The sequence below is a fragment of the Melozone crissalis genome, unplaced genomic scaffold (assembly GCF_028551555.1).
Source record: "Melozone crissalis strain CALT ecotype California unplaced genomic scaffold, PUWL_Pcris_2 ptg000004l_1, whole genome shotgun sequence".
Taxonomy (NCBI): domain Eukaryota; kingdom Metazoa; phylum Chordata; class Aves; order Passeriformes; family Passerellidae; genus Melozone; species Melozone crissalis.
The window spans coordinates 23,661,551-23,805,729 of NW_026535782.1; positions in this window are offsets into that span (position 1 = coordinate 23,661,551).

Genomic DNA, 144,179 nt, shown 5'->3' on the forward strand with positions numbered 1-144,179 from the left:
CTCCTCGCAGCCTGATGCAATCAGCAAACTTGTCTGAGGGTGCATTTATCCCACTGTCCAAGTTCCCAAAAAATATGTTAAATGGCATCAATCCCAACAGTGACCCCTGAGGACTGTCACTAGTCACTGCTCTCCACTTGGACATTGAGCCATTGACCAACACTGTAATCCCAGTACAGAAGGTCACCAAATTTGTCAGACAAAATTTGCCCTTAATGAAGCCATGTTGGCTGACAATGACCTCAGTATTGAGGTCACATACCTTAACATGACTTCCATAATAAACACTTATTCATAAGTATTCAAAAGTATAGAATGATTACTAAATGAAGCAGACAAATTTCCAAATTCTCCTTTGGAGATGTTCACAGATATCAGAGCAATATAAAATACAGTACTAGAGAAAGCGATAGCCCAGAGCTGACCAAAACATCCATCTTTAGTATATATTTTAATGAATTTCTTAAAGAAGTTCAACAATCTGTTATATCAATAAAATCCATCACAAGATATTTTTACATAAAGAATTGAAAAATACCTTGTTGCTTGACTTGTATTTCTACTGCTATTGAGCCCTGAATTTTGCTGATAGTTTTTATTCTGTATTTCCTTCATCCACCCAGCTTCATGTTGATATGACTGTTCTCTCTTAGAAGAGCTACCACAGCTTGTGGCAGACACAATTCTTTCCACAAAGGCGCCCTGAAGAGCTGTGCAGTAACAGATGTGTGACAAAATCATAGTTGCCTAATCTGGTTGCCTGAATACCACATGACATGCCAGACACATCCTCCAGTATGTGCCATCTCACAAGTGGGCAACAGGGGAGACTGTCTCTCCACGTTAATGGACAATGCCCTCACCCAAAAATGGAGGCCAGGTCAGCTCAAGATAAACGCAAAGGGAGGCGAGAATATCTAGAAAATGTTATGAAGAGAGCTTCAGATTAAGTATGGCTGTTTTAAGAAAGGGGGAAAGTATTAAAATTTTCAAGTTATTGTTATTCCATCTATCAGTTTAGTAAGAAATAGATTTCCATTTTTACCATGTTCTTCTGACTTTGGGAGATGTGTTTCTCCTTAGAAATACTCCTCTTTCTTTTGCAATCACCTTTAACCTTTAAAAGCTTTAAAAGCTTTCGTTTGTCCTCTTCTTCTTTTATAATTTAAGAAAATTATAATTAAAGTAAAAATAGCTAAAAAGAAGTAGAAAAAATGAATTTTCCTCTGCTGACATCACATCCTCTACTTTTACTGAAGTATATTGATTTTTTTTTTTTGTATTTGGATGTGCTCTGATCATAACTACAATTAACTTTCTTCAGATACTAAGATAGTCATCCAACATTATTTATATTTTTGTCTGGGACCCCAGCTACAACCACACCTGTTCTTCATCGGGAACACATGAATTCTTCACTTCTGAAGCAATTTCCAGATCCACGATAAAATTTTCATTGCCTTGGTATCCCCTTTTCTGTCCTTTCTTAAGCAACATCCATTCCTTGTTGAAAACATCTGAATCTCTTCTCTAATTTGTCTATTTTTCTCTGACTTTTCACTGGAAAATTGAATTTTCTTTCTGTATTACCTCATAGTCCTTAGGAACAGTGAGTTCTAGGAAGGATGAGTTTAGCTATTGAATTTTATTTTTTTTTGACACAGTACTTTTTTTCCTATCACAAGTTCCTGAGTAACTATGTGTTCCCACAGTATCACTATTACTTGTGCTCACACAGCACACACACCAGCCTCACTAATCCTTGGAATTAAATTCTAGTGTTTCACAAAGGCCACAGTTGGAATGTTGTGATGTTACAGGTCAATAATTTTGAGATTTTGGCTCCAGTTATGTTTAACATGTTGCTTGCAATCAAAACTAATCTGGTCACTGAATTACATGCGGTTGTGCCCGGACCGTTTTAAACTGTAGAATAATGAGGAGTATAGAATAAATCACAAATGCATGTCTGATCTGAATTTGCAGATACATGAAATCATGACAGGAACGTGGAGGATTTGCAAGCTTGGAGCAAGACATCTAGCCATTGGCTGGATATTCATAGGTACTGTGGTTTACAAAGTTTTGGGAATTTTGATTGGGGACTTGGGGATTAGGATTTGTACATGTTTTGGTCTCGGGGTGGTTTTATAGGAATTCACACTCTGTGAATGTGTATGTGAATACAAATGCTTAATAATAAATTTGCAAGAGCTTGAAAAAATGAAATTTTAAAAAAACCCCAGCAGTAAAATCATTGTTTTTTAAATCTACAAAAGCTTTTGATCCTATTGAGAGCTTTATTAAATATAGGAATATAGGAATTTTGCTGTATTTAATTTAATGTTTGCTCCATTGTAAACTTACTTTCAAAGATATTACAGTTTTCTACCTTCAGATATTAAAGATACAATTTAAAGAGTTTTGTGTAATGACATTTCAAATTCAACACAAGTTTCAGAAGCCTGATAGTTCAAGTTTATTTACAGTTTTAACCCAATCCCAGTTTTCTGACCATTCTGTGTCTTGTATATTGAGTTCAGCAGTGACAACTCTGCAGATATATAAGTATATACACATGTACCTCCAAAACCAAAAAAGACAAATTAATAGTTTGCTTTATGGTCATTTTATTTTCAGACTAATGAACCAGGCTGCAATTTACCATTCTCAAGTGTCAACCAAATTTTCACTGCTGTGAGAAAACAATGGTTGTGAAAATGTTAGACCAATTGACTAATGGGACAATTGGATCATGACAGACTTTCTTTCTATAACACTTAAACAAATCACAGTCTTCAAACCAATACACAAATTCAGATCTGAGACAAGGGACTAGGTATTAAAGAGCTCTTCACATATGGTAGTAATATTCTTTAGTACTTAAAGAATATTAAATAGCTCTTCACACATGATAGCATAATATTTTAGAAGTTGAATATATTTTAGAATAATTGACTTTGTGTCCATTTCAGAGAGAGGGAAGAAAAACAACTACCTCAATTTTAGCCATGACAAAGGCAAGCAGCACTGCAGAAGGTAGATTATAGCCACATGGATTGCATGAATGTTGATGGGATCTGTGCTCTATTGTGTGAAACTGAAACAGATAATAAGAAACCAGCAGCTTCCCTTCTTAAATGTTTAGACACCATAATGGAGCTGGAGAGGATTTACATGTGAAAGAGGGAAACCTAAAAATGTATGTGAGAATGTAAGTATCAGATGCACTGGCATGAGGAATAAATTTAGAAACCAAATAGTAATTTAAATTTTACATGACGTTTGTTTTGTGAATGCTCTTTCCCTTTAGGAAAGTTTACTCCTACTGGCTATGTACATAAATTGCAGGTTTATTTGCTGAAATATTTTCCTCTGAAATCTTGTTACCTCTACCAACATTATCCCTACTACTAATGTTTATCCAAAAGACCAGAGAAAAGCATGTAATGTGCTTGGATTGTTGCAGCAGGAAGCTGTGACACCCTGGAAATACTGCCTTACTCTCTGCCTGACCTTATGCTATCATGTTCAGGTCAGGGGGAAATAACACCTGCTCCCAACAGACTCTTTGTTTCCTGGATCCGCATCTTTGTTTGTCACCTCCTGCAACATATTCAGGGCATAGACAGGTGGAACATCTTGTTAAAGGAGTCAAAAAACTGTTGGCTGGCCCATTTGACCTCATACTGTGAAGAAAATCAACTCTCCCATAGGCAAAACTAGCACATGAGTCAATCACCTAGTAAACACTTGTCTTCTCATCGTGAGCAACTCCCACTTTTGAAAAGCAGGTATCACTTCCTCTGCCCCTCACCTGGCTTGGCTCAAGTAGAAAACTGTTAGTTAGGAAACTTTTCTTAGTTCCATTATTAAGTGCAAGCTGCAGAGTGAAGTTTGGTAATGTAGCAAAAAAAATATCTGAGAAATTACAATGAAGGATCTTAATTAAGCTGGAGATAGAAATAGAGAATTTTAAGTCAATTTGAAGTCAATAGGCTCCATTCAGTAAAATACATAAAAATCTATGTAAAATTCCAGATTGAAAGATTTTCTGTAGTTTTATGCCACCTTGAATTGGCAGTACATCAACCAAGGGTAGTAACCAATAATATTTTCAATCTTCCTCAAAAAAAAAAAAATAGAAATAAAAGTTATTACTCCCTCATGCATTTTCTTTGTTTCTAGAAGTATATGGGTCTACATAAGCAATAAGTCTGGTTATATACTATATTAAATTAAAAAGCCAAACAAAGAACTAGAATAGAACAACAAGCCAAGCCCATAATTTAAAATAAATACATGTACCTAAACCCAATATGTGTTTTTGACTAGCTTTCTAGTAATAGCATACCATTTCAAAAGTAGTACTTGGTACTTAAAGGTATCTGAAATAAGATTATATTAACAGTGCATTCTAAACACTTTTCTTCTCCTTGCCTTCCAGTGTCCTGTGTGTGCGTATCTGCAATTCATATTTCACTGGGTTTTATGGTGTGCAGGGACTTCCTTCTTATCTATTGACATTTATGTCATGATGCTCAGTTTAGGAACAATCACACTGAATTGGTACAGTCTTTTGAGACTGATAATTTCCCAAATACAGCAAACAACAATCCAAAAACAGAGAAAAAAAAAGCAAGATTTAGTGGGTACTAGCATACTTCACCTCTCTCAGGTAGTACTTTAGCACAGGAAATTGGAAAATGAAAGCATAACTTTGGGATATAACATTATTAGGAAAGGCATAGAAAGAAACAAATTTCATTCAGAAAAAACCCCACCTGAATATTAAAGGAAAGAACAATCATACACCTAGGGCTTTTCTGGGCTACTAGCCCCACATGATCCTGCCTTTAAGGAGCAACTATTTCCACCAGAAATGTTGGAAAACTCATTGCAAATATTTGTTCTGGTTTTAGCACTGTTCTTCCATCCCTAAATTGATCAATAATTATCTTTTGTCTCTCTGCAATCCTATGTAGTCCTTGGATGATGAAGTGGCAGCAGTGGTGTGGAAAAACGGTGAAAACGAGGGGAAGCTGGAGCTATACACTTGCAAATTCGTTGCACATTGCATTTCCTCACATGCTCATATATTGCACATATTCATAAGCTTTCTGGAAAAGAGGTGAGTAGGGAGGTGATAAAGTTTTCTGGGGGCATTAAATTATTCAAGGTAGTAAAAGCAAAATCTGGCAGTGAAAAGTTGCACAAGTTTACAAGACTGAAAGAGCAGTAAAAGATGATATTCTGTGGTGATAAATGTAGAATAATGAGCAGAAGGAATAACATCTATGTATATAAACAATGAGAGACCCTAAATAACTTATTGCCATTCAGGAAAGTGATTCCAGACTCATTGTGGACAATTCTAAAAAAATATCAGACTCATACTAGGAAGTGGTCAAAAAAACTGAATACAGCATTTTGAATTGCTAAGAAAGGAATAAACAACAATTTAAGAACATATTTAGAGAAATGGGTAAAGGCTTTGCAGTTCTGTTTCTCCTTCTAGTGTCAGTATAATATATTTAAAAAAGACTATGGTATAAAGAAAAATCGAACTTATGGAGTAGGAGAAGTTGTGCAAACAGTCTCTATAGCTAGAAAAAGAGGAAACTGGAATTAGTCAATGAAGTCCTGAGTGAAATGGAAGATGTGCATAAGAACATTAAAAGAACTTCCAAGTAACTATGTGCTAAAGAAAACAAAAGACAGTACTTATTACACAAATCAGCTGAATTGTAAAGCTTGTTGCTACAGGATGTTGTAGATGACAAAAATAACTTCATAAATAGCTTCATAAAACAGAGAAAACTATGAAAGGAGAATGTATACAAGCAACCTGCTTATACAGACAGTGATGTTCTCTAAGTAAGTTTACTTTAGCTATTGATTTTCACAAGCTGAAGTCTGCATCGTCCTTTATGAGTAAGTTTTATGAGTAAGGTTTTCATTTTCCTTACTGGTGAAAGGCTTATAACTCTTCAACTGATGAGATGAAAATTCACAGCTATGGTTTCAGAGATATTAGAAGAACATTTTCTTTGTGGGTTAGAGTTTGACATTAAAGGCCAGAACAAGACCTCTTTTTTTTTATCCATAAGGCATTAAGCAAATGCCTATTTGGACAGAGAACTAGGGAGAAAAGTTAGCAGCTGTGGTTGCTGAGGCACACACTCAGTGCAGGTACCTCGGTGTGCAGCTTCAGTGTGTTACAAGTTGAGCTGTGGGTGGCAGGAGCCCCAAAAAAGAGGTCATAGATTGACAGCTCTTTGCATAAAAGGGTCCAGGGACCTGTGGCACAGCCAGGGGAGCAGACACTCAGAGACACAGTGGGAGCCAGTGACGCCAGACTTTCCCATGTTTGGACTGTGAGGGTACAAAAGTTTCCTTTGTTCTGGTACCTTGTCAGAGGTACCTAGCTTGAGCTGCTATCTGGTTATTCAGTTGCTTCATCACAATCACATTATTTTAAGGATCTGGACATCTGAGACTCTGCCATGGGAGCAGAGCTAGGGTCGAGCTGGTAAGAACACCCAGTCTGAATATGTAAGTGCAGTGCATGTTGCCATGGAGGGGCTTCGGTCACAGCTCAGGTGGTGAGTGAGGGATGTGACTGCCAGAGTGGCTCCTGGATGGCTGGAAAGGGAAGTTTCCTCAACATGGTAACTTCCATTACAGAAAATTAGGGTAAGTTTTAAATCTGAATATATATATATATCTACTGTACAAACTTGTCCCAGCATTGGCAGGAAAGCATTCTTTGTGATGTGCAACCAGAATACCAGAATTAATTAGAGCTAATGGAACATGCCATTAAAATACCTTATTATGTATAAAAATAGTATTTTATATACAGATTTTTTTTTCCCTAAAGTGCAATTAATTAGTTAGGATGGTTGAGAATATTTGGATTTTTTTTGGTACCAAAACCTTGTTTTGCTTATCTGAAACTGGGCAATATAAATGTCTAGCTGACAGCACTGCACAGTGTATTTATAAACAAATATACGATTAAAAGTAAATATATTCTTTTTGAAAAATTGCAATGACCTTAACTTGAAAGGAAAATGATGACTTTTAAATGTAGACTCCAAATTAAGACCTCATTTATGTTTGGGATATTTTCCAGCATTCAAAGCCATCCTTTTTGCTGCTGCTGTGAGAAAGAGTCAAAAGAAATGCCAAATATCTAAAGGTAATAGTGAAAGCCATGCAGTAGGGAAACAGCTTTTTTTTTTTTTCCTGTTAACAAATACTGATAGAAGAAATACAAACAAAGTGCAAGGAAGTACTATGAAAGACTGGGTAGTTTATTCTTTAGAAATGGAGCATAGAAGCAGTGTTGATTGAAAATTAACACAACTGAAAACAAGATGATGACATTTTGGTCTGTCTTTGAAATCATGAAGTATGTTTCAGCTTAATAGAGGAATATTTTTGTAGCAGGAGGTGAAAGGTGTGGGGTACCTGCCCTGATAGGTATGTGTGCTCACATAAAAATACAAACTGGAACAATGCTGGAGGAGTGTGCAGTATGCAGTTTCATCCAGAGTGCCTTTGAGAGCAGTCCTGGCGTGAACTATCCTGGAATGAGCTCCTTTGTAGAATACTAATAAGAGAAGCAGCAGCTGTGCAGATAAAGAGCTTGAATAGCTTAAAAGAACAGTGTCAGCACAGAAATGAGGCAGATCACATACTACAGCCACACTGATGGACTTGGTCCATCCAGCTCTTTCTAGGAAGAAAGGCTCATGTTTTCTGATCTGTAAATCCCAGACAACAATCCACCATGAAGAAATACTCCTGAAATAGTTGAAAAGCACTACTATGGAGTGCTGAAAGTTGAAACGCACTATTATGGAGATAATTGAAGTGATCATTTCTAACCTTACACATCCTCAATGTTGCATTCATGTATCCAGGTTTTTTTCAACTCTCCCTGCCCATCTATTTCTAAAAGGACACCAGCATGTGGTGTATCTGTTCTTGAGTGAGAAAACATGGCTTCCTTCAGCTGTTCCAAGGGGTAAGGCACAGTAATTAGTTATTAATGTTTGCTGCAATTTATAAAACACATAAACTTTCTGGTTTACATTATTTCTCATAAAAATCTGTTTCAATGTAAAAGCAACAAATATGATTCTATATTTTTTTAGCTGTGAGCCTGAGGCACATGAAAACTGATTTTAAATAATTTGACCTAATTTTCTGGCAGAAATATCCTTAGTGTGAAATTGGCAGACAAAAATGTAATAGTGATTTGAATATAAATTTTATGTACATTACAATTTATGTATTTAATAAACTCTGCCTTTTCTTGCTAAAGTTAAACTCTTTAAAATATTATGCACTAGTCACTTAGCCTTCAGTTAAGGCTAAGTTATTATGACATTTCTATAAAAATAGAAGAGTTATGAATCTTTTTTTGTAAAGTGAAACAACTTGCTTTCAGAAGAGATATTTTTTCTAAATAAGCATAATGAACTTTGTAAACAGATGCTTTCTTAATTCCTCCATACTGTTGTCGAATCTTATTCATACTTTATTGTATCTGTAGATTCCTTTATGCTGTTCATCACCATGGCACTTCAGCGCTTTCATCTATCCTATTTTCTGTAAAACAAGGGCTTGCCTTTGCCACATCTCAATTGATAATACAGCTTCACTGGAAGAGAGATGAGGATTTTTAAGATAGGACAGAAAAAGCCATGACAAAATAAAAGGACCCATTTTACACAGCTCAGACTGTAAGTGATTAGTAGTATGAAGTATTTGTATAAATGTACATTTTTTAACATTACATAAATGAATCAATGGCTAACCTGTGTAATGCAAAACTTGTCCATCACAGAAACCTTATATCACTGTCTGCAGGCCATCTTTCTCTCTTATAATTTCTGCACAGCAGCATGAATAGATCATTAAAGAGGCTTGTTTCCTGCTTTCATCTGCTATTGATCATGAATGAAATGGCCAATATTTCTAACATCATTTGTATGGAAAGGATTGTGTTTCCGTGTAGAGTTCCCAACATCCAAATACTGCTATAGCTACTGAATGTGCATGAAAAACCTGTGTCTGCCTCTTACATCATCCTTTTCTGTCTTGTTTTCCTCAGCTTCATTTCACTCAGCTGCCCCCTTTGACCCTGACGTAACAAGAGCTGCCATTCAGACACTTTTCAAACAAGAGGTATCTCAGCTGTTGTCTGTAGAATTGGCAGCAATGTACTCAAAAATTTTCATATAAGCTGAATTACTTGTAACAATGGATTTACAGAAGTTAAACATGATTTCCTTATAGTCTATATGAATTCCTGATGTTACCATCCTTGCACAAACCCTGTCGTGGTGCTCATGGGCAGCTAAGACAGATGGAGATTTCTTGATCTGAAAAACACAAACTAAACTTTCTGCAGCGCCCTCGTCAGTTGTATTTGACATAACTTTGATCACTCTTGAAAACTAGTTCCACTCTATTAGATGAATGAATTTTTATAACCGAACTTTGAATCTCAGAGATTCTTGATTTTTAAGATTATTTGGGAAAAAAAGTACTGAGTCAGAAAAGAGGTACTGATTGCAGCTTTCTGATTTGAATCTTCTGTCACTTGAGTGAGACATTTATGGGCAGCTTGGATGTAAATCAAAGCAATCAAAGGGAATCCCTCAATTTTCTAGCTCCAGGTGTTCATAAGGCTGGTGTTTTAAAGTAGTTCCTGTGCTCCATCACACCAAAAGGAGAGGTAGCACTGATGTTATTAGCATTAGAATTCACTTCTAAAGTACCTTCAGAATGCATGCACTCACAGATAGAATAAATTTTCATTAGTTGGTTTGAGTGACCACAAGTTTCAATTATTTCTGGGGTGCTTTAGTGAGAGTCTTTAAGCCTTCTTTTATCAAATCACTTTAATCCAGTAAGAGGTCATGGAGTTTGACATTCTAAACAATTTCTTGTTTAGTTCTAACTTCTCTTTTTCTTTTCTGCTCCAGAATATTCATATTAGTTTTATAGCTAACAAATATGGTGGGTGATCTGCAAGTCTGTACAAACCTGCAAAAACAGTGACACTTTTTAGAAAAGTCACATCTCAAATAAACTGTGTTCCTGATTTTGTGTCAGCCTTGACTGAACAAGCGGGAGAAATTCAAGAAATCCAAAAATTACATGGAAGCAGTAGAATCAGAGATAAACCATAAAATGCCACAGATAAGGCCCTTGTTTATTAAATGCTGACCAGCTGGGAAAGTCTTAGTAGCATAAAGAAACTCTTCGCACTGTTCAATAAAGCTGGGAGAGATGAATCCCAGGCATATACTGAACGAAGTCGGTGTACACTCCTCATCTCTAATTAGAGAAAAAGATCTGTAAATATGCATTCAGAAATTCTACTTTCATGCTAATTATCTATTGCTTTCTGTACCACAGACTTCTTTTCTCAGAGCTGCTATAGATCTTTGTTAAAGTTTAAGGCTGCCCACTGAGAATTAGTCAAACTGAGCACCGAATATCTTCTAATAATTAAAACATAATTTGAAAATTAAAGCATGTTTTGGGTCAAGGCTGGAGAAGAAAATTTAAAGAATGGTAACAATTACAAATTATAAGTTCGTATGAGTCAATCTGAAAACTCACAGAAGTCAATCTCCTAGGGATCACTTTTTCCACTGGTCACAAAAACACTACTTGTGTTGTGTTATATTCAGAAATAACTCTTAGTAGAGAGCTGATTACAAGAACAATAAATATTCATGCTGATGAGTTGGTAGCACAAAAATCACATTAAATAAGACTTTTACAGTTTCCCATGTTTCTTAACTCAAAGAGAAAGGGCACCTTACTGAGCTTTAAGCATTTTAAGACTTCTGGATTAAAAAAGACATTTTATGCATTCCTGAAAAAACTTGGGCTGAAGGAAGATTTAACACCACAACCACATGCTCCAATACAATCAGACAAATAGTTTCTCCATAGTACACACATTTTCCCTTCTTGTGCAAACTCATAAGCTCACAAAGCAAAAAGTTATTTTCTGAATAATTGTGATCAGAGAGTTTCTACTTCTTTACATGCCTTCACTGTCACAAAAAGAAATTATCATCAAGAAAAGCTGTAGATGCCCCAAATCTCTTCTCTGCAGACAACACTCAATATTTGGGGATTGTACAATGAGGATATTACTAGAAGAATATTTTAATGATACAGGAAAGAGCCATGCTGATGATCTATGGAAGGCAAATAATTCTGTTTTATCTGATGTAGTTGTTTTTTTCTCCTGTTCTTTTTCTGTAGGACACTGCATTTACTCTGTTTTTTGATCATTGTACTGACATCTGAAATTTATCAAATAGCATTGTGCAATAAATTTTGACATGTATGGTAGTCTTAAGGCTAAGTTTTCTTTGGATGATTTTGCACTAAATATCTTACTTGCCCCATGTTCTCCTCTTTCTTTCCAGCCCCACAGCTGTTTAATTTTTGCTTTCCTTCTCTCAAATTAATTTTTAGGCCCACAACCTAATATGCCATTAGAAGAGTGGTAGGCCAAGAAGACTGACTACATGTAAAGACAACACAGAAAATGATGCTAGCATATAGAATTCACAAATTTTGTACTTCCATGTGTTAGATAAGCTATATTAGGAACCTCACTCAAAATACAGGATGTAAAGATAATTTTTTTTTAAATTACAGCAGCATCTGTTGGCAAGTCTAAAGCAATTTCTAGTGGAAACTGTGATTATTTTGAGGTGTGTGTGGTTATACTTGCATTTTTATAAAGCTGAAACTCTGGTCCTTCCCATTATTATGCACACAATCTCAATATTTAGATATGTGTGACTAAATTCTGCATGGAAAATATTGTGCTATCGATTGAACCAATCAGGGTTCAAGTGTGGTGACTGTCTTCAATTTTATTTATTCATTGTTATAGAAATTTTTAAAGAGAAATCATAAAGCTTCCTTTTATTTTCTTCTTCTGTTTTTAAATTTCTAATTTTCAGTATCTCAGAGTCCACAGTTCTTCAGAGTACATTTCACCCTGATGCTTAGATAATAAGGAGACTGCACAGAAGGCAAATATTTTGTTTTTCTTGGGCAGTATATCATCTTTATTATTTCATATTTCTGTAGACTATTCCTTTCAGCTGTGTCAGTTTTTCTTCTACCTCATATTGATATATGGCTATTGTTCCAAGTAATACCAGACAAGTCTGCTTATCATTATTTTCTTTCTAAATACTCTCTTCCCACCATCTTGATGACAAATAGATCCTAGTTTCAGATCCAAGTCACCCCTTTCATTTGTTCCTCAATAGGACAAACTGACTTGATTTAGCAGTACTTTTTAACATTTAAGGAGAGGGATGTAAAATATTGTTTCTAAAGTGTTTGCATACATGACCATTGTCACAAGTTTGTATGGTCCTGCTGTGTTGCTTCAAATGAAATAGGGTCTCAAAGATTTTCAGGTTGTCTGCAGAATTACTGACTTATTATTGAGTAACTGAAAAAGCGTGTGTAGGGCAAAACTAATTTTTTGACTGTTGAAAAAAATTGTATATGGAAAAATTTTCCACTGAACATCAAGGAAGGCTCTTTGAATTGTAATTATTAAATTACATAATGCCTTTAATTTGCCAAGATTTACAGTTTAGCAGTAAAAGCTGAATCATTACATTGGTACTCAGTGCACAATATACATTTTTGTGAAACAAGAAGAATATATAGATCATACTGGTTAATTTTTGTTGTTTTGCAGTAAATTTCTAGGAAATTTTTTACTTGTACGTCAGAATGTCAAAAATGTCAGATTCTTTTATTAAACGCACAGTTCTATTTGCAATGCTAAACATTTTTGGCATTTTTCATGTTTACTAATATGTTGGACTGCCTCCTAAACACCTATGGGGAAAAAAATCCTGGTTTTGGTGTCAAGCAGATGGAGATGAACACACAGTTATATTTGTCATGAAACATTGTTGGACTGTCTGTGCCGAAGCCTAGTTAATGTGGTTCTGCAGGAAACACAAATGTCAGCAGTCTAATAGAAGCATCAAATTATTATTATTTTGTTGTTGTTATCATTATAGTTATATTATTGTTGTTACTATAATTGTTGAGGTTTTTTTATGACCTGGAATGATCTGACATTAACAGAAGAGTTCAACTCTGTGTTTTGAAACATATCACCAGTTTTTCTTGAGTACTTAACACAAATTGGAAGGGAATTCATTGTCCCTTACATTAAGTATCTAAAATACAATTTAACTCTTCTGTCTAGTCAATAATAAAGGTAATTTCTCTGGGGAGATTTTTTTCATTGTAAGACATATATCCAGGATATAAATTTTCTATCTATTCAGATCATTAAGGAAATGTAATTGATTTGCTTAATTGAAGCTGTCTAAGATTTAAGTTGTTAAAGGCAGATGAGTTGTACTAACTATAACCAAATTATTTCATGTTTATGCAGAGATCCAGAGATAAATCCACCAGTCCTGTTCTTTAGAATACTTCCCTTTAACCAGAAGGAGCCACAATGTATAAAAGGTGACCTGAGCTCTATAACTATTACTGAAACACTGAGGTTGTGGGGTTCATCTTAATATGGAGTATTCACCTAGGAGCTGGGCTTTGGGCTGCTTCCAACTCAGAATAACCTGTGAAATAACAATGAAAATGTGGAGTGGAGTTAGGTGGGGTGGTTCTAACTGTGTTTGTGTCATTATTCAAATTCGGAATAACTGCTCTATTGATTGAAAGGGCTCACCTCCATGGGCAAAAATGAAGGAAACTGTATGAAAAATAACGCCTTATAAAAGCAGAAAACTTCCAGTTTGAAGCTTTTGATTTCTACATGTCACAAATAAACACATATCTACAGACTTAATTGAAGTTTTAAATTTTAATCTCTTCCTTAAATCCTTTTTTCAGCCTACTTTTAAGTAGATTTAAAGTAAACACCAGATCTTTAAGTTTTTCTCTTGTAACTCCGCAGCAGGGTCAATATTTTTAGGTATTTATGTTTCCTTACCTGTTTTCGAGACCAATACCTTTCTGGTGGAAGAAAAATCAGAAATTGTACTTCATTTCTGTTGATTTTGATGACTGTGAGCCTAATACCATATCAAGAAAGCAGCCTAATCTGGTCATGATAGCTAACTTTTACACTGTAGAACTTCCATATAAATTATTGGGAATAAATCTGTACTATTTCTACATTCATTCATGTTAAAATAAAAATATTACCTTATTTGTTAAAGAAACCCTCAATAACCCATCCATTCTCCAGAATGAAAATCCATCAGTCTTCTAAACGGAACTAAACAAAGTTTTATATGTGGATTTGCTTTTCCTCACGTACCTTGGACAAGATATACACGTTGTGTATGTGCTCTTTACCTGAAACATCTCTCAAAGTAAGCAAGCTAATATTATAATCTTCCTTCTCATGTTTAAGTATTTAATTAGATCAATGCCAGTCATCTAAATCCTCTTTGCAGAGGCTTTTTCCACAGACAGCAAAAGGCTACAGCTGGGGTAGGGATGGGTCCCAATGACCTTATGCATGTTATGAAAACTTACAATAATATTTTTCAGAAGTTCATTTAATACAGCTAAAAGAATTACAAGAAAGAATGGAAATCAACAGGTGAACAAAAGTAATAAGAGTGGAATAATTTTTCTTAAACTTCTCAGGATATCTTCTAAAGCACTTTCAAACTCCCTCAGCATGCATACAACTTTAAAATGGCTGAAAGGGTGGAGATTGCATTACAGCTGCTCTGATCATCACCTTTATAAACATTCCATTTTTATTTTCCTATAAGAATAAAAAAATGAATAGACCAAGGATTTATGTCATTGAATGTCATAGCTGATTACCTCTAGAAATGAGAAGAATGCAATTTTTATGACTTTATTTAAAGCTGAGCTATTTTTCATAAGTAAATACAGTCAGGACAGACAGCTTTAATTTTTAAGAATGTATGGAACACTGTGGTGTAAATTTTTAAATGATGATATGGTTTTCTAGATTCAGTATTTTTCTGTATAAAACATTCACCACAACTCTAGCATGCATAATATTTCTGTTGTAATTTGCAATGATATTAAGACAATAATTTTTCTTAGTAAGATGCAGGCACCATGAACCATTTGAAAATACCATTCACTGGTAATTTACTTCCAGGGATGACTTATGGTTACAAGAAACTGACTTCTTTTTCCATCCAGTGGAAAGATGTTGTGTGGAGAATTAGGCATGTGAAAAATGTGTAAAAGTTAATGAAATTAAAGAATTGTTGCAGTTAAACTGATATATAACAGTTGTGTCTCTGGCATTCATTTTGATCCTTATTTTTGTAAAATAGCTAGAAATAGTCAGATTTATGTTATACAAACTCCCTGTGCATGGGCAATATAGGTAATGGTTCCAAAGACCTGTCAGCTTCCTGCCAGAATTCTACCTGATTAATTACTTCTTTTTGAATCCATTCTTGAACATAAAGACACACGCACACACATTCTTTGTAACAACCAGGAAGAGGGGTATGTAAGAAGGCAAGCCCATACCTGAAGATGTGTTTGTGAAAGAGCAAAAGGTACATCCATGTCAATGGTGCCAGTCACTGAAAGAAAGTTCTGCTCTGAAAGCTGTGTGCATAATGCCGTGTTCAGGTTCACAATCTTAGACATCATGTGCCCTGGCACAGTGACACCCAAGAACAGGAGCACATCATTTTTACTGCTGATTTAGTTATCAATAAAATACTCACTGTGAAACAGTGAGCAGAGGAGTAAGTACTTATTCTAGGAGTTAGCACAGACAATCATGATTATTTGTTTAATAGAATTTCTGATATATTGAAAACAACTAATGTTGATTTCACTGTCACACACAGATGCCTTCATTTTCTAGTTTGTCTTTTCTTTGAAACCTCATTAAGAGATTCTTTGCTTCCTGTAGTCATTATATTTCTGGGCAGGAAGCAAGGAAGTTCCACTATCACCTACCACTGAGCAATAAAAAAGATGGACAAAGCAGAAAACAGAGATAATGCTATCACAAGGCTTAATATGACAGATATCTACATTGCAAATCTGTAAAATATACAGCAAGCTAACCTCAGAACTCAACTGCAACGGAGCTCTTAGGTAAAGCATCTTGAGTTTATCTTAATTGTTCTAACTAGTTTTTCTGCAGCACGTGGAGCTCTGAATTACTTTGGCCATGCTTGCTTTGAGCGGTGAATACAGGAAAACTCTTCCCCCTTCCAGGCTCCATTCCAGTAGCTACCTTGGAGAATGTCATGTCAGTATCTGTAATCTTGGAAACAACAAGCCAATTGCACATTGCCGTACCATATTCTTCTTCTCAATGCTCATGGCCCACCCTGGTTGAAGAGTTCATCCATTCATGAAGACAAATACCTGACGGCCAAATTTTTTTTGGCGTACTGTTTTATTTTCCTTTAAAATGAGAACACCCGAAAAATCTGAGAGTTTTCAGATGCACCAAATTTATACTTGACCAAAAACTGAGAAAATGTCCTATTGTAAGTAGAAAATTAAAATAGGAGTACTTACACATGAAATTCCCCCTTTTTGCTTATCTTATCAGAATGGCCTCATTTGAATTTGGATCTCAACCATCAATTTTGAGTAGTTTGTTAGGTTACAGTCAAGAGAAGACTTTAGGGTCACCTAATTCCAAACTTCCAGTATCTGAAGGGCGCTTCCAAGTAAGATGGAGAGAAAACTTTTACAAAGGCACATGGTAGAATGGTTTAAAACTGGAAGAGATGAAGTTTAAATGTTAGAGAGAAATTCTTTACTGTGGAGGGTGTGAGGCACTGGAACAGGCTACCCAGAGAAGTTGTGGGTGTCCCATCCCTGGGACTCCAGAAGGCCAGGCTGGATAGGACTCTGAACAACCCGGTCTAGAGGAATGGGTCCCTGCCCAAGGCAGGGGTGTTAGAAGCAGATGATCTTTGAGGTGCCCTTGCAAGCTACACCATTCAATGATTCAGCAAAAGAGTCAGTATGCAGACATTCCCTGGGGCCTGCCTTTCCTGACCTCAGCATCAGAGTGTTCCTTTAGAGTACTTATTTTTGTCCTCTCCACTGTAGCTAAAACACATTATTTAAAATATTGGAATATGTAACTTAAAAAGTTTTCTTGGGTAAATTGGTGGGTTTTCACCACATCTCCTGCTAATAATAAAGATCCAGAAATAGTGACATCTGGATTTTTTTTTTTCCACAAGAATTCACAGGACATGAAAATTTAGCTAATCAAAACTACCACTCCACAGAGAAATAACATGTCCTTCAATATTAAATTGAATACATTTGATATGAGATGACTTGTTGTCTATCACACAAGCTCTTATTTCACAAATTCCAGTAGACAGAAATAACTTAAACATTCCTATTTCTCACTCAAATACCAACTATTTATAAAATGTAACTCACTGAGGCAGAAATACAGGCATTGGGTTATAAAATGGTTGCTTATTTTTAGACATCACCCTGTATTCTTGCTAAAGCCTGAGAGCTTCATTTACCTTAATTGGATATAATTTTTCTGGTTACGAATATTCTGAGCATGCTGGTAGCTTCAGCATAATCTGTCATGCCTTGCTATTGACATAAGAACAGAACTGATACTGTTGGTGGAGAAAGAGGCAATCATGAGCAAAAAGATTCAAAATTAGCTACTAACATTAAAAAAAACCACAGATGCCAGGTGCAAGTTTAACATCCTAAGACATTTTATGTGTTAGAACAGGGTCAGCTGAAAAATATGCCCCTTGAGGAATCTTCTCTTCACTAACTCTTATATTCCCAGACTATAATGAGCACTGAATTCCTATCGACCCAATTACTAAGGAATATAAATTCCATACTACAAGTTTATAAATGGAAAGCAATCTGGAGATGAAACCCCTGTGAAAAAAAAAGCCAACAAAACCAAAAGAAAAGACCAGTCTAATAATTCCCTAACTGTAAAGCTGCAGTTTTATTTGGCATTAGTAATTTTCAAAAGTTCTTTCACAGGTGTGGAAATATATATGAAAGGTTCTGTCAGGCTTTGTGGCTATGATATTTCAATGGTAAAACTTTTAGCATACATATATTCCTAGATGAAATCACAAAGGATTTGTTCATTTGTTTCTGTGAGAAAGCGCTCATATCTCTGTTCACTTCTATACTAATACTCTTGGTGGCTTCCTGTAATATTAACCAACTATAGAAACAATAGAAATCAATACTGCTTTGAAATATTGCCACACAATACTAAAAACAAGCATGAAAAGAGCCAGTCTATGCAGTGTATTTCTAAATGCTTTTGAGAATTGTGCTAGCATGGCACAGTAACAGATTTTTGCTCTGTAGGCAGCTAAGGCTACACATTTTATATGACGTGCTTGGTGGTAACTGATACATTCTCTTAATGTTTCTATTAAATATTAAGAGTGGATTCAGATCACAGATACTCTGGTGAACATCTGGCACAACTCCACAGGGGATCTTTGGAGTTATTCTAATTTATATTGGTGTCACTTGGTGTCACATTGATAAAAATTTGGTGCTATAATCCTCCTCTACTCCCCAAGTTGTTTGAGCTTGTAGCTTTGTGGCTAACTGGAAATTTTGTGCTGATATGTAATTTTTCCAAAATTCTGATGTTCTCAGCAAATCTTTGACTTTGTGAGGGCATATGGGAAGGTTTTATTTAGCTAAGGAAAAAAAACCTCTGGAGAAACCTTATGCATGGTGCATGAATAATAATGCAGGTGTTTTTCTGATACAATTGTATAGTATAAATTCTAATAAACATAGCTAATATTAGTAGACTATAGTCCTGTTGATACCCATATTCACTAAAACAAAACCATATTCTGTTGAAACAGAGGAAAATCTCCAAGAGCACTCTCAACAATAAAGTAGTTGAGTTGGTAAAGAAAACAAGAATAAAAACAATATCCAGAGTCTACTAGAAGTATGGGTTATCTGATGGATTTTAACATTTTATTTCTTCAGTTATTGCTTTATTACTAGATTTTGGATGAAGGCTACATTCCTCTGGATATTATAGAAAAGTTTCCATTGGCCACACTTGCAATTAATATTGTATGTTGATAACTCAGGCAGATTCTGCTTCCTTCTCTAGAAGATTAAGGTAAAAAGTCTCTGTGACTGAGCAATAAATGCTACAATGGTAGCAGCCTTGGAGGAAATGGGTATAGGAGGTGCGTTCATGAAGTTGAATTCCAAGCTAGAAAAGCACAGGAAGAGATCAGAACTGTTGTAGGAAACACTGGACTTAGCTCAACACAGCCAAACCACAGGGTGACCCTTGTTTTAGATAAATGGCTGTATTAGTTGATTGGGTCCACAAGGGCTCAGAGTTGAGTGGGTGTATCTGTTGTGTAAATGGCTTTTCCAGTGTTAACCAAGAGGCTGTGAATGTCTGTCTGGATTAGCAAGAGACAATCAGAGAATCACAGAATGAGGTGGAAGGGACCGATCACAAGGATCGATCACTGAGTCCAACTTCTGGCCCTGCACAACACCATCCCCAAGACAATATCACACACAGCTAAGCCCAACCTCGTGTAAAAACCAACCAACCCATGGAACAGACTTTGAAGAGAGCAATGAGCTTGAGCTGGCTTCAACCCATGTATTTCTTCTTGGTGGCTGTGGACACCCAGTGTCGTGACAGTGAGCATAAACACACCATGAACAGGAATCATGTTTGTACCATGCCTGTTGCATTTGCTGTCGTCATTGTGATTTCAGTACACTGATATATCTCTTGAATAAGTCAAAATCCTCTGTAATGTCAAATAAATACATGTAAGTGAACTTTGTGTTAAATGTTAAACTCTGCCCATGTGGAATATCAAAAGTGAACCTTGTAAAATAGTATTGGACTCTGACAATATGCTGACAGAAATGTGAAAATTTTCTAATAATTTTATGTTCTTTCTCATATTCAACAATATGGCTAGAAAAGCATTTGAACAATTGATTATCTCTTCTACTCACCTAATGTCTTCTCAAGAAAGTTTCTAAATAATGGGTGAACAAAAATGTGACTTGTTATATGAAAAATTACTTCAAAACAACTGTTCAGATTCAGCAAGTAAAGCAAAGGATAAGAGCTTTTTGCTAAATTCAACTGTGCAATCCTGAGTTTCGTAAAATAGATAAAAAGACCTTACTGAGCTTACACTCTGTCAGAATGTAAATATTTTTCCATGGAAGTATAATATTTCTTGACACTAAAAATGTGTTTTGTTTTCCTGTTATCTGTATCACCTTTTAAAAACTTAACTGATAATTTGCTTAACATTGCAGGGATTTAGTTCTGAGTTCATGTGAAAGATGACCACACTGTTAATTCTTGCACATTCTCTGCAAGTAACACACTATTAGATGCTAGTTATATGTAAAGATATCATGGCTAGTTATACGAAAGTACTTCCAGTGATTTCAGCTAATTTAGCGCTTTTTTTTCCAATTTGGTATTAAATTTTGCATTCTGCTTTTCAAAAAAGGCCAAAAGTGGATGCCTCATAAAGAAGTAGAATGCACATTTGTAATACTTTCCCTTTGCTAGCCTCTAAGTTTTCCAACTAAATCCATCAAACTGGCTTTTTATGAGCTTGCTAACCTTTCTGTGCTTCCTCACCCCATTTTCCTTCTGGTCATGCAACAAGTAGGAGCTGTGTCTCCAGTTTAGATTCTAACTGGTGCTATATTTCAGACAGGCAAGATTTCACTCTGAATACATTGAATGTATCTCTGTGGGGTTCCAGAGTATCCCAGTGATGCAGGATGTCACTTTTCACGGTCTTCTCTTCTCTTCTCTTCTCTTCTCTCCTCTCCTCTCCTCTTCTCTTTCTCTTTCTCTTTCTCTTTCTCTTTCTCTTTCTCTTTCTCTTTCTCTTTCTCTTTCTCTTTCTCTTCTCTTGCTGTCCATTTAACTGCTGTTTTTTGCATCCAGGTCTGTTTTCAGTGACGCAGTGATGAGTTGGGGTGTGCTAAGCAGTTTGCCAAAGGGTTCTCTGTCTCATAAAGCACTGATGGCACAATCCCACTGCTCACAATACAAATGTTAGCCTCCCAATTTTTAAAATAGCATAGAGTAGCAAATGACAACATTAGACTCAGTAAAAACCTGCTATTTCTGGAAATATGTGATCTGTTTCCAGAAGCTCAATGAGGAGCTACTCAGAGGTTGTGACAGAGAAGACTGTCAGTTCTCCTCATCTCTTTTTCTTTTCTTCATTTTTTTATGCCACAAACTACTGCTAAATGAAAATGCTCTTTTCTCTCCCCTCCATCTCTTGGTGAACAAACTAATGTTCTCCATATTTTAGTTTTTCTAATATCCGGCTTTCTGCTTAAGGTTTTTTGTAGTATGGTTTTTTGTTGCTTCACCCCAGCACAGCAATCAGTTTTTCATAAAACTACCTGCATACTTCCCAGTGGGGATTAAATAATCAAAGCTGCATTTATTCCTCACAGGTCATGTTGATTATCACAAAACAAAGCCAAGCAAAAAATTTTTTTTTTTCTCAAATGTCATACTCTTAATGAAATCTGTTAATAAAATGAGCTTTAGAAATTACCCTGCAATAAACCAGTGCATATATCTGTGATGTCACTTGCTCTGTACAAAGGAGATGAAACAAAATGGTGTTTGGAGTTCTCATTTACATACATTAATCTGTTTTTTTCTTTTCCTTTTCAGAAAGTGCTTGATTTATATTTAAGCAGTTTGTAGCCTGCTACAGTGAGATGCCATATTTCTGATACAATGGTGTGCGCAATGTATTCTTTGACAGTGTGTTTACTGTAATCTATGAGGAAATGCTATTTATTCATACAGTCACTTATAAGAAATTCTGCCATTTCTGAAATAAAAGCTAATGATAAATAATGTCACTTGTGCACATGCATCCAAAATTAAATACAAGTCCCTGTAATTTCAAGGTCAAGGTACCTCAGTTATACTACCATTTAGCATAAAATTACTTCTTTAGGAGGTAAATTATTCCTCCCAATTTTCACTTAAAAAGTAACTGTTACCTTCTTCTATTTAACAAAACACTAAACTGACAGAGAAAAAAGAAGAAATTTATAGAAATGTTCATTCCAGTTGATCAACATTTTTATGGGCTATGTGAGCTATAGGATAAACCCCTTTTAGGAAGTGAAATTATTTTAATTGTTATGTTTTCTTTAATCATCTGTCAGTAAGAAAATCTCTGTTTCAAGATGTCACACTGCTTAATATGAGAAATACTAATCAAATTTATATGAACTCCAGAAAATGTTAAATTATTTTAGCTTTTCTATCTGAAAGATCATTAAATTTTAATCTTTAAAATAATACATTTTTGCCTTAATTTTTACATGTCTGCAGTGGGGATTCATGCTGATGCTGTGTGAGATTTATATCTTTAAAAGCAGACCTAAATTATGTATTGAACAAAATCTGAGCCAGATGTTTAAATTTGTTGTCATAGTCAATGAAAGAATAAGGGTAATTTCAGCACAAAATCCTTTCAGTCTTATCACTCTTTACAATTACTGGAAAGGAGGTTGTGGCAAGGTGGATGTCAATCTCTTTTCCAAGTAACATGTAATAGCACAAGAGGAAATTACCTCAGTGGCACGAGGGGAAGTCTAGAATGGATATTAGGAAAAATTTCTTCATAAGAAGGGTAGTCACATATTGGAACAGGTTGACCAGGGGCGTCAGAAAGAAATTTGAGAAGTGATGGACTAATTTTTACTGATTATTTGAAAAAATAAAGTTTGATGGCCAAAAATTTAAACTGTATATTAAATTTTGTTTAGTTTGCACTGAGATAGAAAATTCCAGTGTATGAAAAAGTAACAAGACTACAAGTCATAGAACAGTAATTAAATTAGTGCAAAACATAGTTTGCTTCAAAGAGGTATGTAATAAATTTAGTTCAAAAATGTTTTCAATTTACAAATTATTGCTTTAAATAGGCAGATTTCATAAATCTACCAATGTTCTCCTAATATGTAAAGAATTAATAGAACCCAAGCCTTTATAGTTTTGTTTTCTTATAAACTGTTAAATATGTTACAAAACCACTCTGTCCTCTGATGAAAGATTTTTCTAGGGAGAGGTGCCTTTCAAAATGTCTTGGTGGATTTTTTCAGGACTAGTAGAGGAAGTTCTTTTGGTATTTTTTAAAGAGTCTTTATCCCTCATGTACTCTCTGAACTTTCTCTGCAATTGCATATTCACTAACAAGTGTGTTTTATCAATACATTGAGCTAGAAACTTTTGAAAGAAAGTAGAATATGCTCTTGTTGACAGAACATGGTGGGTCAAGGTGACATAATGCCATTTTTGTCATGAAGACACAGTTCTATGCCATCACAATGGTGAGATATATAATTTCTATATAATTTCTTTTGCTTAGTCAGAAATGAAGGCTGTAGTGACAACCATATTATAAAGACAGGCTTCTAATTACCTAATATTCATTATCCAAGTCCCTTGTTCTCAATAAAGAGAGGCTTCCCTGGAAGGCAATTCATGCCAGCCTAAGAAAAGATGGAAGGAGCAATGATCTTTTTGGAGGATGCTTGCCAATCTGCACTTATAAAAGAGAACCAATAATTCTGGATGATTATTCCTGAATGATTAACTAACTGCTGCAAATACAAAGTCTGAATGGGTGGTTCTTTCCTGCCTTAAAATTAGTAAAGTATTTTTCTCTCTTTTAAGATAATTTTTTAATTTCCTTCTCTACTTCTCTCTCTTTTACATTTTTCATCAGCTGTTCAGTGGACATTCCAGGTACAGCCCAGAAAGTCAGACACGTTCTTGACTGCATTAAAAACTATGGGCGGGAGGTCAAAAAAGGTGATTCTGCCCCTCTGTTCTCACAAGGACCCAATTGGAGCACTGCATCCAGGACTGAGGCCCTCAGAAAAAGAAGGAAAAGGAGTGGGTCTAGAGGAGAGCCAGAAAAATAATTAAGGATAATTAAGAGGCTGAAATATCTACTGTGAAGAAAGGCTGAGAGAGTAGGGAAGAACAGCAACAAATCTTACTCTGTCCTTTCAATGGTTAAAGAGATGTTAATAAAGTTCAGTGGTGACAGGACAAGAGGCAATGATTTTAAAGTGAAAGAGGGTAGATTTTAATTTTAAAAATGGAAGGAATTTTTTACAGTGAGGGTGGTGATATAGATATTGTGCATGCCTTGTCATTGGCTGTGTTCAAGCTCATGGGGGAAGGGGTTTTAGCAACTTGACCTAGTGAAAGATGTCCCTACCAGCAGAGATTCTTTTACTAGATGGTATTTGAATGACCCCTGAAATCCAAAACATTCTGTGATTCCATGATTCTTTGAGTGTGAGTCAGTGTCCCTGGAGGTATTTACAAGACATGAAGGATATGGCACTTATGGACATGGCTTAATGGTGGGCTTAGAAATGCTGGGTTAATATTTGGACTTGATGATCTATTCCTACACAACTTACTCATAATTTTGTATTTCTATGATTCTATTCATTCCAGCTTTACTTCAGTTTCCTTTCCAGAAAACATTTTTCTTTTTAGACAATATTCATTTGCAGAGAGTCTAGGGAATCAGTGGAACACTAACCCTGAGAGACATTATTTTCTCTTTCAGTCTTTCTCTTTCCTTGCATTGTTGTGTTCAACCACAGAGGCTGTGACTATCTCTCCCTTTCGTTTGGGTATGTTCAGTTTGGTCTGTGTCAGTGATTCCCTGCAGAAAAGAAACAATCTGACTTTAAATTCTAAATGTTTTTAAAAGGGTAGATGCATGAAACTGAGTAGAAAAAAAAAATCTCTAACTTTACCATTTCCAGACATTGAATCTCATCTTTGCTGACAATTACATATCTCCCTAACTTACATCAATGTATTTGTAAAGCACCTTTTGTATAAACTGGTGGTTTCTTTCCCTTAAATATACATTGTCCTTTGCCTCACATGCAAAAATCTTCCTAGCACGGGTTCTGACTCACAAGGTATCCTTTCAAAGCTGATCTTGAACATGCAGCAACTTCTCCAGTTTGATTTCATGTAGTTCTTGTTTAAATAGTAATTTATATAAACATACTCCTATTTGATGGAAAAATTAGTTAAATTAGACAAGGTACCCTGTTTTTTTAAGGTATTTTTTGAGAGAAAATGTCAACATTTCAGATGTTTAGTTGTTTGGGGGTTTTTAAACTTTCTTTCACATAGCATAGCAGAGAACATATTCTTTTTGCCTTATCATTCAATTATAAGTAATTAATTTCTTAGCATGTTCTCAGAAACATTCAAAGCTTTCATCATATCCATCAACATGTTTAACATAAGAATGTTAGAGGTACAAATGTCACGTTGTTTCTTTTTATTTTGACAAGAGTTTTATTGAAACTTATGAACACCTTACACAAGTTATATTGTTGCTAATTATCCATAAACATTTTATTAAATAAATATGTTGCCACTGAATGCTTATTTACTATTAACTGAATTTTTTCTTCATAAATGTTAGTGAATTAAATATGAGACAAAGAATCAAAGATAATATTTTTTTTTTAAATAACAGCAAAATAAATAAGTGCAAATGTGTGACAAAATCTAATTCTCATCCAACCGTGAAATGTCCACCTGAAATGTTATGTTATTTCTATATATGAACTCTATTATAGATCCAGGAAAAAGTGAATAAACCTAATTCTGTAAGTCACAGTACGTAGGCATTTCTCCATTTCCATGCATTGCCTTACTCATTTGATTGCCTCCACTTTCCTATTTTTGAAGCTATATTTACCACGCTATTTATTTTTAAATTTATTTTTTTACAAGTTTTTTGACCAGGTCTTTTATTTGCCCTGAAAAATTTTTTCCCACTTTTCTTATCCTGCTTTTATGATTTTTGCTGTTATGGGCTCTATGCAAAGTTTTGATTTTCCTCCCTTTCACGATGAACTCGTGCATCTTCTTTTGGAAGGACAGCATTAACAAAACATAAGCTCCAAGACTGCTAGATATGTGCATTTGAGTGTCACCAGTGATGGTGACATGCAGTGAGCATTAGGAAGTTATTAATTGCAAGCTGCTTTCAGATCACTTATGTGTTATTCAAATATCTACATCACCAGGACTTGTCCTGCATTCATCTTTGTGGCTTTATGACTGTGAGCATGCAACAAAAAATACAGCTTTTCTGAGGGTAGTAAAATTAGTTTTTTTGAATGTTTTACATGCAGATTGAAGTAGTTTATTCTCTCCAGTGATAAATACCGGGATGTTTACTGCCTTAGCCAGCAGCCAAAGGCAATATGTTTGGATCATAGATTTGGTATACAAAATCTGTAAAAGTCCCATCTCATGAATTGAAATTCTTGGCATATCTATCCCCATGACTGCAACAGAGAATGTACTGAAACAAAGCTGTGGTTCCCATTCCCTGTCCCTGCAAGTGACAATGTTCTGCTCATAAGGTGTTAGCAGCTAAATTGTACTTATTCTCATGCTGAACTTCTAAGCTCCTTGTATTAACTGAAATGTTTTTATCCACTAGAGGGATAATTCTGTATTCTGCACATGTTCTTGGGCATATTCTCATGATCACATTAATCCTGGGATGCCCTAATTGTTTCAAGAAGTCTCCTCTGAACACAACTAATCAGCAAAAGTCACTGAAGTCTTCATTATTATTATTATTTTCCTTCCAAATCAATGACAATGCCAAAACAAACCAACCAACCAAACAAATAAATCCCACTCTTTGCTGTACATACAAATTGAGCTTTATGTGAAAGAGTATTATGTGGTGTATGCTGTGTGGGGAGACAGTTAATGTCAATATTGAATGCTACCTGTATATTGAACATTATAAACAGGCATTTCAGTCAAACAGCGGTACTATTTCTCTTGTCCTTTGACATGTTTTTACTTGTTTTCCAGAATAATTGAAAGGTTTTTGCTTTCACTGCCTTTTCTTGACAGAGATGCCACAAGGTATCTATACATCTCAAAGGCTAACACAAAATCAATCTGGGTGATTATGCAATTTAACTGCATTTGCAGTGCTAATTTATCTTCTAGCATCTGTAAATTACTTTATTATAAAAAATTCAAAAGCTTAGCTGAAAGCCAAATTAGACCTGGTAGCAACATAAAAACATTACCAACAAGGGAAATCTCTAAAAGTAACAGCAGACAACAAAACATCAAGTGATGTGTAGAAAGACATAAAATGTGATATAAATTCATCAAGTGCTGACTATTGTTGTTTTATTTGAGATCTGAGCAAAAGCATATTTCTAGAAGGCTTTGCCAAGTTGTCCTACAAGGAGCCATTTTGCCATTTCTTAATAACCCTTGCTATTTGGATATTTTATACTTTTATTTTTATTTAACAATACCATTTCCCAATTAAAATGGGAGGGGCGGGAGATAATTGGGAATGTGATAAATGAAGACAAAAATTGTCCTTCAATTGGGTAAAGCTGATAGCTGAAAGTCTTTCCTCTAGTTATAAAATGACAGGCAGTGAATTCAATGTTAAATATTCATGCATGATGAAAAAGCAACCTATGAATTCAAGGTTAAACACTTATGTAAAAGAGCAGCATGGGAAAAAAATAGAAACTTAGAAGGAAGCTAATGACCTTTAAACATCAAAGGCAGAATTCCTATCCATTAGGAGGTCAGTGTGTTAACGTAGCATAAAACTGCACTGACATGATTTCTGGTGTCATATCTGATACTGAAGGAACCCCATTCTCACTGAAAAAAAGAAAGGATTTATTGTAAAATGGGTAAAGATCTTAAAAATTCGCTCTTTTGCCTTTACAAACACTACTTGAGTTTCACTTTTTGTGGTTCTGGAAGAATTTGACATAAGACTTGACATTCTTATCAAGCAGAAAGTATGGCAAAGGCAAATCTCCTTAATGTTTAAATATCAACCAGGCAGTAAATGTAAGGGTTTGAGACAATAAAGACACACAGAAGTAACCTTGTACTTCCACACATTCTTTTTACTATGTTCTCCATCCCAAACATCATAAATAAGATATCTGATAATTGAGTTCCAGAATGGAAAGCTTCTTCTGCAGGCTGTATGTTAATCATTGTGGAGGCAAGTCTAGGACTAATACTTCTAGTCAGTCTGACACTGATGGAAGATTTTGACTGAAAAATGAAAATATGTCTGTCATACTTCCTACAAGATTATTTTATATGCATTATTTCTGGTAGACTTCAAAGTGAAAGTTTGTCTTTAATAATCATATTAGATATTCAGTAAGAGAAAGGTTAGCAGAAATAAAAAGGAAAAAAATTATTCTATAAAAATATGGTGTATATATATACAATGTGCTTCATCTGAAGGAATAAGAAAACCAGACATTTATAAATGCACTGCAATCTTAAAATCATGATGCTCTGCCTTTTAAGACTCCTAATGAAACATATATGTTGATGAGTAAATAAAGTACTGTGCTTAGATTATACTTACAAAGCCACAGTGTCCTTGATGATCATAAAATCATAGAATTCTTTGAATAGGAAGGGACTCTTCAAAGGTAATCTAGTCCAATCTCTGCAAAAACAGGGACTTTTCAGCCATATCAGGTCACTGAGACCCTGTCCAACCTGACCTTCAGTGGTTCTCCAGAGGGCAACTACCACCTCTCTGGGCAAACTGTGCCAGGGTTTTACCACTCTCATATACCCAATCTAAATTAACTGTCCTTCCTTTTAAGGCATTACCCCTTGTCCTGTCACTACAGGCCTTTGTAAACAGTCTCTCTCCCTCTCCCTTGTAGCTGCTTTTAGGCACTGCAAGGGGCTCTAAGGTGCCCCTGCAGCCTTGTCTTCCCCAGCCTGAAGAACCCCATCCCTCTCAGCCTGTCTGAGGAGAGAGGGTGTCTGATCATCTTTGTGGCCAATCTCTGCTCCAACAGGTCCATGTACTGCTTGTGCTGGGTACCCAGGGCTGGATGCAGAACTTCAGGTGGGATCTCACAAGAGTGGAACAGACAGGGAGAATCCCCTTCCTTGATTTGTGTGCCACACTGCATTTGATGAAGATTACAGCTTTTCATTCTTAGCTGTAAATGCCCAAATGAAGTTTGACTGATTTGCCTTCATCTCTACAGAACACTTACACTGCCTAACCAAGTGAGTCTATTCCCAAATACTAATTGCAGCAGCTGCCTGCCTGCACAGCCTATAGAGCCAAGAGAGACTGATTTACAGATGGGGCTCCTTTGTCATGTCTTTTCTATGGCTCATGTTTTATCAACACCAAGCAACTAAATCCTTTCTGAACATAGCCAAAGTAAGCTTGAGAATAAAAAATTTGGAGGCTGTTTTCAATCCTTGCCAATCACATATGAAACAAAAGATTTATTATCAGTCACCCAAAGTTTGGTAATTAAGAGCAGAGCTATTCTTTAGACTACTTTGATTATGGATACTTATAATCTGTCTATCACTTGGCATGTCCCTCCTGTAGATAGATGCACCAGATGATAGGCTCTGCATATCTCACTCAATGCTAGTCAAGCTACATAAATGCACAAGGATTTTTCATAGTTAATTTTTTTTTATTGAAACAGTGTAGAAATGAAAAGGAGTAGACTCCTTTGTATAAACAATAGACCAAAAAAAGAAAAAACAGCAGAATGTGCTCTAACACATCTGAATTTGTAATCGTGTGTTTTTGTTCATATTAAAGAGTAGATTTCCTTTATGTAAATCAAAATCACAAAAAAAATCCCAGAGATGAAGCTCTACCCACAACATATCCTAAAAAAATAATAGTATCTGTCGTTACTAAAAAGATATGATCCTTAGATTGAAGTAGAAGCTTTACACATTGAGAGAGAAAACAAGAGAGCTAAGATTAAAAAATAGAAAGAAATATCAACTAGACAGAGTATAAAGGAGTATCTAGCAGAGTGTAAAGACGGAGGGGAAACAGAACAATACAGGATGTATAATATTGAGAGAAGAGAAACTATAGGAAACTACTTATTATGGGAGTACAGAAAAAGAAATAAAACAGAAAAAATGAAGTACCTTTTGCACTGGAGATACATAAAGACAGTGAGGGAAGGGAAATGGAAAATAAACAAGTTGGGGAAAAGAAACTACAGGAAACAGAATAGTGAGGAGAATAATGGAGTAGGTTTTTTTAAAAACTTTTTTGTTTGTGTCTTTTGAGACTGTTTTTTTCCCCCAAGAATCATTACATCTACATGGAAGGGGATAATCAAATACCTTTTATTTAGGAGATTTAGAGATAAACCATAAATATGAACCATAGTAGAAGAGCAGTAGACTAGCTCTCTTAAATAACCAAAGTAACAAAGAAATCCAGAGTGTCTGTGTTTTTAAAGCAGATTTTTTTTTTTCAAATCTCAAGGTATAACTTATATAAATCTTCAGTTTCTCTTTTCATGAACTGCCCTGTGCACTTTTCTCTGGAAGTGTTATACATTCACCTTGGAAGATATAAGTCCCCATGATATTTCCCTCTTCAACAAAGGAAAAATTCAGCATGGCAAGAATCTTTTGACAGAAGGACTTCCCTAGGAGCAAAGTTCTTTTCACACATTCTTTACTGCTGTACAATCTCCAGTAGGAAAAGCAAAGGGTTATGAAACCCTTGAAAAACTGGATATTAAGAGAATTTTATTCCTTTCCTCAGAAAGAGTTCTTTATTATTTTGATTTCAGTCCAGTGTCTTGTGCTGTCAATCTTGCTTCACTTTTCTTCTTCTTTCCTCAAAACAAGCTTCTCTTCCTTCACATCCTACATCTTTATGATGGGTTGGTTTTTTATTTTTTGTTTGATGTTTTTGTTGTTGTTTGGATTTTTAGTTTGGTTTGGCTTTTTTGCCTGCACCATGCTTTTCTCTCATAGTGCAAATATGAAAAAGAAAAAAAGAGGAAAAAGATAAAAAGATGAGCAAAATGCATGCAAAAATACTCTTAGTTAGATCAGGTATGGTGATCTGGAGCCAGAAAATCAAAGCATAACTGGTTAGGACAATGGCCCTCTGCCAGCATTACAATTGTCATAGATCTCTGCCACATCCAGGCAACAGGAGGCAGCAGAGCCCTGTGTTGGCACAAATTCCAAGGATCTTTTCTGAGATTACTTCTATGGCTCTCCTTTTATACTAGGACCCTTATCTTCTCAAGATAAGTCCAATTTAGTTCAGATGCGCCAATACACAAGTCTGTAACAATTATATTTGTATTATCAAAGGAAGCAAACCAGAGAGCACTCTCAAGCTCTGAGAATAAGTGTCATTTCACATCTCAGATGAAATGGCTAAATCTTTAAAGCTATGGTGCCTTCAGACTTCCTTTTGGAGTTTTTAGGTCAGTGTCGTCGCCTGTATTGTGCCCAGGATTGGTCTGTGCAAACATCTGTGTTACCAAGGTAATGGTAGCAATGACTCTGTGGCATTGCCTCTTCCCATACCCTTGTGCATGTTAATTTACTTGTACAGGCATTGCCAATAAAGAATGTAAGTACTACTGTAATGTAACCAGTAAAATGAAACTGGCAGATTTCCCACTGTTACGTTAATCTCTTTGGGTGTATTTGTACATACTGCTTTAAATTCCAATCAATGATAAACAACAGAAATAAAATAAACTCTTTTTTTGTATTCTGGAGAATAATCTTAATAGACCAAAATCTTTCATTGCTTTTATTTTTCACACATTAAAAAGATTACAAATGGAAATTGGACACCATCTGTCAGACAGATATAGGTCTCCGTAAACATGTTACAGCAATAATAATTGGAAGGTAGATGGGATCATATATGAAAAGTGCACACTTAAAAATTTCTACCTTTAAGGCTCAAGATGGAGCATATCTGAGCTGTACAAAAGAATGCAGATACAAAAGCATTTTTTAGGAAGCAACTGCAGGGTCTCAGAGGCCTGTCTTTAATTCAGGGGTGGTTGTTCCTACAGTCCAAAATAGGTCACTGAAGCAGCCCTTGGCACATTGCTGGATCTGAGCAATTTCAAGGGTAATCTTTCATGTATTGTTTGCACAGACTCTTTGCTATTTTACTTTACCACATTGACACTATGTTCTTCCCTCCTACTGAAATTCTTGCCTGTTTGTTTCTTATATAGATGCAAAGGGGTGTGGGATTCACATTCTCTGAACATGAGAGAAGCAGTGAGAGAAGCAGAGAAGAGAATGATCACAACAATTCTTATCTCATTCACTGCTCCTGTGTTGTGCCAAAGTAGAATGCAATATGGAGATTGTTTACCCAAAGTGATGATGCTTTGTTTCCTTGGCCTATCAGGGCCAAATGTGTCAGCAGACAGTCACAAGATTTTGTTGAGTGCTTGTGCAGTTTCAGTTTAGATGTAGTTTAATATAGTGTAATATAGTAAAGAATAATATAGTATAATAAAGTAATTAATTAGCCTTCTGATATCATGGAGTCCTCCTCATCATTTCTCCCTGCTACAGGGGTCGCCTTGCATCTGATAAAGGGGAAAGAACATCCGGCAAAAGGGCTGTTTGTAGTGATCTCAGCATTTTAACAGAGGACGGAGGACAAAAGGAATATAGTACTCCATTAAAAAAATATCCTAAATCATTTGAAATAATTTCTTAATACTATTAACAATGGCAGAAGGATTTTATGTATGCAAAAACCAAGACTTAAATGAAAACTGCACTACTTGTCTTCCTGTTAAATTACTCAGCAGTCTCACCTACTTCTTAGATGTTTTTATTAAGGTAGCAAAACATCTTTCACAGACATACATTTATACATCCATATTAGGAAAGAGGTCAAACAGATCCTTTAATTATCAACATATTGGGCTGGGTCAATAGCCCAGTTTTAAGGTTGTTTATGTAGCATGGATTTTCAGCAAAAAGATTAATTCTGATAGGGAAATGGTGAGCCAATAAGATTTTCTTATTCTAGTAACAAATGCTACAGTTAAAGACAGTTCAAAATGCAACCTCTTTTGCACAAAACTCTGAGAAACACAAGTATTTCACTTCCTCTAAACACAGGTATAAACTTTAGGAATTCAGTCCTGTCCTCCTGATCTTGCTCTTTTTCATCCTGAAGGATGTATTCAAATTTCTAGTGAATGAACAGCTGCAAATTATTTGAGCAGTAGTTCACAATGTAGAAAAGTTCAGGAAATAAGTAAAGGTAATTTTTTCTTTGCAGGTATGGGTAAAAAAAATTCCCTGGATGTGAAGACAATTTAAATGTGTCCTGGGATAAAACCAAGACTCTCTCTCTCTCTCTTTCTCTCTCTCTGAAGAGTCTAGCACCAAAGACAGAATACAAAAATCATTTAGAGGCTACCTAGGACCACTATGTCTGACACACTTTTTTCATAAAGAGCTTTCTAAAACTTAAAAGGGAATATAAGTCATATGTGAAAAACAGGAAGAGTGTTAAAAAAGATTGATTTTTTTCCCTAGATATCTAAGTTTCATTTTTAAAACATGCATATATGATTTAGGGTGCTTCAGTTTATCCTGCTGCCTGTACTTCAGGGATGAGAGAAAGCTGTGAGTTTCAGCTAATGGTGTGGGACTGCTGTCCTGCTGCCTGTTTCAGACAATGTCAGCCCAGTTCAGGGAAGGATTTCTCTCATAATGGCATTTGCTCCCACTGCTGCTTTCTAACACAGCCCTCCGAGGATGTCACTTCAAATTGGAAAAGAGAATAACACTGCATGAAAATATGGGTTGTGCATGAGGTAGAGCCAGTTTCACAGCAGCTAGGAATTTCTTTCCGTGTGTTGTGGCTCCATGGAATATAGCTTCAGACTATTAAAGTTCTTGTATTAGACTCAGAATTGGAAATAGACTCTGTATGTCCTCATTTGGATTTAGAAAATGATACATCTGAAGGAGCAATAAAACTCTGGCATGACCTGCAGAGCCTGAGGCATTCTAAAACTTTTCCATTTGCCTTGATTAAGGATAATGTCTTATACTTTGTAGGCTGGTTAAAGTCTTCAGAAAAAAATTATTTCAAAGTGATGAATAAAGACTATTCAGAGCAATTTAAAGTATATCAGAGAATTTTCAGGACAGAAGATTCTTCATTCTAAAAAAAGTTGATGCCATTAAATTAAAATTTGAAATTTGAATGGTAAGGTTTTTAGATTTCTGTTAAAGGTAAAATCTTTGAAGTGAGGACGACAGATGGATAATCCAAACAAGTGACTAAAACTTTTGGTAAAAATGAAATTGCATTGATTCTTCAAAGGTCATTTCCATTTTTAATTAAATATTTGGTTATTTACATTGTTATTATAGTCAGTATATTTGTAAATCTAAACCAAGAATGTTCATTTTAAACATAACATGAAGATCATCAGTTCCATCTAAAAAGCTTTGAGCTGAAATCCAGGATCAATGTGGAGGGATTTATGTAATAATAAATCTTACATTTTCAGTATTTTGCAATTGAAACAAATTTAGTTTTGTCTTTTTATTTCTTGGGGGCTTTTTTGTGGTTTTTTTCTTGTTTGTTTTTTTTTTCCTGAAATAACAGATTAAAGTACCAAACCCAGAAACTTTTACCATTATCACTCTCTCAACTGATTTAATTTAAGTCCAGAATACCATCAGAGTGTCAAGCCAAAGCAATCATCCCTGTGTGTACTTCTCAGGATGCATGCATGTATAGAGAACTTCTGCCACAGTTTAGCCATTTCATGTCTAAATCTTATTTTATAGCTTCTGGCGAAATTAAAATTCTTTTATGGCCAGGGAAATGCACCTAACTGCACAGTGCTGATTGTGGTTGTTGCTGGGATTGCAAGGCATGCAGTATTTCATTATTATAAACAATTATTTTAGTTTTATAAAATAATGCAGCAGGTTTTCTTTCCAAGGTAGTTGTCATTACTGCGAAATCTCATGAGCCAGTATTACAGTAGGAGGGGAGAAATATACTCCACATATTTCCAAACAGTAAAGGAAATATTCAGCAAGGCCAGGGAGGGAAGCTCTTGCTTTATGTGTATTACTGTGTTTACTCAGGCTCATTTGTTCTGTTCTATATCAATTCTGTGGTGGATTTCTGGTGTAAAATGATTTGTAGATGCTTAAACTGTATTTGTGCAAATATTGCTATCCTTATCTAATCCTTGGAGATAATACTGAAATGATACAATACCTCTTATCAAATATCACTGGGAGAGAGCAAATCTCAAGATCCCAAGACAGAACTGATTATAAATATTTTATAAGATAGATGTCTAATGGGCAGATCATATTTTCAGTGAGAAAGAAGCCTTTATTCTCTTCTCTTCTCTTCTCTTCTCTTCTCTTCTCTTCTCTTCTCTTCTCTTCTCTTCTCTTCTCTTCTCTTCCTCTTCTCTTCTCTTCTCTTCTCTCCTCTTCTCTTCTCTTCTCTTCTCTTCTCTTCTCTTCTCTTCTCTTCTCTTCTCTTCTCTTCTCTCTCCGCACCTCTCCTCTCCTCTCCTCTCCTCTACAGCCCAATAAAAGAAATGAATCAGCATGAGACCATTTGGGCTTGAAAATTTCCCATCCAGATTATTCATAAACTAAGATTTTCTAAGACAGATAGATAGTTGTTTTCTTAACTGTTTAAACACTTTGACAAAGTTTCTTTTTTATATTTTTCAAAATTGTAAATCTTTATAAAGCACCTAGCCCAGAAATAGGGTTTTAAGAACAATATCGGGAAACAAAACAAAACAAAACAAAAAAAAAAACCAAAACAACAACAAAAAAAAACATGACTTGAAACTGGCAAAATATTTTGTCATTTCCTCTGCGAAAAATAGTATTGCTCTTGCTAAACAAAATTAAGGATTCCTCAAGGAAGGGAGTATAGCATAAGAAACTCTACATTGCTGACATGATTTATAGGATTCTTCAGTTCATTAGCATGTGTTTATGAGTTCAGAAATTACACATTATTTCCAAATTCTCAGTTTTCTCATTCATGGTCTAAAAACATGTGGATATTATAAGGCTATTGTCATAATTAGTAGTGTATTACTAATTTTGCTGGAGATATTTGGTATTGGCATATGATTTAACAGATGCATTGAATGCTGTTGTTTGTCCAGCATATGGTACTCTAGCAGATAAGCTAAATAACACTGGGAACTACTAAAGGGATTTTCTTTTGAGCATTGTTGCATTTGCACTGCATTGAACAGTTTGCCATTCTGCAGTCTGGACTGTGTTTCATGAAGATATTGAGTTTCTACCTGAAAGAAACTTCCACACTAATAGTTTGTTCAGAGGCAAATGTCTGGTGGATGACATTAAAGAACACATTATTATTTGAGAAAATCAGGTAAACTTTGGGGCCCTTCTCCTGTTCTGATTTTGTGAGGATGTTACCTCAAGATTTTGATGATTTCTTGCATTATATTTCTTCTATTCTGAAATAGAGGGCTCAAAAATACAACTTAAATAAAATAAAAAAGCATAAATTTCACCTCAACTTTACTTTTCCTTTTTGACATGCAGAAAACATTACCTCTCCTACAGCACAGATAATCAACACAGGAAAACATTAAATATTATGCGCTCAATGAATCATGTGACTGGGCCATAAATGTAATTTTGTATCATACAGCATAAGATGGATTCCTGGAATTACTAAGTAGAATAAAAACATTTTATTGTGAAAGAAAATTCACTTTAAAAAATCTTTGTAAACATTCTGGCTAATTAAAGAAAACTTTAGAATTTAACTTTTGCTAAACTGTTTCATTTTGGTTACTTTATTGAATAGAAGGTGCTATTTTCAGTGCTCTGAAGAAAGTCTGCTACTGAAAGTGAAGGCGACATTGAAATTCTTCAGCAACATTTTTTGTTAAACTTCATTAAAGTGGATGAAATAGAATCAATTTCAGAAGAGGGATGGGGCAGTAATGAAGAGAGGCCCAGTGCTACTGAGAGCAGCACATAGCTGATGTTTTTATTCTGAGACCTCTTCCTTAGAAGCTGTTCTCTGTGTAATTATCACCTTCACTGCTAAGGACAAACTGCGCATCATTTAATCACTCCATCAACAAAGTCCTTGCCTGTGACATCCAAAAGCAGGCAAGAAGTTGCTACTGAAAGAGAGAAGAGGACATAGGAATTTTTTTCATATTGTAAACCATAGAATCAAAGCTCTTCCATTTGCTCTAAGATAACATATGATAAGCAACCATCATGGAGAAGGCAGAAATTGTTACTCCACCTTTTTCACACAAGGTTTTCCAAAATACGTATTGCGTTCAACATTCAGTTACTCAGATAAGATTATGAAAGTCTATATATATTCTATTAAGCCATTAGATAATATAGTTCATTCAACTGCTGTTTATAGTTAGCAAGACAGAGTAATACACTGTGGGTCATGACCTGAATCAGGTGATGAAAAACCAGGCTGACTCTGTGATCTCAGTCATAATTCTTCTACCAGCCTTTTCTTTCTCTGCTTAATTGAATTCTGTTTGAGATAGGGAAACTTTACAATACCATTTACTAGTGTGTCTTGAGCTTGAAGCCTTTTGAAAGTTATTTCTGCCTTATGAGAGTACAATTGCTGTTTCTGAAGTATTGTTGAGTTGAACAGTTTAACCACTGTGCACGGCAGTCTGTTTCTCTAATATGACCAGCACTTGGGAATAGAAATATCAATATCAGTCTTGTAATAAGCCATGCTATGTGGTTATTCTCTCAGAACTCATAAACACCTCCTAAAACACTTCCTACACAAATATTCAAATGCTTCCTCTGTGGTAGCATTCATGAAAACTGTGGCAACATGCTTCAGAATGTGATTGATCATCCAAAGTCCTGCTCCTAAAAGCAGCGTGCAATGATCTTAACATAGCTCAATGTGATATCTGTCCTAGGCCTTCTAGTCTTGCCTTGCGGTGTTTAGTAGAGGATCCATACAGAGCTTACCTGAATCAATTCCACCATCCAGGATGCAATGATTTATGCCACTAAGGCAAGTATACACACTATCAACCTTCTTACAGCAAATCTCACTACTGAGTCAACAATTCTCATAAACTCAAAATATTTCACGGGAAGAATTCAGAACCAGAAGCAGGAAATCAGATGTACTGGCCTGGATTAATTTAGAGTATATTAGGTTTCCAAAAAAGTAATGAAAGTGGGCATTTACTTGGGCTTAAATGAGTCTGAAGTACTTTTTTTTAAACTACTGTTGTGATGTGTTTTTAAGTTCCCCAGTTTTCTCCCCAATTTTATATATGCTCCCCCTTTTGTTCTGTGTTGAATGGTTCCTCCCCTTACAGTTTTCCCGCCACTGTGGCCCTGACCTTAAGTTGCTATGGTTACCCCCTTCCCCCTCAGCTGCCAATCTTCTATGTTATGTAACTTCTCCTCCCCTATACCCCCTTATAAGTAAGTTTTTCCTCCTCCCTGGGCCCAGTCAATCACCCCCCCACTCCTCCCAGCTTTCTAGAACTTTCCTCTCTCTGGGGGTCGTGGTTGGCTGGTGTCCCGGGGCCCCTCCTTTGCTTTATGTTTATTGGTTATGTACTCAAGTCAGTTATGTATCGCACCACCCTTTTTGCTCTCCGATTGGTTTGCTGGGCTTCCCTCCTTTCTCCTCCCCTTCCCTTTAAAACCTTGTCGCTCCCCCTGTTCCTCGCCACTTGCTGTGGGTTTCTTGCCACCCCTGTTGGTTGCTCCTCCGCTGGAAGCTTTCAATAAACCGACGTTGAACCCTCACAAGTGGTCGCCTCCTATTCCGTCCCGTCTAGCGCCAGGTGACCGACTCCGCGATCCAGCCCAGCCTGAGGCCAAGACGCCAAAGGGGGCTGGCTTCCATGCGCAGGGGCGTCGGCCAATCTCTCCCCCTCTGCTAGCCGGACCTTAGGGCCACGCACGCCCTAGAGCAAACTACTTTTTTCTTTTGTTTTTATAATATACTGAGTATTAAGAACAAGCTTTTCAAAAGTGACGTTTAGGATCATTTGTAGAAACAACTGAGCACCTGGTCTCTGAAATTAAGTTTTTAAATGGTGCAAAATTGATCCAACAAACTTCATAAAAGCTTTTTGAGGGGCCAGAATGTTGCCCTTCTTATATGGTGCTTTTGAGAACCAATTTACTTTGACTTGAAAGTGGTATTCACCTTCTGTAAATGAGCTATTTGAAAAGTTATTTTCAGAGTCTTAAAAGCATTATGCACGTACATTCTAAAAAGTAATAATGCAATAGTTAGTTTATTAGTTCAATAAAAATGAGGGAAGAAGAGAAGAAACAGATAATTTGCCTTTTCCTGATAATCTGTTCACCCCAGAAAAGAAAGTTTCAGCCTGGTCACGGAGGAGTGTTAAAAAGAATAAGTGAATACAGTACAAATAAATGACATTTTCCAGTTGCATTTCCTTCTGTATCTTCTGTCTTAAATATGAAGCTTCTGTTCTCCTAATGTGAAAAAATCCCTTTGCTCTCAGCCTGGTAATTAAAGTACAGTAATATTTGAGATGATAAAAACATAAAAAGACATGTTAATATTTCAGAGATTATTTTTTCCTTCATTTTATTCAAAGGTGGAAATAAGAATAACTAGTAAGCTTGTAAAGATACAATGATTATGAAACAGCATGGCTCTGGTAGACAGATTCAAATTAAAGGTCACTGCCAAAAGAACAATCATCTCAAATTCTATCAAACATAGCAGAAAATATGTGTCAGAATGCCTAGAAAGTCTACTGGGGCTAAATCACATTCAGATGGTTGGATCAGATGGTTGTTTATTTAAGGTACATAATGCATATGCATTAGGAAGTAGGATGGCTGATATTTTTGCAGAGGAATGAATGCAATTTTCCTACTGAATATCATAACATTAAATAAATAAAATCTGCTTTTTTTTTCCCCTCTCCACTATTTACATATGTTTCAAATTCACTCCCTTTATGTGAGCCTGCCTGAAATATCTTAATTTTTTGGTTTTTGGAGCTTCCCACTCCTTTCTTTTTGCAGCTATCAAGACAGTATCCACTCAGCATTCAATTTATGTTTTTAAATCCTGACCTGCAAGTTTTTTGTTTGTTTGTTTGTTTCTGAATATTTATATTCAGGGAAAATCTCACTGAATTAGGCCAATTTAATTTGGTATAGGAATACATGAGCAGAAAGTATGATCAAGTCCTTTTCTCTAACATTCCAGCCAACAATTTGTACCAGAAAAAGTAACAGAATATTTAAATCATATATTAGAAATCCTTCAGAATCCCATGGAAAATCTAAGCTCCATAAGAAAATACCAATATGTGGCTAGGTAGCAATAGTACACCACAGAAAAAGAGCAGGATATATTGCTGATGCTCAGTTTTGGCAGAATGACAACTGAAGTTCCCCAAGCAATTCACCAGATTGGAGAGAATTACTGAAAAACTTTCCCCAGTTCCACCCAAAGGATGAAAGCCAGGAAAGAATCAGTCACACTTATATGAAAACTGTTGTCCTGAAAACAAAATGCTACATGGAAAGTCATGCACTAATGAAGAAATTCTGCTTTTAATAGGTCACTTATCAAGACTTAATTTTGATTGAAAAAAGTGTTTTCAATAATAATTAAAATCTCTTGCAGCCCAAATTGAAACCTAAACACAGAAAACAATCAACATACCAGCACAGTAGAAGGAAAATATAAGATGATGGCATAATGGGAAAATTGAGGAGAACTTTTCATCCATAAAGGAGTATTAAAGGCAAAATTTCTCACACCAAAAAGTTCTTTCCAATTCATTTGCCCAAGCTATGATTAAACCCCCAGATTTTTTTAAACAAATAAATGAAAAGATATTGTCAATAAATAATTTAATTTTAGTTTTTTATTTAGCAATATTCTAGAAGTTATTGGTGTATAACAGTTACAAGAAGGATAGAATTTCCTAACTTCAGTTCACACTTCATCTCCTCTAAAATCCAATGAGCAAGTAGAAAAAGAGGATTTAGGTGTTAAGAGAAAGATAATTGCTTAAGCTCAGTTGCTAGTGTTTACTGTAGTTCTCTAAAAGACATTTCAAATCAAGGCAAGTCTTTCTAATTTAAAGTTGTGGAACATCTCTTAAAGTATATATTCTGTGTTGCATCACTTGTATCACCCATGTTTTTGGCAATGTTACATTAACTCTGCCCAGACATTCATGACTATTAGGAGGTCCACAGAATCACAGAATCAATTAGGTTGCAAAAGATCTTTAAGATAATCAAGTTTAACTGTATATCTAATACTGCCAAAGCTGTTGCACAGGAGCATTTGAAATTACGGAAAAAGAAATTTTCCTCGAGTATGAGGTGAAAAAGCTGATGATTAAAAATTATATTTATTCTCACTCTGTGTTTAAACAAGTTCCAGAGATAAAAGTATGTTAATGACAAAAACAACCAAAATTCTACAGGAAGGGAACATGAGACAATTTTTGAAATTTGAAAAGTGATGCTCTAGATGCTCTTTGCTCTTCTGTCCTGTCATGGTTTGGCCCTGGCACAGAGCCAGTGCCCCCATGAGAATACCTTCTCCCTGGTGTCTGCTGTGAGATGTGACCAGGAATAAGCAAAGCAGGCTCCAGCTTAAACATAAAGAAAACTTTATTACCTAAACTACAAGAAAAGAAGGAAAAACCTGTAAGGGAAAAAAAATTGAAAACCTTATAAAAAAGCACTTTCCTCTTCCCCACCACCCAAAAATTTCCCAATCCAATACATTCCCCCAAATCACCAACTGCCCAGTCTGGCACCACCCTTTAGGATATTCAAACTTCAGTCCATGAAGAGGGGAGGAGTCCTTCTTGCACCATAGGCTACCCCTGGAAACACGCTGAAACCTCGTGTGCTTCCATGTCACTCGGCACCGCCCGGAAAGTCCCTTTGCCGCTTGTGACATCTTCCTTCCATGCCCAGTGCTCTCACTACTGTGCATGGACCAGAGCTGCTTTTAGGGTTGTCTTTCAAGGATGCCTTGTCTCACTCCAAAAAGGCACAGTCTCTGCTTTGGGACATCTGTCCCTCCAATTTTTTTCCAACCCCCTGGGGCCGAGGGGCCCCACAATGAACCCTCCTGGTTCTGAGGCACTGCCTCCCCCTAAGTGCAGTCTCTGTGTCACAGGAATAAAACTGAGTCTATGGCTACACAAGAAAAGGCCAGCCAAAAGGCCACTCCAATCATCTCTCCCCACTCAGCCAGGCTTCTTCACATCCTTCAGGCCAGATCCTTGTCTCATCTCATCTCTTATCTCCCTTCTTATTCAGCTCCGAGGAGGATCAACATTTTTGCGAGGTCCCAATCATGAAAGAAAGGGGTTAAAAATTTCAGTCTCTGCCTGTCCCAGAGCTCCGGCACTCCCACACTCGCTGCTGCTCGGGCCGGGCACCTCCTCGCTGCATTCCCCCCTCCTTTTTCCTCCTGGGCCAGGCCGCTATCAAATTCAGACGCCAGCTCTCCTCTCTCTCTCTCTCCTTGGGGGGGAATGGCTGCCCGATGTCTCTTGGGGCTCCTCCACCCTTCCATCCTCAAGGGCCTCCTCACCTCCCATCTCTGTCCTGGCCCAGGCCTACCACATGGCTGCCCCTCCCCCGCCCAGCAGCAGCGGCTGGACGGGGGAAGGGAGATCCGACCTCCCGTCCCTCGAAGTCTCAAGAGAGCCTCCCAGGGCCGAAGCTCTGGTTTTAACCCCTGTGTGTTCTCGGAGGTGTGTCCAAACCCAACTGGCCACACCAGGTGCCAATATCAAAATCCGAGTACCCATTGGTTTGACCACAGCATCCCACAATTCCCACTTCTTCCTGGTCAAACCACCACATTTCCTTTTTAGGTCTTGCTGATAAGGAATGGTGACTCCTGCCCTGTATTAAATGTTCTTTCTTAGAGCATGTGCCATAGGCAATAACCTGGAATATCTGTATTGCTCTCTCATTATCTGGGGAAATATAAATAAAGATGCATTTCTTACAAGAGATTTGTGAGTATTATTCAGATTGTATGAATAAACATGCTGCTCATTCCTCTTGAATCAGGAAATATTGATAAGAAGAAAACATACAGAAGCAAACAGATATAAAATAAATGTTTTACCAGGGCCACAAAGTTTTGTTTTCTTCTGCTTTTTTCTCTTCCTGTCTTTCTCTGAAAACGCTGAATCGATTTTAACTTTTTTAAGGTACCCTTTCGTTGTGAGGTTACTTCTGCCTCAATACCTTTCCTGTTTATCTAAGATATACCATGTCAGTTATTGCAAACACAAACAGAACAGAGGGGTGATAAGCCCTCAAAGCTGTATAAGTACAAATCTTCAGGTGGAAGAGGTCTATTCATAAACTAGCACCAGAAGGAGAGAACCTGAGGTCAAAGATGGCTGGCAGCAGTCTCATTCCTGTTGTGTTTTCAGACGTGAAATTGTTCTCTGCAGCCTAAATGACTGGGAAAATGTGCATCTACAGGAAGTGTGTGTGTGTCTGTGTGTGTGTGTCTGTGTGTGTATGTGTGTGTGTGTGTGAGATAAGGGATTTTAAAGTTCAAGGCTAGTAGAACTGGTTACTGGTTATGCCTAGCAAAGTTACAAATAGAAGTTTTAAACGTGTGATTTATTACAAGTAACTTCTCTCTCTGCTGTACCACTATGAAATGTCCTCCTCCTCTGGTTATCTCTCTCTTTAGGCATGAGTTGTCTAGACTTGTGAGGAGGGAAGGGAACATTAATGGTTTTAATCAGGCATCCAGTGAGGCAGCACATAAGAGGAAATTATTTTCTTTTTTAACTGAATGCACTGCTAGCAATGCACCCAAGTGCCCAAAATTAGCTTTATTTTTCAATGTTTCTAGAGGAGCAGAATGCAGGATCCGTAGCATACATATTAACAGCACCAATTATCCATGTGACTGCTGCTCTTCTTGGGCCCTGTATATTTCAGGAGATACATTTTCTATCTTTATGCTTTGTGCTCAGAGTGTGAAATCCAATAAAATAAACCAGAGCAGTATCACTGATATTGTGGGGTTTTTTACTGCTTCCTATCAGGTCCATTAGACTAATTAATTCCTGTGATATAACTATATATATTCTGCAAGTGATTCCTGGAAACATGTGGGCAAGAGAAGGTTTCAGGATTTCAGTTGTTCTTCATTTATAATTTTCCCAGCTATTTCCCTTAATTCTCTCCACAAGAAGAACTAATTCTTGCTCAAACATCTTTGTGCTCTTACTCCCTTTCGCCACAGTTACTGGCTATCTGAGTTGCCCTGACGATAGCTTTGCAATGTGCTGCTGATGTTCTTTCTTCTCTCAAACAAGGGCAAGCACATTATATTTCATCACCATTTTATATGTCCATAGAGACAATAAGTAATGGAGATTTAAAAAAAAAAAATCAATATTTTAATTAAGGAAATCCATGCCAAGCGTGTTTTGATTCAGAGGGAATTAGTTGTCTCCTTGGAAGGATTTTAAGTTAGGGATTAAATGGCACAATTTGGGATGGTGTTGTATTCATCCTCAATGGCCATAGCTAGCATATTAGACAATTTGGTGTGGTATTATTTGAAGATAAAAGAATTTTTAAATGTTCACCCAAACTGAAGGAGTCTATGTAGAGTTAAGATTTGTTCCCTTCTGAGCTGAAATTTGGGATGGCCATGAAGAGAAAGCCCTTACGGGTCTGTCAGGCCTTAGCTGACCTAACAGAAAGAAAAGTGCAGCTGAGATACCATCATTTTTGTTATCAGTAATACCTGGGAAATGAAAACTAAAGAAATAATTGATTTCTTTCCTTAAATTACATATTTTGCATTTCTCTAGAGTTTCTCATTTTGGATCCATTACTGTAGTGAAAGAAAGATTTAAGTTATTCAAAGAATCACTGTCCAAAGCATTAGCAAAAGAGATTTGAATTTGAATTTTTTGAGGTGCCGTTTATCAAAGCTCAGTGGCAAGGTTTACCCTATAACTTACTGCATAAAAAAACCCACACAAAGGAAAATTGACTTCGAATCAAAGTAGAATGAATTACATAGAGACTAGAGACATACAAGTGCAAGGGAGACTCTCCCAGTGAGTCATGAGATCCAGAGAGGATGCCTCTGCTTTCTAAACTCCTGATGTAGCTGCTATTTCTGGAAAATAAGCTATTGGCTTGCGATCAAAATACATACGGTGGAAAAGGTACGAATGAGACTCCTTGTTCCTACAACTTTCTTTGGTCCTTGACAAGTGACCCTTGGAAAAACTGTGGGTCACTCTGTTCCTTTGGGGGTTTCCTAGTGGAGGAACAGCCAGGAACCACAGCCCAAGCCTTTATCCCCTTTGGAAACTGCACCAAGGTATGGTTAGTTTGCTTAAGGCATCAAGTGCATCCATCACAATGACCAACTTCTAAATTTTTTAAGTACTTACATTAAATATTTTGCTTAGTGTACATTTTTGAAAGCAAACACAACATTTTCATCCTAATCTCAAAAGTTATATATTTCTGGTTTTATTATCCAAATATAACTAACAACCAATTTGTGATAAAAGCATCTATTTATTTAGTTGTACTATACAACAGTGGACATGTATCTAAATTGTCAAGCATGTATCTTAATTGATATCAAATTATTATAAATTAAAAGAAGTGTTAATTTAAGATAAATCAAATCCTTGTTTAGGATGTTTAAATTAATATGTCATCAAAAATTGTTTGCTAGGAAAATCCTATTGAGAATTACTATCATATTCTCATCATTATCCTGAGGCAATGAGATTCAGTTAAAATTTCATTACAGGAATACTATATATCAAAGAATTTTTATATGATGCTCCACCATGTGAGACATACTCTAGTCGAATCAATTACATATTTGATTTTTTAAAGAGATTGGATCCAGCAGATAAAGAAGTTTGGAGAACCCATTTTAAGCTGATGCTCCAACAAATGCAAATAACCTCCTCCTTAGTTCAATTCTAATTGGTGGAAACTAAAAGCTGTAGTTCATGAGGAAATTTTTATGCACCATTATTTTCAATTTTAGACATATGGGTACTTTTGCAGAATTTGAAGAGTAGCAATGGAGAAATATTGCCTTGGTTTATAAACTTCCCCTCATTTTTGTAAACACTTCAACAGCATTCTCAATTTAATATTCCTATTGCCATTGCCCACAGTGAAATTAGGTTATATCAAATATTTGGTCTTTTATATTAACAATGTATCTGGATGGACATAAGAACTTAGGCACTTTTGTTCCATCACCTTTATTTAGGAAGTTTTCTAGGACAGAACAATATTTTTTGGATGAGTTCTATCCAAGCAGTTCTTTCAACAACAGAACACTTTTTCAGCCAGTTCACTTAAGTGCATTTCTCTCTGAGAAATGAATTTCACTTATATGAATATGATTGTGATTATAATTAAGTAAAAAATAATTGGAATCATTAAGTTATGTAGACTCTACCTTATCTGCTCACAGCAGGTAATACTGGACTCAAGTTTCTCTACTTGCAACAATGTAAGAGTAATAATACTTCCAAACTGATAATGTATCTGCTGTAGCACAACAAAAATTTGCGCAGTTTTTCTCATTTGAGTTTGATCAGACAGCTGCAATAGGAAGAATTTCAGTGCTTCAATCCCCATTCTTATAGTTTGCAGTAAAGTAGAAACCTGACTTGAATCTTCTGATCCCTCAGAGTCATGAAGCAGGAGAATGCCGTGCAGATGTCTCTGATAAGGTTACGTAGACCAGATTTTCCTGGACTGAAGAGAATTTAAAAGCCTTGCTTTAATCCTAGGTGGTATGTAATCTTGCATATCACTAGCACTGCTTTATTGCTTAAAATCTGATCATACATAATTTATTAATGTCTTTCAGAATGTGATTTCTGACACTTACACATAGCATAGTCATTTCCGAAGCCCATAGTCACAGGTTTACAAATGGGAGAAAAGTAGCATTTCAGAAACAGATCTGCACTTGGAATTTTGTAATAATTGCTGTCAAAATTTTCATGTTGTTTGTCTTGTTTTTGTTTTCCCTCCTCAGAAGTACCCTATGAAACCCAGGCACTTAAATCTCAGCACCAGGTGCTGCCAGAGAGAGGAAAAGCCATAAACAGCAGGATTCAAAATGCAAAACCTGGATGCTTAAAACTTCCCTCATGCCTAATCCAGAAAAATAGTGAGCAAAAAATTTATAAAGTTGGTAATTTTAGATTCAAGTTTATACAAATTGTGTATATCTATGTGTATATATATTTATATACACATAGATATATATATCTATACACACACAACTACAAAGGCATATCTCAAAAGCTAGGCTTTTCCTTTCCTAGGCTCACTATATTTTTATTTAATTTAGCATTTGGAAGGTCCCAGTATTGTACTTCTGTCTCGCACAATCCTTTCCCTTTGTGAAGTGTACAGAATCTACCCATGACACTTAAGATAGATGAAACCCATCTGAAAGATGTTCATATTACCTGGCCTTGTGAGGCTCTGATTACTTTGCTATTGGACATCAATGCATTTCTTTCAAGTGTGCTGACATCTCATTAATCGTGAGTAAATTCATGCCAGGTCCTTGCAAGAATTGTAATTGATACCCAGTGGCACCCAACCGGACTCTTAAATTGTTCATCAATAAAGTAACATGTAAATTCTGTCCTTGAGGAGCAATGAATCCACTTTCTTTGAAATCCCATCAGAGAATCCAAGAAAGCATTGGGAAAAAAAAAAAAAGGAACAGATGGAAAGCTGGATAATAAGAGCCAAATGAGGGCACAGAACTATACTGTAATAGAGGTACAAGATCTGAATCTCTGACCTGGAATTAGCTTCAAGAAGCAATTCCCTTGAACTTTTTCATTAAGAGAGCTTAGTTCTGAAAAGTGAAGGCAAGTGAGAGGAAGGACTCCATTGTGCTGCATTTACTGTTGCATTGCTTTCCACATTACTTATTTACTTTTATAATGATATCACATATATATAGTCCCTGTTTAATTCTTGATTGCAGTTTAAAATTCTGTAATACAAAGATAAATCTTTGGAAATCAAATAGCACCTTATTTTTCATATTTTCCTTTTTTAGCAAAATGTATCTCTTAGCACTCTAGGGAGACATTCATACAAAAAAATCCAATTATAATTTCTAAGATATAATTTTAATAGTGTGCAACATGCCTGATTTAAAGAAGAAATGTACTGTATTTCAAGAAATCAGAATGTAAATATAATTTATTCTCTGCATACTTTTTTAAAAATGAAAAATGTATGCCATATTATGAATAATTATGTTTTAGAAGCAAGTCAACTATTTAAAAGCAAAGATAAAAATTTATATTATTTGGATGTTTTTGAAACCAGATTTTTGCTAAATAATTTAATTCCTGTCTATGAAAACATTGATTATATTGACTGAAATGTCCATAAATACTAATATTTTAATTATAAAAATTTTGCCTGATTGAAATGTGTATGGGTAGATGTGGGGTTTCTTAATTACTGTAGAGTTTACCAAGTGTGGTTTACAAAGTATGGTTCTACTGTGCTAGACAGCTATGATTTTAAAGATTTTGAATTAACAACTCTTTTAAAATTATCTTATGTTGAAAATCTGAAAGAGCTACAAAATATCCTACATTTCACAACAGAAGCATTCATGGGATTCCTTTTTAAAGAACTGTGCTTTAGCTGTCTAAGAGGAAATGTCCAGACTGTGATCAGAAATATTTTTCTTTTCATTTGCTTATTGTTAAGTCCTCATGAGAGAAGGTTAGTACCAAAAATGACAATATTCTTTGCCTTTAAAAAATTAACTTATATTGCTGATTGCTGCTGCTTTTGGATTATAGTAGAGTTGTCTGTCTTAATCTAAATGCATCACTGATACAAATGAAATTATGAATCTTAGATACTTATCTTTATATATTGCTTCAGTCAAAAACTATGAACTTGGACTCTGAATAAATTAGGTTTTCTTATTCACAGAAAATTAACTATTAAGCTTTTTAGGAAACTATGGAATTAAATAGTTCACATACCATCTAAAGGGACTGAAAATCTCCCCCTTGTTAGTGGCAGACATTGGTGCAGTTACTGCTGTTCATATCCTCATACTCCTTCCAAACACACACAATGCAGAACAACTCAGGGAATCAGTACAAATGGGAAAATGATTGGCAGAGCAGCACTCTTTCTGGAGAGGACCTGGGGATTACAGTGAATGCAGGATGAATTTGTATTCAACAATGCACTTCCACAGCATACAAGCAAAACCTCACACTAAGCTACAACAGAAGCAGCATGACTAGCAGCTGCAGTGAAGTTGTCCTCTCTCTCTGCTCGGAGCTAGTAAGGCTGAGCCTTGAATGCTGAGTCCAGTTTTGAATCCCCAGAGGTCTGTGGGAAAGTGGAGACAAGGCTGCTGTTCTGGGGAGGGGCATGTGATCTATGAGAAGGAATTAAGGTATTACGAGGTTTATTAGTTCAGCAGCACAGTGTCTAATTCATGATTCAACAGCAGCCTGTGGTTACCTGAGGCTGCTGCAGGACTGAGACTCTTCTCAGTTGCCAAAGGAAATACAACAGGGGGTAAGAGACACACAGCATCTCAGGAAGCTTCAACTGGACATTAAGAGAATAGTCTTCCCTTGTAAATTAGTGCAGAGTGTACTGAGATTTCACAAAAAGGCTGTGGATCTCCATTCTTGGAGACTTTAGGATTCCTCTAGACAAAGCCATAGCTCACTGGTCTGGAACTGGAGACTGTCCTGCACAGATCAGGAGTGTGGACTAGGCACAGTGTTTTACTGTGATCTCAGTCTTATGCAAACTCATTGATTATTTTGGATCCCTTTACCATAGTCATAGAAAACTCCCCCAAATCAGAGTCCCTAAAGAAATCTTCTCTGGAAGAAACCTTGCTGTGCTTAATAAATTCCACTGTAGAAAACATTGATTCCCTATACATATAGTTGCTACATTTTTTCATATCTTTGGTTTGTTGCTGACTTATTTGAAGTGTCCAGCCCTCTTAATTATTTGGTCTCCTACCAGACTGCCTCTTGATGGTGAGACAGATAAGAGTAACAATTCCTCTAATGTTGATGATTTTATGGAGAAAATTTCTAAAGATATGTCACATATCACACAGTTCCTGCCCTCTTTCTTTGCTGTTTAAAACAGCAAAACTGTTGAAGTGAGGTTCCCAAAACTTTTTACTTCAGAGTAAGTTTTGTGTATTGAAGTCTAGCATAAAGATCTACATCCCAATGTATCAGAAAATAATTATTCCATGTCCTAGAATCGTACGTCTCACTATTCTGGTTCCTTATTCTTATTTAAAATAAAGCGAAAAAAAAATTTTGGCATGTATGTATTTTGGTATGACATCAGCAAGGTTCAATGGGATTAATGACTTTATTTCCACAAACTCTCGGATAGCCTGACATAAAAAAAAATCTCATCCTAATATGGTGGCATTATCATTGTGTTTCTCAATTTTGGCCCTTGATCAATAGGATAATTTTTAGACATAACTGGACTAATATTTCCACTTAGTCTAGATGCTTTTATACTTAGATTATCCCTGAAAATACCACTAATGGGCTTTTACAAAGATTTATGCAGACATATAATCCTTTCTATGAAGAGCATTATTGCTTGTGCAAAATTGTCGTTCATATCTAGCTAAGGCTGGAAAATTACAAAGAACTTAATATAATGTTACTTTTGGAAAATGCTCTAAGTGTACCACATTTGAAGCTATGTTGGGCTCTTCTATATAATGTAATAGGAATCTCTGCTAAATTCTTCTGAATAGTATAAATGGTGATGTATAGCAAAAAGTATCCCACCACAGAAAGAGTCAGAAATTCTGTGATTGATGGCACAACATTCTTTGGGAATAGGAACATAAGGATTTGGAGTTTAGAAAACCTTGTATTTTAATTAGGAAGTCAACATTTCAAAACTATTCCATATAATGAATAGCACAGTATTCCTCAACACTCTGGGTCTGGGAGTCAGTACTAGGTTAAACAACAGGGAGGAGTGGAGAGTCCCTATCATCTAAAAGCCCAAAGACTATGAAAACCATGCATTACTCTCACTGAAGTTCTAGCACATGAAGTTATAAATTTACATGTTTATATGATTCAAAGAACACGTATTGAGAAGTGAATCTTGACTACCCCAGCAAATGAAAATTGATTAGGGTTAAGTTCCTGCACAGTTATTGACAGCTTCTTTTGTATTCCAGAAAAAAAAGGCTACTAATATTTTTTAAGTTATTGAATAGTCAATAAATCTCTATTAAAATTATTAATACAGATCTCCTGTTCAGGTTTTGGAGGACAGAAAACACTGTCACAACTGTTTGAATATGAAAAACATCACAGGGAGAGTTTCAAATGTAACGTTGCACACATCGTCACACCATGGCCCCCTTTGATGATAGCAATATCTAATATGAAAACCTTGGATCAAACTGCACATCCTCATAGCTGTTAACTAATAAAGGAAAGAACTTTTATGAAATAAAGCAGGTATGATTTCTATTTGCTTTTGAGAAATAATTTTTTGTGTAACATCCAGCTGCAGTGAAAAGAGAGATCAGAATAACCATCAGAGTACAATAGCTCCCGTTTCCAAGACCTCAACAAGCAATAAACCCAGATATTGAACCATTCTTGCACGTTCATCAGCACAAAAGAGTTTTAAGTTGCTCAGTATACAGCAGGTTTCATGAGCTGCGTGGTGTATGTGATTTTATTTAGGGCTGGTACCAAGAGATGGTAGTATGGAAAATCCACACTCCAGTAGCAAATGTCAGCAAATACATCACTCCTGACAATTAGCTGAACAGGGGAGGATTCTTGGTCTTCCATGGTTCTCTCACAATGTGTATCAATGACCAACATGGCCTTTTGAAACTGTACAGTTGCATGCAAAGTGAAGACAAATTTTTGGTCACCTTGGAAATATATACTATTTAAAAAATAATATTGACCTCCAATTCTTGATATATTTAATATATTGCCTCTTCTTTTCACAACTTTGTTCCTTGTGTTCAACATTTTGCTGTTTTTCCATTGGAAAATTATGTGTGGATGCAGAAATCCTTTTTCTTTCCATTTTTCCAAATCCTACTTTCTTTGTTCATTCCAGAAACCCTCAAAAGATGCAGCTAGCTAAATCTAATAAATAGGTAGATCTAACTAGATTATGTAATATTCTGAACACCCTGGTCAAGAATAATAAAGCTCAAATATCAAATAACTGTAAATATTGTGCCTGATATTTTGTTCCTACACAAGCTGTACCAAATCTGAGAGAAACATGGAGAAATGAGACCTGACTGCCTGAAATGGGCTTCTGTAGTTTATTCTTGCACTTCTTGGGCCACAGGAATCAGTGGGGATTTGGGTGTGAAAAACTGCTCAGCTATGCAAGTATTGCATGTTTTTGAGGGGACCATATTGTACTGAAACATGTATCAGCTAAAAAAGTAGAAACCCAACAATTATTGTTCCTGTTTAACAGTTTTTTTACTGCTTAAAAAAACCCCAAAAACAAACAAAAGTTGAAGTGTTAGTATTTAGTAAATACTTTTCTGTTAAAAATAAATCCAGAGATTCAGTTTGAAATATAAATATAAATTCTTATGATTTCTTTTAAAAGGCAGTAGTGTTCAAACACACAACTGAGAGATTTCTTTGCACAATTGCACTCTACCTATAGGGAGAGATCTTCATGTGAAATAATAACAGCTAGAAGAATATTTTTTTACCATGGAAATTCATATCAATGAAGTTTCTCATATTTCCACAGATCAATAATATCTTAGAAACAAAAGTACTGAACACTAAACTGATGAAAAGCTAATTTTATCATATGGGGATCAAATTTTTCAGAAATAATTATAGACTTCTAGGATCTTACAAACTTCTTATAGAAGTTTACATATTGGGCTCCAAAGATTTATTTAATGTTTGATTCAGTTTTTTTGCAGTAAATTAATACACTGCATGTAGTATCTTCAGTAGTTTTATTTGTAATAACTGTACAGATATAACTCATTGTGCAGCACAATGCACTCTCAGGGTATGAGAAGAGCCCGACTCCGCCCCCTTGACATCCTTTCCTCAGATACTGATAGACATTGGTGAGGTCAGCCCTCAGTCATCTTTTCTTGAGGCTGAACAGGCACAGCCCTCTCAGCTTTTCCTCATAAGAGAGATGCTCCATTCCCCTGATCATCTTTGTCACCCTCTGTGGGACCCACTCCAGGAGCTCCATGTCTCTCTTGCCCTGAGGAGCCCAGAACTGGGCACAGCACTCCAGATGTGCCTCAGCAGGGCTGAGTGGAGGGGCAGGATCACCTCCCTGGACCTGCTGGCAGCGCTCTTCCTAAGGCAGCCCAGGATTCCATTGGCCTTCTGGCCACAAGGGCACTGCTGGCTCATGGACAGCTTGCTGTCCACCAGGATCCACGGGTCCTTCTCCACAGAGCTGGTCAGACCTAAGCCTGTGCTGATGCAGGGATTATTCTTCCCCATGTGCAGGATCCTGCATTTGCCTTTGCTGTGTTTCAGACAGTTCCTCTCTGCCATCCAACCTGTTCAGGTCCTTCTGCAGGGTCACACAGACTTCTGGGGTATTGATCAATGTTTCCTGGTTTGGGTCATCAGAAAAATTACTGCTCTTCTCTTATCTACCCATCCAAATTTTCCCATTTTAGAAGGCAATCACATTGGTTAAGCACACTTTCCCCTTCATGAACACATATGCAATAATATCTGTATATTTACTTTATGTATGCTTAGAAATATATACATAAATCCATATGCATATGAATTGTATATACATTTTTGAATATTGCCAAGGATGTGAGTTATGTTTTTAGGAATAGATATTGTTTCTCCCTTTCAAGATGATTCTTAAGTGGAAAGCAGAATATTATGTATTTGACACACAATGAAAGAATATCACAGCAAGTGAAATTACATAACTGCAGAAATATTAGTTTTGATTATTATACTCTTTAAATATTTTATTCCAAAATGCAGGAAAAGGTGAAGTGTTAAATAAGGTGATGGAAATAATTAAATTACTTTCTCCTTAAAGAATTCTAAGAATTAACAACAAAAAAAAAGATTACATCCAATAAGAGCCCTCAATATTTCAAATGGATTAACTTATATTTTTTCATCTGCTTATCAAGCATGAATAGATTGCATGCTACCATTACAGATAAAGGTGACTGATTTGGTTACTTTAAGAAATGAAAAATACAAAAGAAAATAAAAGCATGCAGGATTTCATTCCATAGGGAAAAAAATTCAATAAATAATTCAGGCCTGAAGAAGAAACTGCCAACACAGAAAGGTTTGTGTATTTGATTAGTCCCTGATGAAGACCAAGTGCCATTCAGAAGGCTATTTCTAATCAGTAGGCTTTTTAAGGCATGCTTGATATTGCTATCAGTAACTAATATGTCATGATTTTCCAAAAAACATTATAACTCAGCAGAGATACTCATACAAAGCAGCACTCAGGACAAAATTGAATACTGTTAATGGATTATGTTTGTTTCTTTCTTTGTTTATGTATTTATTTATTTTGGTAATGACTCTTTAAATACAGCACTTCATAATAATCTAGCTACATATTTAATGTGCTCAAAATGTTTTGAAATTTTATCATGTATTTGTTATGAATATATGGAATTTAATTTCACATATGTGTGCTAGTAGGTCTTACTAAAGGTTAAATGATGAAATTTTATACTGAAAAAAGGACATCAGACCTGATGTTCATAATCAATTTTTGTATCACTAACATAGAAAATATCAAAAAAAATGGAATTCAATTGAAAAAGCCCAAGTTTTGTTTAATTCTGACATACAAGAGCTGAATTTTTCTGCTGTTTCTTACTTGCTTCATACAATACAATAAAGTATGCAGGTATCCAATACTGAATTTCAACTTTAATGTTTCAAGGCATTGGTCAGATAGGCCAATGCATTAATATTTCCTGTTGTATTAATGCATGAATATTTTAAGCCTGTCACATTCATTATTAACTGAAATATTAGATTGCAAGAATCAATATGAGAATCAAGTTTATACTGTGCTTAGATTATTAAGGAATAATAAAATATTTAGAGATCCTTTATTGTATGCAATCTGCAAAGTGATTGTTAGGAAATTGCACCATCAAATCCCATCCTACATTTTATATATTACATAAAGGTAAGTTTGAGAACATTATTAGGCTCTTAGGCTCTCAAATCTAACTCAAGAAGCTCTGAAAATGCAAGGTTAAGACTGACAGAATTAAGATTGTTTTTAATTACCATATTACTTCTTGGAAAACAAAATGTTGCTTTTTTTCCCTAAAGGTCTTATAGCTGATTCAATGAGCTAATAGCAACACTTCAAATAATGAATGGCTATGGAATATTGAATATTTTCTTTTTCTTTTGTTCAGTGCATGGTTCTGTGTTGTATTTATTGCATCCCATACAAATCCTTTCCCCAAGAAAAAAATATCCATTTTCATGTAGCCACAGGGTTTCCAACACTGTACTGTCTGAATTTTCCATAGGCAGTTATAAGTTTATTTTAGCAATATAGCTGTGAATAAAAGTTACATGAGAGGTTTCTTCAGTATAATATCCACTTTCATCTCCTCACATAGCAGATCGTGTTGTTGGCCCCTGTCTGCCAAAACATTTTTGATTAACATTAAGCTTGATGACAACAGTGGGTGTAAAGTAGTTCCACTGTCTGATTGAGACAGATACCTTACCCAGGCATGTCTTTTCAAATGTTCATGAAGCCACTGATAACATGACCTTTACAGCATTTAGTAATATCTTTAAATTCCATGCCAACCATCCTGTACTTTGGGATAACTCCCACAATGTAAATACATGTGCTCTACTACCTCTCCATAAAATTTTTTATAAATCTTTCAATTAGGCAGCGAATTAATGTTGCATTTGGCATATTCTGTCTCATAAGAATAAGCTTGTTTGGCATCTGCAACATTTTTGAATGAAAAATAAGAGAAGCTGAAAACAGCATGAATTGAAAGATATGCTGAGGTGGTTTCCACTACGATGTATTCCTCAGACCAGATGTCCCACCTACCCACCTGCTTGCACTGTTGTGTTGCTGTGCAGCATACAAAATTAAGCAAGGGTGAGTAGGGCTGACACTGAAACTGCTTCCCCTTGAGCTTTAGAACTTCAGCTTTAGCAAGTAGGTGTAGAATTTAGGAATGGATTAGATGGCAGCTCAAATACAAGAAAGAAAGGCAGTGTAAACTAGATTGATGAAAGACAGTGTTATTCTCTGGCCATTTCCCACTTGGTTTCTATTTAGAAGTCTGTAGAAAGAAACTGGTTTTGCCTCATCAGGCTTAGGTTTCACATAACTAAAGTGTTATACATTAGTGAGAACATCTAGAAGCACAAGGTCTTTGGGTGTGGTATGATATCTATTTCTTCTTTTCTCTGTTTCAAAAGATAAACCTCAGGAATTCTTCTGGCAAGATTAATTTATGTATCTGGCATCTATCATTTCCAGAATCCTTCAGATTTATAAATAAAAAATTGTATATTAAATTTTCTGTTTAAAAATTCTGATATATTTTGGCTGTAGAAATTACTTAGGAATTAATTTGTCCCATTAAAAAGTAAATGCAAAGTTTTATGATTTTCTAAGGAAAAAAAAAGGCAGCCATAAACCCTTTATTTGTCTTTCTAATGTTATTTTTGATCCAAATCAAGTACAAGAATAGCAAAATTTCTGGTTGGATTGTCTAAATTAGTTTGTGCTTTGAGGAACATTTTAAGATACCATGCATTCATGCTACTTTCTGCAGAAAATAAAAAAAGAATAAAAGGAAAAAAAAAATTAAACCAAGATCATGTTGTCATTTTCAAAATGTTAGAAAAAGTTTAAACTCAGGAATGCTGAGTTTTTGACTCAGAGAAAGAATGATGACAAATTCTATTATTTTTTCAGGTAAATGGTGAATCCTGTAGGAAATTAATGAGACATTCTGTTCTATCATAATTTATAATATGCAGCAGTTTACCAGATTGTGGTTTCTGGTATGGAAACCAAGATAACAGACTAAAATATAAGATCAAAAGTGTCATCTGCCATTGCACAGAAGATCATACCACAGCAATGGTATAAAACACATGTAAAAAAAAACATTGGCATGTTTCACCCTGTTAAAAGATCAATACAAAATTTAATTTGGAGCACAAGGACTTTGTATTTGAATGTCAGTTTCCTTCTATGTACCATAGATTTTAATGCCCTTCAAGGAATCACAGAATCACAGATTCAATTATGTTGGATTAAACCTGTGAGATCAAGTCCAATCTATGACTGAACACCACCATGTCAACTAGACCATGACACCAAGTGCCCTGTTCAGTCTTTCCTTAAACATTTCCTGGGATGGTGCCTCCATCACCACCTCCCTGGGCAGCCCATTCCAATGTCTACTCACACTTTCTGTGAAGAAATTCCTCCTCATATCCAATCTAACCCTCCCCAGGTGTAGCTATGTCATCTCATCCTGTAGCTGGTTTCCTGGGACAAGAGGTTGATCCTCACCTGGCTACAATTTCCTTTCAGGTAATTGTTAAAATTACCAAGCCTCCTTTTCTCCAGGCTAAACAACCCAGCTCCCTCAGCCACCCCTCACAGGACTTGTGTTGCAGCTCTACTGCCCTTCTCTGGACACAATCCAGCCCTCAATGTCTTCCTGAACTGAGGGATCCAGAGCTGAACACAGCACTGGAGGTGAGGCCTCACCAGTGCCAAGTGCAGAGGGACAATCCCTGCCCTGGCCCTGCTGGTCACACTATTGCTGATTCAGGGCAGGATGCCACTGGCCTTCTTGACCACCTGGGCTCATGCCAGCTCCTGTTCAGCCACTTTCAACCAGCACCCCCAGATCCTTCTCTATTGAGCAGCTTTGCCTCAGCCCTCAGCCTATAACATGAAATTCTTGTGGCTAAAGTGTAGGACCTGGCACTTGGTCTTGTTGAATCTCATGCCATTGGTGTCAGTCCTTATTTGATAGTGCACATGTATATACATGTTAAATATACAGTGTAAGGTCACATTTTTAAATATTTTAATTTAACTTGAAATACACAGAAATTATATGTGAATCAGGACACAGAAAGATACAATGAAGTCTAGTGTACTAATACTCAATGTACAATATCAGAATCACAGAATCATTATGACTGGAAAAGATTAAAAGGTCTCCAAGACCATGAAGTCCAACCTTAAACTGAATACCACCCTACGACTCATGTTAATGGTTTGTGGATGACTCCTTGTTCTGGAGACAAGGTACTATTTGCTCAGAAGTGCTGAAGTATTAACATCAAAAAGTTTTATTAAAGTATTTCCTTTGTACTTATTAGAAGATAGGTGTCTTCACAGCCAAGACTCAATGTGTTCAGTACAAAATCTGACTTGCAAGTCACAAGATTTTAGGGTTATATTACGGTGTCACATTTTATTTTGTTGCCTCTTCTTCTCAGTGTCCAAATTGTTTACACCCAAGATTGTTCCTGGGATGTCTTTGGAATACCTGAAAGTCTCACTAAGATGGAAACCTATGAGCAGTCCAGGGGTCACTTCACCCAGCAATACAGATCTGTCACCTGATCCAGCTCCCCAAATCTCTAGCATGGCAGAAGGATGATATGGAGCTGCTCTGCATTCAGCACAAGCTCTGAGCATCACAATCTGTCTAATGGGATGTGGCAAGGAAATGTCATGGTGAGGGAAAGCAACACAGGTTTGCTGAAGCACATGAGAGCTGCAGAGACTAAAGACAGAAATAATGAGCCAAGTGCTGCAGTTATGCATATAAAAATAAGTGGTAAAGACTGAGTCACAGTTTCTTTTTCTATGTAAAATTTCATTTAAATTAATATGGTTCTGTCCTTTTGGTCTGTTTTTGTTTTTTCCTTTTGACTGATTTGATCTGGTGGGTTTTAGGATAATTTAGCAATTTTCAAATTGTTATGCATACTAGAAACATTTGAACTTTTCTTTCTCAGATGTGAAACAGTCTTCACAACAGCTGGTTTATGAAGGAAATATTTTCTGAAGGTCTCTTTGCGAATCTATGTTTCTCCTGTGTGTTTCCTACTGTGCTCAGAGAATACCTCTTTAGGAATTCTTTGTAAGGAAACAAAAACTCCATTACCAGTTTTTTGTAACCACAGCAACCTCAAGTTTCCTTTGCTAACCATTCAGGTCAAAGGGCACATCTACCTCCTAACTAAAAACTTTTTTTTTTTTTTGTCTCTTCCTCTCTTTCTTTTTGATACTTCTCAGAAAGCCCAGGTGGTAGTTTTGGCAGTGTGAAGTGTCAGGTTAGAAAGCTGTGAACTTGCTCCCTGGTGAAACTAAAGCCAAGATTCAGCTCTGTGAATTCTTGTATTTTCCAGTTTTAGAAAGATAGCTACCCTTACCTTGAGCTCTTTTGCTTTCCTACACAGCGTTTCATGCTGTTAGCATTTAAAAGGATACTTCACAGTAGTTCAGAGCTTAAAATTTAATGTATGTTTAAAACTGTTGCAATCTTGCAATGGTCAGGGTATTCACAGTATATTAAGTGACTGAAAAAAAGTCCAGCAGCATAACACAAAAGAAATTCTGTAAAGAAGTAGATGCTGTTAGCGTATTTTTTCTAAGACTCTGCGAACTTCTTCAAAGTCTAGGTGACACAGATTAATACTGAACATATTTTCTCCTTTGCTTCACCTGAGCTGAATGTAACCTTGTAAACTTTGACTGAAACCGTTTAACTCCAGGAGAATATAAAGATCTGATTAATGCAAAAATGTGACCTGTTTCTATAGCATTCTGTCTATGGAGTCCCACATAATTAACTGAAATGGGTGAGTGTTGAGGCTTCGTAGGTGAGGGAAAGCCTGTGGATATTCTCTACCTAGATTTTGATAAGCCTTTGGCACTGTTTCCCACACCCATTCTCACAGAGAATCTGGCTGCTCATGGCCTGGACAGGTGCATTCTTTACTGGATTAAAAACTGGTTGGATGGCCTGACCAGAGACTTCTGGTGAATGGAGTAAAATTCAGCAGGGGGCTGTTTCCTCATGGGATTCCCCAAAGCTCAGTGTCAAGGTCAGCTTTGTTTAATATCTTTCTTAATGAGCTGGATGAGAGGAACAGGTGCACCCCTCAATAATTTCACAGTCAACATCAAGTTCAGTGGGAGTGTTGATTTGCTGGAAGGCAGGCAGCCCCTGAATCATTGGGATGAAGCTGATGGTGTGAGGTTCACCAAGGCCAAGTGCCAGGTCCTGATCTTGGATCACAGTAACCCCAAGCAGCGCTACAGGTTGGTGCAGAGTGGCTGGAAAGCAGCTCAGTGGAAAAGTACCTGGGGGTGCTGGTCAACAGGCAGCTGAATGTGTGCCCAGGTGGTGGAAAAGGCCAATGGCATCTGGGCTTTAATCATAAATATTGAGGCCAGCAGGACCAGGGTAGTGATTGTCCCCCTATACTGTGCATTGGTGAAGCCACACCTTGAGTCCTGGGGTCAGTTTAGGGTCTCTCACTACAAGGGGATTTTGGTGCTGGAGCAAGTCCAGCGAAGAGCAACAAAGCTGGTGGAGGTTCTGGAGCACGAGTACTATGAGGAGCAGCTAAGGGAGCTGGGGTAGTTTAGCTCGGAAAAGGAGGCTCAGGAGAGTTCTTATCACTATCTACAGCTGCCTGAAAGATGGTTGGGGTCAGGTGGGCGTTGCTTCTTCTTCCAGGAAAGCGCTGACATAATGAGAAAATTACATCAGTTTGGACTAGGATTTAAATAGTTTAAATAGGATATTATGAAAATTTTCTCAATGAAAAGGATTATCAAGCATTGGAACAATCTGCCCCTGCAAGTGATGGACTCACCACCTGGAAGTGTTAATAAAACATGGAGATGTGACATTTGTGGACATGATTTAGTGGTGAACACATGAGGACTTGGTCAGATTTCATGGTTTTTGAGGTCTTTTCCAACCTTAACAGTTCTGTGAACTAGAGGGCAGAAAGATGACAGGATAGACACTATTCCCCATCTGGAAAGGTGGAAGACAGCTTGTGTCAACCCTATTTCTATTTTGCAGAGCTGAGGAATAGTCCTCGTCAAAGAATGAAGCAGTCAAGGAAATTGGGACGTATCCTCCTGGGAAATGTGCACATTAGTAGAGAAGTCGTGACAACTGGTTTTGTAGGCAGGTATGAACACAAGGAATGCACTTTCTCCTGGCCTAAGCATCTTTACCTTTCCCTTTCCATATGTAAATATCCCATAACACGTACTCTTTGGTCCTCAAATACTCTGCTTTTCTCAGCAAGCTCTGTAGCCCTTGGCAAAGCTCCTTTTCTGTGGGGTGACACAGAGAGTGTCCCCACTGACTGACTCCAGTTGCTGGATGACCCCTCTCCCATGGGACCTGACCACCCCTACCACTGCCCTGGGGCTGGGGCAGTGGCTCCTTTTCCTGACTGAGGTATTGAAGATTTACTGCCCACCATCATGCCTCTGTGAACTTTCATGTTTATAAAGGTTCTTTAACTATCTAACATAACAAGATTCATTTCACATTATTTCCTCTTTATAGATGGAAATTAAAATGCATGTTAGTAAAACGAATGCAAGTGTTTTGGAGCATGCTGCATATCATCTAGCTGTTTACAAAAAGTATGCATCTAAATCTGATCTACTCACACAGATTAGTCACTTCCTGCCTGAACACTATGGAAGAATAGGAACTCTGTCCGAACCAAACTCCCCTGCACAGCCAAGACAGCCAAGAGCCCATCTCTATGTCACTTAGCAGAGTTCTGTTCTAAAGACAAATCTATGAATCACTACTCCACACTAGCATAATTTTGTTCATTTACAAACACAATTTTTTTTCAAATTATTATTTAAGGGAATATTATTCAGTTTGTTTTGCTCAATTTCCCTGTTCCCTACCAGCAGACTTCAAAGGAGAAGTCAAATTCACGAAACAAAGAAAGCTGTGAGTAATGACACTGTTGGCATATACTGGAACTTTTCATATACTTGAGAACTGTCCAGAGGTATATAAACTAGATGCCACTGAAAATACCTCTTTCACCAGCATTTCACTACTGAATAACTCTGTTTATTGTACAAGAATATACCATTCTACAACAGGAGTAACACAGTAGGGAATTTATTCAAGGATGAATGGGTTTTAAGAAAACTTATGGAAATATGATAGTAATAAAGTCTGTTAACTTTATTCCTTGCCTTTTGTTTAAAATTAAGGGATATATCAAGAGATGAGAAACAAACCAAATTTATTTTATGGCTTATATTATGTCTTTTAAAATATATTATCCTGGAAACATAACCATTGGTTTTGCTGTTATTTTATATACAAAACTATATTGTTTTGCTGTGCTATTGAGCAATATTGCTCTTTTTTCATTGACATCTGAGAACCTGTGGAGTCTGTATTTGTTAAATAAAAAAAGTGAAAAGCAAGCATTGCATAAAACATGCTGATAGTAATGGGAGATTTCTTTTTAATCAAGTCTTGAAATTGCACTGACTATCCAAATAATGATAAGAACTTGCTTGCTTTTATTTAAATTTATTCAGAGATTTTAAGATTTGGCCTTCACGTTCAATAGAAGCCCAACAAATGATTTACCCTGCAGTCCTATTTGAAGCAAATTATTCCACTTCATCTCACAAGTAACATCAGGAAGAGCAGATGGACCAGCTCTGGGATGATGGAGGTGTTAGTGAACTGAAAGGTAATTTAGGAAATACACTGGTTAAAAAATTCTATGCAAGTCAGGAAAAATTCTTTCATAAAGTGAAAGTCAAATTATTGTCTCCCTGATAAAAATATATGTATTAATGCCTAATATTCAGAGAAGGTAAGTTATAATAGTCTTTTTCTTTCCTTCTCTTTTGATTTTATGCAGTAATCATTGAAAGTGTGAATAATGAATTCACCTTCAGTGTAAGTTCCATGCAGTGCAATGTAAAAGACTAAAATATTAAAAGAAGCCTCTAGTTCCCTTCAAAGCACAGTTTGTTTCTGCCTATCTACCCCCATCTGTAGGTAGCTAGTGACTGAAGGTCCAGCTATCTGTCCTGCAGCACTAATTATGATCATTAGAGGTGTGTGTCCCAGAGTTAAATGTTGATTTCAGTTTTAAAGCTGTTGCTTCATCTGCATGGTTAATGTCACAGCTTTGCAGACATTAATGCAAACTCTGCTGACATCCAAGGTTCATTGCAGCGCACCTGGAATGGGCTGCACTCAGACCTACCAAAAGTGATTTTAATTGAAACTGGTTAATTAGTCTCAGTCTGTATCAGTGGGAGATCATCACTTTCAAAGAGCAATTTTCCCAGCTATTTTGAATGAACCAGGTTTCTAAAGTGTTTTTTTTTTTTTAATTTGCCATTCTCTCCTTTGTCATTGTTCCACTGACCCCCAGCAGTTTTCTCACATGAACCTGCCTCAGCTCCCTGGGGCAGTTGGTCTCTCTGGACACACCGGGTCCTCTGTCTCCCAGAATTTCACTGTAATGATCCTCCTCTATTGTAGCATATGTTGTACAACTGATTATCAATCTGGACACACTTGTAGTTTTTTAATATTGCTTTATCCATAACCATGCAAATGTTAGCAACAGTAGCAATTAGTAGGAAAGAAATGTTTATTTCATTCTCTATATCTTCAAAGATCATATGCACACATTACTAGTTCTGTGCATCTTCCTACTTGCAATAGTAGGTGGTGTTTGAGTAGAAGTGTTTGAGAACACTTTTACAGATTTTTGACGGGCTAAAGACATCCTGCTTTATAGTCTATTTTCTGTCAGATTGTCAATCACTCCCAGCTTCTTCGTTATGTCACTTGCACAGCTCCATTAATTAGATTTTGTATTTTTCCAGCTTTCATACCACTGCTTTAGCTTACACTTATCTCTTCCTCCCAGCTACAGAGGGAGCTGGATGACTGCTTCGAACTAGATACTTAGCTTCTAAGCAGCTAAACTTGGAAGATACTTCACACTCCTAATACTTTCATTTCCCAAACAGAGGCTCTAAGGAAGGATTGAGTTTTAGGAAAGAGGGAGCCTCCATCTTCTTAATATGAGACCAAGTTAAATTAAACTCTCAGAAGCTCAAGTATTCAGTCACCAAATGTTTTTTGACAGCATTGATTAATGAAATACAGATTCAAAGAGATTCTTTGTACATAAAAGAGAGTACGTTTTTAGCCGATGCTATCTTTAAAACTGAGAGAAAATTTCAACACGGCTGTTGTAAGCTGATGTGTTCTGCAATTTACTTTGCAAATAGAAACACTTCCCTCTCCCCAGTGTGACTAAAACGTTCTGAAGCCATTGTTAGTTTAGACGCATGTTTATATATGTCAGGGAAAGCAGAGAACTTTAAACACAAGACTGTTGTCAGGATATTAGTTGTTACTCTCGGTTATGTTAGAGGATTAATTGTATCCTCTACAAAGGTCAATGTAGCAGGCAGAGATTGTGAAGAAAGTGCTTTAGAGATGGCTATCTCCTGGATAAATTAACTGGTGCTTTATCTTTATTATGGTTTATTCTATATCCCAAAGAAGTTTAAGTGGGTGAATACCACATCCAATAAATACAGATTACCCAGCTTTCATTGGAAACTGATCTTCTCCACAAGGGAAATCTATGGTGGACTTGTTTCTTAAACACAACGAAAATGTTTCACTTCACAGTGCAGACAAATGGGGCCTAGGTCTGGTACTTCATCAAACTGGACAACTTATGCAGTGAAACAATTCATACTCCTGAAGCACTGATTATGCTTTCCTCTTTTTAAATAAATTATTGACTCATTCTTATTTTGTTGGGGCTGTTTTCTCCCCTTTAAAAAAAGCATGCATAGAATTATGCTCTCTAAATCGCATATAAATGAATCCACAAAGAGGAGGGAATTCATCTCTAAAAGGAATTAACTATGTTTTCTTGTTCAAATCTTTTGGCAAAATGATGCCAGGACATGAATTCTTGCATAGAGTAGTACTCATATTGTGAAGAATAACATATGGGGGTTTGGTGGGATTTTTGACTGTTATTGTTCAGGTGTAGTTGGCTTATTTTGTTGTTTAGTTTTTTTATATTTATCATCTGTAGAATTTTACTTGTCAAATTCAAGTTTGAATAAGATCTTTTCAACCACCACGACTGTCATAGTGTACTATTAGCAGTTATTGTTGCTATCATTGCTGAGGATGAAAGGTGAAGAAAAAAAGAACTATAGCCCTCTCTAGAACACTGCTATAAGAAAAAAATAGCAATCACACTTGAACACAGGGTGACTGTAAAATCCAATTCTAAGCATGTCATTGTGACTTTTGGACAAGAAATGTGCTCTACATGTCCCTGGTCAAAAGGAAGATAGGATGTCTTCCTAGGCAGCAGGACAGAAACCGCCATGAAAACCAATTTTGACAGATAGAGGAAAACAAGCTATTCTCTGCTACTGTGTCTCTGAACAATACTGAAGAAGAGTACAACAGCAATACTGATCCTTTTCTGCTCAATTTATGACTTCATAATGCATAGGTGCAACTGGGTTAGCAAGCTATACACTTCCCATTGAAGGTCTATTAGCTTTTACTCATAAAGAAATCAAAATCATTAATATTAAAGCACTTGAGGAAAAAAAAAAGTCCATTTTGGATTCTGGCTGTATTAATAAAGAATCTAGTTTTAAATTGTTACAAAACAAAATGCAGAGTTCAGTGAACCGGCTCCCTAAACCAACTTCTTTCATTGACAACCTCAAAAAAAAAGGTTTGTTATTACTTCAAGGGGCATTTCAAAAGATCAAAGAAAATTGTATATATCAGAAAGGATATATTTGAGAGTGTAGGATTTAGAACTTAAAACTATGTTAAGAAATCCAATAAAAATTCAGTCAGTTCTACTCCAAATCCATGACATCAGTGAGGCACAGTAATGAATACAGATTGATGCCTCAGGATGCCCTCAGAAAAAAATGGTTTATGCCCCTGAAGCAGGAAGCCTGAGTCAAAATTCTTTGAAAATGTTGAGGTTACATCTTAGAAAACAGAGAGGTTAAGGGAATGATATCAAAAGCAAGATGAAAATATCCAAGAAATAAATATAAGCTGAGGAACCTAAACATCCATGTAAGAATAACACATTCCCACAGTGTAGCAGAAAAATAAGTAAAACACAGAAGATCTACAGTCAGAAAAAACTCTTTAAGACCAATAAAAACATTTAAAAAACAAAACCAAGAATGATGAAATGTTAGTAAAAACTTGAATATTGCCTTAAGCCACAGAAAACATGATTTTCTAGAGAAAATTTCATTACTGTATGATAAAACACTAATTATGTTGCATGAATTAAAGAAAATGTTTTAAAAAATTATGCCATTAAAACTTGGGAAAGAAGACTCTGAAAAAATTCAAAGACTGGGTATATCATATTAAAAATAGGCATGACAGCTTCATGTTGTCTTATCAAGAGAAACCTCAAACCTCTAGCTATTGGCTGATCATATTTCCCAGTGTTTCCCAATTATTTGAGAGAACTCAAATGTGTGAGATACTCATACCAATTGGTATTCATCTAGGTGTTGGTTCTGACTGGATTTATTCAGTTTTGTTCTTTTGTGTGTCTTTGTCTTTTCAAAATTCTAATTTAATGTCTATAAATAGCATAGAAAACAGACCTGTACTACCTGAATTGATTAGCTGAGTCTTACGAATGTTTGTTATTCATTTGACCTCAGAGCTACAGTCCATTAGAGCTGTACATCTACAAGAGAAATAAAACTTATTTTCCATCAGGGTGAAAATGTTATTGGGTTTAAGTGCCTTCCTGTAGAACCATAATAGCAAGTGAACTCCAACTTCTTTTCTACAGACCTCTGTGAATGGATGCCAAAATGGTCTTAAAGTGTCAGGCTGTGTTACTCTGATGTTGCATGTCTATGAAACAGGCATGTACATACTTAAACATTGCAATAGGCCTGAAGCAGGTACATATATCAGTGCATACGTTTCCATATGAGAACTGTCTAAAAGTGCATGCCCATAATGTTAGAAATTTTTTATAAAATTCAGCAAGGAAGATACTCAATGTGATAAGTTAGATAGCCCAGCAGTGTTTTTGAAGAAGATACCTAAATTCAAGCAAAGCAACCTGTAGTTTTTCTGGAGTTTATCCTTGGTCTTCCACTGAACCAAGCTCAAAGTGAATGAAGAAGGGTGCTTACCAGACCCTAACAACAGGTTTTACATGAGCAGTCATGGGGTGTTCAGGATTATGGAGAAATTTGCAAAAATCTGGCCAAAAAGAGTTAAAATTGATCTACAATCTCAGAGTAATATACTTATCAAAGCAAAATGAATTTCTTTGGCTTTTTTTTCTGCATTTCCAGCAGCTTATTGTGACAAGATCTGACTATTTTTGTTTTGTGTGGATTCAAATCAGACACTTTGAAAGGACCTTACTATCTAAGAATCAAACATCAAATCAAACATTTTTGTTTCAATAAATTTTCCTTTAGATTAGTCCTATGCTTCATAGACCAATCTGAGTTGGAAGGGACCCAGAAGGATCTTCAAGCCGAACTCCAAAGAGAATGGCCCATATAGGGATCCAACCCATGACCTTGGTGTTATTAACACCATGCTCTGACCAACTGACCTCACCTCAGGGTCACTTGATGAGACTTGTAGTACTTAACAGGCTGTGGAGCTCTGACAGCCCAGTGTCAAACACAGAACTACATTTTCAGGGTAGTTACAGCGAGTTAAAAAATATAATTCCATATAATGTAAGCTGTGTAGGACCTCTCTTTCCTCTTTTACTTTTAGTTTGTTTCATTGATCTGAAGTGTGACAGAGATTGTTCTAATTCAGAAATAAAATATATTAATTCTTTTGATCAGTCTACATTGTAGTGACTGAATAAGTTTGCACCTTAACTTTGGTATTGTCATTTCAATATCAGGTAAAGAAGGAATAAACCATCAGTCGTAATATCTCAATCAAGTGAACTAATAGAAAGGTTAGTTAAACGCTCAACTCCTATCAAACAACATGCAGGGTTAAATCATTAAATATTTGATGTGTCTGAACACATTTTTAAAGTTAGATGTGATTAAATATGAAAAATGATGTTTTTACAGAAAAATATATCTCTTTTTTCTTATTCCATTCCAATGTATCCAGGTTTGCCTCTTACAGAGTTCTCCTATTGGTAGGTAATTATGTCTTGTTTAAGCATGACAGGCAACGTAATTACACCATCATGATCTCTAGCTTCATTTTCCTGTGGTTATTTCTTGTGTTCATTACTACCTAAAGCTTCATTCCCTGTTTTGTTTTTTTTTTTTTAATTTTAATTAATTTTAAATCCTCCCTTTAAATTTTTGGGATTTTCTCAACAAGACTGGCAATAATACTATTCTTTTTTTTTCCTTCTGTAGTTTTTTTGCATACATGATACCTGCACTGAGGTTTTTTCATCTTTAAGAAATATCTAACGGTGACTCTTGTAGGATAGTTTGCATTTATCATCTTAATTTAAAATGCAGGGGAAAGCCCCAACAAACCAAAATATTGACATAACATCCAACAGGCCAGAGAAAAAGCATAAAGCCTTTCCCAGGAGCCTGAGTGCAGCAGACAGAAGGAGGGACACAGCGTGGCTGAGCTGCAGGCCCTGTGCTGAAGTGCAGAGATTTCATGGCCAAAGCTCTTGTATCCATTGTGTTCCATGAGTGTCACATTGGTGTCCCAGGCACAGCCTGACCCGGCTGCACATCCCCGTGGGACTGCTCACTGCTCCATGCATTCATGCCACTGCTGTCACCCAGGCAGGAGAGGAGGAATAGACCCTCAAGGTTTTGCTCAGAGAGTAAGAAATTATTTGAATTATTTTTTCCCCTCTTGGTTTTGTTGCTGGTGTTCTTACTCTTGTCCTCAGCAGTGCTTTGTGATTATTTCATATTTTCAAAATCTTTTCATAACCACAGAAGCTAGAGACAAAAAGATATTTTTTCATAATCATTAAAGCTGTTTCTATTAAGAACTAATTTAGACATGAATGAATAAAGCACCTTCTAAGAGGAGTTGTTATTCCAATGTGACCTAATTTAATCTGAAGTTTGTATTTTTTGTGCTGATGTCTTCTAACAAATCTTGAATGCATTATGTTAATTAAAACTTCCTCATGTTAATCTGAAAAAGGATTTTTTTTTCTACCTATTTGATATCATTCTTCTGCATTGATCTACTAATATCTGAAAGACTACAATAAAATCTGATATTTCTACTTAAAATCTTGAGACAAAAATAAATAATACTTTGGTTTATGATCAGGGACAATCTGAACATAGATGTGTTGCAGATATTCTTAAATGGAAGAAATAAGAAGCCACTCCAGACAGAATGATATTAAAAGAATGAAATTAAATGCAATGTGTCAAAAGTTTACTATGAAAAAACACATACACTTTTTATATACCAAAAGTAACATAGCATCCAGATCACAATTGAAATTAGAATTGCACCAGTATCCCTGTTGAGAGGAACATGTTGAAACAGTTAATAGAAGCCCATCAAGAACAAAAACTAATATATTGAATCAAGCAGAAGAAGCTAATTCAGAAAGTAATATTCTGTTCTCCAGCTGTTATTTCAATAATTAAATAATCAAAGTGCCTATATAAAAGCTCATACCATGTAATTAAGCTGCTACTTTGAGTAATATGATCATGGAAAATTTTCTAGCATTACCACATTAAGCAAAGAGCACACTTGCTTCCACTGTGCAAGGGTACATCTGAGTTCTTCTACCCTGCATTGATTAATTTGTTGTCAGTGCACAACCAGTGTAAGATAAAGGGATGATCAATTTGAATGGAGTCAAGAGAAAAACCAGAGGATAAGCATATTTCAACAGTGTTGGAAAGTAAAATTTGGGACTAAGTTGGAGGCAAAAGGAAAAGGGAGATAATGGATGCTGGGGCAGACTGTCAGGAAGGAAAAACTGAATGCTGGTCTGGGTCAGTCTGCACTTTAAAACTAAAGCTCTAAGGCTGATTTTAATCTTCAAAGTATTCTGAATGCAATTTCAACATTAATAGAGTAAATTACTTAGTTTCCTTTTATGTAGAAAATTTTCAATTCTTCTTCAATCAAACCATTCTAATAGATTTAGCAACCTTGGAGTTTGCTTGCTCTTACAGTACCTTGTTTATGATTTCTTTTCTCAATTAAGGGACAAAGTAAAACTGTGGGGATAATTTATACCATAACAATGTGGGTGACTAGCAAAAGTGGGTTGTGTCACCTTTAGGTGTTTCTCTTCCCTATTTCTGTTAAAGGAGCTTAAATTACATACTGAGATCACATGCCTAACACGCTGATGGCTAAATGAGATTAATTCCAGCCCTATTACTGTTTTACTGTACAGATCTGCTAAGTTTTGTAGGTGTGGTGAGAGCTGGACCACAGAAGACAAACTGATGCCAAAGCTTCCTTTTGGGATATTGCACAGCCACCTCCATCCCTTCCTGGCTGATCTAGGTAACAAGTTTTCCATGCAGCTCTTTTAAGTTATCAGACCTAAAGTCCCTGACATCATGGGACCACAAAGCAATGTGAAGCCTCAAAATCAAGAAGCAGGTACTCCTCTTCTGTGTAGCTGGGGTCACTGAGGAAAATGAAGCCACGCTGCTTTACACCTTTTTCAGGATGCTGGTACTGCTTTTTGTGATTTCTTCATGTGTTAAAGCAAATCTTACTCCCTCTCTCCCTTGGTGAATGCATTCAGATTTAACAAAAGGTTAAAAGTTACATCCCAGCCAGACGTGTGTGTTTAGCCAGTAATTTTTGCTCTTCCTTTTTTTTTCTTTTTTTTTTTTATGTTCAGAGCTGTGAAGCCTGTGTGATGGATGCACTTGACAGGAACAACCCTTTATAATACTCTAAAAGCAGACATGAGTAAAACAACCCAAACCACATCCGTTATTAATAACTGATGTTCATTCAGCATTGGCAAACACTGATTATAGGCTTAAATGGAAGATTTTTGCAGTATTGATTTGGATACTTTTGACTTGAAACTGAAAACTTAGTGAAAGTTGGTCATATTCCTTAAAAATTAAGCAGTCATTAAGCTTCAAGGATTCGCTATTCCATTATCTTGTTTTTGTGGGATAGATTGTATGTCCTTGGGAAAATGTAAAAAATATATTAAACCTTGCAAATTTTTAAAACAGAGTAGGATAAAAAAAGTCACAAACTTGTGATAGATTTTGAAATCCTTTTTGTTTTATGTCAGGAAAGATGAGTTGCTGAAAAGGTATCTTAAAAAAATAACAAGGGAAATTAAAGGAATTAAGGTGAGGGGAAAGGAGATAAGGAATATTAGTTTTTACTTTGTAGGAAAGGCATCGTGCCAACTGGTGTTTTCTTGACTTCGCTGCTTTATACCAGTTTCACAGCAGTTCTGAATCTTTGGCTGAAAAAGAGAGTTTCAAATTTTTGTAAAGACAGGAGAAAAATATTTCAGTGGAAGGTAAGCAGTTAGGCAATTATTTCTATATTATTGGAGTACAGTGTGGGACTAGAAATGAATTGTAGGTTTTGCAGATGATTCTATTTCCACTAAAGGTCTCAAATGGAAGCACTGATTTCAGTTGCCATCAAGCAGGTCTTCAAGAAGTTTGTCTTTTTTTTGGTGCTAGTTTCAATAGCAGCACTAAGCTTTCTTTGAAAATGACCTCCACTTCCACCTCTAAAGTAATACTGAAAAATGTCAATGAGATCTAAGCGTAGACAAATCTTTACTATTGACTTGTAGCTTGTTAGTAGGAAAATTATTATTACTGAATGTAATTTGAATTGATGGTTTATTTGCAACTGAATGTCTTTTTCAAAAGCATCTAAAAAGGTTGAAAGAACATACACACAAATATTTTAATTGTTAAAATAATAAGTGAAAACCAAAGTGCTTTTGCTGTCATAAAAGTTAAATCCTTCTTTACTCAGTCGGATGAGGTTTTTAAAAATAATTTTGGCAAAATGTGTACATCTTTTCTCTTGGCTAATGTATGTTGATGAAGTGATATATAAAATCTATATAAATACTTTGTTTAAAAGATAATACAGATAAAACTGAAGTAATAACATCAAAAAAGAAAAACCTTACAAGAGAGGCAAAATAATTTCAACTTGCAACACTGGTCTAAATAAACACATTTAGGGTAGGAAGGAGACATGATGAGAGACAGTTGCCATCCTCTATAATTCAGCTATGTAGCCCAGCCTTTTGCTGTTGAGAGTTTGTCCTAATCTTTTAATCCTTAGTTGTGAATATAACAATTGTATGAATGTTTTCACCAAATGTGAGGGAGCTAATAACACTAAATAAGAGAAGTTTAGCGCGCTGAAAATTTGGCTAGGTAAAAGAGTAAGGGGTGATTACCTTTGACATAGAAGAAAATATTTCTCTTCAGTTAACTGCATAAAAATTTTGAAGGGTTTAGCTGTTCTGATAGCATGGTCTTTGCCTGTTTAGGGTCTGCATGACTTCTAATGAACTTGTAGAAGGGTAAGGGATGAAAATAAATTGCATTGATTTTACATCCATGAATAAACTGCCATATTTGTACCGCAAGGTACTTCCAAATAAACATGGAAGTCAGATGTGGCTTTTGATAACAACAGCGTGTGATTCTATCATTCTATGTATTTTCTACATGCTTTGATTACATTTTGCTAGATTAGGGTAATGAAAACAACACAAACTTCTTTTGCTTCATAACTCGTTTAAAATATAAAAAAATGTTAACTCCATGCCTGAGAATTTCCCTAAGAGCCCTGGAATGATAGGCAAAAGTCAAACTCAGCAAAATTAATGTATATTAATCAAACTTCATTGAAACCTAATCTGACAAGCAACTTTACAGTTATTAGTGCTTCAGATCTGTAAAACATCTCTAAGTAGGGTTCTAAATCTCAAATATCTACTAAATACTATTAAAGTTGAATGCATAAAAATTTCCACAAATATGTTCATAAGACTAAGTGACCTATTTTTTTCTCTCCTGAAATTTTCTAGAACATAATCTTAGCTCCTATGTGAAGCAGTCAGCTAGAATATGTAGTATAACACTTTACTAAAAAAATAACATTTAAGCCCACACCAGTTTCAGTTTTGCTGAGGACTTAGCTTCTCTGTAAATAGCCCAGAGCTGGGCAGGGAGGAAGGTTATCTTTGGGTAGTTCTGGTGGTGGATTTTTTAATAAAAGTTTGCCAGTCTCTGACGTGAGAGGAAGTGACATTTATTTGTGGTTTACCTTCCATACTAACATAATAAGTAGGTCAAGGTGATTAAAATTCCTCATATAAAAAGTACCTCTTAAAGACCAGAACTGCTTCTCTTGTTCTTTTAGTGACTACAGTTGAAAAACACACAAAACTATGCAGAAGGTCAAAAAACTGAGGGTCTGGTCCACCCAGAGTATGGCTGACCACTTCTGGCTGTTTTGTTTTCTCTGTAACTGGATGATGTAGGTTTTCAATAAAATAGGATTAAAAAAGGCTTTGGTAATAGAACTGATCTTTCTTTTCCATCACCTGTGTTCTGTAAGATTTAAAACCCATCAGGCAGTAACTATATGTTCGTTATTGAGTCATGGGAAAGGAGCCTGATTCATAGTAGGATTAAAAATCCCCTATGCTTCAACTTTAAATGAGTTGAGAGTATTCTTTTTGATCATACAGTGCTTCTCAAAGACCAATGCTGTCTGCAAGTACCCACACTTACCAGATAAACCTCCTGAAAAGTCTGGGTGCATTCACTCTGAGCCTTAATCCTTCAATTTCAAATGGAAATAATATGTGCACCTAGGTCTTCACAAGGTTAAAGCATTTTATGCATAATGACATGGGTGCTCTAAGAGAAATCACTGAAGAGTCTCAATAAGAAATAATAATTTCCAGAAGTCCTAGCCTTTGTGTTTATCTTTATAACCATCACTTTTCTCAATAAAATAGTAATATCATAAATTAATGGATTAGATTTGAAAACAAATTGCATTACTAATTGTTTTCCAATAAAAAAGGGAATGTTTCATAAATAATTCTATTCACAGGGTTGTATTTTTCCACTTATTTTGTTACAGAATATTTTTTTCTTAGTAAGTGCCTAGAATGTAGAATGATATTAATTTGCTGCTATTTGTGATTAAGGTGAAATATCTGTTGTGCAATGCAGTCTTTTGGTCTCAAGTGACAATGGAAAACATAATTCTGATAAATATATATATTAGGAAAACAAGAAAGATCCTAAATAAGTTAGTTAGTGAACAAGATGGGGAATGGCACTAAGACCAAAAAGGAGAGGAACAAAGTTGATAATCATAGAATATCCTGAGATGGATGGGATCCACAAGGATCATCAAGTCCAACTCCTGGCCCTGATGGCTGATAATAAATAACTTGATCTCACCCCTTTGTTGAAATGTATATTTAAAAAAAAATAAATACAAACATACAGCAACAGCAAAAACATGCAATATATTATTATTATTATATGATTCTGTGATTCTGAGTCAGCAGAAAGAAATGTTACTTCCTAATTTGGACTTTGGAATTTCTACCTAAGAGCTCCAAATATACTTAGCGGAGATACCATAGACATCAATTCTAATTAATTTTCCTTCTGAAGTTTTAAATGTCTACATGCTCAAGAAATGCTGACTCTATGTGGCCATAAAAGAGAATATAAACCTCAGTTCCCATTACTCTCATGGATAGTGATTTGAAGTAGGTACATGTAAGAGGAAGCATATGAAAAAGTGTGTAGTGAATATGACTTATTTTCTTTTCAGTCTTCACCCTGGACCAAGGAGTCTTGGAGGGTGACAGAACTGACAGTAGACTGGTCCTCATCTACTGCACAGAGAGTTGAAATGGCACAAATAGTGCCTTCATACCCTGAGATTACCAACCCAATTCCTCCTACAACCTTAGGCTTCCTGCAAGCTGTTGTGAATGTTGCCAGCTGTACTTAACCCTGAGGTGCAACTCTTTCTTAATAATTTCAATACTATTTGCTTAGAACAATATTGAAAACAGCATTCATAAAATCTGGAAACCTGGTTTGCAGTGGCCCCGGAGTAGTTAAGAAAAGAAATGGGGATCTCTACATCTTTGTTGTAGGCTTCTGAAGGATTGCTTTCCTCCAGGACATTTCCATGTAAATGCTAATGTACTCAAATTTGGCCTACAGAGCCCACAGGCTAGGAATGAAGCAAAGTAGAGAAAACTGCTTGTAAGGAGTTCCTCTTCCTTCCCCTGTTCCTTTGCTTGCCTTGAAAGATTGATTATGCAGCTTGAGCTCAGCGGTCTCAACTTAGCTGTGCTTAGCCCAATACAACATTTATCCACAATGTAATCTTTCAACTTGCCTCCCTCTTCAGCTGTTGTAGTGTGTTTTTAAATTTCTTGTTTTGTTCCCCCATTTTATGTACTGTTCCCCCCTGTTCTTTGTAAAATGGTTCTTCCCCCTCCAGTTTTCCCGCCACAGAGCTTTTTACAGTTATGTTACTAGGGTTACCCCTGCCCCTGTTAGTTGTCAATCTCCCAAGTTACATAACTGCTCCTCCCTTATCCCACCATATAAGTAAAGTTTTCCTCCTCCCTGAGCCCAGTCAATCACCCCCCACTCCTCCCTGCTTTCGAGAACATTCTTCTCTCTGGGGGTTGTGGTTGGCTGGCGTTCCGGGGCCCCTCCTTTGTTCTATGTTTATTGGATAAGTTTTTGTGTCAGTTTTCTTATGTACCTCCCCACATGTTCCCCGATTGGTTAGCTGGGCTTCCCCTCCCGTCTCCACCCCTTCCCTGTAAAACTCTGTCTCCCCCCCCCCCGTGTTCGGGGCCATTTTGCTGTGGATTTTTCCACCTGTTGGTTTGCCCTGTGCTGCAAGTGGGCTCTTCAATAAACCGACGTTTTACCCCCAGCAAGTGGTCGCCTCCTCTCTTGTCTCGTCCTGCGTGAACCCAAGTCTTCAATCCAGCCCAGCCCGAGGCCAGGACACCAAGGGGGGCTGGCTTCTGATGCGCAGGGGCGTCGGCCGCTTCTCCCCTTTTGCTAGCCGGACTTAGGGCCGCGTACGCCCTCGCGCATTCAGCACTTCAGAAATTACCTTCAATGACCATGTTATTTTAGAAGTGAACCTCAGCTGCCCACAGACAGACACTGCCAATACACATTTATGAAAATATGTTAAGTTTACAGTGCAAGCAACATCAGCAATTTTTTTTCTAGTACTTTGAAGAGTCTGTGGTACGTCTATGTAGTGCAGATTATTTGTGCTTGGTTTTTTTTCTGCTGAATGTGTCTAATTTTCAGTCTGGAATCCGCATAAGATGGCTGATTCTGAGTTAATATACTCAAGTAGTCGTTTAGGGTCATACAGGCTCAAACAAAGTGCAAATGGAGGTTTGTGTAGGGGAGATGAAGATTCACCAGTTGTCATATTACCATTTTTTTCATAGATTTTTAACTACTGCTTGATCAGCCTATTTGATTAACTGAGTTAATGATTCTTCCAATTTTCATAGTCTTTGCATGTTCAGAGTCTCTGATTCATATTGAACAGAGAAATGCAGTATTGTCTTCATCCATCTATACAGAAGTATGCTAGGTTATTTTTGTGGAAAGAGTTATTTCAACAAAAGATGTAATGCTATCCAAACAGACCAGCTTGCAATTTTATACTTCCAATGACAATTAGTCTAATGGCAACTGCTCTTAATATTGACAATGACAGTGATCTTGCTTGCATAGGGTGGCATTTCATTATAAAAAGTCTGTGTAGAAGGTAGAAGGTAGCTAAATGGAACAAATCCCTACACCATATCTCCACAAAAATTAGGATTTTCCTGAGATAGAGGGCTACTGAGGATTTATGTTATAATACCTAATTACCAGCAATTATGGGCAACAATATAAACATGTCAGAAAATTACTCAGAAAGGTGAAGACTAAAATTTCACTACTGTAAGGTAACTTCAAGCAACCCTGGTTGAGATTCCATCAAACCTGTGTAAATTATGACAGAAAACATGAATGTTTCTACTGATGATTTTAACATTCCTGAGGAAGGAAATTGTATCATCTCCATGTGATGATTTTTGCTGTTTTTTCAAACTGATATCCTAACTGAACTGCACTGTGTTAATATTTTCACGGGGTTTTAGAAGAAACCCTGGCCAGGGTACTGCTTGTATCTCATAGCATTGTTCAAACCTGACTTTCTTTTCATGCGAATTTAGTTCAATAAGAAGAACTGATTAACCTTTTCAGACTTCATGAGTTTTCATTAAATTGCTAAACTAATAATTGTAGCTGTATCATATTGGACTTTAGGGTAAAGTTAGCTGTCGAAGGACCTTGACCCTAGGTCTCATCTGTTTTCGATTCCATTTTAATGAACACATTCAAACATCATTCCTTAATTACATCACACACCAATGAATCTTGCATTTTGATTAGGTAATAATTCTATGTGATTCTCTGGATCACTTGAGAATATGCCCATGAAACATCTAAACCATGCTAATGAGTTCTAAGAAGGGCATATGTATATATGCTTTAGACTTTTTAACATTTGTTTCCTATCTAGCCAGAGGTATCTCTACTTAATTTTATGATAATATAAGCATTTGTGTTGTTTCTCTTCATGATCTGCAGTATGTTTTATACTTCTCAAATAATATTTCATCTCTCTCGCTGCAATAGTCATCACAGTACAGCTCTATCAGTCAGAGAAAATTTTGTAAGGGGATAGGGAGACATTGAGCTAAAGGGTCTCAGGGTTTTTAAAAATTTAATTCTATTTAGGAAAAAATACAATCATCTTAACAAACTTCAGCACTTCTCACGTTACCTTATTATTAGCTGAGAGGCTGCCCTTTTTTTCCCCAGCTCCAGGCCATTACATTTCCTGAAAAATATGTTCTTCTTGGAACTTCTCCTACTCTTCAGGTTGTCATATGCATTCCTCAAAACTTTCTTTTTTGGACAAATAGTTTACAGAAGGACTCTCGTAAAGTTTTTTAGTGAAGAAAGAGTAAAATAAATAAAAACAGTGAAATACTTCTTAAATTTGGATTTCTTCATCATACAAAGTATCACAGCTGAAGATGAAATGCAAGATATAATCAATCTGGAAGAAATTATATATCTTAGACAAAAGTTGCAAACAATGCTAACTGAGCATGAAATACAGATGCTAGGATGTATATCTGAAACACAGATGATAAGGCCAGTATGGATGAACATTTATAAAGGCCACATGCAGGTGCAGCTTAAGCATTGAGGACTTCTCATAAAGATCAAAGTAGTCAATATTATTTCACAGAATTTCATAAGCTTAAAAAAGCTGTGAGGTCGAAAAAAAAAAACCACCAAAAAACCCCTTGTAAATTTTGTACTGTGGATGTGCCATGCTGAGAACAAATACTGCCATCCAGCAAAGAAATGCACTTGTAGTTTCAGGAAAATTAATTTATTTGTTACAGTTTAGATATTTCATAGAAATGTGTCTCTATCAAATAATGCTATTAATTTTCCTCCTTTAAATCAGACATTTTATCATTCTACACACATTTTGCAACACTATCTTTTCTGTCATAGACACTGGTGGTTTATTTTTTTAGCAGACCTTATTTACACATATAATGTACTTTTTTTTTCCCAGTGTATCTTCAGGCTATCATTGTACCTTGGAGGATGTCAAGCTCTGTAATTAGAGAATCTCTTAACTGAAGAGCACTAATGGCAGTCACTGCAACTGTCAGCAGTTTCTCACTTTTCACATGAGGACACTGTTTGCTAATTGGATTAAGTCTGGTTCTGGCTGTAATCTCTGCAAGCAGTAGTTAAAGAAAGAACTGTGATGCCACACCTGGTTTGTGGGCTGGAAGGTGATGAGCACTGCTAATAAAATCTAATTTAAAGCACAACCCATGCACATAATTAACTATGCCTTATTTCCTTGATTAAAAATCTGCTTATCATTGATAATGGCTCAACTAAAACACAATGTAATATTTTAAGGTAGAGTAGGCACTTACATTACTTGAATAAGATACTGTTTAAATGTGCTGAGTGAGTTTCTTTTATGAGGTATTGCTGCTCCTTTTGATAAAACAGGCAAGTAATGTTCAGAGCTTTGCAAGTTGGCATTTTTTCTGCAGTGGAAAAATTGAACAGGCAGGGATAGTTTTCTAATAAAACCTAGTCTTCTTCTAATGTCTCTCTTTCTCAGAGGAGTACCAGCAAATTCCATGAGAGAGGTGCTCTAGAAATCTAGGACTACCAGCACCCTGCACAGAAAGTTTTTTATTTCTCTTGACTTATCCCATTTTGAATGTTTGACATCTCTCAATTTCTGTTGGTTTTACAGTTTCTTATTTCAATCCTTTTTTCGCCTTGCACAAATGTTGGTAAATAGATACAACTGAATAAATTCTCATCCCTCTGCCTTTGCAATAAGAACAGCCTCTGCTCATGGTAACTTTTGTTTGAGTCATCATTAGAATTTAACTTCCCCCCTTACTGAACATGAGGGGAAAGACAACATAAATAAGGTTTATGATAGCTCAACAACAGCATTGTTGGTTTATGATATCAGCAACAAGTTTTCTGCAAGCTATACACCCTCTGGCATAACAGTATAGCTACATTGTTGGGTGGTTTTTTGAATTTTTATAGTTCCTAATAAGACATGGATTCAAGGCTTATGTTCAATAGTACTGCAAGGGAGGATAATAAAGAACTGATGACTCTGCAGAGGTTTGGAAATTCAATCTAAAGAAAATTCAATCTAAAGAACATTGACTTGACAAGGATAAGGAAAAGGAAACAGATGATGGAGCGTTAAAACTGAAAGGAATTTTGGTACATCATGCAGTAGGAGTAGTGAGAGAATTTCAAGATGAGTTGAGAGGGTATGTACTGTAAAATAATAGCCAATCTTTATTTTTAACTAATGTAATGGCTGAATTCTTGAGAGACCCACAGAAGAGCTAAAGAACTAAGAGATAAACGGCTCTCTTTCCAAATACTTACAATTAAACAAAAAGTGGTTTTCATCTTGACTCTGGTTTTGTCTGTTTTATGACATCTAAAATATTTTGAAATAATATCATTAAAACCCTACTGGATATTTTCCACAACCCATCCACCTTGTGAGGGGCTAAAAACAAATCAGCTGGGACCGACTGTCCAAAAATAGTTGAAGAAGCTGAAGGTGATAGAGGTGTCTGCTCAAGATATTGAGAGGAGCTCATCAGCATTGTTTCAGTAAAGTGACTTAAAAAACCCATGAGGCTCTGGAAAGGCCTTGTCTGGCTGTCTAAAAAAAGTAAAATAAATACTTATTTTTTACTACATTGCAGAGAAGTCACTTTCTGAAATATAGAAAAAATGTGGTGTAGAAAGCAAGTGCAAAACTGGTCCTTGGACTAGTGTGCTCTGAACATGGAGCTCAACAATACCTGTGTAAGCGACAGAGGCTGTAGAGGTAGCATGCTTTAGTGATCTGCCTTTGTAATGCATTTTCATTTTCTGGAATTTTATTAATGTGTTCAAATTAATACATTTAAGCCTCATAGGTGGACACTGCCCTCTGATCTCCCATATTTGTGAAATGTAAGAGTAGTCTATGAAATAGCTTTGGCTCAGGCTAACAAAAATCCTTTCAAACAGCTCCTAAACATAGCTTGGGAGTAATGTACAATGGGGATTTGCATCCAGTTACTGAACTTCAGGTAATAAGATAGTTTACACTGGGGTCACAGGCCATTCTGTGTAACCTGACCTCAGTCACTGAGATTCATTCCAGGCATGATCAATTTTACTGGTACACTTATGAACCCTGTATAGTGTCTGGCTGAGATGGAGTTAATTTTCCCCACAGCAGTTCTCATAGTGCTGTGCTTTGATATTTATAGCAAGTGTTTTGGCTGAACAGTGCTGTCTTTCCAATGCTCCCCACCACCACCAATAGGCAGAGGGGTGGGCAAGGTCTTAGGAGGGTACATAGCCAGAACAGCTGTCCCAAACTGACTAAAGCTTATTACATACAATGTTTGCCCAGCAATAAAAACTAAGAGAAGGAAGTGGGGGACATTTGTTATTTTACTCTTTGTCATCCAATGCAACCATTACTTGTGTTGAAGCCCTAATTCCAGAGGAGTGGCTGGACATGGCCTGCTGATGGGAAGTAGAGAATTGATCTCTTGGTTTCATTTGCTTCTGCATGAGGCATTTGCTTTTCCAAACTGCCTTTCTCGTGACCCATGAGGTTTTTCTGTCTTATTTTCTTCGCTTCCCATTCTGCTGAGGAGCAGTTTAGTGGGCATCTGATATCCAGCCAGGATTAACCCACCAAAATCCATATCTTAACAATCAAAATCATGTATTCTCAATCATAAATGTCTATTTAGAACTTTGCAGTTGAACTCTAAAGGAACACTAGGATGTTTGCCTTTCAATAGTCTCTCTGGGGGTATTGCCATGTATTGTTAGATTTGTATATATAATATGATCTCATACACGATGCATATAGGATGTGTCACCTAAACTGTCTGAGTCATTTTGCCTCTGAGTTTTTGCTTTAAATGCTAACATTTCTTTCTGCAATGCTATCCCTACACTGCCTGAGTAGGTTCCACCTCTCTGAACTTTTGACTTTTGTATATTCTGATGACACTGACTTGTGATTTCTTGCAAACCATTTTTTCTTTGTTTTCTTTTTTTGTTCCACAAAGTGAAAGAATGGCCCCTTAAAGCCTTGGACTAAGTCCAAGGCTTTAAGGGGCCATTTTGATAACTCAGCCCTTGCAAATTCTTTGTCTATAGACCATGACTTTTAATTTGTGAAGTACTGTGTATGCAGCAGTTTTACAGGTACTTGTCAATCTATTTTACTATATCTGTGCCCTTGCTATTTTTTGTTTCCCACTGGCTTTAATGTCACTTTCATTTTATTTTATTTTTAACCCCCAATGTTTTCTCTCCTCTATAAGAAAATAGGAGATTTTTCAGGTTAAAGGCTTTCATGTTTCATTATTATAAACCATTAATACTATTAGACACTGAAACTGCTTAATTTCATTGTAATTTTATCACTGCAATAGCAGACCCTCTAGTGTTGTACTACTGAAGTGTTAGTGTCTTTAGATAATTTTAGTAGTGTTATTTTAGATAATTTTAGTAGAGTTAGAAGAGTCCCTATATAATTTTATATGATGAAGTGCATAACGTGCATTGGATGTTCAGCTAGACTTTCCTTAATTTACTGAGATGTGTGATTGATATATATATATATATATATATATATATATATATATATATGTGAACATATACAAATATTGATACTGTCCAAGTTCAATGTAAAAGTCTCTGGTAAAATAATTTGTATTTAAAAGACCATCATCCATGAAAGCAAGCTAGTCTCACTAACCATATTGTATCACATCCCCTTCATACTTGAGAAAAATTGGAGTACTGCTACATTGCAAGGAAAGAGCTAAAATATTTAAGTTGTATGCTTAACTTATTTTTAGTTTGTGGGAGTTCTTTTTATTTTTGAGGGGGGCCAACCCACAGATTCATGAAATTTGGCTCAAGTGAAAGTAGTTAAAATCCAATTTAGATAAATAAAAACCTTTACTAGACACATGAGAACTGTGTTTTGATATGGTACTTTAGGCAGATAGATAAACTTGTAAAAGCAGCTGTAGGAGACACAAAATTACTTGCGATTTATGTTTCAATAGTGAAATAGCTGCTGCAGAAGGAGTGAGTGCATTTTGAAAATTGTCTTTGAAATGTTTTGACACTTTCTGAAAAGGAAACAGTTTGTTTTGAAATTATTTTTTTCTTATTTCATCATGACTGAAATGCTTTCTGTTGATACACAAATTTATCTTCTTTTCTGTTTTTAAGAAGAAAGCTTTTTAATAATTTATTTTCTGTTCAAGGGAAAACTTGAGCAAGAAAATCATAATCCCTTTATCAACCAATTTTAGTAAGGCAGAAAATGATTCTGATATACTAAGTAATGCAAAACTATGTTTTTAAAAAATAAATAATATTGGAGGGGAAAGTCTACCATTACACCCTCTGATACTCTCTCCTTATGGTTGTATGCATATTAGGTACAGAAAATAGCTAGAATAAAGAAAAAAGGAAACCTTTTTGATAAATGAGAAGAGTCTGGAATGCTATGAGTAACTTCCTCAGACAGCGAAACTGTATCTTCATTTCTTCCACAAAAATAAGAGGCTCCAAAACCTTTAAAGTTAGGCAATACAGTCCTATTGAAAATGATGGAAGACATCCTCTTTATGACTCATAGCCAGCAGAATAGGGCTCCAAGGGTTCATAAAATCCTTAGAAAGTCTGGATGTTTGGGAGTAGTTCACATATTTCTGATTATAACAATTAGTTTGTCCAGGTGTTTGATATGACATTTTATAATTATTTGTCTAAGATTCTAGGTTTGCTGACATATCACAGTTACTGGTTACACAAGGTGAGGAAATGCAGCTAGATCCCAAAAAATTAGAAGTTCACATGCAAAATAGCAAGTAAGACCTTTCATTTCATCTTCAGAATGCATATCATTTCCATTTTTTGTCATTGTAATAAAACTTGAAAATAACTGAACAGTAAAACAAAAGCCCCTGCAAAACACAAAATTAGACTGGAAAAGGCAGAAATGTGCTTCACAACAAGCTGCTGAAGTTTTCAACAGATAAGTGTAAATTTCATAAGTGAAGGATAAAAGACCCATTTTATCATACTTTTCTATCTGACTCAAAAAAACATCAAAGAAAAGACTGGCAATTATTTTAGTTGCATTAAAAATGTTTAGCTCTTTTCAGATACGGATTTCATGGATGCTTAGGAATTGTTGGGTGAGTAGTTCTAAATAACTCCTTCTATTCAGTTGTTTCTTCTTTTATTTCTGACAGTGCAACTCTTCTTCCTACAATGAACTAATTTTGTTTTAAATTTGAATAATCTTTCAGTGTTACTTTACAAAAGAATTACCAGAGGAGCATTTGGGATTTTAAAGTACAGTTTTTTTAAAGTGTGGTCTTCAGACACAGAATTTTTTTTACTTCCCCTCATACTAATTTTCAAAACTGTCTGAAATTTTACATATCTGAAGAACATGAAGAAAGGCTGACAAAGGCTAAATTTTCACCTTAGTCCTCTCCTCTTTGTGTCCTCCAACTACCTATCCTGAGAAATTTCTAACAAAAATCTGGTTCAACTCTGTAGTAACCCAGTTAGTTCCTCAACCCCAGTGGACCAGTAAGGTGTTTTTTCTGGAAAACGACACTGGAATTCAAGATATCCCTCTTTTGGAAGCAGAAACATTTCTCTCTCTCTCTCTCTCTCTCTCTCTCTCTCTGTCTCTCTCTTTCTCTTTCTCTCCCCCTCCCCCTCATAGCCTTGAGAAAAATTCTGCAGTGGACAAATCCTTTTCTCAGCACCTGCACAGTGTACCCTGGTGAGTATCAAGAAATGTGAAATATAATGAAGTGGGAAGATTCCCTGAGATTAAATTCAATGCAATTTCTGTTTCTCTCCTTTTGCCTTTGCACGTATGATAGCATAATAATATATTTTCATAGTATTGTAAATGCTTTAATTGGAAGAAAATGTTCCTAAGGCAATGTTGTACATGGTTTCTTTACCTCAAAAGATTTTGTGCTTTTCCCATGAAAAACAACATCTTTCATAGAAAAAACAACTTAAATTAATAATTAGTCCCATTTTTAATTAAATTATTATTCCCATTTAACAGTTTTTAAATTTAAATAGACAGATAAATTAAGATAACAACATTTAGCCTCATTAAATTAGGTGTGGTATTCTTATTACCACTGTGGATCATTAACACAATGGATCTACAAATTTCCTTGTTTTATCATTCATTCATTTATTTGCATGTGTAAATGTACTTTATCATTAAAAGAAAATTATTAACAAGCTAATAACTTCTTAGGTTTTAAAATAAATTGTTCATTTGAATTTAAAAATATTTTCAGACCTGAAAATATTTATGTAAGAAAGCTACTTGGCATTTTCAGTCATAAATCCAGTACTCTTACATTTTTGTAAAGATACTATTTAAAAAGCATAATATGCATATTTTTAAAAATACAGATTCATTTTAGTCCTAAGTTGTGTTCATTTAGATCTGACTTATTCTGGTTCCATTAAATAAACCTTTAGTTTAAAATAAATTTCCCATTCTAAAGTTCCACTTTGGAAAATCTACCATTAAGTGTTTCTTACAATTCTGCTGTTCTTCCAGATAGCAGGAATGCAGCACCTCAGCTTCACATTTCACTGAAATGCCTCTTGTCAGAGGTTACAGCTGAACAAAGAGCATACAAGCATGTTTGCATAAGTCCATGAAATCCAAATGTTGCTGATAAAAGAGACAAATGGAAAAATAGTTCAGCTATAAAAGAGAAGGCAAAGGAGACAAAGAATTACATCCTTATTTCCCAGTCTCCTATACAAGGATGAGATATATTTTAAAAAATCAAGGATAAATTTAATTTTCTTTTTATCAGTAATATAGTGCCCTTAAGAAAAATATGTAAGGCTTTTACAGCTGCAAGTTAACATGAAAACCAAGATATCACAGTTTAGAAAGCAAATTCACTGTGAATAAATATTCAAAGCAGCAAAAATCATACAGGCAAAAAAAAAAAAATAGGTTTTTCTTTAGTGAAAAGGTGAGAAAAGAGCTCAGTGATTGCATTTCTTATTCCTTCTGTTGTCTTTTCCAACTCCTGGTCTTTGTCAGAGATGAACTAGGTGGACCACTGAATTCAAATGGAGCTCTTGATGGTGCAAGGCTTTGTATATTTCTTGGATTTTCTCATAAAGGATTTTCCTATTGTTTCTAATTCTATTCAGATCCTTTTCAAAAAATTCACTATTTGTTTGGAAGCTTTCCAGACACCAGAGTAACAACTTGTAAAGACAGACAACACAATTGAAAAGTATGTTCTGCCAGAGGAAACATCGATGTTAGCTCTAAAATCCAAGACAAGGAATTACACATTCAGACTTGATCTTTCAAGTTTTCCTCTGCTTTGGTACATACTCAGAAGCAGGCAAATAGGATTAGTTTTGATTAGAGTAAATTGGGAGATCAGCTCAAGACATCTAGGACACGCCCAAGCTACTGACCAAACGACAAGTAGAGCAGATTCTGGGAGTCCAACAAAAACTGCTTCGTTTTACTGGCCCCAATGACACCATAAAATTGAACACTTACATGATCATAAAAAATTCCCCATTTTGCTTAACTGTCAAAGAGGGAGCAAAAACACTGCACTGACTCTGTGTGTGATAGAGTAGTTCTGATATGGGCAGTTTGGAGGATTCGATCTTTGTTGAAAAGTCCAAGACTTTTGTTTTCTCACCATTGCAAAGTCAGATGCTTGGAAGACATTTTTAAAGTAAATAAACCATTATCAAGTCTCTTCTAGCAACAATAGGAACAGGGGGGAAAAAATCACTTTTCCCAGGTTCCTTATTTAATAAATTCAGCAGAGAAACAAATTACTGGAGTAAATCAGTGAAATTTCAGCAAAATGGTGAAGACCTTTTACAATGGAAAACTCAGATTTTCTACTAAGCAAGCAGTAATGCTTATTAGTCCAAGCTTTTTTGCTATCAACAACTGAAGAATAAACTGTAGTTTTAAGTATATTTTTAAAATTCAATAAATAAATTAATCAATTACAATGTAACCTTTGTTTAAAAACAGCATCCAACCAACTAGCTTGCTCACTCACTCACTCACTCACTCACATACTCCAGTCTCCTTTCTAGAAAAGAAATGAATTGAAACTAGAAAACTAGTTTCATTTCCTACACAGGCATTTATTTTGTATTCAAAGCTTGCACCAAGCATTTATTTGTTTCTGAAATAGGTTTATTTAAAAACAAAAAACAAACAAACAGAATACTGAAATGAAAACCTCACCAATTTCAGGGTTTTTAAACTGATTGTCAAACTCAAAGAAAGGTAGTGTGACACATGTTACACTGGACTTTTAACCAAACAAGAAATAAAAGGAAAAAAAAAGGAAAAAAAGAAAAAAGAGATCCTGGAAAGAAGCTCCCTTTATTGTTGGAATTATTTCTTTCATCATCTGTAAAGACACTTGGAGTTATTAATATGCAATTATAGTTTCAACAGCTGCAAACCTAGAATTAATTACCACTTAAATATTTGATCTTACCTACCTGTATGGCTTTGAGATACTTATTGGAAGCATTCCCTTTAGGTGTAGTCCACTTCTTTAGAAATTGTTTTCAGTTTTTTGTTTTGTAATTGCCTCAGTATTTTTAAATGAACAAGAGAAAATATTTTGATAATGATGATGGAAATACTATCTTACTTTAGGCATGCATTTTTATATGTAGCAGCATAAACATTCTTTAATAATTTTTAAGAGACAGATCAATATTAACATTCTCCTGAGCACAACTGAACTGATAAATGAAAGGAAAGTGCGTATGCATTAATCTCATTACTAGATCAAGAAAAGCTTCAGAAATTAAACTTAATTGATGTCTTAAAATTCTGAAACATATGGAAGTCTAATTTTTGTTCCAATTTTTTTTATTTATCCTAGTGATTCTATCTATCTAGATTTTATCTAGAAACACCTACTGGCCTTGTGGAAGCACAAATTATATGAACTAGAAAAGTTGCTCTAATAGGCTACTGGCTGATGTTGTATAGCTGGCACTGTTTTTTTTACAGTTAAAAACAATAACAATGATATCCTGAACTATATTTATATTTTGAAGATGTTGGTGAATGCACCAACTTGGAGTAATACATAGTGGGAAAGCAAGGCGTAAAAATAAAATAAAAACATATATTGAGTGCATGTATGTCATTCTAACATTTATTTATTGGGTAGCACAAGTATCCTAACATAATCCTTTTTCCCAGCAACTTTGCTTAGTGTCCCATATATCTACTGAAAATCAGGATGACTGGACATATTGCTAAATACTAAATACTCTACTGCATGGATATTACTGCTAGGGTTGAAAAAAAAGCCCTGGATTCTATGAGGGTTTATATTTTATTCTATATTATTGGAATAAAGCTAACTTCACTAGAAAAAGTGTATGCAAGGCAGCTTGAAAATCATGTGTCTTTATTTAAGTTAGATGATGCCGAGAAAGTGGATCAAAGGAGCAGTAGTAGAAATCTGAAACAGTCATATTTTTGAGCTAATCAAATTATTTTTTTCTCTCTGAATGTATTTCAGCAACAAGCAAGCAAGCTGTGAAAGTATAGAGAAGATGACAAAAATCAGAGAGGTAAAGGGTAAAAAACAATTCATATTCATAATTTTTTTTATTCTTGATATAGGTAGTTGAAAAGAACGTCTTTCAAAAACAAGTCAAGAGGTGTGAAGAGGTAAGGTTTGACTTAGAAAGTAGTTAAACATTGTCATAATTTCATCAACAGATAAATAGAGGGCATGTCAGCTTTCTGAAAATACTTACTCCTGAACATAATAAGTGGCAGGAGGTAAGTTCAGCAGGTGAGCAGCCAAATAAATATGGAAGATTAGTACTGTAAATACAGATTACAGAGCAGCTGCCTGAAGACATAACACCTTGTTCTATGATCGTCTTCCATTATGCAAAATAATGAATTTGTATGTGAGTAATCCTGTGATGCAAAGGACCTCTGCTGGAAGTACTACTGTTGACTGAGAAGGATGTGTCCTTTTCTGTAAGCCAAAATTAAATCACCATCTCTACATGGGTTTAAGTGGGATCTGTAGCCTATTGTATAAAATCTAATTATTCTTATGAATAAGATAGGATTAGTGTGGTCCCAAGCAGAAGAAAGACATGGACTATTGATCCATTATTAAAACATTACAATTGATCACCACCTACACTTTCACTGATCTTCCCAAGCTCACCTTGTCCCTGTCGCAGTCTTACTTAATTCACAAGCACTACAGACCAAATTCTGTATGCAATAAAATGGCTGAGCTCTCTGATGGAGTCACTGGGCCAGCCTATCCATTTCTATGCAAAATATTGCACTGCACTGCCATTCTATTTTCTCATGTGGTGCACATGCTATGGAGTCCTTGCTGCCATGTGAACACAGATTTCAGGCACACCAGCTGAGTAAGCCAGGCACGCAGACCTGGTGAATATCCTCATGGCTTTACTGAGAATGGGTCTTCATATGCACATATCCTTCCTTCCTTCCTTCCTTCCTTCCTTCCTTCCTTCCTTCCTTCCTTCCTTCCTTCCTTCCGTTACAGCAAAGTTGGACATAAGGAATTTTTCATTATGTACCTAAACAGAATGAATCACTTTGAATCTTCTGTGCACCACTTCTTTGCAATTATGTCTATTTTAGAGGGCGGAATAATTTCTGTTACTCTTTGCCATCCCCTGATAACCCATGCCTTCACTCTAGGATATCTGAATACCATTTGTATACCAACTTTAGGACAGACAGAATGGTGCAGCAACCTGTTGTGTCGAGACATTTGCTTGGACAAAAAGTAAAAACCACTGAAAAAAGGGAAGAATACCATATTTTGTGTTTTAAAGCTGTGCTTTGGCCATCAGGAGTTCAGGCACTGATTACAGAGTAGTCTCCATCTGGGACGACTTTCAATGGAAACATTCCTCAAATGAAAGAAAGATTTTTGGTCAAATTTCTATTTCAGTCCCAAATTTCTTTTATTGTCTCATTTATCCACATTGTCACCTTTCTTGAGCCCACCCTCCCCTCACTATCTAGCTCAGTGAGTGCTATCCAGACTTACAGCTGCCTACATTTTCATATTGCCTAAGCCAACAGTGATGCCATGATGATTTTTTGCCTTTTCTTTTATACACCTTTTATGTACTCTCAGTATTTCTAGCATACAAATAATTCTTTAAGCCTGATATCTTAGCATAGTTATGCTATGCTAAGAAGGCAAGAAGACCAAACATCTTAAAGGCCTCACAGTTGGAGGCTGGAAACCCCTATGCTGCCTTGAGAAACCAAGGGTCTCTCTGGACATATTTTGTAAATTTAAGGATTAAGCCCCATCTGAGGGTAATACTTTAGAATAAGGGGATGTCACAGCATTCATTTAAGCTTCTTATTGAGAATCTTTGTGAAATTTGCTAATTTGCAAGGTCTATAAAATTATATATGCGGGTGGGTGCATTTTGGTGTATTCCACCTTGACAAATTGTTGCACCTAAGGATCCTTATTATTAAATATCCAAGTAAAAACCCTTTTATCCCATAACTGTGTCTGGCTCATAATTCTAGGGCCAGGAAAAAGGCATCAGCACTAATGACTATCTCAGAAACATCTTATCCTGACAGACCTCGGCTCTTAACATTTCCCAGAACTTATCCCATAGAAAATTTGCATGTTCAAAAAATATAATCCTGATAAATGTCCTTGTCTTTTCCAAAGTTATAAAGAGTGGTTACAGTTGAAGTTATGTTTAGCAAATATCTTCTTGTCCCTTGCTTACATGTGCAACTCATACAGCCAATGCAAAACAATTAATGCAGAACAAGAATGCTGACTTAATATCTTAGCTGCAAAAATTATCATAGACTATCTTCAAGTAACTTTAAAAACTATTTTTTTGCCTTATTTGTCAACAGAAAACAAGAGGCTTATTGGCTTCTGAAGACTAATAAAACATACAATACTCAACTCACAGCAATATTATATATGGAGTTGCAAATTCAAAAGTAATTTCTACTGAATTTTCATGATAATAGCATTTAGAAAGAAAACAACCAAGCAAAAAGCTAATGGAAGTACAGAAGTTACACTGAAAAGATAATCTCAAAAATAATTTATTTACCTTCTTTTTTTTAGAAGTGTACAACAAACATTAAAAATATGTGTTTTCATTATTAAAAAAGGTGTCTAATTGCTAGGTAAAAAGATGCACAGAGAAGCAGGGCTATTATTACTAATATTGCAAGTCAGCACTACTATTATATTGAGGCTGAGTCTCAGAGTTGCTCAAGGTAATAAACATTCAACTCACTTTGTTTCATAAATGAGTTCTTAAACTCATTAAACTCAGCAAATTTTAAGACAGAAGGACAGAACTACTACATGGAAAATGTCAATTACTGTCCAGGGAATCTGATAAATTAGTCTGAAATGCAAAATAGATTAAATTGTCATGAAGAAAATGTAGCAGAAACAGAGGAAAAAATAAGAATAGGGTAGGCAACATCCTCTGTCAGGAAGACACACTCCCTAACATTGATACCTCGTAGGTGATAGGTGGACATCTCCCTGGAATGTATTGACTATATGGATTTGATCTCTTCTAATACTGATGGAGCTGGAGATACTTAACTGACAAGTATAAATATAAACTTAGAGGTCTCAGAGTCTAATAAACCCTCAATCATGGTGATCAGAAGGACTGTCAGATACTTTTACCATTTAGTTCCCAAGTAAAATATATAACATGATAAATGTAAGCTTTCTGCTCCTTCATTCTTTTTTAGTCTAGAACTTATTTCAATCTTTCTATTTTTCTTTAAATTTTAAACAGTATTTCTTTAAGGAAGTGGAACTGAAGTGTTTCTCTGACAACAGCATTCACAGTAGCATCCATAGCAACATCCAAAGACCCAACTTCAATTTCTCTTAACAGGCTTTTTTATCAATTCCCATTAACTATCACCTCTAATTAGAGTTTTTATAATCCTTATACACCAATTAAGTTTTTCTTTTCTTATAGTACTTGCTGCTGAGTAGAAAAAAAAAAGGGTAAAATTGGATGCTGTTAAAGATTTAACATTCTATATGCTTAATTATCTTCATTTTTATCATTATTAGACTGTTGAGTAAATAATATATTTTGACATTAATAGAATGACAGCTGTTTGCTCTGGTGGCTGCTTAAAAATCAAAATCACACTTAATTCTTAATAATATGAGGCAGCTGGTCTGGTTAACATCTTTAGCTATATAAGTTTATAGATTCCATCAAAATTTGCTTTTTATTGTGCTTATTATTTCATATCTAAGGTATTAAGATTAACATTAATGCTAACCTCTGAGCTTCAGAGAAAATTATCAAGTCTTTGTGAGTGATAAATGCTCAGTCATAAGTAATAATTAGCTCATTCTTAAGAGATACTGGATACTGTTATGAAACCAATTTAAATACTGATAGTCAACATTATATCTGATATTTAATATCACTCTGTGTGATTGTACACAATGTATACAATATTGCAAAACCTTCATTATGAAAGGAGGGACCTAAAAATAGGAAATGTATCTGAAATTAAGAATACATTCACATTGTGAATTAACATGCTAATATATCCCTATGGGTGTTACTAGATTGAGGCAACAGGATTTTAAAAACTTTCAGAATTTCCTGAAGATGTATTTTACAGGTATTTTGGCCTTTTGGTGTTTTGTTTTATTTTGTTTTTCACTAGGTTTTGCGTATGTGTGTTACACGTTTTTGAATCACAAGTTTCTTCTGAGCCAACAAATAGACATACTGCTGCTATCCTAAGGCAAAGGTGCACTACGGTCTGTCTGAACCAAGTTTCTCCGTGGCATAGTGTTGGACTAATGTATGTTAGGGTGCAGTGTGATGGTCATCTCCCCACAAAAACCAGAAAAACAATCAGCAGGATTGCAAGGGATGTGGAAGAACAGGATATTACTAAATCCACTGAAAAGCAAAATGCTCTTTTATGATTTTTAAGTAAAAGTACTCTGAAATCAGCAAAAGAGTTTCTTGATCACAGTTTAGGCTTGCCTCCTGACCACCACACAGTAACTGTATGAAAGAGGTAATTTTTCTCATTCTTCTTCCTCTGCATATCTCCTCTGAAAGCTTCAACCACACACATAATTCAGGTAAATGAGCTCTACTCTTGTTCACTTACCTGGCTTTAAGATCATATAGGCATTAGATTTTCATTTAAAAGAAAGATAAGTTTTTTCTTTAAACTGTGATGTGTAGTATATTAAGGCTATTAGGAGGTTTATTAGTCTACCATAACATTTTACAGCATAACAAATTAAATGTATTCTTCAAAGCTTTGCCTAATTTTTTGTCATGAACCACATAACTCTTGCAAGAATGCTGAATGAATTAATAATGATTGAACATTTAAAATAGTGAGAAATAATACATTTTAAATTTTAAGCCCTAATTATTCATTATGAATCAATTCTAACAATACAGGCAATATATTCAGTAGATACCCCTGTGGTTGTGATGGGTCTCAGTAATCTGATTGCCATATGATTTAATAGACATTTTCATTGTCTTGGTTGTTATGAAAAGCCTTATTTTATAAAGGAACCCAGTAATATTTTCAAGATTTTTTTCAAACTTCAAATGAGTTTCTCAACTCTATGAGGATTTCAGAATAGTCCACGTTTAATATACACCAGGAGTCCTAAAGAGATTTTTGCTGTCGTTTAGTGCCATTAGGTCTACCAATTCTTGACTTTAATGTCAAAGCAGGGACAGCAATTTCAGGTTAGTTTAGCTGCCAGAAACACTATTTTCATTCAGAAGATAAACTCCAACTGACTTCAGAGGAGCAAGTTCCAGACCCTTGTGGGCAAAATCCACCCATGAATAAGAAACTCTGATATAAAAGATTAGCATACTCCTTCCTTGGCAAGAAAGGTAAGTACTTACGCCAAAACTGCATACTTAAAAAACCTTTCCTTGTTTAAATAGCTATCTGCAGCCCTTGACTATACCAGCAGTGTCTTAAAGGAGTGTGTAAGTAATGAAGGTCATTGCATAAATGCATCATGATTTGACTTACAAGTCCTTTATCTTAGTGTTTTGAGAATATCAATTACTGCATGTAGGCAACAATCTTATTTATCTTACAGTCTGGAGTGGATTAAAGGACAATTATAGGAATCTTGGTAATTAAAAACATTCAATAGGGCCATACCTTAGATGCATCCTGTATTTATTTGCTAATGTTCTATATTGATCATGTAAGTATTAAATAACATAGGTTCAGCACAATACATATTATCTACAAATGTGCCAAAACAACAATTACTGAATCAGAAATTGCCAAAAAGGATTCACTGAGGATGAAGACGGATTACTGGAAAGGTATAATTCTCTGTGCTCTCCTGGTGTTATATACATCTAACGAAAGAATGGCAGCATTTTCAAAACAAGTCAGAACAATTACAAAATTAATCACAAACCTTTCATTATCTTCATTGACTCACCTATTGTTTTAACAGAATAAGTCTTTTACACCGAACACTGGGTAGAAAACTTCCTTTTGAGAAGAAAGCCTCATGTACATGGATTCATTTGTCACAAGATTACAGTAATTCAGTGGGTTTAAATTAAGGGTTAACTGATTAACTCATGTAGAATCCCTTCCAAGAAGACTGTGGTAAACAGGATTATTGACAGCAACAAGCGTCTGTTTTTCTCTTTGTGAATCTGAAAGATTTCAGTAATTCCTATTATTGATCTGATCTTTCACTTACATTGGACAGAGATAAACCAGCAAATAAATTCCATGCTTGCTGAAAAATTTCAGTTTATACTCTGTATTGTGCAAGCACCTATGTATCATCCATGTAGTATATGCACACCCAGTACATATGGAATTTAAACAGCGCTATACAAACTGATCGGTTTAATGTTTTAAAATTTCTCACATGAATGGTTTATGCATATAATTCCCAAAGCAAAAAAGTAAGAGTGTATGGTGCTGAAAGGATCACGGAAAAAAATTGTTAAAAAGGTAGCTGAGAGAAACTATAACACCTGTAAAGATTTTATATAAATTTGAAAAATGAAAAAGTCTTTAAATCACTGAAAAATGTCCATTTTAGCATACAAAAATATAGAACTCTTCTAGAAGTAGTCAATTGAAAGTCTAAACTCCATTGTCTTCTTAAAGAAAGAATCCTTGGGAGTGAACATTTTGAATTTCATAAATAAATAGTTAAATTATTACAATATTCTGTACCAAGTCAGCTATTAGAGAAATGTCCTAGACTCCGCATGCATTTCACTCACAGTCCTGGCTCTGAACATCCCAACAGCTTTTTTTGTCTGCTGTAATTTTTTTTTTTTTTTTGCTTAGGCATGTGAAGTTAACTCATACGTGGACAGTATGAATTTTGAAAAGTTCTACCCTTCTACACAAATAACAATTTAGACAGCCATAATATTCCAAAATAAACCAAAAAACAATGCCTTTGAAGGAACACAAGTCCATATCCAATATTCTATTACTATAGAGTTTATTGGCAATAAACAATGTCCCTTTTAATGAGAATATTCACATAGATTTGTTTAAATAAAGAAAACCAAGTGATTGTAGTGAAATGCAAACAATCAATGGCTTTTTGTTTCTCATAACTCGCAGTGTCTACCTCTTGGCTTGACAGTTCACACGTGGTAGTAGCTCATTCACCAGCATTGCCTCCCAGGCACAATCATAATAAAGACAAACACCCATAATTCCCCAAAAGAAAACTTTCTACTTTCAAATTCTTGTCTGCCTTGAATGGGCAGCCATGTGCTGATATCTTATGTGCTGCCTCCAGAGATCTTAGGGCTTGCAGCATGTGAGCCACTGCTGACTTAACCTCCTGACACCAATGCTTGAATTCAAGAGTGTCACATAAAATCTGATCTTCTGTCCTTTTGCCCAGATATACACTTGCATGTATTTTCAGAGAGTTACTCTGGCTGATAAACAGTTAACAGCTGAAGTTGATTTAGATAGTGATTATTGGTACCTCAAAGGGTTGATAAATGAGATTTCTGTGTACTGCACTGAATACCCATGAACAATTTGTTAAATCCAATAGGTCAAACATAAAAAGCAAAGTAACTTGTTTGAATTTGCAATTCTGGATTACAGATTTATAAGCATCATAAATTGGTATTAAAATACCTCATTGAGTTACTGGAGCTCATACCACAATGACTACAATAAAAGGATATCATTAAATTATCAGAACAATATTTGTGGCCTCATTACTAAAGTATCAGAAGTTCTAGGCTCCACATAGCAAAGGCCTTTATAAGATAATTAATTCACACAGACTTCAATGCATATGTTTCAGCTACCACTGACCACATTTGCTACTGAGAAACTTGTAATCCTTTCCAAACGAATGTTGATTAATTTCAATATTATATAAGACAAGGAGAGCTTTTGGCAAATTGAGTCGTAACCAGAATATTTTCTTGCATTATGTTGCACACATCCCACATATATGTACAAACATTCAAAGTATGCTCAATGTTTGTATGTGTGCATTAATAAAAACAAGTTCATTATTATATATTCTGCAAGTCTTTATGATTCTCTGCAGAACAAAGATCTTTGTTTATTATTTTTTATTTCCCCTGACTGTTTAGCATGGTGAAATTTATTCTCATATTGTGTGCGCGTGACTAATGATGCAATTCACTTTCTTATTAGTCTTCTAGACAACAACTATATATTTTAATTTTGACTGTTTTTTTTTTCTTTCACAAAGGCAAGAGCTGCATGCTAACTTAAGAGTTCTATTTATCTATATAAATCTTCTATTTCTGTTATGTGGACATACAGACCTTGAAGAGGATATTTACTCAGGTTTGTCTTAGCATGATGGCATTCAAAGTTTGTCAGTCGTAGTGAGTCTGATAAAAAAAGACATCAGAGTTAAATACATATCAGAACAATTCACATTTCCTGATTCAAGCACTCAGTATGGATAATTCGTGTTTGGAAGACCAGGTCCTTAGCAGTGTAGCTCACTTCATAAAGTACTCCAAAAACCTGTAGGCTGCCAAACATGCATGATCTTGATTGTCCCTTTCAGAGAACAGAGATTTTGGGGCATCTCTGAGGCCTGGGTTCTCCCAAAATACTTTAAAATTGTGCAGTCTACAGCTGCTTGTTTCTTGTTTTATACTCTTTTTATCAGAGAAAAAGCCAGTATAGTGCTAAAAATATGTTAGAAAAAAAAATTGAGGAAGTTTTAATAATGCACTGAAGATTCCCTGATGTATCTGACTATACATTATAGTATACTATACTATACTATATAAATTATACTATACAGTATAATTTAAATAAAAGGGGTTTTTTTCTGTTAGAAAAGAAATTAGCAACTGCCCCATGTATGTCATTGAATATCTATTCTTCTACGTTCCCATGCCAGGATAGAGTCAGATCTTACATTTGAGCCACGATTGGTTACAACACATGTGCAAAACAAAACAGAGTTTAAAACAGATTTAAGGGGGAGTGTAGGGGTGGGAGTACACAGAGGTCTACATGTTTTCCTTACTGTATAAGCATTTTTTTGGGTAGAAAATGGAATTAGAGTCTTTGTAAAAATCATTCAGGAGACAAATCATTCCTTAAGAAAAATTTGGAAGGGAGTAATGAATAAGGTCTTTTTGGACATTTGAGTAGTTGTTTGTGCATTTGCTACCGAGATATATGATTTAAAGGAAGGATATGAAAATGAAGCTATTTGTTTGCCCCTTTTTGTCACTTATTTTCTCATCAGCTTTTACTTCTACACCTCCAGTGCAATAACAGGATCCTGCCAATCATAGAAACCAATCACTCAACCAGACACCACCTCCACTGAAATCCAAGTGCAACAGTATCTCTTGCCCTCCATGGGAGAAAAATATCGCAGACACAACTTCAATTTATGTATGATAATCAATTTTTATTTAAGTATGGAAAGTTTAAGTGGCAATGTTTGCATAAATGTACAAATACAATTTGGAAGACTGATCTGCAAAGTGTGTCATGTGGGGAAAGCAGGAAATCAAAATGCTTGTTCTAACTAAACTGACAGCTTGTCCTTGCATGCCTCCCCAAAAATTATACGATGAACATTCATTGTGCACTCTCGCAGCGGAGGTGCTGTGAGGACCTGTGAGGATCTGATGGACCTTGCTTGACTAAAGTGTATAGAAACACCCATGAAAGCCACTCTGATCAGTTGCTAAGTTCAGGAAGCTTCATAAATTTAAAAAGTTATATTTTTACAGTTATATAAATTTAAAATTTAGTATTAAATTTTTTCAAATCCCAATTGGCAAATTTATGTGGTGTTATTTAAAAAATTATAGACAAATATGCATATGTGACTCCCTTTTGCATATGATGTAGATTCCAATTAAATTTGTCTGTTTTCTTTACATTCTGTATGGAAACTTTTGAACAGAACCTAAATGAATCATCTTTTGAAAGTGCAAAATTATGTCTGACAGCTTTAAAAATTACTGGCTAGTAGTCAAAACCTTAGTCTATTTAATCATAAGCTTCTGTTTTATGCAAAACTTTTTATGTAATATTTACATGTACTTCTTAAGCACATATATTCTTGCATGCCATATAATTCCATCATCCGCATATTTCCAAATTAAAACTATGGAAATCGACATGAGGTAGATAACAATCTGCCTTTCCTCTGTGGGAGGCCTGTTACTCTGCATCAGAGTAGATACATTTCATGTGCACTTTTCCTTCTTGCAGATGGGCTCAGATCACATGAATACCATTTGACAAGTGCATCCTCTGCTTGGCTTGAACAGGTAGAACATTTAGTCTACATTCTGCATGGCAAACTCTCATCATCATCTTGCAGATCTCTGTAACTATCCTCCAAAACATAGCAATGATCATATGAGTATAACAATGATTTACATATCAGGTCGTTTCACTTGTAAAACTGTTTTTAATAGAGACATGTGAAAAAAGATCCCAAAAGAAGGACAACTTTACAATGCGTAATGCAACTGACAGTACTCGGCCTCTTCAGCAAGGGCCAGGAAAGGCCTCTTAGCAAATCAAGCCAACTAACATCAGGCAGTGAAAAGAACTAGTTAAACTAAAGGGCAGTAGAAGCACAAGAGTAGGTGAAAACAAACTGTCAATGAATAACAGAGATTGAGTGTAGTAAGGAGAACAAAGTAGAAGAATAAGATAATGAAACAGTTTTCTAAATAGGAATCAACACAGTGTTACCTGCTTTGAAGGCAGCATTCATTTAGCTTGAAAATTGTTATGTAATTTGTTATGTTAAAATATGTTATGTAAGGTGAATATCAACATTAAACTAGTATAGCATGAAACTGTGTTTTAACTAAGCCTCCAAAGAAGTGGAGTCTTGCAAACCTCAGAGTTTCCATTAAGTAAGACTGTGATCCGTTTTCAGTTTCAACCAAAAGCTAACTGTGTTTGTGATGTTTCACAGCCTTCTAGTAATTTTTAATCCGAAGTATTTTGTTCAGCATAGGTAATATGTAACCAACCAAAAAATAAAATGTGTCTCACTTCATATTGAAAGAAGTCCACAGACAATTTTCTACATAACATTATTGAACACATTACAAGTATTCCTATTGAAAAAATTATATGTTTTCAAAGCTATATGTTTATAGAAATACTCTTCAAATAAGTAGTTGTTATAAAAGCAGGTTAGACTGTTTCTAGAATGCTGAAAATTTGCAAAACTTTTTCAAAAAATAGTCCTTCAACATTCATGAAAATATTTAAATTCATTTCACCCTATTTACAAGATCAGGCTGAGTAATTTGGATCACTGTATTTAGTAGAAAAAGCACTTCCTCATAATATTTGTAGGTTTCAACACAACATAAATAGGTACTACTTCTTTAAAAATATAGCATAATATTAGCAGTAAAACCAAAATCAAATATATATAAATATACATATAGGTTAGCAGAAAATATGACAGAAAAGTTGTTTAAAAAGCACCCTAACTTGAAGGAAAGGCTCTATTGGTTTCCACATCAATATGAAACATGGCCATTAGGTCATCTTATTAGGGACATAAAATCAGTGTATCTAAAATAATATGGACTGAGGTAGTTCGGTTTTCAGCTTCACGGATTTTCAGCACAACTACAGTCAAATCTGATTAAAAAAATATTTCTGGACTGAATTTAACCAGAAAATCTAGCCCTCATTTTCAATTCTATTATTCAGTCCAGGAAACTGCCAAGTGTGATGTGTCTAATATTGTTAGCTCTACTATATATTGAAATACATAAATGCAAATGAACTGACTAGTCATGAATTGCAAAACAACCAGTAATATACTGCTAAGGGGATGTTTTCGCTGTTATGCTTCCTATCAGAATCTCATTCATTGGAATACCATTCAGAATATATGGTATTTACCTATCAATCTTAGCTTGAAAAGGAAGTTTTTAAATTCTTGATTGTGGAGGTACTTATATGTAGTAATGGTACAGATTTTCCTGAAGGAATTTTATGCTCCTAACCACCAGAGCATCAAAGTAACTGACTGCAGTAAGAAAAAAAAATCTGAAGGTAGCATATTTGATTGGAATATCAACATACTAAGAGACTAAATGGACTCTCAAGGATATGCAGCAAGATTTTATTCTTTAGGCAATTTGAGCAGGATTCTGATTCCCTAAAAATCCTTTGGTCATCCTTCCTCTTGATTTAGTAGCTGATTCTAAAGTTAAACATTAGATACAGCTAGAGAGCCTTTGGGGAAAAAATGTGGAAGCAGATTTGGAACATGGCTAAGGCCTTTATCTGGAATTTGCAGTAGCCAAATACAATCAAGACCACATGTGCTTCTACTTCTGGAAATTCTGAAAATTTCATCATGGTAACATCATGTGATGTTTTGGCAGGATTCCACAGGTCAAGTGTTCATTGGTGACAGTTTCTCACAGATCACAGATGTGAACCTGCTCAGCCCAAGCAGCTGTTGGAAACATGGCCTGGCCCTGACCCCTGAGGTATGGCAGCATCCAGCAAGTCCTGCACCCTGCACACGTGGCACACACTGCCCAGCAGCCCCATTCCATCTTGCTACTTCAGTTTGGTTTGCTGTCCACTCCTGCTCCCATCACCTCAGCGCACACAGGACAGAATACCCCAGAACAGAAAGTACAACAGGCTGACATCATTCAAACTCCCAAAAGGCCCTGGTCTCAGAATGCAGGAGCAAGACAATGGACACAATTTTCAAATGTATAAAAGGAAAATCAGCATTTAAATAGTGCAACAAACATAATAAATAACTGCAGAAGTTAACCAAAACTAGACAAAAAAAGGAAATGACAGGATTCAGTTTAATATTCTGGGTTACACAGGTGCTCACTCACTCTGTTTACAGTGCCTTTAAGGACAGCACAGCTTTAGATATCTACACATATTTTCTGCATCAAAGCACTTCCCCTGGGCAGCGCTAAAAAGGAAATAAAAGGAAAATTTCTTGCTTATTCTCACTCTGTTACTCTTGGGAGTTTTTTACTTGTCAAAAGATTTCATATTTCTTTTTATATCTTCTGCTGACTAGCGCTCTGCACTCTTCTACTTTGCTTTTGTCTTCTACCCTCTTCTAACATCCCATAAACTGCAATTTGCCACTGTCAGAATTTCAAAGCCCTTCTGCAGTTTAAAATAATTGTGAGGGGTTTGACTTTGGCACTGCTGTAGTAATGCTGTTGAACCCTGCCAGATGTTTAAAAGGAAATAAATAGTTGGAGCTTGGAAACTCACCCCCCACCAAAAGCAAAAACCCACCAAAAAAAAACCCATCAAGTTTTTAAAGGTGTCCCACTAAGAATTATACAGATGTCTCTGAGTAACAAAGAAAAATGTCAAATAAGCAGATAACAAAGAAAAAAGTAACAAACTGGATCAGCACTTTTAAGCTTTTTCCAGAATTGAAAGCATCATATGTGAAAAATCTCTTTGAGGTCTGATGTCAACCCAATCTGCAGAAACTTATGCAGTGGTTGCTCCATTACAGCAGTTTTCTATTCTCTTGTTGAACCAGAAATGAATGAGAGACCTTAAAAGGCCTTCATGTTCTTCTGTAGTTCTGGGCTTGGTACAATTTTGACATAGAAAAACAGAGATTCTTTTCAAGTTTCATATTTGGACCCCAGCTTCTTGAAGGCAGATAGAAATAAACATCAGAGATCCTGAATTCTAGATTTATTTACATTTGGGGAAAAGTTTGTCTCTGCATACCAACTTTGAAGTTGTTGTGAGTTAATATACATGTTCAAATGCTCAAACAGGTGTGTTCTAACAAATTATCATTCAAAAGTTAAGGTAGATTAATTACAGTGATACGCATTCTTACCCAGTTTCAAATAAAAATTAATTTTAACTGAAGAGGAAGATATTTTGTAAAAGGTACTTACTCTTTTTCCCCTATCAGTTGTATCATTGTATTCAAAGTTTAAAATCCTAATTTCTAAGTTGCATAACTATATTCTTTTACCATATCTCCTCCTTTATGTATCTTACAGTAAATCTTGACTTATCATAATATTTAAAAACAAAAAAGAGGACTCAGTTCTAGTTGCTTCTTCTGTATTATTCCCTTAATCTTTCCTACATCCATCCCTGTTCCTCACTGCTAACAGAAGGAATGTCTACTTCTACTACACAACCCAAACAATGTCAGTTAGAACCTCCTATTCTTAATCATATTGGCTTCTTCAGAGGCAGATTTGTAAGAATAGATGGAGATTCTTGCTACTGTTTAAAGGAAATTACAATTTTTATTCCTAAGTTTAAAACAGGCAATTTTGCTAAGAGGAAAAAAAAATGGGAGCAGAAAGAACATCGGGAAATTTTGGGTAGAGTCTTCCAAAATGTATATAGAAATCCTTTTCCTAGTGTCAGTGGCCAGAACACATAATTACATTGAGGTTGGTCTAATAGAAGTATGTGTTCTCACTGCTGAGTGCTCTGACAGAGCATAGCTGGCCCCTGAATTAATAACAGATTCTCATCACCTTGATGAATGCATAATAAGTGAGCTGACAGTATGTCACATATTTTCACAATTCTCAAGTTCTGCAATAATCACACTGGAAATGCTCTTTGTTCTAAATAAATGCTCCTTGTTCTAAAGTAAGAAAACTGAATCTCAAAATGTGCATTTTACTGCAAACCTTCTGGTTTGAGTCTTCCTTTTTTTTTTATTGCTGTAGTTGCTTGTACATATAATATTTTTTCTGCATATTTTTGAGGGCAGCTTACCAGTGATAAATATAAATCTACAACTTAAAAAATTGTTTATTCATTATAACTATTTGGTATACATTGCACATTGTATAAAAAATGGGGGGAGAGATCTATATTGAGCAGTCTGGGATCTTTTCCCAATGTTGTTTCATGCTGCAGCCCAACATACAGGCATTAGACCATAATATCATGGGCAAGAAATTAGAATATTTCAGGTCTGTTGAACACTGTGAATGTTTTACAGTTGATTACATTGAACTGCTAAAATGCAGGTGGTTTTGTATGCTGAAAAGAGATCCAGTGTTTAGTGCTCCTCAGTTTCTTTCACCTGTGCAGATTTCTCATCTAGTGAATAAAATAACCACATCAGTTAGCACACGGCCTGTTAATATGCAGTGCCATCATGATTATGCTGTTTTGTTTACAAGAGAATGCTGCTTTTCTTTTTTTCTTTTTTTTCTCTCTTTTTATTTTTTTTAAGAAAACCATGTTTTAAGTAGCTTGGGTAGGCAGCTTTTTAATTAGAAGACTCCCATACTACACAAAGAAGGAAAATGTGTTTCTAGTAGCAACAGCAATTGTGTGGAATATATTAAAGGAATAAGCTGAGTAAACCAGCATAAATTTTTCACAGTCAATTCACAAAACTATCGCTAAAGAAGTAACCTCTCCAAATATCTTTGAAGAAAATAAATCCCTAAGAAAATATTTCACAGATAAACTTGCTTTTTTAGATTTCAGTTTTACACAGACAATCCTGCAGCACTGATCTAATGGTCAGTAATATGACAAAAGAAAACTTCTTTCTTTTCCAGTATTTTGAGATGTTAAGGTAATTATTCACAGTCTGAAGTACAGAAATAATTCTAAATGTAGCAGTTTTGGTCTCCACAATAATATCAACTTCATTTGAAAGAAGATTCTTTAGTCATAAATCTAAGACCCAAGAAGATCAAAGAATAATTATAAGATGGATTCTGAGAGGAAAACACGTACGTTTCCATATCCTGCAGTGGAAAATATGCGACTATATTGGATAATCATTGAATGAAAAAATGGTGACCACAAAAAATACATTAATTTAAATAGAATCTTTAATTCTGCAGCACATAATTGATTGTTTTGCCCACATCCAGATTCAGACTTTTTTGTTTGTTTTCTCAGTACCTCAGCTTGCATTTTCCTCCTCACAGAAAGCAAGCACTATTTCTGAATCTGTGTCTGCAGCTGGCCACTCAGTTGTCCTTCAGGATAAGAATGCATAAAGTCGAGCAATACAGAAGATTCAGTTGGTCAAAGTGTCCTCATTGTCAGTGTTAGTTTTAGGGTATTCTGGACTTAAGCAGCTTCCTGCTGCTTGTTTTCTCTTAGTAGTCAAGTCCAAATTATTTCTCTTTTGGAAAAAGGATTTTGGAGAGTTCAGTTGTCCATTTTATTAATTTTTTTCTGAAATTGACTCTTTGAGATGGGTAACAAACCATTCTGGATTAAAAAACAAGTTGAATTAAAATTAATGGGATTCTCCCCCCTGTGTCTTTACTCCTATTCTCATACACAAAAGATGCTATAGAGACATAGAATGGTTTGCACCAGCAGACATCTAAAAGATTATCTCACTCTAACCTGGCATGTTCGGGGGCATTTTCCACTGGATGAGGTTGCTGAAAGCCACATCCAGCATGATCTTGAACTCTTCCAGGGATGGGGCATCCACAGTTTCTCTGGACACTGACATCACAGTCAAGACTTTCTTCCTAATATCTGATGTGATAGTATTCTCTTACAGTTTAAAACATTTCCCCCTTGTGCTATCTCTACATGTCTTTGTAGAAAAGTCCCTCTCCAGGATTTTTAGGCCCCCTGTAGGTACTGGAAGTTGTTCTAAGATTTTCCCAGAGCCTTCTCTTCTCCAAGGGGAACAACCCCACCTCTCTCAGCCTGTCCTCATGGGAGACATGCTCCAGACCTCTGATCCTCTTAGAGGCCCTTCTCTTGACCCATTCCAACAGGTCCATGTCCTTCTTGTCTTGGGGGCCCCAGAACCGAGCACAGTACTCCAGGTGTGAGGTCACGAGAGCAGAACAGAGGACAATCACCTTACTTGACCTTCTGGTCATATTTCTTTTAAGGCTGCCCATGACACTGTTGACTTTGTAAGCTGCAAGCACACGTTGCTGGGTAATGTCAAGATACTCATTCAGCAATACCCTCAAGTCATTTTCCTCAGGGCTACTCTCAATAAATCATATACTCCTGGGCATATAAACTACTATTTTCATAAAATGTAATAATTTGTTAATAGAAAGAGAGAAGGGCAAGAACGTATAGTGTATAAGTAATCCTGCAAGCAAAAGAAACAAAGACTGCCTCAACCTGTCAGGGAGAGTGAAGACAGCAGAATGAAAATGTTTTGATTTTGCAAGTTTTCTATTTCTATTTAGACTTAAACTCTTTTTGTTGTTAAAATTAATTACCTAAGTGCTTGGCTAAAAAAGGAAGTGAACATCATTTTCTGAAGGACAGGTAAGAAGATGATGGATAGATAGATAGATAGATAGATAGATAGATAGATAGATAGATGGATAGGTAGATGGATAGATAGATAGATAGATAGATAGATAGATAGATAGATAGATAAACAGACATATATAGGCAAGAAAATATTTACAAGACTATAAATTTAAAAACTTATTAAATATTCTGTAAGGATAAAAGTGCTATGAATAGGCTTGGATGCACTTTTCAGTAGCATTACTGAACGTGTTATAAAAGGTCATAAGTGGATCAGTATTTTTATTCTAATTTACTGAAGGTGTATAACAATAATTTTTATAGATATGAAAAGTGACCTATTTATATATCTGTAAAATGTTGCTCCATATAATTGGGATAAATATTTCAAAAGGAAAATGCTATTATTAATTTTTTCACCCAAAACCTAAAAAAAAAATACATTTATTACAGGGCAGAGTTATCAAATCCAGTAATACTTCCAAAGATTATTTTGAGGTGAAAGAAGTTAATACACTGTGTAAATAATATTTTGGATTGCTTTAGGCACTCTTATCAAATGGCATGGGAATCCAAATCACTTTTCTATGACGAATGTCAGTGTTCAAATAGTACAACTGCAAATAAAGTTCATGCTTAATTTCTGATAACATTCAGAAACACTTGCAATAGACTGACTACTCTTGCATCAGTTTGGTCACCAGTATTCAGCTACAGGCCACAGTTCAAATTGTTTTCATTTTTGCTGAGTCAATGAAGAAGACATTAAATCCTATACTTTCATTTCTCATGGTACTTGGTCCCCATAGGATTTAGAAATTTCTTTCAACTTTTGCTTTGACTCCAAACAGCACATTCAACATTCATTATTTTACTGACTTTATTTTGTACGTGATTTGTATCACCGTGGTCATGCCACTTAGAGATTTATCTTTTCCATTTTTAAGAAAAACTTGAAGAAGCTGTTAATATTCCAAGAGGCCTGAGATTTAAACCCAGGAGCTTGCTGTGAGCAAGTTTTGCCTTCAGGAAAAAATGAATACGCAAGTTGGGCTGTTCAATTATTCCTTGAAAGAGCAGTGATTCACTTGAGTTTTTGGGAGTAGATTGTGTGGGAGGGGATTCTAGCTCCCCATCTAAATATGTATTTTGCTTTGCTCCTAGGGAAAAGAACACAATGTGTGATGAACAAATTAGAGTAATTGATGTAATGGAGATCTTTACAAATAAAATACCATTAAAATAATATTTATTTGCATAAATATGTTTAGCACAAGGTTGCCTTCAACTTATGCATTGGACGGGGAAGGATTACAAAGATCAGACAGGGGAATAGAGAGAACAAAACTTAGGTGGTACTTTGTGCATGAACATCTGAAAGATTTTCATCTAATGTATTTGTTGGAAGGGTTGGATGCACTCATATAAACATTTGAAAACAGTCACTTTTGTCAGATGCAATTGCAGCCAGGGAAGAATACGAATATACTGAGCATCCTGCCAAGGAGCAGGATGGAGATCAGTTTGGCCTACCTGGAAAAGCTCCCCCTGGTACGGCCTAGAAAACGTCCCTGTGGTATAAGGCACGTTCTCTGGAGTCTCTGCTGCTGTGTCTTGGCACTGATTCTGATATTGACTTAAAGCTTCAAACATCTCTTGTCTTTTTATACTGTAAAATTCAAACTACTTCATCATTGTAACATGGTTTGGATTTCATGTGTGCTTTCACACACAAAATATGTAGAATCTAGTTTAAGAATAATGGAATTTACATATTACTCTAATGCACAGGCCTATCAAGTAAAATAATTTGTACAAAATAATTTATGCCATATTTCGCATGTCTTTCTGTCTTTAAGTTATAGTAGATTTGAATTGTGCTTCTGAGATGGGTAGTATGACACTTTCTCTTCCTAGTGTAAGAAATACCACTGACACATTGCAATTCAGGATATTCTAGAGCACCCTGGAAAAAAGACCTGTTCTTGGCTTAGTGCTGTTAATCTGATTCAGTTAACCAAATACAAAATAAGTCATATAGAAAGAATTGGTTAGGTTTCAGGTCCAATTAGAAGTTCACATTCAATTTATGAATGCCCTAAAATTTTTACTCATGTAAAAATTTTATTAATTCATTTTTACTAATGGATTGGTTATATTAGATTAAACAAATTGAAGGGTTTTGTGTAACTGACATAACTTTAGTTCAAATCTAGTCCATAAATAGGAACAGGGAATGTAGTGTGGATAAAATAAAAACAAATTTGAAAAAATTCTGCTTCCTTTGAATCAGTCCAAAGCAAAATCTACCTTGCAATATCTGAGTGTACATTAATCAATAGTGGAGAGGTTGGAGGGGAAACATCTCTAAAATCAAAATATTTGTGTAAAATTCTATTTTAAGAAAAATGCAAGGATTAATAGCTACAGTTGCAATGAAACAATTAGTATAAAGAAATAATTAAGATAGCGATTTGCAACTTTGTGCCTAGATATTAGGTATTACAGTGTACCAGAAATTGACAGGCTTGACAGCGTAAACTGGGCTCCTTGTTTCACAACCTCTGAATAAAACTTACCAAAAGCATAATGGTGACATGAGTAATGCGATTGGTTTTTGAGTTGTGTTTAAACATTTTCCAAATAGAGATGTGAAAGTACTAAAACTCGGAAAAAAAGAAAGAATCCTTAGGAATGGAATGGAAAGAGTTAATTATCAAAAAGATCAGTATCTTAAGGGTATTTTGATATTGAAAGTAAGAAAAAATGTTCAAAAATGTAACCAGATTGAAAGCTAAAAATAGATTATTTACGATTACATGAAAACCAGTTTTCTGAACAGCTTTTAAGCAGGATGTGGAGATACTCTTGTTTATATGTGGACACGTGTGAATGTCATAAACTTTCATGTGCTCCTGTAACCTTTGTTTTGTAGTGTTCAGAATCCCCAGCTGAAATCATATGTGTGAGTTAAGGCAAACCAACAGAGAGAACAAGGTGTTAAAAATGTTCTGAGTTGGTGTTAGGTATGATATGGCTGTTTGTGGCAGATATTTTCCAGCCTGTTTAAGACAAGACTTTCCCTCCAGCTGGCAGTTGTCAGAGGATCACAGAACACGCTTGTGAATTTGCTGCTTACAAATGACAAGATGTGCATATAATTTTAGTCTTTCTTGGACGTGTAGATCATGGTAACTTTCTAAAGATGATAAAAAAGCAGATTAAATTTAACCATGGCAGTTCAAATCAATCTTATTCAGTTCTTCTGAGACTCTGTCCTGTATGCAGCCCCCAGAGAGTCATCATTCAGTTCTGCTCCCTCAAGAGTTTCATTGCAAAGCTGGGTGAACATCAAGATAGTTCTTGCAAGTGCTGTCATAAATGAGGGATGGGGTAGCCCAGCTGAAGGACAAGTGAAAGCAGCAAAGACAGACTAAAGAAGTTCTTTAGATTCTGCTCATGGAAAATTTAGAATCATGGAATAGGTTTGGTTGGAAGAGATCTTTAAAGGTCCTCTAATCCAATGCCCTTGCAATAAGCAGGGACATCTTCAACTAGACAAAGTTGCTTAGAGGTCTGACCTGACCTAAAATTTTTCTATGGATGGGGCATTTGCCACCTCTCCGGGCAATGTGTTCCAGTATTCTAGTGTTTATTTTTAATGTTCTTGTAATGTGCATTCATAAGATTTAACTTTTTTAAAAATCAAAGAATTATGTTTTGAAGTTCATTGTTCTGACAAAATAAAATAAAATTGAATTATTCATTCACTTTGAAAAGGTATGTCAAGCTAAAACATCCGAATACTTCTCTTCCACAAGGGAGAGGCCAGGAAACTTGAAAGCTTGAATGATTTGCTTAAGGTTGAAACCAGGCTATAACAGAACAATGAGGAAGAGAGCAATTTTCCCCAGCTGTTCAGTACAGTTCTCTGAATAGAATCAGTTCTCTGTTCACTACTAATGGCACCTCCTTACAATATTAACTTCAATGAGTTAAACTTTTGGTATTTTCAAGCTTCAGTTGTAGCCTATTTATGCATTAGGAGATTTTAAATAGCCCAGTTTCTGACAGAAAGATTTTTATCACTGATATATATGATTTTTAGCATATTTCATTCATCATAGACGAATGAAACAAATTCAACAAAGATTAATCCTAAAACTGTGTTTCCATCATCCTTCCAAATGACAATTCACTGTAAGCAGGTTTCCCTTGCAATATTTGCTCCCTTTTTCAATCCTATGTGTGAAACGTCCATTGAAACCTCAGGGAATACACTTAGTATCATTGTTTTCTTTTGAAAATACAGATAAATTATCTGAGTATTTATTTTAATAGACTTTATTTTCTATATGTCTTTTCACTTTTTCAACACAAACAGCTTTAACATAATATAAAAAACCACTGATATCTTATATTTTTTAAATAGAAAACAATGACATTTATTACATTAATGAATTTGCAAATGCATGTCCAAATAGTTGCTAATATCTACTGTTTTCCTAATGGGAAATAATATTTTGGCCCTTTCATTGAAAGACTAAATCAGCAGGAATTGACCAGACATGTAATTTCTATTTCTGGGGCAATTATTTGTCTTCTTGACAGGGTTTAATGCATATATCACTTTTAGAATTCAGTCTACTTGTCATCACACAAACACACACACACACACACACAAACTTACACACAGATATATATATATGTGTGTATATGTATATATATATATATAGGTATATATTTATACAGAGAGAGAGAGAGAGAAAGGAGTTGTAAAGAACAATAGTAGTTTATTTTGAAAACCAATGGTACATTTGCAACACAAAGTTTTTGAGACTGGCATAGGTTTTATGAAAAATCTAACTACAACAGAATTGAAATTTATTATTTTAAGTGATCAACAGAACATGCTCAGCTTAATGCTAAAAAAGATAGTTCTTGCCACAGTCCGTTGCAATCTGACTCATTATCTTCTTATTACATTAGGCCATTGTGCCTGTGCATTTTTGTTCCTCAAAATCCCACTTAAATCTAGACAGCCAACATGCTGGCTTGCATATTAGTTTAAATTACAGGCAGATGCCAGTGTTTTTTTTTTTCAATTCTTCTGAACCACCTGTAAATAAATTCAGTTATGAAATAGAAAATTATTTGAGCTCAATTTTTTAATTGTCTCTGTCCTGATGAACTTTTGTCTATCATCGAGGAGATTGAAGGTCAAAAGGACTGTGCTGACCATTGCTAGTTCAGCTCACATGCAAATTGCTTGTGATCAATGAAATTCTGATCAAATGAAATTTCAGGGTAATGCAAATGGTTTCACTAGACTTTTGATCAAATGAAATTTCAAGGTATAGAAACTATGCCTAGATTGTCTCTGTTAAATCTAAATCAATCCAGCTTTGGCAGTATATTGCATATTAGTTTCATAGATGTGTGAGAGGGGATCATACCGTGAAAGTGAGTGATGTTTGAAGGGTTTTAACTAATATCTAGCAATTTGAAAACTGATAACATCTTGCTTTTGGGTTGTAGGTTTATACAGACTTCATGTTGTCCTCCTGTTGTGATGTAAGACCATAAGGCAGTGAGAGGAGAATGAGACAATTTGGACATGAAAACACTTTGATCAAAGAAATATCCAGTTTTAATAATTTCAAATATGTTCTGTTCAGGAAATGGTTCAGTGAGGGAGAGAAACCCGTTGTCTTAACATGATCATTTTTATATGATCACCCTGTCCCTTCACAGAAATGATGCAGTCTCAGACAGAGATTGAACAGATCACTGTGGTTGTTTCTGCCAAGCCGTGCCTTATGGAAATGCTGGATCATGGAGTTTCTCTGGGTTTCTTTCCACTCCCTGACCTTCCTGGAGATTGGAGATTTTCAGGTTGGTTTACCCTCTGTAGAGTCTGCCCTCAGCAGGCTTAATTTTGACCTCAGCAGGTTTAATTTTCCTTAATTATAAAGAGTAAGTAGATGTACTTTGTTAGTGGCTAGTCATTTCAAACCACAGAGCTGCTTTTTGATTTTCCACTATCCTTGTTGGTGCTTACAGTCTTTGGTTTCTGGGTGCTTTCAGACAGTCGTATTTTTTGATGATCAAACAGATTTCCTTGCAGAGTGTGGCCCCCTACGCGTTTGAGCACATCAAAACTATTCTGTTTGAGAGAGATGATTCACCATATTTCACTTACTGTAGCTATGGAAAAAGCTGGTAGAGTTCATAGGTTTATGCTAACAGCTATGCTAATTAATACCTTCTGATTGAGAAACAGGATCACTGATTGCAGTGGCATAAGCTGGAAAATGAAGCCTTGCATGTCCAGTCACATTCAGCACAATTATTATGAGACAGTTTTCCCTTTTCTCACAGAAGATGTGAAATGCATGGGAGATCAGGGCAACGTACAATATCATCCAGACAAAGAGAAAAGGGAGTAATTTTTGAAGACATAAATCAAACCCACACTATAAAAAGGTGTTTGTAAAGCAATTCTGATCCTTAGTTACTCATTGATCTTGGTTTTACCACATTGGACAGTCTGACTCTACTTCAGCCTTGCAGGTGAAACGGCAGTAAGAGAAAAATTAAAGCAGAGTAATTGTCATAATGCTCAAGGTACTAATGACTGACATGATAAATTGTTCCCAAATTTTCTGTGTGTCAGATATTGCTTTCCAAAGCAAGAAGCAGTGATTTCTACATGAATGTTGATTCAACAAGTTAAAAAGAAAGACTGATATGAGGTTCATCTAGATTCGTGGCGTATATGAGTTGATGAGTCTGAAGAGTGCTATACAGCTTGGGCTAAAATAACTAACTTCAGTTGTATACACATAAGTTGTCTATGGGACCTATTCTGAAGATATAGTTAATATAGTCAAAAGTGTCTAGAAAGGATCTTAAGTGCTCACCCAGGAGAAGTATTTTTCTGGTTGTCTGAATGACTGTTTAAATTCCACTAACCAAATTCCCACTGATAATTAATGAACCTAACTAATAGGTACCTCAAGGTAAACATCCTAACCCTGATTTGATTCCCACTCTGGGGACTTGGTTTCTTTACCTACACAAGGATAACTCTGTATGTAAGATATCTAAGAGATGGGACTCAAAGAAAATAAAGGATGCATTGAAGACCTGTGCCTATTTGAGTAGGCATTTGGAAGCCCTAACATGGTGTCCAAGATATCTCCATAGACATTGCCCTTGTGATTACACAACAAAATCAAGCCATGGCTTTCATGAGCTGAGCACCATAAAGAAGCATGGGGTACCTAACAGACCTACATTCCACACGCAAGCAGCTGAAAATGAAAATCAAAACAACCAAAGAAAAAATAAAACTCCAGTAATGGACCACAATAAAGAGGTAGCATCTGACTAAAGAATTTCTTCTGCTAGACCATGCACTGGGAAGGCCTCTAATGCTTGGGATGTAATTTCCAGTAGCAGTAAATTCCTCACAATGAGCAGTCACATCCAAAAATCAGAACATAAACTGGTTACTGTGATTTGAATCCTGATCTGTTCAAACTCAGAGCAGAGACCTGAAGGTCACCATCCAAGTGACTCAGCTAAACTGCTGCTTATTCAGCATTCTTTCCCGCATGACTTGTAACCAGTTCTGTAGTTGTAATAGCTTTTAAATTAAATGCAAATCTCTTTCCCCCAACCAGCCTACTGATCCATTTCTTAAGTAAATTATCTTTCAAAAATTGAAAGACAAAAGAAAAATAATCTTTTCCCAAAAGAGCTTCTAGAGTTCAGCAAATCCAGATTCTGTGGAAAAAAAAAACTGTCTGAATGCTGGTAACAGGACCTAAGGAGAATCAACTGTGCTGTTCAGAAGCTGTATCTTCAAGAACTGTATTTTTAAATAGATGTGGATAAAAACATTTTTTTCTGAAGTTCAGGTAAGGGATATTTATACCTAACCTGAAAATTAGAAAGAGAAACAATCCTATATCTTTGAGGCTTGTACTGCTAAATTGATCTCCAATTTTTCTGTAAGCAGCCCAGAATGAGTAGACATTTAACATTTCTTTTGGTTTTTATTATTCTTTACTTACCTAATGGAAGAACTTAAAATGTAATTAACTAAAACAACAATAAAGAAGAAAGTAAATGTGGCCACCTTGAAAGCAGAGTATTCAATATTTAAAAAAAAATTGTAACTACCAATAGCCTTGAGATCTATGGAACATTTTTTTCCCATTAAATAGTGTACTTGTGAACACTTACATTATTTTACCCTTCAGTGAAGAAATGTTGTGCCAAATTATTCTGTGGAGAGTTTTTAGGATTTGTTGCATTAATTCCTTTTCTTGGTGCAATAACATTTCCATGTGGCATGTATTATAATAACAGACACAAAAGAAAATAATCTTTCTGCCATTTAATGTGTTTTAGTTCTGTCACAAGCCAATTTAATCTATTTCTGAAACTTTGACTTGTGATCTTGAAGATTTATATTAAAATCTTTATATTAAAGCTTTATATTAAATTCTGATCTATATTAAAATACTTAACATAAATGTTTGTGTTATCCAGTTACCTGATTTTTAAAAATATTTACTAATCTCTGAACTTGATTGGACACACATCTTCCTAAATTCAAGACTTAAGAAAATGTATAGTAAAGTAGTTAGAGATAATGTCTTGACAGTGTTGTCCCTGTTAAATTAAAGCTATTATGAGTTTTATGAGCATTTATTTTAGTCACTACAGCTGGGCTAAGTCTAAAAATACAGCTGTAAATTCCTTAATAATCAGAAGATATTTTTATTTTTTGCTTCAACTTGGCTGAGAGTCTCATTCTTCTTCTGTGTATAACGCGATGCTGCTTATCAGATACACACAAAATGTTCTCTTTTCAGCATTTTCACTAAAGATTCCATTGTTGCAATCTGTACAAACACTTTTCCCAGTTCTATTTTACAGCACACTCTTTTGTTATAGAACACTATTTTAATATTTTGTTTAAAGAATGATTCAGCAGTTGTCTTCTTGACGGCAATTTAAAAAATTGCTAGTGCAGAGAGTTTCCAGACTCTCCAGAGATAAAAGATGTAAGAAAGGGAGCTCAGCATTTATTGAGCAGGAATTGTATGATGACAAGCCCTTGGATTCTTAAACTCAATCTTTTCAAATACAATTTATGTAGTTAATTTTACAACGTAAACCATATTCTTGAAAATAGATTTGAAAGGGATTTTCTAGCTATTCTAATGTTATAACTATAAAAGCAATATGCCAAATTTAACCTCTCCAGTTATTCTCACTGGCTGTATAAGAGCTATAATTCTTTTGAAGAACTGGCAGTGAATGAGTCTTGAAAAGTAAGACTATTGTTGGAACAGTTGTGATACAAAGAAGCATTTGGTCTAGAGGATTCAGAGTCAAGCAGAGCATTAGCCTGCTAAAGTCATCCTAGCCTGGTGATCAGAGAACACCTAACTGCAAGTGTCTGGTTGATCTCACAGTGCCCAATGAATGTCTGTCACATAATAACTGATATATTGAAACAAGATACATAAAAAGGATGTACAATTATGAGGATACAGGAATCATAATAAATCATTGAAATGGTACAGAGTGTAGTATGTGCAACTACCAATCTTACATGTCTGCACAGGAAGTCAGATGTAAAGACAAATCTGCGAGAGCAGGTGATGAAAAATTAAAGTCTTGAGGATGTCTGTGTAAATTCAAAAAGCTGGAGGGGTGAGGGAATGGTATGCTGAGCGATGCATAACAACTTACTGGGATTTAAATTCTTTAGAGAGAATGCCATGTATTAAAAATGCTGATCATAAATCCAATATTATGCAACTAAAACATTCTATTAAGTTCCTATGAGCTCTGTAAGACTGGAAGAGCTTTTGAACAATTGTTTGGGAAATTAAAATAAGTAAACCTAAGGTAATAATATGACATTATATATTGAATTAAACTGTATAGAATTTAAGCTTAGAGTAACACAGAGTAAATGTACATCCTGATGTATAATGAGAACATCCTTTTACATTAGAAAGAGGTCTGCTTTCTTGTCTGTTATTAAGAGAGATTGGAGTCTAGAAAGCTTCATGCTATGTAATAGACTTTCTTTTTTCTTTTCTTCTTTTTTTTAGTAGTATAACAGTTTACTTTTAAATTATCCACAGAAATATTTCTTGAACATCCCTTTGCAGTGAACTTAGGATACCAATCTAAGGGTGACTATCTTTTACAAATGCTTCTATGTTAAATAAAACCTATATAACATGTATTTGAGACACTTTGTAGTTTCTAAGAATTTAGCACATATATTTTGAAGATCAGGGTTTGTGTGTGTGTCTGTATGTACACAACTGGGAATTATACACACGAATTTGGCTGGTTTGAAGTGAAAGAAATAGCATTAGATGCACCCCAGGGCAAACTATATAGACATAAATTGACTCCTACGTTACACCATACAGTTTAGTTCTTGTATGACAACTCTATGGCTGTCAGAAGGCCATGATTTATCTGTTCTAAAACTGGTTTCTGCTATTAACATTAATCTTCGCAATTTAAAGTAATAATAGATTCAAATTTAAACTTCTCAAGTTAACACTTCATGTTCAAAATCAGAAAAAAAATTGTCTTACCTTTCTAGATTATGGTTTTTAAGAAAATAAGAGCCATCCTATCTACATGGTATTATCAAAATCAAGTGATGGCTGGATTTGTTCCGTCCCTTGGGTGAAACTGAGTTTGAAAACACAAACTGTGTTTATTTCACCTGTAGGCAACTCTGCTGGAATTTAAACTTCATTAACTCATACCCAGAGTCATCACTCAACTGTTCTTTATGGTGATCCTCAGGTTTGGTTGTTTATTTTTTCTCTGTGTGTATGCATAAATTTTAAATGTACTTGTATATTTTCCAGCTCTTGCAAATATATCTGATTTGAAACCAGAATTGAAATCACAAGTCAAAGAGCCCAGAATAAGAGAATATTCAAGAAAAGCAGTGAAGTAAATTCAAACATAAGATCTGCCTACTATACGTTCTGATTTTCTGCCCATCTAGAAGAGAGTAGGTTTTTGTTCTTCAGAATGTCATAAAAATAATTATTTAGTCAGAGGAGTTGCTCAGTTAAATTTTCTATTTGGTCTCACTCATTTACTTTGATTTACTCTTTTTTTTTTCCAATGTGTCCAAAGTCAGTTTCTGCCACAGATAATGAGGCTACTGGAATATACTAGAACTGCCTATATCTCTGAGTACATTCATATTTGATAAACCCAACATACAAATGGAAAGACAATGAGAAAGGACTAAAACTTCTATGAAATTCTAAAATCTAAATGTCTTCTGTCAAGAAAAAGTCTAATTTCCTTTGTGGAAGGTGAAGTATAGTATTCTGATACATGTCAAAGCCACCTAAAGTACCTTGTTTATGTTTATCATCATTAAAATATTTGTTTAGAACAGTTTTTCTATAGCTGAAGTCAGTCTACTGCACGTCAGCAGCCCACAGAGTACAGTGCCACTTCTTTTGTTTCCATCCTCAATTGCATATCAACCTTGCTGATGAGGCTACATTTGCACTGATGCATCTTTCTATCTCCCATCTACTAACTGTGGTGTTACACTTAGCACAGGAGTCACATGAGAGCGGTAAACCACAACAGTGTCAGGACACAGTCACGAGAAGAGATTGATGCTTGCTCTATGATGGACATGAGGCTTATCATGAGGGACTGTCAGTCTCAGAAGGCAAAACTCTGGGGAAAAAAATTTCCTTAGAATTATAATTCTGTTTTAGGAGTTTGGCATTTAAAATGGTAATAAAATATTTGGTTCTATTTTTATCATGTACACAAATTCCAAAAGACAGGGGAAATTCAGATGGGAATGGACTATGGAAATAGCTTGCCTTGTTTCAAAACTATGTTTTGATCCATAAAAAGTAAATGCAAATACAAAACCATCTCTGGTTAAAAGTGTTTTAAACTTGTTCTGAACCTTTCTACTCAGGAAAGAACTTCTTTTGTCACAAAAAACTATAAAATCTTTTTCTCTGCATAGGGTCTTCTCAATACCTTATGTAAGTCATTATATTATGGAATTCCATTTTATCTAAGTATGCACCCAATTGCAGAAATTCTATCAGATGTCAATTGCATCAAACCATTGACCAAACAAATTTCTCCTAACATACAAACAGCTCTGACAATTCCAGAATATTTCTGTTCCACATCAGATAAACTCACCACTTTCATACAAGTATTAATATGTGATTGAACCTCATAATTTCTTTCACAACAGAATAAACTTCAGAATAACCACTAGCTTTGTGAGGATAGTTTTCACATTGGTTAAGGGATCGTCCTGCATGGAGTTCTACTCTGTCCATCATCTTTGTCCTGCAGGATGTATGAGTTACCTGAGCTGGTGTCCCTTTTTTATTTCTCTTTTGTCAGGAAATTCTATCTGGGGCCTAAGTAATGGAATTTAAATGAAGTTTTTAAAATAATGACTGGTTGTTGGAGTGAAAGTTTCAGTTTTAGCAAATTAATATTTTTAAGAATAGTTCCTATCCTATTTCTCCTTAGAACAATATATTATGTCATATATCTCCAGAAAGGAAAGCATGAAATGGTAGGTAAAATATCAAGTAGCTAATGCTTAGCGTTTTGAGATTGTTAATTAGATGCATTCCTGCTTTTTGTGCGATGAATATTTTGCCAATGGTTGCTAATTATTATAGCAATTAGGTTTAATATGTTGAGAATTTCACAAGCTTAGGTCTTCTGGGTTACACTTTAGCCAATAGGGAATGGGTGTTAATTAAGGACAAAGAAAAGAAGAATTAAGAAGATTTGATGGGTTTAAGGAAATAGCAATTAAACAAAGTGCTTGAGTGATTTGCATATTTTAATAAGTCGAGAACTCTTGGATGTTCAGGAAAAAAGTTGCATTTTCATTAGTCAGTGTAATTTATCCAAATGATCTCTTTACAGATTTTTAACACTTTTTCTCCAGGAAGACATGAGATGGATGTCAGTTTTCAAGTCTTTATTATTAGTGCTTAAAACTAGTTCTAGACCTCAAAATACATAGTATTGATATAAATATGAGCACTAATAGAGCTCACTCTTATCTTGAGAGAACCAACGTATTGTCCTGAGTATGGTATCTATAAAGAATGGCCTGCACAGGCTACCTCACCTGCATCTGTGACCTGTTACCAAGTACCAAGAAGATCTATAAAAAAGAGCTTCTTGGTACTTGGTAAAAAGCAGTTAGATAAATATCATGGGGAAAAACACCCTTTCTTTTTTTTTTTTTTTTTTTTCCTGGTGAAAATAACAGAAAAGATTTGTAGGGAAGCAGATTTATCTCCTGCAACAGAGATCCCTCTACACATCATATACACATCAACAGTCAGTCATGGGACACTGTCAAACCTATAGATTCTGTCTTGGTTCTGCTTTTTTTAGGCAACAAATGAACAACCCAATTGTTTGTGTGAGGAAAATCCACCTCGAATTCATTCTAATTCAATAGGAATAGTTCTGAACAGAGTACCAAGAGTAGTTTTACTCTTGTGCTCTCAAGATTACTCTTGTGGACCAAGAGAAGTTTTAACTTAGAACTCAACCTCATTGTTCCATGAAGCAGTGCATACACACCTAGGCATTTTAAGTGTTTAAGACTTTGCACAATAGGAAAAATCTTACAAAGCACATTGTAAGCAAAACTCAAATGGTATGCTCCGCTAATAGTATTCATTCAGAGCCAACTTTTCATCACCAAAATGTCAAAATGTACAAGATGATCTGAGTGCAATTCATACTAGGAGCACCAGTTTCTTAATGATCATGCTATTGTGTTGTAAGTTAACATTCCTAGTACTAAATTTACATGAGCTACGAGGGGCGTAAACTGTTGATTTATTCATCAGTTAGTGAGGAATTGATGTGAGGAGTTGATCATTAGTGTCGCAAGAATAGATCTATTGAAACCTACTAAAGTTCAAACATCAAATTGTTGGAAATATCACACAGATGCCAGAATGGAGACTAGGATTGTGCTTCTGCAGAGCTCAACATAAGCCCTTTTTTGGGGGGAGTGGGAGGAGATTGATCAGGTTACTTAATAAAGAGGTGAGCAGGAAGTAAGGAGAAGAGATAAGGAAAGAGAGAAAGTAGGTGTGAAGAGGTTTTCTTGTCTATGGATCGGGCAAAAACTTCATAGAATCGTAGAATCATTAAGGTTGGAAAAGATCTCCAAGATCACTGAGTCCAGACTTTGATCAGACATCAACTTATCAACAAAATTAGAGCACTACATGCCATGTCCAGTCATGTCTTGAACACTTCCAGGGCTGGTGACCTTACCACTTCCCTGGGAAGTCACTTGCAATGTTTCACAGCCCTTCCTGTGAAGAAATTCCTCCTGATGTCCAATCTGAACCTCCCCCTGCACCTCATTTCTTGTCCTGTCACCAGTTGCCTTGGAGAAAATGCCAACCCTTACCTTGTTGCAATCTCCTTTCAGGTAGCTAGTACAGTAATTAGATTGTAATATGAACTGTTTATTGAGCAGCAGAGGAAGAACATCTCTCTGTGCTCCCCACAATTACAATGTCATTTCTACTACCAAAATTAAATAAAAATGTAATTGTATGTGTGTTGTAGGCATAATAACAGAAGAATCCTCATTTTCAGTAATAACACAGGCAGCAAACACCTCAACCTCTACTGGTTAAATTGCCACTTATGAACAGGCTTTCGTACGAAGTTCTAATATAGCAGCACAGTAAGAATAAGCGTGACCAAAATAGCACTACACAAACTTAAAAGTTCATTGATTGATAGAAATAATAACACAAAACCACTGGTAGTCACACAGCCTTAGCCATCTGCTGCTGCAGTTACTACATTTTTCTTTTATGGGGCTTGGGCACTAGGAAACATATTAAAACATTTGTTCCATTTAGAAATAAGCAGCTATAGTAAAGTTGCCATAGGCATACTAACAGTAAAACTACCTTCCATCTCTCCAGTTGCTCTTTAGCTACCAATGAAGTAATTTCTAAGCATGTATTATCATTTCAAAGATGACAGTCAAAAATTCAGACTCGTCTAGCCCTCTTTATTTCTGAGTCCTACTAATCATAATAATGTTATATAAATAATCATTTATATATAAATTATCACACTGCTGAGGCTGTGAGTGAAAATATCTTCTGCTGACCTAGTTAATAATTTGGGAGACGCTTAATCAAAGAACAACATAAAAGAAATAGCACAGGTCCTTACACCAATAGAAATGGTCCGCACAACAAATGTGCTGCCTAATCAGATGAAATTCAAAGATTCATAAATAGATTTTTTGGAAAGAAAACCTCTTCTTCATTTTCACTGAAATCCTTTCATTATGGAAAATAAAAATTATGTCCTTTAAGACCACTTCATAATACTTGATTCCAAGCTTCATTGAATATCACTTTTATTTTGCATTTCCCTTTCTCAGACATTCTGTGAATAGTTCATTGTTCCTTCCTGGAATCAAGAATTTGAACACCAGTTCCCCAGCCTGAGAGAAGTCTTCTGTCATCTAATCTCACTACTCCTTTTCCCACAAGTGCTCCCATCTCCTCGCAGGTGAAGCCACTGGTAAAATTGGTTGGTGGTTTGTGGGTTATGAGAATGTCTCCGTACTCAGCATGGCAGTGGAGCATACCTTGGCTGGTGTGACATTTTGACTGAAAAAGAGAAAAGACAAAGCTTTCTTTTAGAGTTATCCAAATTGTAAATCACCCAAGACATCTTGGACCAAGCTGACAACCTGTTTAGATGAAATGAATGTTGAAATAAAAATAAATATAAGAGCTTTTTGAAAGGGTGGCTTTGAAAAGCTAGCAGGTCTTACTGTTAAATAATACCATATACATTGCACTTGTAATAATATTACTCTTTTGTAAAAACTAAATTATTCCTCTGTCATCTCATAAGAAACCAGTGAAATCAGAGTAATTTTACATTAATGGCAATGTCGCTGGAAAGCTATACCCGTACCATGATTATAGCCAGGGGAATTCTCTTGGTTAAGAATGAGGGATACACTTCAGCAAAATATACAGATCAGCATTCCCTCTGATCCACCCAAACATGATTCTGCAGTATACCTGGAGCACATCCATCTAAACATGTCTAGATTGTGTTTGACAACACAATAGCAAATTTTACCTGTGTGATGAATAAATACCTGTCATACATTGTTTGGAAGAATGTTTTGCAATTGTCTGTGATATTGAGTAGCCTGAATATGATTATCAGTGACACAGTTGCTAAGTCTACTAAAATTATTTGAAAATAATAAATGAGCTCGTAACTTCAGGCTGAGGACTTCATGCTTATGACTACTTCCTGCTGGATATTACACATTGCTGGAGAAATGACCTTTAGCGACCTACGATAAAAATGTCAAATGTCATGTTTTTCTTATTCTGCAGTGAACAGTCCATGCCTAATGAATGTCCTAAATTTCAAGACAGGAGCTCAAAAGAGAACTTCAATGGGGGGAAATATAACAAGGGAGACTGAAGACCTCTCGATAACCCTTGAAAGAAAGGTCAAAAGCTGGAATTGTGTAGCGGTTCATAGTGAGTGAGGTTTTTGCTGTGTAAGGGTTATCTGCGTAAGAATATTATATTACTTCATTTAGTGATTTACAGTTCTTCCAAATGAGAATGTGTAATTGCTGTCAAGAATGAAAATCTATTTCCGCCCTCGTTATGCTTTTAATTTGGTAAAATCTGCAAGTTCCTTTGGTCATCTGTCTTTCTGACAAAAGCCTTGTGATCATGCTATGATATTAAAGGCAGACTTGAATTAAGAGATGTATCTTATGTTTAAAAGATGACAAAACTTAGGCTCCTTTTCCAAGAATACGAACTTAGTAATAAAATTTCAACTAATTTATCATTCAAATTTTACTCATCTGAGAAATGCCTCTCATGGAGGAGGTGGAGCTGCTAAAAAAAAATAACATGAATATATAACTACAAAGAACAGTTCCAGAGTACAGGAAATGTTTCACTGCTCTTAAAACTTTGAATGTTTTGTTGAATGCACAGTCTTAAAACTGTGCATTCAACAAACTCAACTGGACTGTTCATCTTTTTCGTTAAATGACATTTGACAGATGAAATTGGCAGGACTCTATTTCAAGAATGACAGCACAACTAAAAGTCTTTGGAAATCCTGAAATTACGATAGGATGAAGGTACAAAATGCACCTTTGTTTTGTCCATTAAGAGACCAAATTTTCACAATGTACATATCAAGGTTCAGCTGTTGAATCTTTCTTCTGAGCTCCCCATCCTTGACATCCAGAACATGTGATCCTGACAGGACAGAGCTGACAACTTGATTTGTATCTCTAAATTACAAGCGTGCCACCTGGAAAGACCTTGTGTACCCCGAAAGTCCCCAGATCAGTTATTTCTGTATCAGTATATCTAATTCATATTATCTACAGTTTTCATGTTTTGCTAATTTTCTTCTTGAAAAAATTCTTGAAATCTAAGTACTAAAGTCAGACTTTCTATTTTGTATTTTATTTTCAGAAAAAATGTCTTATATATGGTTTGGCATTTTATTGACCAAGAAAATATATGTCATCATCAGTGACAAAGTTCCCCTGAGAAGTGTCATAAATTCAGTGTCTGATGAGTACAATTACAGAGGTAGAAGAGAAGGTAAATAAAAGAATGTAACTTCATACAAGAAGAGATGTACATTATGTATATGAAAACACTGGAATATTGCTATAACAATAGAAAAGAAAAAATTTATCTAAGCAAATCAAAAGATAAGGCTTAAAAGAGAGCACAAGTGTGTAGGGGAACCACTAGATTTCCAGTGATCTCTTAAAAGACCATAATTTATTTTTGTTTCTAAAGAACTCAATAGTATCACAAACCAATATGCACAATGGAGGAAGAAGACTGATCTGCCCACTACTAAAGTAGAGCAACTGTGCTGAGAAACTTCAGAGTGTTGTGTACAAAGAAATGCTAAAATTATGCTCTATTTAGAAAAAAAAATTGCAACAGTAATTTGAGATAATTTTTTTTTTTAAATAAATGATTGTTTATTGTCCAGATTCATATTCTGTCACTATTTAACATGTTACTTTAAGCCAGAAAGTTTCTGAGGATATTTTTTTTTCCAGTAATAAGTGTCAGATGAGGAGACTACTTTTGCATTAATTTTCAGTTTTGAAAAGCTTTTCCAACAACATCACTGTCATTGCCCAGGGACATTATTCCAATGCTATTACAGATGCAAAACTATCTCAAAGCCAGTTTTGTGTCTTGGCTGGGTTGTTTGTTTTTTTTTTTTTTTTTTTTTTATTTTCCTTGAAAAATAATTATCTATTTATTGGCAGATGAACTGTCACTAGTAAGTAAGGTCTGGTGTTCTAGGACCACAGTGGTAAGGCTGTTTATCAGTGTCTTGACTGCAGTCTCACTTTCTTTTATAAACATCTATTGTCCATCACACTTTAGATTAGATCTCCAAAGTACATTTAGGGTTCAGTTCAGTAAAATACAGAAGCCTTTTCTTCTTGTCTAGAAATCATCAATATGAAAATCCGTGACTGATGTTTTCGTTTTTCAGAACTAGACAATCAGAGGAGCTGCTAGACAGTAAAGGGGAAAAAAAAATATTGTTTCTAGGGGAATTGTACTTATTGAGAATCTGCGAAACTGCATTTAATTGAAAAAAACCACAAGATATGCAGGCAAGAGCAACAACAACAACAAAATGGTAAATTATTAGTCTTATTTTAAAAATGCAAGATTTCATAAAAACATCTTCAAACAGTGTTTAATTATTGAAATGTAAGTATTTGGTGCTATCTGATTTCTGTGGGAATATATTGTTTTTGAGATTTGGAGGGATATTCTTTAAGTTTGGCACATCTACTGTTTACTGCATATAGTGCAGTATAACTCCTCATGGATATGTATGACCAGCTGATGGGCTCTGTGCTATCTGGCTGCCCTCTCCAAACAGATCTTTCCACCTCAGAACACATCCTGCACAACCAGCACTGCTTAAACAGCTATTATCCTTCAGGGACTTCAAAGAAAATTTTTATGGGAGGAAAAATTTGGGTCAGGGTTTCACATGCTTTCTCCATCATCTGTGCCCAAATTTGTGTTTGTGTACATAGATAGGGAGAAAGAAAAGCAGGGACAGCAAGTAATGACCTATACATTAATATAATGTTATTAATCTTTGACATTTCTCTGCATAGGCCCCTAAATTTTCCATGGTACTGCATATTTCAAAGTGACAGATGGGTCAAGGTCAGCTTTTGCCACATATACAGTTTTGATACAACTGGTTCCTTGGACTGCCTGGCAGCTTGTGTGCCTTGGTTTGCTGATGGAGGACAAGGACCTTTGCAGCATGGTAAGGACACAGAAATAAGGTGGTTAAGTTCTGCAGGCATTTGCTTCCACATGAGAAGCTCCCTGGTTGCTTATATGAGCACCAGACACTTCTGCTTTACTGACTTTTGCTGCTTCTCCAGCAACCCTAACTGCAACATCCCAAGTGGTTTGAAGTGCCTAGTATATAAAATAGAATGCTTACGAAAGTATAGAGGTATTCTAGTAAACATATTAGAATATAGAAAGCTGGTTGTTAAAGGATGGTTAATTTTCAATTCTAAAATAGCTGATTGCTTATAAGGATCAGTGAAATAGGTAGAATTGCCTGTCACTAAGCATGCTCAGGGGTTTCACTTAAGAAGGTCTTTCTGTGTGCATCTGTATTGTTCTGTCAGTCTGGAGTTCCAAATTCCCTCATCTCAGAAACTAGATTGGGTTTAGCTCTTTGACTTGGGGGAAAAGCAAAACAAGTACTTATTTGCCAGCCAGGAAACACAGGCCTGAGAATGGACTGTGTCACACTTAATTCCCCTGGCCACAGAAATAAATAATGGTCTCAGTGACTCAAGTTAGACTTTGATCTAAGATTCTCCACTTGAGATAAGCAAAGTCAAGAGAAATGAGCATCCTTAGACACCATGTGAGATGTCCACCCAGCTGCAAGAATCCTCCCTAACAGAAACCCTGGAGTAAGACTCACCTGTTTAATTACATATTCATGGGTCTTGTGAATGTTGGTAGAAGAAGAGCCACAAAAACTGGTGTAAATACAATTCTAATGATCAATGTCTTGCATATAATATATGAAAACGTCAGAGATTAATATTTTTGCAGTTTTAAGTTCTTAATTCATACAGCTCAAACATGCTTCACTGTTTTTAACAGGATTCATGACAGCTGATTGTATTTACATATATTTATTTGTTTATTCATTTATATTAGACAAAAAACATCTGACTATGCTATGTTCAGTAGACACATTAAAACCCCCAAGAATCTGACTTTAATATTGTTTCATTTCCTCTGACCTCAGGAAGAGTCTGTAGAGAATTTCCAGAGTCATTCATCTTAATCATAATTCTTTTTTTTCTTTATTTTAAAGAAATATGAAATCAGATTATTGTTTCATACACACTTTCTTACATCCGTTTCTTTGGGTTTTTTTAAATGGCAGTCAAAATCTGATTCCTATCTTAGAATCATACCTATCCCAATCATCGAGTTCAATTCCTGGCCCTGCACAGAACACCCCAAGAGTCACACCACGTCCTCGAGAGTATAGTCCAAATGCTCCTTGAACTCTGTTGGGCTTGGAACTTCCTAGGGAATCTGTGCCAGGGCTCAGTCACCCTCTCTGGTTGAAAAACTTTTTCCTGGCTTTGCCAGACAGCTCTCAAAGTCTTCCATCCCTAGAAAATTTTAAAATTGTAATTTTGTATGTGTAAAAAAGTTACTGCCAACAACACACCATGCCTCCCAGTGACAACACCTATGCAGAAAGGGGCCAAGAATATGTGTGAATTTACCTACTCACACAAGTAAGAATCATGTTGAAGAGGAGGCACACATCCTTGCTGAGTGGGAACTGATGTGTCTTGATTAAGACAATTTTTTTTCTCATTTCATTTTCCCTTATTTTTGGGCTGAGCTGTTGTCTCTCTCTCATTATAACAGGTTATTTTATGTCCGTTTTCCTCAGGAATCCTCTTTGACACAGAGTAGTCAACCTAAACAACAAGAATCTTTTTGCTTTTCTTCAGCCTTAGTTCATGGGAGGGAAGCAGGTTAGATATGCATGAGTTAAGATTTTGAAACTGAGGCAAAGATGTCTGATTCTAATATTTTGATTTTTTTTTTTTTTGCAAAGATCTTTCAATATAGCTGATGTGATGTCTATCACATCTTTATTAATTATATTTCACACTGAAATTACCAGGTTAGGGTAAGGACTATGGTTAATGACACAGGCGTGATGTCATCTGAAGGTTTTAAGGGCATGAACCATGTTCAGTGTTATGGTTTCAGGAACCTACATGGCTCTTGAAACCTGGTTTGTAATGGAAATATTTCTTTAGGTGTATAAGATTTCCTTGTGAAATTTTGAGCTTGAGAACCCATTTTTATATTTCTATTGAGCTGAAAATTCCAGAGATGATAATACTCTAGTAATACCTCAGGCTCACACTAAGGGTGTTTATCCCGAATGAGGCTGTGTTCATAAGGAAGCACCTTCCATGTGAAGAAAACAATTTTTTTTCAAATAGAATTGAATTTGAAGCTATAGAAGGTAAACAAGAAATCAATATAGGGTGAAGGAAAAAAACACCCAACACTGAATTTGAAAGAACAGCAATAATTTAAAAAATTATTTGTGACATTGCAGTCCTAGGAAAGCACTGCCTAGCAGGACCCACATTCCTGTAGTACATCTAGGAGCTGCCAGATGCAATTGCTGTTTAGAAGTCTCAGGGAGTTTAAAATACCATTTGTGGCCTAATCAAAACTTCCACAAGTTTCTGCAAAGAGAAAACATACCTACATTTTAACAATATTCAGTCAAATATTTTCTCTTTTCAAGTAAAAGTCTAGAAATATCATGTATTCATAGAGTATATTTAGGGGAATAAAAATATTTCTGAAAGCTTTAGCTAATCTTCTCGAAGAATAATATAGCTAATTACTGATCTTTCATAGGAGCATGAATGAGATCTTCTTAGTATATCATAGAAAAATTAAAGCATTTAATAAATCTTCTGCTTAGGATATCATAGAAAAATTAAAGCATTTCACATATTATCAGATATGCATAATCCTATCTAAAGCCTTTTAAACCAAAGAGAGTATATGATAGCTCCTGTAGAAAAGCTACTTCAGTCCTCAATTCCAAATAATACTAAAGTCAGAGTAAATACTAACTGAAGTTGGGCCATATCTACTCTTTGGTAACATATGGCCTATGTTGGGAGGTCAAATCAATCAATAGTGTTCTCAATTGATCCAGCACCTTAGCATTGCCAGCAAAAACACAGAAGGGACTATGTAATATAATTGTTTGATAAAGCTTTTAAGCATTTCCTAGACACTGACGACAGTGGTTCCACAAAGTGTTTTCAGTAAGACGTTACATGACTGTGTTTCTTCAGCCCCATTTTTTTAAGTGAAGGGAAAAAAACATCCAAAACTACACTAAAAGAACACTATTTTTGGAGGTTTGAAAAATAAGCTTTCAAAGTTTAAATATACCTGCATAAAGAAGACTAGTGAAAATTAACTACTGAAGTAATATTGCATACAGACTGTGGACATGATTACAGATTGCTTTTTCTACAGAACTCCAGTTTTATTCAACACCCAAGGACATTTGGGTCTTTCTTGTAGCATTTTGTCACAGAAGTTAAAGAACACAGTGAGGAGTGGAAGGAGCTGGGGCTACTACCATGACATGGAAGTTCAAGGAAGAATTCAGTATTTCTGTTTTACAACACTACGTCATTCAACCTATGCACCAACTAGACCTGGTGCCACTAATTTTGTCCCTCTAGGATGTGCTGTTCAGCCAGTTCTCAATCCACTTTGCCATTAACTCAACCAGTCCACACTTCCATATTTGCCTATGAGAATGTTGTGTGAGACAGTGCTCAAATTCTCACTGAAGCTGAGGTGGATGATAGTCACAGCTCTCACGTCACCCATCCAGGCTGTTGCTTCACTGTAGAAGGCAATTAGGTTTCTCAAAGTGTAAAATTTAAATTATTTTAGAGAGCCAACTGACATGCTTTAGTCATAGAAATGGGTACTATTGCAGAATAAAATAATAAAATTGTAAAAAAAAAGTTTGTTATCTGCTTCTAGAGTGAACACTATTTTTTTCATATAGGCTTTCAGGAAGAAAAACAAATGTTTCTATGTATAAACCCAAGGAACAATGCAGCAATGTTAGCAAAGGAGAAAAACCTCCCTGAGATGTGTGAGTAAGAAAAAAAATTGGGAAAAAGGCCCAAGAAAAAGACAAAGGCCAGTTTGTCTGAAATATATTAAGATCCTTTATTGACTAGGGGCTTTAATTTGCTCCCATCATGGCATGACACATCTTTCCAATCTGTTAAATTTTTTTCTGGTTTTTATACCATCAGGAAACTTATGAGATGGATTCCTGCAAGTTTTAATTCAGATCTAATGAGATCTGGCCCAATTATAAACTTATTCATAGTAACTCATAAGCTGCATCAAACGGATGACTTCAGGGAAGTTGCTTTAAAAGTTATGGAAGGCAAGGTTAGAATTAGAAAATTTAATGAGGACTTCTTTACCTTCTATGCTTAAAGTCAGAAGTAATGGAAAATAAAACCCAGTAAATTTCTATTATAGGAACGTTGCTTTAGAGTGAGTAATAGACATAAATAACAACAGACTGAATTAGTGGCAGCTCTGGAATTGCATTTTAGAGAAGCACTTTAATGTTAAGGGAAGTGTTGGAAAATGGGAAATGTTGGGTTATAATGCTGAGTTTAGTGCATTAAAATACAGTCTGTGTTGAAGATGGTTAACAACTGAAATTGTTTTAAGTAAAAGAGAAAATCATGAGAAGGCAAGTAACAATTGGTAAGGTTTAGAAAATAAAGTAAATATGCAGCGAGTGTGACAAATTCCTAGGAGAAAAAAAAAGCTTTATGAAAACCCCTGGAAAGGCACATTTACATCAAGAAAATGTAGATTATGCAACAAGAGGACCTGGGATATATTTCTATTAATAATAAAGACATTTAATAATGTTTGAAATTCCAAAATTATACCAGAAAGAAAAGGAATTTTTTTTTCTGAAAGACATAAGTCAGTTTAAGGTTCTGCAGTTGCCAATTAAAAGCATTTGGTCTTTATCCTGGGATGACATATTCACACACACTCCTGTTTTATTTTAATTATTTTTAAAATGGGTGGAAATAAGACAATTTAGAGGTAGACAAATTAGTTGATCAAGTCAAATATAAGATTATTTAATACAGTGAGATATCCTCTTAAATTCTAGTCTTTCATTGTGCTTCAGTGTTAAAATATCATAGTGGTGAAGTAAGTTTCTAATAGAAATGAAAACCATTGTTCACTCTACCCTTTTAATACTACTCAAAATTAAGAAAAAAATCCTGTTCCAATACTTTAGCTCTATTCCTATGATTGTTATTTTTCTCATTAAAAAAGGTCACCTTTTCATGAGCTAAATAATCTAATGAAAAAAAATTCCTTTTATTTATATATGTCTCATTTACATTTTAAGCTGGCTGGTTAAGAATTCTCTTTATAGATATAATATCAAATTTTCTGTGTGTGTAAGCATATAGGACTAACAGTTAAAAAGAGGAAATTTCACTATTTATCTGAAAATAAAGTACCACACAACAGCAGGAAGAGATTTTCAAGTTTCCCTTAAATGACTGCCTGTCTCTACTAACAAATTATTCATTTTGAGATTTAGCTTTTTTTAATTGTTATAACTGTTGCTTGGTCCCTCTGGACATGAAAGAAATAATTCTCTTTGTTGGAATTCAGATCTCAAGTTTATAAAAACCACAATGCTGAAAAAGTAAAGCAAAAAAAGTATTTTACAGGAGTTGTCTTAGAAGAATCTAATGCCTAGTTTTTGTGTAGCTGAGTAGATTTTTTGGGGAGTTTGTTTCCTTGGGTTTTACATTTATTTAATTTTGGAGGAAAATGAATTATTGATTTTTGGATGAGCAAATAAACAATGATGTCTGTTCATGCAGATTAAGATATTTAAGTTTAAAAAATTGATTGTTAATTTTTTTTTGTCAAGAAACCATGAGCAATTAATTCATTATAATTTTTAGAGAACTGTGTCATATAATATCCTGAATTGCTGAACAACTGCTTAATATTTTTTTCCTTCATAAAAAGGATTTCAAGTGTGATGCTTCTCCTGCTTTGTCAATATAGAGAAGGTTATTCCTTCTCTTTCAGTGGAATTGCCAGTGGTTGTGACTATCTGGCAAGTAAAATGGACACTAGTGATCAGACTTGGAGATAAGATTACACAGAGAGAGGATGGAAGGAAACAGGAGAGCTGCAGCTCCATCATTGGCACCTGAGATTGTCACACAAACTCACCATCATGTGGCTGCTGCCGCCAATGTTTAAAAAAAAATCTAAAGATCATGTTTTCTTCTTGACCTATATTTTAAAAATGCTTTTATAACGATATTTATCTTTTTTAACAGCAGCGAATGCTTTGGAAAATCTATACATTTGAGATCCAAGAAAAAGAAAACATTTAATTTCTGATTGAATATTTCTATTACTTTCCTTTCGACTTCCTTTCTCAATTGGATTTCGTTTTGAAAAGTTCTTTGTATGTTCTTGGGTTTGTGCAGATAAAAAATGGAAAAAAATTCTGAAATCTCAACGTATGTTTATGTTTGCAAAGTTTTCCTGTTTTGGAGCCTCTCCCTTAGTGTCATCTCTTTAATTTTGTCATTTGCACCTGCCCTAGTATATTGTAATGAAATATTTATGAATCAGAAAGCTTTTCTGCAAGCAACAAGGTGATGTAGACCTGCATTACAACGCATAATAAATCTGCAAGGGGTTGCAATACTTAAAAGCTGACAGAAATCATAATGAAACCAGGTACATAAAACCTAATTACAGTCCACTTGGTCACCAGAACAGTAGTTTCTAAATAATACAACACAAGATATATCCTGTGGCTGAGATAGAGAATAACTGATGATGGATAGCCTGTTAATGTTCGCTAATTACTGGGTTGTTGCATTATAACACTACTTCTATCAGTGCTATTTTCAAAAGATGACATTTCACTAATGACATTAAACAAGCAATAAATCTGTCTTCTGTTCCTGAAAATCTTGAACAAAAGTATTTAAATAAGTTTGGAACTTTTTTGCTTTATCCTATTATGTTTTATTGTGTTCCATATATATTTAATATTTTAAATTAATATGCCATTAAAAGCTGTGTTTATCTCAAAAAAGACATGTTATGATAGAATCAACTTTGATTCTTGCTTGTTAATCTTATTGCAGTTTCTTTGGGATTTATGCTCACACTGCCAGTAAATACAACCAAGATTTGTATTTTAGTGGCAATAATTGCCATTATAAAATACTCAGCTCTCCTTTTCAGATATATAAGTATTTTTTAAATGAATTTATATCTCTGAAAATGGTATATGTACTTGAATGATTAAAAAAATCTAAACAAAGTAGGTTCATAGCTGTCTCTGTAAGACAAATCCAATGTATTATATATTACCTCATAAGTGACATGTAGAAATTTACGTTTTGGTTGCATGCTGTAGTTTTCATCTTCTTCCACTACTCTCTTACATGTACCTAGTAATACTAACTTCTTGATTCTCACCCAGAAACTTACAAATTGGTAGTATGATTCTTTTAATGAGTCATAGAACTCAAATATTTCAGGAAATGGGATTCTATTTTATAGTGAAATTAACATGATGTAGCCTTCAGAAAAAATATTTTTGTGAATAAGTGGCTGAAGAAATACTAGAGTCAGATTTAGGTATTTCCATTATAGTGATAATAACCAAGGAAAATTAGATTATGTTTAGAGCAAATTTTGATTGCAGAAATTTTCCTTAGCATAAGAGGAAAAGAAGACTCTTGGTGAAGTTCTTCACAAAACAAAGGGCTCTTCCTAATGAAAAAATAGAATACCAGGAGACATTTCTTGGAGACCTAAACAGGAGACTGCAATTCAGATAACTGAGTCAGCTATGTCTATTTGGGACCATGCTGGTAAGTGGTAGTATTCATAAAGTCTCATAATTCCAGCATTTGGTCCAGGCATTGTCTATTTCAATTGGACAAAGAAAACGGTGTCAAGAGATGCACAAAGATATATCTTTTATTACAAAGTTTAGAGACCATCATTTATGAAGCAAGAGAGAAAAATTTTCCACTGAAAAACTAATTTCACCTAAGAACTGAATCATGTTTTGGAGTGTACATTTCTAATTATGGAAAACTTATAATATGGAGAATTATAATGTTGCTAATTTCGTTGCTGAGTTAAGCTGGTGCATTCAATCTGAATTTCTGTGCCAAAGTCTTCCTTATTGATAGCAAAAAAGCCTTTCTAGACCACAGTGAGTTTAAGAGGTTTTAGATTTGGCACAGTGAGGCTGGACAGCAATCTGATTGTCCTTTGACAAAACCCGGCTGTGATTTCTTGCATAATGATAAATTCTGTGGGAATAGACATGAGGGAAATATCCACATTAACGCATCACACATTCTTTCTATTATTTTTGCAAAATATATATATGTTGTTTGTGATCAAACATTTAGACAACATCTAAAACTGATAAACATTTTCATTCCAATGTTTATTCCAATAAAATGTGAAAGAGAGCAAATTCTTGGGTATTGCTCCTTTTCAGCTGGACCACCAATGGCTGGCTGTTCTTTAGTTTTAAACTTTATCTTGCTAAGTTTTCTTATTATTCTTGGAATAATATTCACTGCTTTACATAGACACTCAAAACTTTTTATCCTCCTGAGAACAATAAGCAACTTAAGCAGTCTTCTTGCTCTGAAAGTAAACCCTTTTGCTTATCACAAATGTAAAAGAAAGAGTATTTGGACTGCTTCTGTGGGCACGCAAAAGGAGGTAAAAAAAATTAATCTGATCCTCATATTCTAATTATGTGGGAGAATTCTGCTGGTTGTATTTTATGGTTTCATTATAATTCAGCAGTTTGTAAAGAAAATTACAATATTTGATCTGAAAACGACTTTCACATGAATTGGCAGGAAGGCAAGTTTTGCCCTTGGACAGCTTTAACACTATTTCATAAAGACTGAACAAATATTGCTCTGCTTTTCTATAATCCTTTAATTGTCAATTTTCCTAAAGTTGCTGTCATCCTAACTTGTTTTAGTACCTTTAAGATTAAAAAAAAAAATATATGCGCTTGATTTAAACAGTTTTTCTTCTGCCAAGAATACACCTGCCACCTTTGTGAAGTTGTCTAAACCCAGGTTACATTTAGCTGCTTTTTGGGTGGCATTTTCCTTGGCCAAAGATGGGACTGTACAGATCATTTTATCTCAGAGTTAAAACACTGTATTTGATCTGTTAAAGAGGGCAGAGACTATCACCCACCCTTTTCATAAAAGCCTCTGTTTAATATCATGTCCCAATAAACTCTGACATCTACAGCTGATGTCTTTAACAAACTGAGTAGTGAATTCAGGGGGAGGAATACCAGTCTGACTCTTCAGATGGCCTTGGTATTTTATGCACTGTATTCTCTGATGTGAATGTCTAGAATAGGCCTTATTTGGATGACACAGAAAGCTGCTTTGACCCATCTACTTTTAATCTACAGATGCTGCATGCTCAGTCAGCACAGAGAATGCCATTGTAAAATGCCTTTTCTCATGGATTTCAGTGGCTGGACTGGCAGCTGCACACTAAAGCAGACTGAGTGCCCGCATGACCGCAAAGTGGGTATCCCCCACATTATAGAGAGAGCACATTATAGAGATGCAATCCAAGCACTGAATAAATAAAGAGTTGTAGCCCTGTCCAAAAGTAAATTGCTGTAGCCTCTCTTAAAATACCACATGTATGCAGTGGGAAAGTCAATTTAATGCAACATGGCTGTAGCTTATTAACTCCTCCATATTGCAAGCCATGATTATCTTTATGATGTTTGAATGGATGTGCTACAGAGTTGGATTGAATAAAGTGCAATTATTATTTAGGTTTCAGAATTAGTGCAGGCAACTCAGAAAGTGTTTTAGGATGTTGTTAGATCATGCAGAAAGAAAATTAGAGAGGTCATCCTCATGACAACTCACCTCCTAAGCTGGTAGACAGGGACAGGGAGCAGAATGGGCCCCATGTAGGAAGGGCAGAATGTATCCAGGAGGAAGTTGTTAGTGACCTGCCGAGCCACTTAGATGCTCACAAGTCTATGGGACTACTTGGGTTATGTCCTGCAGTGATGAAGGAGTAGGCAGGACAGCTCACCAAGCCACTGCCTGTTGTTTGTCATCACTTCTGGCTTACTGGGAAGATCCCAGATGACTGGAAGATGGCCAGTGTGGTGCCTATCACACTGGAAGGGTCATTCCCATCATAGGAAGGGTAGGAAGCAGGATCCAGGAAACTCCATGTTACCCTATCTTTAATTGAGAAAATGTCATCACGTTGCAAATTCTAACTCCTGTTTAATTATACTGCCAGGAGAGAAGTGACAGTGTTAGTATTTATTTAGACTGCCTCTACAGATGTTTTGTTGTTTTGCTTCTATGTGAACCAAATATATGGAGATAACACCAAGAAGGCCACAACTCACAGCTGAAGTGTAAAGAATAGATTTATTTTATCGTCTCCCTGGCTTGAGGATTCCAGAAAAAACAAACAGAAACACAATACCCTGCTAAGCTCATTTTAGCAGGAGCAAAATGTAGCAAGGCCTGAGTCCTGTGTTACGTATGAAAGGGGGCCTGGAGCACACACAGGTCTTCACCAGGCTGTATTTTACAATCTCTGAACTTCTTATCTTCCTTTCCCCCTTACAAAGAGGCCTCAAGCCTGTGTGAGGAATGCTTTTAAATTTTTCACAACATGCTGTTATCTGGTGAGAGGACTTCGTTTCTTTACTAGACTGAAAACAACTCAAAGCAAACAAAAATACATGAATTCCCTCACACTGAGTATTTTCTAACATCTCTTGAGTACAAGGTTGGTCTCTGAGTAAAATCAATTCTAAAACTAGCTTAATTTTCTCTCTTCTCACCAGTCTTCCATTTTTTTTTCTTTCTTCTCCAGTTAGTTTTTCAATCCATGACACTGCAAAGCACAATAAGAAGTTGGAACAATAGAAAAGAAAATGGAAAATTTAGTTTCCTGTGGGTACATTATTGTGCCCATGAGCAGAAGGGCATCTGTGCATTTCCACTAAAGGACTGGTAACTGAACACCACTTTGTGCCTTCTTGAATATACATCTGTTTAATCAGAAAGAATGAACTAATCATCCAGAGTCAATCTTAGGTGCCTGAAAATTCCCTAAGAGCCCCAAGAGAAATTCCCTTGATTTTTAACCACCTCCTTGTTGAAAGTGAGCTGTGCTTTGCACCTTAAGTAAAATGTCAGTTGAGCACTTGGAGTTACACAATAGGATGAGTGTTGAAGACATGCGAGTAGTGACTGCACTCTCCTTGTACCTTGAAAAGTGGTCCACAAAATCTTCTTTCAAATGTATTTCTCTTTGAAGTACAGCTAAGGGAGGAATATTGTATAAAATTACAACAGTTTGTGCTGAGAAACATATTTGTTTAAAAAGGGTAGGCTGTTTTACCATAAAGGATTCCAACACACATTTTCTACATCCCCTTTTTGGTTTTGCTTTTTTTTTTTCCTCATGCTGCAATTTGTAGTTGTTCCCTAGGTCATCCATTGGTCTGATTCTAGCCTGTATAAGCAGAAACTGGGAAAAAATGAGGTGAAATATTAAAAAGCAGAAACTAAATTCTGCAGGACTTGAAGTGCCTGTGTCAGAAGAGCATCTTAGCTTTTTCACAACAATTCAACTCAGTGTGTGGCCTTCTACTTCAGATGGTGAATGAGTCCTTGACCATAGGGCCAACCCATGCAGCCACAAATCCCTGAATCATATAATGGCCTGGATTAGGAAGGACCTTAAACGTCATCTAGTTCTGACCCTCCTGATGTGGGACAACTTTTACCAGACCAGGTTTCTCAGAGCCCCATCCAATTCTGTCATGCGCAGAGGAAAAAAAAAAAGGAAGGCAAAAAAAAAAGCAGCAAAAATGCAAAAATAAGTACTAAGAAAAAATGAAATTTATATTTGAAAGCATAGCAATGTTCCTGCTCTTTTCCACCCTTGTGTGCATCATTTTTTTGTGCACACACTGTTATGCTCATTTTAAATTGCTCTTAAAAGGAATGAAGTGATATTACAAGCAAGTGCAACTTTTGCCAGCCCAATTCAGGATTTGTGGTGGTTTATGTGATAAATTACACAAACACATAGCAAGATTCTATTAATGTGCATCTTAATTGATAAGAAATGCAATGAAAAATAGGTGCTTGGTAAGATATAACAGTCTCAAGGACAATCCAGTTTGGCAGATATACAAACATGACTCCAGTTCTATATTATTTGTATGCAACTATTCTGTATCCAGACATACTCCAAATCACTCAACAAGCAGTGCAGAGTGACCAGTCTCAGCACACTGATATGCAAATCACACGGTCCATAGGGGCAGAATTGCAATGAAAGGTCTCTGTTATGCTTTCTTGACCAAAATGGATTCATTGAACATCAGCAGTGAGTTTTGCCAATAGATTTCACTGTTCTGCAATCCAATCACATGGGCAAAGGCTCCAGTTTTCCTGGATTTTGCTAAACAGTAACTGACCAAATGTTAGATATGTTTCTGGGGAACTGAAAAAAGAGTGTACTATTGTTGGGATATTTCAATAAACATTTCAGGAAACCTCTGTACTCTGAGATAAAGTGTAGCATCCACATATTTTGAAAAACCTGAGAGGAATTGAGCACACAAAAGGGGAAAAATCAAGAAAAAATCCTCAATCCTTCTTTTTACCCTCCTAGATTTGGTGCACAGGGCTGACTAATAAAATGTTCCTTTATGGGCAATGAACTTCTAGCATTTTTACAGTATATGGTGTGTGCCCTTTTCTAAGCTGCATTTAGGTTTTTCAGGTATCCAAATTTGAGGCAGACACACTGCACCCTGGTAGGAAATAATTCATTTCCTGCCTGTATTTCTACCTAGATTATGTAATGCCCATGAACTGTTGCTTTTCAGCAGATACTCAGCATGATCTTCTGTTAACAAGGTCTGAATGCCTTGCTGGATTTCTGGATACATCAAAACTGGACTTTGGACTGTGATGCTGAAAGGACAAACACACATCAATCATATTACTCATTTCTTGCTGCTATGTATCAGGAATACCAGTATAAAAGGAAAGAGTGTAGGCAGATTTAGAAACCCAAAAAGATGCACTTTAAAATAAAAAGCATCTTCACCAGAGTATGACAAAAAAAACCCCAAAAATCAAACACAAAACCACAAAAATTGAAAACAATCAACTAAAAAACTTATAGCAGCATGTTTAAGATGTGTTCCATATATTTCATAATGGCTGAAATTCCTAAATCACTATAATATTGTTTGTCTTTATATGTTAATATGCTGGGTATTAATATGCTGGATATAGTTGCCTGTCTGTGATTTAAAGAAGTGTTCAACAGATGTATTACAATGACATCTGGCTAATCCTGAAAATTAAGTATCTATTCCAATATTCCTTTGGGCAAAATAGTTTAACAGTTATTCCAAACATTTCCATTTACCTTTCAATTGGGAACTTCTTTTTATCTCTGAACCTTATAATCGATTCCCTCTCAGGTCTACAGGAGTCATGTTTCCAGTCTCCCTCCTGCATGCTGACCATCGTGCAGTACCATGGAAGAGGTACAAAACATTCTTTTTATATATTATCTTACACCTGACTGTCATACTTGAGTATTTCACTCAGCCTGTGGATGCTCCCAATACAGTATGGAGCCATAAACATCTGCCTTACTATGCCGTAAGCACAGAGCCTGCACAGCTGCTAAGTTGTGGAGAAAAATGTTCCCAAGAAAAATATCGTTTCAGTATGAATTTACACGCAAAAAGTGCAAGCAGCATCCTATATATTGCACATATATGTTATGGACACTTTCTGTGCAGCAGAGTATGTTAGTGCAGATAGTTATCTTGCAATTAATCTGGAATTGAATATTTTGGTTGGACGACCTACCTCATCCATTACATCAGTGATATAAAAGGAACATTAAAAAAGTAATAGTCAGTTAGTTTTGCACATCACTTTATTTAGGGCAGCTGGGTAGATCTGAATCCTGAGGGGAGAAGGTACTGAAGGACAAATATCAGGGCACAGCCCATTTACTCGGACCAGAGCATTGGATTTTGAATAATTTCCATCATCCAGTTGTGGAGACTAACTGAGGAGAGATTTGTATTAATTTCCTCAAAGAATGCTTAGCACATGGAAAATACAGAGTATTCCTTCTGACTTGGCCTATTCACCAGAAAAAGATTGAAATTTTTTATTGATTTTAATTGCACACAATGCTGCTGTTACAAGAGAGAGCTCAAAGCAGTAGCATCTTAATAAGCAAAGTCCTAATGCAACAAGGAGTATGCTCAAAATGCACATGCTTCTCTCACTTCTCCAGTTGTATAATTCTGATCCAAATCTGTAAAGTCTTAATTGATTTGAGCCTCAGCTATTTAGGGACCATTTATCTAACTATAGTATTTCACAGCAGCTGCTTTCACTGAGAAATCAAATTCCCCTCTCTTTCTTCCAGCTGTATCATATGATTCTCAGCTGCTCATTTTAAACTCAACTCCAGAATAAATGTTAGTTTGCTGTACCAAAATTTAAGACCCAACTTTGCAGATTGTCTTCCAAATAAATTAAAATACAAGAAAACTTTTAATCATGTACCAGAGAACAAAAAGATTAACATTTTGATTTTATTTGGCTTTCTTCTCACTGGAGAAATCCAGGCAAGAAATATCAATGTTTAAGCATTCACAAGTCTTCCCTCAACTTCAGAATAATCCCATAAGAAACTGAATCTCTTTGTGTCTCCATTTCTGCTCTGGGCATCCATTCAGCTGCCTGAGGCTGTGGTTACATGGGCAGCCAAGCTCTTCTAATGGCTTGTGGCTGCCAAAAAAGGAAGCTTTGCACTTCTCTTGCTTTCTGTCAGTTGCTCTTACTGCCCCTCCTTCCTTTACTTGCATATTTCCAAAATAGACAAACAAGGATTGTGAAACTGAATTTATCATTTTCCAATGATATCTGCTTGGAAAATAAATGTCTGTTCCTCCTTCCTCACATTTAAAGGAAATTGTTAGTCTCATAGTAGCCGCAAGCCAGTTTCCACGTACAAAGTACTAGTGGTGACACTGAGTTGAAGTTGAGTGTGGTTGCTTTTTCTTGGACAGTAGTCAGGATAACTCTGAATTATGTCTAGCAGAAATATTCAGAAATGTGTGAGACACAGTGTATTTGTTTCAAAATATCTGAATTCAGACAAATAGAAACCAGATTTTTTTAATCAGGGGTATTTGCATTCCAAATATCTTCACTAATCCAAAATTCAACCAATGTTTTTTACCTCCTCTACTTTAAAGCAGATCTAATGGATCCATATCTAATATGATGCAGTCAATACTCTTCACCATTTGACTGTTTAATTACATTGTTCTCACATTCTTATAATTAACATGGATCCTGGTTTGTCGACAGAACTTGTAATTATTTCATTCTCTCTGGAAAAAGTACATCCTTCTGCAGTTCTCATTATCACTTTTTACTTTCACTGTTAAATTAAAAAATATATTGTTTCTTTTACTTCTTGTTTTCTAACTGACTGATATCTCTACATATTGACCATATGTTCCTATCAGGGGAATGAAAAGAACCAATATATAAATTTATGGATTTGCTAAGCATGCACTATTTTCTCCCTGAGGCTGCCCTATTATTTCTGTGAAGCAGTTAAGTCTTGTAAAATTTCAAGCATAGAGTCTACTTAGTGATCGTAACTCTAAATCTTTTCAAGTAAATTGAAAACTGTAGTTGTAACAATTTTATATATTTTTTTAGAGAAGGCAGAGATCTGCATTTACAGGTAAGTGATTTTGGGGTTTTGTGATGTATCTTTTAATTGAAAAATCTTATGATTGTCAGTACTCAAGCTATCTTCAAGTTTAAAGTGGCCAAAAATTTGTGGATTTAAAAAGGCGTCCAATGGCCAGGTTGGCCCAGGCTCTAAACAATTTGGTGTACTGAAAGGGGTCCCTGGCCATGATGGGGAGTGGAGCTAATGATCATAAAGGTCTCTTTCCAACCACACCATAAAATGATTCCATTACAAAGGCTCATGGACAGAAACTGCTGCTTGGATTTAGAAGTTCACAAAGCTCAGAATATAGACAAAAGGGATCCTGTTACTTTTTACTTTTTGTGGGATTTTGATCTACTATCTGATGGCAAAATATCTTAATACTGAGTTAAGCCAAATGATAGATGTCATCCTTATTCCTTCTCTTTAATCTGGTCCACTTTGAATAAAATTCTTGCATAGCCATTGATTAGAGGATAAAATTTATCTGTTAGAAAAATTGTAAGAAAAAGAAAATCTGTAAAAAAAATTCATCTACCCTGTACTTGTAATCCCTGCATTCTTCCATCAGGTACTCAGATGAGAACAATGGTCATTGTAACACCAGCAGCCAACCCAGATGATGGCCCTGCTTCACAGTCTTAAAATTTTACTCCAGTCACCAGCAGCTGAAGAATGGAATCTTCCCAGGCACTGAAGTAGATCAAATGTCAACAATATCCCCATAATCATTTTGCTGTTCTAAATAACAGAATTACCTTTTAGCCATTCTTGCAAATCGGGAAAATGAAATACATTTATAGCAAGGTATAAAATATTGTACATATAAGAAAATATTACATAATTCAGAACAATTAATTCCTTGAAACTGAATAAAAAACATAACAAAAAGCTCCACAAAAAACCTATGGTGCTTGATTTGTTTGTTTTTTAAGCTATGACAAAACCCCAATCAAACAAACAGAAAACCACATCATGAAACAAGATCCCCAGTTTCCCCGGCATTTTAATTTAGGTTATTAGTAGCCAAAATTCTTATTATAAGCCACAGACTGAACTGATTGAAGCCATATTCTAACTGGCCTTATTTACTAGAAATAATTCAACTGTTCTAAAAGGTATTGGTTGAAAATAAAGTTAAATTAAATATTCTCTCCTTCCAGTTATGCCAGGTAGCTGTGCATGGGTGTACATAATCACAAAAGACTTCTCAATTTTTTTTGATTACTTGATTGATTGCATTCAGACAGAAACATTGCAGAAAAATATCTACCCTGTTCATGTGTTGTAAATATAGTCAAAATTGAAGCTGTTAGATTTATTAATAACATGCAACTAACCACCAGTTAGCGAATTATGCATTCATGAGGGCAAAATGTAATATTTGCTGTTTAGAACACCTAGACATTTCTACATCACCTTCTGTAAAATCGCAAGACATTCGCACAGGCACACATGCACTCCCCTCAGAGTCCACCTCAAAAGCACTCTCCTGACCTCTGAAGATTTATTTATTCCTGTACCCTTCTGCTGGAGGTGTAGGTTCTAGGCTTACATGTGTTCATGACAGTCTCTACAAAACAAAACATATTCTCATAAGAAACCTCCACCTCATAAGAAACCTCCACCTCAGCTTCAGATGTGTACCTCAGAAGTGTGGATTCTTATTTTGTGTGCCTAAAATGTTATTCCTCCAGCAAGATATACACACTCATGGCATCTGATGGAAGGATTCTCAGTAAGGTCAAGGTACAGATTGCAATGTCAGTGGGGTGATTTCTGACAGTGTCAAAACAGGTTTTGACTCTTCTTGGTTGCTTTCTTTTCTCTTCCCACTATCACAAATTTTCAAGCTTTTCTTGAAAAGCTTTTCTTGTCCCTTCTGAAGCTTTTCTTGTCCCTTCTGATGCCTTTAGTCTTAAGCAGTTTATTGAGGCCAATGGATGTCTTCTTTACCATTGTCAGTTTGGAGGAAACTCTGTCTCAGACAGCTTTGGATGTTCTGTTGACCCTCACCTCTGTTGGCGTCCTGGACAGTTTGCTGAGAGGAGGCTGAGGAGGCACCCCCTTAAACGCTGTTGGAAGCACAAGATGTTCTCTCTCCTGTTACTGCTTCTTCTCATTATCCATCAGGGGTAAAGTTTGCCTTGAACTGAAAGTAATCACAAGGGATTACACTGCATAATTTGCGAGTAGTTTTAGGATTTTAGTGGTCTTCCGAATTCATTAGTTGTAAATGGTCCCCAGAAAACTGGCTTTTTGGAACAAGATGGAGAATTCAAAGTAATTGGATTATTTGAAAGTCTGAATTAATGAAGTCAAACTTTACTCTAGTATTCTAATTAACGAATGCAAGAATTTACATAGATATTAATGATGCTTTTCTCACTAATCTCATTGCCATCTTGTGGAATCCTCAGGATCTTTTCCCCGCAGGGATTTCCCCAGAGCCCTCCCTTGGAGAAACAAACCACACCATCTAATTTAAAAATAAGGGCATATACCATACTAGCACACAAGAACTAACATTATTCACTAGAGATATTTTTCTCACCATTTTCCCTTTCTTTGATTCTATTTTATTTCCTTTTATTATTTTACTGTTATTTAACATATTTTACTATTCCTTCAGCTCATGGGTAGAAATTTCTTGTTTTCATCCTTTCTATTCTTTAGAAAAAGCAAGAATCGACATTTTACTTCCAAAATAAAGAATGAACTCAGTTAGTTCAACATCCAAGGTAAAACAAAACTATAATATGGTTCACAAAGAACATTGGGTGTTAGCATTTTTATGAAAAACTTTAATGTCCTTTCTGATTAGAACACACACTCTGACTAGAAAGGAAAGACTATATTCTTAACCAATTGCTGGATGTGATTAAAATATAAATATTTTCCAGAAAAAACCCCACATTATATTTTCTGCATGACAATAGTTTTTTTTTTTTTTTTTATTCATTCAGATTTTAATTTGGACTCTATTATACAAGAAAAACCCTTTTCAGCC